The 144,179-nt window shown below is 48.1% G+C and overlaps 1 protein-coding gene across 1 annotated transcript; it reads right to left on the bottom strand.

Annotated features, from left to right (window-relative positions):
• Positions 1-80,816: 80,816 nt before the first annotated feature.
• Positions 80,817-140,358, bottom strand: LOC144162546 (pikachurin-like). The gene is made up of 13 exons (XM_077693130.1): positions 140,161-140,358; positions 133,881-134,218; positions 129,190-129,331; positions 127,708-127,909; positions 123,358-123,502; positions 120,298-120,490; positions 110,235-110,360; positions 105,142-105,379; positions 102,263-102,491; positions 101,326-101,506; positions 96,641-96,719; positions 88,036-88,391; positions 80,817-86,290 (listed from the first exon to the last, which is right to left on the bottom strand). The coding sequence occupies exons 1-13, from the start codon at positions 140,249-140,251 to the stop codon at positions 86,142-86,144; spliced, it is 2,469 nt and encodes an 822-aa protein (XP_077549256.1). The 5' UTR covers positions 140,252-140,358; the 3' UTR covers positions 80,817-86,141.
• Between the last annotated feature and the right edge of the window lie 3,821 nt (positions 140,359-144,179).

Raw genomic sequence — 144,179 nt, 5'->3', positions numbered from 1 at the left:
TTATGGCCTTGAGTGCGAGGTGTTGTCATGTGGTGTGGGAGACGTTCTGTTTTAACGACTTCTGGTTCAAGCCGTGCCGCTTCTGCATCGTACCCCAACACCGATAGTAATTCAGGATGCTGTACAATTGTCCCTGTACACGATACGGACGGTGGCAGGTGGGGTGATATCATGTTTATTGTAGCGTGAGCTACACTGGCCGAGGTTGAGCAGTTTCGCATGACTTCTGGAGAGCCGTGCTGCACATGCCCGAGGAGCAGTGACGTCACACGGCGCAAAGAACATTGCGTGCTACCCGACGTCTGTCACACACCCCACGCGCCCAGCGTCTTCGCCGACCTCGGTTCCGCACGTGGCGGCCCGGTCCAGTTGATGACCATGCGAGAGGTGGCCGGGTGTAAAACCGATGGCTCGTGAATTGCAGCAACACTGGCGTGCGCCTGCGGAACCAGCTTTGCTGTTGGGTGAGTGTCGTTTCTCCGCCGAAGCCGCTTGATAAATATACATGTGTCACATAATGCGTATACCGTTTGTGCCATTGAAGCAGCAGTAAGCATGATAATCAAGCTAATGCTAGACAACTAGGAAAGCTAATAATGACCGGCTGAACTTTAGCTCAACCTACGTATATCCTGGCACAGCCGAGCTAAGCCACTGCTAACTTTTTTCGTGCTCCTGAGAGTGAGCAAATACGGTTTTAGTGGCGAAGCGCTTTAGGGACTCGGGCTCTTGGCGTCTCGTGTCGTCGCCGTTACCGTCGTCTTATGTAGTCACGGTGCTAAAAAACCGGGCAGTCGTTTACGCCTCGCGCTATAACGTAGTGCGTACTAAAAAGCACCGGGACGCTCGTTTATGCCTATCGCTCGAACGCTTCGTAACGCGTTCTAAAAACTACCGGGATAGGGGTTTACGCCTCGCGCTGGAACATTTCTTAAGACACTCGTCTACGCATCGCGCTAAAATGCTTTGTGCTTCAGTCACGAGACTTTTGCAGCAAAGCTGGATAGCTCCATTCCCCCAAACGGTTCCATCTTCATCGGTAAAAACGACTACGCGCGAAGAATACACTTGTACACTACATACTTCGCCCCTCGACGGGATTCACGTTAGTAGAAATGCCCGTGACTTTCTTGAAAGAGGGAACCCTTATGTACATTATTAAAGTCAGGTGGGTAAATTGTACAGGTTTTTATTACTATTAGCAGGATTAATTCATTTTGTTGTGTGGCATTACTCAGCGATCTCAGGAATATCACACCTCTCTTTCTATCGGACTCGAAAACCTCAATCCCAATGGAAAAACCGGGGTTCATTTAGGCGAACCTGATCTCGATTTCTAATGAGACTGTGCAGAAGCACATGATCCGGATAGGATTCGCCCAGGGGCGGCATTGTCGTGAGAGAAAGAATTCAGGTGGCATATGTAAGTTCATCCGCTAAGTACTGATCAGTCCGTCGTGAGACGTGTGCAGGGCCGATTGAGGTGAATACTATCCGAAACGTCCGTACAAATACTTCGCCCAGGCGTCGAGTAAGAGTACGTGCCAATGGAAAATTGTGCATCGTTGTAAGAACATGTATCAAATAGCAATAACTAGAGTGCACCTACACATCTTTCTCTATACGGGTGGTATTAACCCTAAACATTGATAAATTTCCTTGGTTATGCGTATTTCAAAATTAGTTAAATATGTCCTCATGGGCTCGGCCATGAAACTTAGCCACTGCAACTTTGCATTACTGAGGAAACAACAGTATGTGTGGCGAGAAAGACTCATTTTAATACTGCATTCATAACACCCTCCTTAAGTGATGATACGGAACACAGAACTGGTGAAGAATCTTGTGGGATGACTGCGTAAACATGTCGACAACTCACTCACCACACAACAACCAAGAATCAATAAACGCTTGGATCGACTGGTTGCATTGAAATGCCTCCAATTTGGATGCCGGCTGAGGAGAAGCAGGAATGGTGGCTGATGAAAGCACTTACTGAGATTAAAGGATGCATTCCTGGCCACAATCGCCAGAGCGGGAGCCGTTGGGACAGCGTGGAAGAGCGGTGGGCGCTTATAGGCCGTACGCCAGGTCTCTGTATACACCGTATGGGCCACCAAGGTGATGCATGCTACACCTACCAGCAGGCGGAGTAGCACCGAGTAGCCTGCGTTTCACATGCACGGCCATCTCAGAGTCGGGCACAAACTTTTCACCCCATGGGTGATAACTTCATTACACGGCAAGCATACGTTTCTTGTGGTGTCAAGTGTGTACCTAGCTTCCTTAGCTGTTAACAGCATTCCGCAGCTGCAACACATGTCAGTTCATAATGCGGATGGGAAAAGGCTTCTGCTTAACAGCGCTACCACAGCGCCTCTTCCTCGACAGCTGCTAAGCATCTCATATGATGTAATGGGGGTGAGGAGCACTCTATTTGTGCTTTCGTTCTATCCGCCTCCACTCGCCTGTTGAGAAGCGTCCTACTTTCGCACTCGGCCGAAACGTTTAGCCATGCATGTGGGTGATAAGCCACTCAAAAGCACGAACAGGGAAATGACATCACTAGGTCTGACCTTCTTATCTGTTAGATTAGTCTCTCCGTGACCTAGGATTGAACAGCGTCCTTCTAACGCCACGGTATACGGAGCTGAGCTTCAGAACGGCTAAAAATCATTAGACTCGTAATTTTTCTTCAACCTTTACTTAAATGTTATTGAAAGTTTATCTTCCACCTTAACCTGTTAATCTTGCAGGGAGCTGCAACAATTTTACCACAAAATCTGTCCCAGCCTGTGTGCGCGCGTGTGCGTGGGTGTGCCCGTGAGAGTGCGTGCCTCCGTGTGCATGTGTGAGTGTGTGTGCGTACTCGTTCCGGCGAGTGTGTGCGTGTGTCTGCGCATGCGTGCCTCTGCGGGTGTAGGCACCCACGCCCGGTGTGTCTAGTTGCCTTCTTTTGTATCGTCATTTTGTGAGCAGTTTTCGTTTTCATAATGTACCAACTCGCCAAAATTTGTATTCTACTTGTGTGTAGGCGTGTCTGCATGACTGTTCCCGATTGCGTGTGTACGCGTCTCTGTGGGCGGGCGTGTTGTGCGCGCGTGTGTGTACAAGTGTGCGTATGCGTGTGCGTGTGGACGTGGGTGTGCGTGTGTGTGGGCAACCGCATGTTTGCTTGTTGTGCGTGTGTGTTTCTGCGCGTGCGTGTAGCTGTCACTTTTCTCACCAAACACCACTGTACGTTCGCGGCAAAAAATCATTTGTCCCCTTCTCGAAACTGCAGCTTTAAGTTCTACGAAGTCGTATGTACGCCTTGGAATAATGCCAAATGACAGACTGAATAGGGGAAGTTCATGGCGAACATTTTTGTTTCCTAAAACTCGCTCTATTCGTAGTATTCTACTCTCCATGGCCATTCTACACAAAGCATTACACACATGTAGCTGGGCTACGTGGTAACAAGACTGATTAAATGTTCTTATTGCTTGCGCGATAATTTTCGCACGTAGGCAGCTAACCTATAACGCATCGTCATGTATTGATACTTATGTGTGGTTTCTGGACATGATTGGACATCATTATACTTACATCTTGAAGTCGGCGGGCTTTCATTGGTAACATAGCAGGAACTACCTATGGACTGGTTCCCAATTCCTTTCATCATTTCTGAATATCTGTTGGACAAAAAATATTTTCATTAGATGGAGAGAAACCACTTTTCCTAGAATAAATTATTAGACCTTTTCAAAATCGGTCCTTACCGCCACTTTGTAAAATAGCAGTGAAAACAAAATCCGAGCTAGGTTCGAATAAAAGTCTGCTTTATCTGCATAATTGTGCCAAGTCTATTACAGCAAATTCAAACAAAAAAAATCCAGATGCTAATAGAAACAGACAGAATAGTTCACTCTCCAGTCACTTCATGGAGAAATGTTTGTGACGACACGCAAAATCATCCATCCCGCCGGTGGAAACCACCGTCAACCAACATGGCTTGGCGAGTGTAGTAAGGCATCCAGTTCCCTTTTGGCGTATCACTTGAGTGCTAGCGTGATCTCAACACACTAACTATATTTTTAGTCCTGGGTTCTACTGCATTTTGGACTCCCTATTTCCCTCACTATATAGATGAATTTGGAAGGTTTTTGCAGGATCCCTCCGGAGTAGGCCTACACGACCGTTTTCTCTATTGCGACAGCTGCCACTGCGACGTCTTTGGCCGGGAAATCGTTTTTCGGGGGCCGTTTTCTGCTCCCCAACGTCGTAGAAGGACCCCGGACGCCGCTTCGTCTGTTTAAGCTAAACCTAATACTTTTTTTGCACTCATAAAGGGCGCGGCTTCGTCGTTCTTACTGCTGCTCTGAAATCTCGGCGTCTTCTGCGAAGCTAAAAAACAGAAATCGGACTACCTGTTCAAGTTCTTGGTGATCGGCCACGCGGGGACCGGAAACTCATGTCTTCTGCACCAGTTCATTGGACACTAGCTCAAAGCCGAGTCAAACCGCACCATTGGCGTCGACTTTAGCTCCAAGGTGGTCAATGTGGGCGGCCGGTCGGTCAAGCTGCAGATCTGGGACACAGCCGGACAGGAGAGATTAGGTTCTGTGACCAGAAGCTTCTACCGCGGAGCTGTGGGTTCCTTGCTGGTGTACGACACAGCAAGCCAGGAGAAATGCACAATGACCCATGGCGCCATAGCCCGGCGTCGAAGACGACGACGAAAACGCGGGCGTGCATACTGGGCGGAGTCTCCCATTGCCTCTTCTAAATAATTTAAATAGATCGCTTCACCTCATCTCATTCTTCTCATTTTTCTTTGTTGTGCCACCACGTGGCAATTTCTTGCGTTTTTATAGAAAAGCTTTTTCTGGCTGTAATGCAGCTGAGTGAGGTTAAAGAGGCTGGTTCGTTGAAATTGTACACCGTTGTACTTTACATTCACGGCCCCTTCCAACCTCGAGGCACGTGTGGTATTGTGGTAAAAGAAAAATTCCCTACAACTCAGGGGAATTGCGAAATGGGGGGTGGTGCTCACCAAAGAAATCTGCAGTCAGGATTGTAAAAAAATGAATAAAAAACGCTTTAAAGATGCGTTCCCAGGCAAACAAGAGCGTAAACATTACAGCATAAAAAAATAAACAGCAAGAAAATAGGATCTTGCAGAATACGGTTGAAAACCAACTGTAAGTTTGACCATAAAAAAGGGAAAAGAAGGAAATAAAGCCGTCCATAATAAAAAATAATTAGACGAGAAAAAAAATATGAGCCGTTCAAGAAGTAACAGGGAGCCAAAAAAATGGATGGTTTCAAAACGGATCCCGTCAGGGCATCCTCGCCGCTATCACAGACGATGATAGGATTTCAAAATGCCTTAGTTTACTGCCCCGCAGCGATCATGAATGACAAAATTTGTGGATCAGCCTAAGGTTTCTACAACTCATTTAACCACTCTTCCAATTATCACCATTTGTAGGGAGAGGAACCGTTGGGGCAATATTACAATTGATCAAAATTTTTATTCTACCGAAAACGTACATTTATTCGAAAAGTCCCTCTCATGGGGCAGTGGTAGCAGCCCTAGGGCGCCTCGACCTGGAGGCCTCGAGAGGTGACTAGTACATGGTCCGATACCTCGGCACCCCGCATGGAAGCTTCCGGACAAATGGTGTGGGGAAGCTTGGGAAGGGATATTTGGGGCACTGGCAGAGGGAATGAAAGCGCATCTCCAGTTAACAGCAGTGGGGGTACTGGGGTGAGGGAAACAGGCTGCGGTGCGAGTGTTTATCCGAATGAGCCAGATTGAAAAAGTAGCCTCCTTCTTGAAAACCACCAAAAGCGCAGGGCGCGGTGCTTACCGACGTTAAGTGACGAGGATGCGAAGTTTTTAGATACACCTTTCAGCACGTTTTCTGTGATGCAATCAGGCTGCGCAGACGGAACATGGCCATGGCGCAAACCTTCCGAAAACGTATTTAAGGGACACTGGCTTTAGTTGTAAACCTTGTGTGGTCACTTGTGCTGATCAATTCTTGGTGTCCTCACGACATGTTTCCGCCCCACTTGTGAACCACGCTAGTTTAATTAGTTGCAGCATATGTTTTAGGCTGTTGTTTTCCATTCTCCGTCTTCCTTCACGATTGCGATAATATATTTTGTGGCATGAAATATTTCGGATTGCCTCTACTGTGGCACTGCTCCGCTGAACAGACCACCGACGGACACCAAGGTGTTGTCGAAGTCAATCGTGCAGGCAAAACTGAGGCACGATAAGATTTGCGACATGGAGGATGTGGCTCCTTCGTGTGTCGTCACAAAACGTATAAATCTGAATCACATCAGTGAAGGCGAATGATTTCATAGCACACCAGGCCATGTGGTATCCGTATAATGACCTTATAGTGGCCATATAAACGGTTAGTGGGTTGCCAGCTGGAATGGTTCTCTGTCGCGACGTCACCAAGCGGTCTTTTTATAGGAAACCTCCACAATTTACAGCTACGTCCGAAGAGCCGAAGAAAATCACGTGAGGCAGGTCTGGATTGGCCGCATCCTTGTACATTGTCGTCACTAATTGTCGTCACTAGATCTTTTGACAGGTTGGTTTTTTGGGCTTCTGCGAGGACGATGAAGTCACCGCTATGTTGGATGCTATGTATACCCTGTTGACCATCGAAAGAATCTGTCGCGATCTTCAGTAGTTGCTACGTGTGATTAAAATCCTCGCTAGGTTTCACGTCTCTGACGCACGTCTCATACGCAGCGTGCACGTTCTATATCTTGTCGGCCTCCATGGTTATCTGCCTGTCACCGGGGAGCGCTACGGTGCGGCTATGCCGGGCGTCGGCAAAATCAGGGCTCGGCGCTACGGCACCATGAGAAGCGAAAACCGGAAGGAACCCCGAAGGAGACCTCAGAACGAATCAAAGGTGACCTTTTCGTGGTACTCATAGCTACTGAAGAAGTCGACTTCTAACTCGTTAAAATGGGTTGTCTGTTGACTGAACTTATCTATAAATTCATTTCCGTATACCTGCTGGTGAGGCCGCGCAGGTGGGAGCGCATCCAGTCGGTCGGTGTGGGTGCATCCTGACCATCGATCCAATTGCACCGATGCCTCTTGTGACGGCTTCTCTCACAGAGTCACGGAGGCAGTTTAGCTCCCCCATTGCAGGCGGCGGCAGGCGACCAGTGGCTTCGGCACGAGCACGAGCGCGAGCAGTGTTCCAGGACGAGGCGTCCCAAATAAGCTCAATTTAAAGGCATCCCGAGCTGAATGTACCTCGGTGTCTGATCCGCGTCAAGTCGAGTCTCCTCGCGTTTCGATCTCCCGGGTTTTACGGCAGCAGAATGTCGTGAACAGCGACGGAAAAAAGGCGCCACACAGCCAGACACCACCACGAGCACCACGGCCCGTGCCGTCCGTGCCCGTGCGAGCCACCTCTTTATTATAATTAACACCACCGAAGCATTACCAGTGTCAATGCCATCTCGTTACAGCGGCAACATCAGTCGTGGGCAATATTTGTTTGGCGGCACCAATACGAGCCCCTGCGCAGCGCGACTCGCGTCAGTTACGCGGAGTGGGCGGCATTGGATTACTAAACGCAGAACAAAAACTGGTGCTGACTGCTTCTTATAACGCCGCATCGCACGCTGATTTGGCCCACCAGGGTGCTCGCGTCAGGATATCGACGGCAAGAGCAATCCAGAATATAGCTACGATCAGTACCATCGCGATGTGTGCTTCTCAACTTTCGCAGTAGTACTCCTACTGGCCCCATCGCACCGCGTGTGCCTGTATGAAAAAGTGCTGGGCTGTTTCGCGGGCTCTTACTGCATCATACGCACGGTAACTCCCATTACCTACGAAATCGGTCCACTAAAACCCTCGCAGCCATCATCGCGTGCAGCGTGACAACTCTCCCACGTCTTCCATTTGAAGGCTTACCGTTCCCGCATCACAAATTGCCCTTAAGTGTGTTCAGTCGTTTGGACCGCAGTGGTGCTTTACCCGCCGGAAATTGTCATCTGCTCTTGTCACGGGAAGGACCTCAACGACGAAGTGAAGATAAGCCAGATGTTTTGCGATGGCCAACTTCTCATCTAGGGATACGCGCCAAGCTCGTACATAGCGCTGGGAGAGAAGACGACGACTCTGGTAGCCGTCGGGACGCGCGCTGTGGTTCTGACGTTGCAGCTGCTCCCCGTTTGGTGCATTATTGTATGTGCCCGTTAATACATTTTATTGCAACCAGTTCCTTTGCTTCCACGTCACACAACACAAAACAGGTAACTTCGAGTTCCGCAGAACAATGACTGCATTAAATATATTCATGTTCAATATTTCCTGACTGCGAAAATAATATAACCGATCACGTCAACTGTCCTAGCTGCTGCCAAATTTTTAACACTTAGTTTTCTGTAAACAGTTATGATTAACAAACTGAAAAAGTGGTGCTGCGGGTATACGGTCTAGATTAGTGCGTGTAATGCGCCTGAATATCAAGGTAGGACTCTCGGTCGGTATGTTCTTGTAATCATTTTTTTGTTGAGATAACGCTCTCTATTTGCCATTCACAATTTTCTCGGCAGAACCTGTATGGTTTCACAAATGAGACGAGAGACTGGTTAGAGACAGACACGGACGTACCGACGAGTCCTCGTTTTTAGATATTGGGCGATATCAGCCGACTGTTTGCCTGTGCAAACGCTTTTCTCGCGACACGGCATTTGGACGAGCCTGGCGGCCTCCAAAAGTGAGAAAAGAGCTCCTCGCAGTTGAGCGCAACCGAGGTCGCGGGGACGCCACCCAATGCGTACTGGCTGGTAAACGGTACGATTGTAGGAAGTGGTGGGACGTGTGTCACGTGCCACAAGTGCGGTATGTCGACTCAACATTGAATGCATGCATGCTGTTGCCGGGAATCCAAACCAAAAAAGGTTTGAACACTCCAAAAACTAACCATTACTTCATTTCGATAAACCTGCTTGTTTAGAAGAGTACGAGAACATTTTTGCAAAGCAAAATACCCGTGTACGCAGGGAAGTGAGCATACGCGAATTTCAAAACATTGGAGAATATCCCATCACATCGGCAGAAGCACTCGCGACATTTTGCGTCACTGGTACGGAAGTTGCTTTCCTCCAAACACATGACATTGTATTCCCACCGCAAATCTGCAACGACTGACACAAATTTGTCCTGAGTAGACAAAAGACCCCGATAAAGAAGGCCCCAGGAATGAAACTCGAGGCCTTTATGCTATCAAACCGGAAACCTAACCCCTGGGACGCCCCAAAGGCTTAGGGATATGGGTTAGCAGCGCTGGGGAACAATAATATGTACAGCCAGTAGAAACAAAAACGCTTGCGTGAAGGGAATCCTACCAGGGACCCTCGCGTTATGTAACAGTGTGTCTATTCTATTTAGCTATCGTCACATTCCGGGCGCGCAGCGCTTCTTTGGGTTCCTATCAGAGGCGTTGGCTTTGGACTTAGCAGCGGGTGCTGACGCGTGCCAATGTGATCGACTTCGGGAGAGAATAGAAAGTCTGCGGAAGAAACGATCGGCACTGGCAGTCATGGAGTTCAGAGATAAATAAGAGATGATGACACATGGACGGCACCTTACTGAACAACTTGTAAGCAAACAGGTCGGCTCAACGGGCAGGTCAACAAATAATGATTGGAATGACACTTAAAGACTGAAAGCGAGCGTCCGGAATCAGAAAACAAACTACAGTAGAAGATATCATAGTTGAAATACCGAAAAAGAAAGGGACACTTGGGATGGCAACCTAATTAGGCGAAACGACGATCGGCGGGCTGCCGGGGTGAAAGAGAGGCCACTGACAGGCGGGTGCATAGAAAGAGAGGGGCATTTTACTCGATGGGGCGACAAAATAATAAACTTCCCATGCAAGTAAACGGCTCGAGCGATGCAGGACAGGAGCGGTTGGAGGTAAATGCGAGATGTCTTCGTCATGCTGTAGACCTAGTGGGCAGCTCCTGATGATGATAACGCAACAGCAGGGTCCCCCGCAAAGGGATATTTATAGCCAGCTCTTCTGTTTCTCCAGCCGAGCACCATTAGTGCAAGCTTCCCAAGCTTTTATTCATTCAGGCTTCATAAATTGCGCCCAGCATATATGCCCTTCTGTTCAATGCAATCACAAACAGAAGTTTTACAACTTACCTGCAGTATCCGTTTAAGAGCTATTTTCAAACTGCGTTATTACCTTGCTTCGTAAGTATGAATAGACGCGAATATGGGAAGCCTGCGTGCAAGCCTAAGAGCAAACGGGTTGGGAACATCTTGTTTTTCTTAAACGGAATTATTAACGGAATCAATGTTCTGATCGGGACATGCCACAATCGAATTTCTCTGAAATATACGCATTATACAATTTTTTCTTGGATATCATGAAAAAGAAAAATGACGAGACATATTTGTGTTCTAGCTTAGTGATTGTCTGTTTAAATGTCATGTGGATGAAAAGAAAATTGCTCAAATTCTCTTGGCTCTGGTTTTGCAGCACGCCTGTTCCAAGCCTATTTATTGTTGGAATTTACGAGTGCACGCAACGTTCCACCACAGACTGCAGAGAACTTCCGCAGTCGACGAGATTGAATTCGTGTTGGCACTGCCACTTCATTAATCCCATTAAAACTTCCGTTGGCGTCTCCTCTGTAAACTTGGGCTAGCGAAGAATAGGCAGTGCGTAACTTATTACCTTGTTCAAGTCATATCTTTTTCAATATCCGCAATGGCATAAAATTTGGTAGTGCACAGGAACATGATCGCTGCTTGTATCAGGCTGTATTCCACTAGGTCACCCAGGACACGTGGGGCGAATTACTGCTCCGCTAAGACGCTGAGTTCTTCAGCAGAAGCAAGAGCAACATATAACGGTGGTGTATTTTCTATAGCATGCAAAGTATTAATTGATCACGGAGCCGAAAACAACATTTGCCATAATGAGGGAAACTAGGAGAATTTTTCACTCAAATGACGAGATCCGCAACAAATAATCTCCCCGCAGCAAAACGCTCCCGAGAATATTCTATGCAAACCTCCCACCTAACTTGACCATCCGAATGAGTGGAAATACCTCTCAGTGAATGATCTCGTGGAAGATATAACTATGTTTTTCAGGAAGTACTTATAGCCAAGTGCGAGCTTACAAATGTGGTAGTAGAAACCAGGCGTCACAGGGATCACGTTCAGTACTCGGTCAATGCAGGACGACTCGTGCTCCACCAAAGTGTTGGCTTTTTTCATAATATCTCCACACTTTGAAGTACAAGTCAGGGAGTCTTAGTTTTGGGCTTGGACCCTTCGCCCTCACGCGATGGAGCGTACGCATTTTGGAATGAGAACTGGGGAACACCAAACTGCATGTCAGGAGTGCATTCATGAGATAATGAAGACCCATAGTGGTAGAACACTGGAAAGCTGGATGGGCAGTCTCGGACTCTGTTGGCAGTCTCGTGGCAAACGAGCAGCGGCTATATCCAGAAGATTCATATCCTGACCTTAATTAACATGTAGCAAGGAGTTGCCGGGAGAGAAGTGTCTGAATTCACTTCCACAATACTAGAGCAAGTGAAATGGGGAGCAGAAGGAAAGCCTAAAACAACTTGGAAATGGAAGCCTGCCAACACTGAATCCGGGCCAGACACTGAGACAGTGTAGGAATCAGTCGCTGAAATATATGCTACTACGTTCTCTGGGCGGCGATAGGGCGCTATTGCCCAGCGTTCCCCGCGCGAAGGTGATTGCGGGACGGCTTTGTCGTCTGCTTTAGCGAAAGTTGTTTTGGGCCTGTTTTGGGCGCTGCTTCGTGTCCACGGTGCACATTCTTCACTCAGCTTGACAAATTTTTCGCGACCAACTGCTGGAAAACCCGGACCCGACGATTTCAAGTGGGCGTTATAAGGATTATAGGGATTTGTTTGCAGGGCGGGAAAACAAAATATAGAGACCACATAGACGCATCTGGCCACAACAGAAACGCTACCTTTTTTGCGCAGTGCTTTCCGCGAACGGGACTCCGTTTTATTTATTGGTGAATAGCAATTCGGTTTTCGGTTTAAGTGATGTTAAAAAATGCGAAAGGAGCAACTGAATCTGATAAAAACTTGCAATGGTTCCCTCAGCTTTCTCGCAATTCTGAAACTAGTTAAAATAACTAGTGTGAATCGGTATAAATGGGAGTCAGTAGGCTCACTTGCCAAATTGTTTCGACGCATGCGCTTGTGTCGCATGGTGGTGTAGCCTTGAGGCTAGCATATCAGGCTGGCTAGGTTCCGCTGTCTCACACCCCTAAGAACGACGCTCCTCTCCATTTTCGTCGTCCCGCCGAGTGAAGGCCGGTTTACAACGGCGGCGTCCCCCGCTATAGCCTGGCCGTGCCCGAACGCTTCTGCGTTCGGCACGTCGCCCCCGTGAACTCCAAGTAACGGCTGGCAGAATCTGTGCTTTCACTTTTTGTAGAACCAGCTGTGTGAATTCAAATGACGTCGTTTGGGAAATTGTTGTGGGTGTCGTTTAAAGCTTTCCTTTCCAACCACTTTCACAGCGAGGATTAGAGCCAATTTTTCAACACAGCAGTATCTGCACATGGTAGTCATTGCACATAACACTTGCCTAGCCAACGGCGCGTTAGTGGACGCTAACTTTTGCTTCTCCGTGCGAGCACCGCGCTTTTAGGGGCGAAGCTCCTAAAGCCATGGGTCTGTCCATCCCTTGTGTCTCGTGGTACGTGACCGCCGCATGCTTTCGGAGATGTCGCAAAGTGGGCCGCGTTGCACGCGCAAGAACCGGCTGCAACCGGCAGCGCAAACTCGGCACCGGGAGCGCGAGCTTGTCTGTGTTCGCCAACGGAGGCGCGAGCGCACGTGCACTGCGAGGGGGAGATCACGCAAGAGATCACGCCACGAACGCAGGCAGTCGTTCTCGGAGATCGAACGAGACGCAAGGACCTTTGCTCGTTTCCTCTCGTCTTGTTCGGGCACAAGTTCGCCCTAAATAAAAGTTCTTTCTTTACCGTTGTGTCCCATCCTACGTGACAAATTGTGATGGAGGTGCGGGGTACTCCTCGATGGCGCGGGGTCTTTCACCAGGTCTGGGCCTGGGAGCATTGACTCCGAAAATAAAAGTTGATTTGTACAATGTACGCACACAGTCTTACGTCTTTCTTAATGATGTAATGGGCGAGCTTTCACGGGAGAGTTACGGTTACCGATGATCTCCCCCTCTCGAGCTTCGCCCCACTTATCATCATTCATTCCGTGGATATGGCGTGAGTTTTTTTTTTAGCTATTTCTGCGAGGCTGTCCTTTTGCGCACGAGCTTAGGGAGGCTGCCGCGTGAGCCTCGTTACAAAGGCAGCCCTTTATATCACCACTTCTCCGTGTATCGGCGTTCTCTTACAAACGCGCAATGCGATGAATCTGGCGGTTAAAGCCAATTCTGCCTTCGCCGGTTGCGCCAGGATAGGCGACACTTTTGGGTGACGACGCCTTAAGGGATCTACCGCGAACAGAAGCGTCGTGGCCAGCTTGTGAAAGTGGCCATAAGGGATTCAGCGGGAACCCTGGTCACGTTTACGGCACGACTCCGCAGGTATACATAAACACTGAAACGGAGGCAGTTATCGAAAATGGCTCGACCTCTGAAAAAGGCTGGGCAATATTAACACCCCGAATCATGGCTTTAGATAATGCGCTTAGGAGAACCGACGTAAATTGGAGCCGGCGACGAGTCGTTATTTTTACGAAGAGTGACACAAGACACCTCCATTGCCGATCGGCCTCACCTCCGTGACCTTCTTGAAACGTGCGGTGGCCGCCTCAGGTTTTCTTGAATGAAGAGTGGTGGATTGTACCTCGTATGAAACCGCAGCTGGAAATGACCAAGCCCTCAGGAGTATCGTCCTCCAGCAGGAGCTTCTGCGTATAACAAAGGATGCCGACCAGAACGACGAGCCCCGGCCGTAAATGTTGAAGTCTATATAATTAGCGAATCCCACGCTCACCTGCGTTAGGAGAAAAATAGGAGAAAAAGGCAGCGAATGGATGAAATAACATCACAATTTCAAACAAGCAGCGCGATCGGGTGAGCAGCCCAGTACCTGGAAAAATATGATGTTGCTGATGACGTTCTTTGGTGAACGGCACATACCCAAAAGGGGGATTGACCAAACATCTGTGGCAGGATCGAAAACCCTATATAACCACAGGATATTGTCCTTGGAGTTCACATTCTCTTTCCCTGTGCGGCGAAGTGCATCCAGAGACGGCAAAATATGCCGTTGACCACTCGCCCAATTCTCTTTAAGAACCGCTATAAGAACGGTGCTGTTCAGCATCAGTAGATTAGGGGCAAAATGTCGTTTTTTGCAACCGCCTGGGCTTCAGCTTCAGCTCTGCAAAGTGTTTTTTCTTTCGCGAAGGACCTGTGATTTTTTATTTTATTTTCTTCGGTCTTTAGCTCTTTCTCTTTCCTTTTCTTTTCTGTTCTTTTTCTTGTTCTTGTTCTTTTAGCTCCGTTGAACGCACTGCTTTTGTAAATAAGGGGAACTTGATATCCTTTAAGTCAATTTTGGACCAGGGTGTCGCCAATAAACACGTCTAATTTACCGTTGTCCATGAGAAGACTGCATTCGTTTGATCATCACAATCATGTCGTCACTGTGTTTGGCCCATAGCACCAAGAAGAAATTTTGCAGGGCTTTATCATCGATTCTGTTCCTGGTAAAAGTTGTAGGAATAGTTTTTCCTACAACTTCTGTTTGGCTTGTTCTTTTTTTTTATGAGACCCTTACAGTTCCATTGAACTATGTTCTCAACCGCAATTATTTGTTACAGATAATAAAAAATGTAGTTTATTAGTTGCTTGTTTTGGTTCACGTCAGTGAGTCTTGTTTAGGGCCTGTGATGCGAGGAGCTGGTTTTTTCCCACGGCCAACAGTGCTCCGGCGCTCATTTCGTTCCTTCGGTGCAGGTTGAAACGCCAGAGTGTCCATTTCCTCATCTGACAATTCAGGTGCCATCGAGTTGGTACCCTTCCGATGTAAACCTCGTGGAATGGTCCCTGAGGTGGCCTCAGGCTTCTCAGTCGGAGCCTGAATTGCAGGAAGCGAAGGGGTCTGGGTGGAGCCCCCTGAGTTCATGCTCGCAATGTCGTTGTGGGGGCGAACGGAGATGTTGTGGGGGCGAACGGAGCTCTACTATGGTGGCTAGAGGGGGAAAGTGTGACGGGCGGCAGTCGGCGGGGCGCACAGGGGAGCGATTAAATTCGGAGTGGAGTTGTAGATGGCGCTACTTGACGCTGGTGTGCCGCCGTCGCGGCTGCTGAAGAGAGCGGCGCAGAGCCGCTAGCACGCGCGTCGCGCACACTTTGCGTTGAAACGGAGGAAAACGTTTGAGCGATAAAAAAAAAGTGGATGAGAGTCAATTTTTTTTTGAATTTGTGCTGAAGGACATGTGATGCGCGGTGCAAACATCACGAGCTGTTTGCAGCTCAGAGCTGCATAAAGACGATTAACTAAACTTATTTTAGTGAGGAGAGAAAAAAAACATATATGCGTGATTCGCTAGCCAGCGAACGGCAAGAGAAGCTTGATGTGACAACCTAGAAAAAAAGGAGAAAGAGTCTTAATGCGGGCTTGTTGGAGTATACTTAAATATCGAAAACCGCGTGCGTTCTCGTCTCGCCTTTCTTTGTCCCGTCGTAGCGCTGTTTTCGATCTTTGATGAAGAGTGTATTTTACACCTTGACGCGTAGCGGAATTTTCAGACACATAAAAAATTAAAAACATACGAACAAGCAAAAAACTACGGTGGGGACACACGCAATAAATCGCGGCCAACTCTTTGTCGTTCTGGAGAGGGCGCCACTGGTCTAGCCCAGACGCCCGTGTGCGCTCCGAGCTCCGCATGTATTGCGTTTTAGTGCGGTTTTCCTGCTGTGTTGGTGCATATCATTACCAGGACGTGTTTCGGAACATTACCGGGACCTCCTCAGCAAGTTTTAGGACTCTCCTGCGAACATTGGTGAAGTTACGGCGTTCTTTGTGTGGACCACGTTGGGAGTAGTCCTAGACCGTAAGGCCTAGCGACCACATCGTCTGCACCCGGACGGCTTCGCCGATCAACACCGCAACGAGAGCCTCACAGCCTGGCACGATGAAGGGATTCACTCCTGAACAAGACGGCTGGTTCCGCAAAACTTCAAAAACGAGGGTGAGCGATCCTACATTTCGTAAACTGATACTTTGGTCCCAGGACGGTTTCCCGATTCGGTCCTTCTTACCCCGAGACCTTCGTCACGAACTATGCCTTCAAGCCCAACTCACCGCGAACGAAGCTGCCGAGCTCAAAGTAAGCCTCTTACCCGGCAAAAACATTGCCGTCTTGCTTGCTCAAGAGCCATCCGCAATCTCCAAACTTCAAAACTGCTCCTTCGTCACGCTCAACAAAAAACAACAACGCATCAGTGTCTATGAAGCCGCCAACCGGGAATCATACGAAGGAGTGATCCACGGTGTGGCCGCCAACACGTCTCCGGAATTTCTGCTTAAACACCTTAAAGCTGTTGGATACGAAATCCTCGCCGCCCGCATGATGGGCTCTACCCAAACTGCGATCACAACGTTCTCCGGTACATACGTGCCTGTGGAAGTAGACTACGACGGCGGCCTTCATAGGTGTACGCCACACAAACCACGCGCCCAATACTGCACTAAGTGCCTTAACCTCGGGCATTGAGCTGACGTCTGCACGCAAGTATCTCACCCTCTTTGCCCTAAATGCGGATCAGCAAAGGAAGATGAAGAACATGAATGCATCACCAAGTGCACCCTTTGTGGCGGCCCGCACCCATCCGAAGACAAAGAATGCAAGGTCCGACGTGAAGCAGACGCCGTCACAAGGCTTCAAGCCTACCAAAAGAGGCTTGCCATTCGGAAGGCGACGGTATCACCGAAAGGATCCAAGTCCCAACGAGAACCACCGACCAAGAATGACAAGGCATCAACAGAGCAGGCGTCACAAGAACCCCCACTCAAGAATGCCAAAGCATCAACAGAGCGGGCGTCGCACCAACATCGAGCATCCACCAGCACGGGGCTCATCAAGTGTCGAAGCCCCCTCAGGAGCACCGAACTGGTCAGGTGAGTCAGCCACTCCCTGCTGTAAAAAATCGTAGAGAAACTAACGCCAGGTACGCATCGTCTGCACATGCACTAAAAGGCAAGTACACTCAGGACACCACACCAGACAACACGCCAGAACACATCCAAATGAATCTCGAGGGAGGTACTCAGGAAGACCCGACCTCAGAATCTGCCAACATGGACGCGGAGAGTGAGAACAATGCGCATGACACTGAACAAGCGCCTCTCGCCAAGAGAAGCAGATCCCAAACCCCAAGCAGGCCATCGTCCACCCGATCACACGAACTCAGCAAAATGATGGAGGCTCTCGAAAAGCAAATCGCCGAAAATGAAAAACAAGTGGAGCTCCTTCTAGAGAACAACACAAAAATTTGCGAACAGGCCAACGCCTTACAAGCCGCCTGCTTGACTTTGCAGCGAAATTTCGAAGCTCAAGCACAGTCAATTGCTGCACTAACCAACCTGATTACTCAGCAAGAACAAACCTTTGAGGCAAGTGTCCTGAAGGCGATAAGCCCTCTCTTTACCAGGGTAGAAGAAATAGCATGCCACCTTCAGCTCACCCCCATCCCCAGCTACGATGAAAACACACAGCAATAACGATATTAGGATCCTACAGTGGAACTGCCGTAGTTTCAAAGGAAAACAGGCAGCATTCTTCTACTGGATCACATCCTTATCCCACTCTCCGGACATCATCCTTTTACAAGAAGCAGGCAAAAACCCGAAAATTCCAGGCTACATGACGCATCAAAGACGCCACAACATCGCCACTCTGGTCAGCAAACGTATACCCGCCAACATTGAACATGACATGGATGCAAGCCTCACAATATCTGTGTCTACACAGCAAGGCCCTCTTCACGTTACCAATGTTTATAGTCCGCCAAAAGACAAGCTACAGGAAATTAAAGAACTCCTCAAACCCAACGACTCACGTGTAGGATATGAACACCTCTTGGCAGGCGACTTCAATGCTCCGCACACATCTTGGGGCTACCACAGAAACACTACCAAGGGCAGCAGATTACTTCGTCTGCTACACGAGGCAGAATACACGGTACATAACGACTTCAGTGAATATACGAGATTGGGAAATTCTGTCGAGAGAGACACCAACCCGGACCTCACTGTCTCCACAAGACAGCTTAACATCCAATGGTCACACACTCAAGAATACTTTGGCAGCGACCATGCTATCATACAAGTGATCATTCATGCTACGCCGAAGCGTCTAAAGTGGAAGAAACAGCACATCACAGATTGGCACAAATACAGACTAGACAGACAAGGCTGCGACCCACCTACTATAGACGCCTGGACTGAAGAAATCAAGCAAGCAAAGAATAAGCATACTCTCAAACGGAGGACCAACCAGCAGCGGATAAACACATTTCGCATTGCTGGGAAGCAAGAACGGCGCTGGTCAAACGCTGGACAAAGAATAAGACCAACCGTAAACTTAGGAAGCGGATAAATCAGCTGAATAAGCACATACAAACCTATTCAGCGTAACTACGTCATGAGCAGTGGATGGAAACGTGTGAACAGCTACAAGGCACGCTTAGCACTGGGAAAACGTGGAGGATACTCAGAGCGCTCATCAACCCGGACGCGACGAAAACCATGACGCAGCACAAGCTACAGGCACTCATGAAAGAACACGAAAGCGATCCGGACAAGCTCATCGAATCCATCAAAGACACATACATCCCAGCACCCAGACAACCACAATACGCTGAGTATACGGGCGCCCCAAATAAAGACATAGATGGAAAATTCGACATGACAGAACTGAAACGCGCTCTCAGCCACTGCAAAGGAAAGAAGGCACCAGGTCCAGATGCCATAACCTCGGTGCATTTAAGGAACCTAGCGGAAGAAGACTTGTCGGCACTTCTGAGAGAAATTAACAGTTTGTGGCTGGGGCAACAACCCCTGGCGAAGCAATGGAAGATTGGGAACATGATTTTTATACCCAAGCCAGGGAAGCCAATCCGACTTGCAAACCTACGACCGATTACATTAACCTCAAACGACGGGAAAATCATGGAACGTATGGCCTTATACCGCCTTCAAGATCACCTTGAAAAGAAAGGAGCTCTGCCATACAAGATGGTGGGGTACCGAGCAAACGTTTCCACACAGGATGCACTACTTCAGATCTACGAAGATATCACCAAGGAACCCAGCAATTCGCAACTCAAAGCAATACTAGCAATATATCTAAAGAAAGCTTTTGACAATGTGGATCATGATTCAATGTTAGAGGAGCTCGCTAAGACTGACTGTGGGGCACGTCTCTATAATTATGTCAGAGACATTTTACGAGACAGGGTACTCACGGTTGGAATTGGCGAGCACACATCAGAAGAATTTCCACACCCGCAGCGAGGAATCCCACAAGGTTCTGTGCTATCTCCGACTTTATTTACCCTGGCTATGCTGAAGGTTCACAGGGCTTTGGAATCGGTACCAGACATCCGTCACACCCTGTACGCGGACGACCTTACCGTATGGGTCAACACAAGTAGTCCTGGGCACATACAAGACCTGCTACAACAAGCTCTCGACGCCACAGAAGCTGCCGCTGTAAGGATAGGACTAAACTGCTCCGTGGAAAAAACAGAGCTTCTGGCAGTCCATAGTCATCGATGGAAACCTCCAGAACTTCGCTTGTTATTGAACGGGCACACCATCGTACCGGGAAAGCACATCAAGGTACTAGGACTGCAACTACAGAGTGACGGAGGAGGACACATGGCGGTGAATAACATTATCAGACAGGGAGAATATCATCTGCACATGTTTCGGAGAATCTCTAACAAAAACAGAGGGCTCCTAGAAGACGACCTCCTTCGTCTGAGAGATGCTCTCATCACGTTCAAAATCAGATATCAAATACCGTACGTCAATATCAATAGGACTCAAGAGAACAAACTTAACACGCTTTTGCGGAAGGCCACGAAGATCGCCCTCGGCGTACCTTTGTGAGCCAGTACCAAGCTGCTACTCGACACAGGCACCATTAATACACTCCAAGAAGTATTGGCAGTCCACCGACATAACCAACTGGATCGACTGCGAAAATCCCCGCAAGGCCAGGACATTCTCCACGCTGCGGGCTACAACCCCTTGCGAACCCCTACCGGAGAACTGGCTATACGGCCACCAGAACTGTCCAACCTCATTCAGACAGCACCCATCCCGAGAAATATGGACAAGGAACGCAACCCAGCAAGACGACTCATCCGGGCCAAATTTTACGCAAAGAAAGCCACCAGAGACGCCCATCAGATCCATGTTTAAACCGACGCGGCAGTGCAAGGATATAGCTATGGCATTGCATTCACGAGCAGTTCAGGCCAGGAAGGCACAAACCAAGGCAATGGCTATTCCGTCGAAGAAGCCGAGGCCACTGCAATAGCTTGGGCAGCCGCCTGCACTGCCACACACCACACTCTTATCAACATATACACTGACTGCAAGAAAGTCTGCACCCTTTTAACACAAGGCTTCATTCCCAAACCGGCTTTGGAAGAGCTTAGGCACCTTAAAGGCACGATAAGGGTACACTGGGTACCGGGACACACAGGTTTGGCAGGAAACGAAAGAGCAAACCTGCTCGCCCGCGAAGCGCTTCTCCGGGCACCGGCCAACTGTGGTCAAACCCAAAAGCCCGTGACACCGCCAAAACTGCAGCTTAAAGAATACGCAGACAGCAAACGCAAATTCACTCCTCCGCACAAGAAATTGTCCAGGCAACAGCAAACCACGATAAGGCTGACGCAAACGCAAGCGCTACTCACACCCGACAAGGTATACATGTACAAAGGCTGTATGGACACTTCCCCGCCAGAGTGTGATGAATGCCACGTACCGATCAATCAAGAGCACATGTTATGGCTATGCCCCAAAGTAGATAGAAGCAGTATCCGCAGGGAGTGGCTGACTCAACCGGCCACGCTAGAGCAGCAGCTATCGTTGGGAAGCTTTGTCCGAAAGACCATAGGCACCCCGCCTTCCCAGCTAGACCCCTGGAAGACCAACTAACGAGGAATTCCAGTGGCCCCCTGGAATGAGAAGGCCTTAGCCTAAAGGGCAAATAAAATTCTCTCTCTCTCTCTCTCTCTCTCTCTCTCTCTCTCTTTGTCGTTATGTTCGCTTCAGCGTTCGCCAGCATGGTATACCTTTAACAGAATTGCTTAGTATTGTAAAAGAATGTGTTCATGTCAGTGCTTTGGCAAACCTAACATGCCGCAAATATTTTCCAATACAGTAGGTTTTACAGCGCGTAATCACAAAGTCAGAGGAAATACATAGCACAGCAGTCCACATACGCAAAATGTTCACTGGAACGCCCATGAGCTTTTTATTTCATAGAACACCTATCATATGTACAGATCAGACAAGGAGAAGCAGCGGTATAGCAGCGGACTCTACTTGACCCTCCTTAACGTTAAATGCTTCTGGCGCTCCCTTTGAAGAGCCTTGTTCTTGTTCAAAGACTTTGTAGATGCAGCCTGCCACAATTTTCGCAGCAAGTTCTTTGCGATGAAGCTCGCCCCCTACTTGCTGGAGTGTTACACTGCTTAAAAACTGCATAAAGGCGTGCACACTGAATGCGTGAAGTTTCTCTGTTGAGAAGAACAACGTAAATGCATCCCCAAACATTTTTACAATTGTGGCCAATGCATCGCCAGGGTACAAAAGGCCTCCCCTCTCACACTGTAGCGTGCACACAATATCCGCAAGGCATTCAGTTGCTGATCTGATGACTGTCAGGCCAGAAGCACACTACTGGCAAGAAATTTTACCACATAACTTTATGGTTACATATCCTGCACGTTCAGTAACCGCGCTTCACCCAGGCAAAAAAACATAATTCGCGCTTTCGACGCCATCAGTGCACGCAACGTTATAACTATTACATCGCACATGAATTGCACAATATCACGCACTGCACACCTCTAGCACAGTGGCACATGAGCTACGCTTCCGAGCTTCGACGTGACGGCGATCGACGTACACAGCGGGGTTTACTACGCGGGCGAGTGGGCGACCGCGCCGGCGGGCTCGCCGGCGAGCACACCAGCGGTGTTTCAGCGCCCCTAGCGGCTCCGGTAAATTTCATTGCACATCGCCCCTCTCCTTTCAACGGCGTGGATACGTCGCCCGTCACACTTCCCCCCTCTAGCCACCATAGCTCGACTGGAAGCTGAACCAGTCCCAACAGCGCCCGTTGCCATGTCCTGCACGGGCTCCGTAGGATTAGTGTTGGGGCGCTGGGCTTTGGGTGGCAGACGGCAGAATGCGGAACCACCAGGGACTCTGATGCAGAGGTAGGAGGAGCTGGTGGCCGCTCGGAGGGTGTTAACTACAGCGACACATCAGCCAGGTTGCACTGTGTCGCCGTACTTACCAGACGTCACCCCAACCTACTCCGGGCGGCGTCTGCATGGGATGTGGCCGAAAACAACTTTTGCTTCTGCCGTGCCTCGGGGCAAATTATGTTTTCAGTTACTTTGATATGAATGATCTCCTCTTATTTCTTGAAAGATGGGCAAGGTCGTGAGTATGCAGCGTGTGCGCCAATGCAGTTCGGACATTTCAGAATTGTGTTGCGGCATTCTTCAGGGGTGTGATCGTATTCGCCACATTTAGGACAGGTTAGCTTGCCACGGTAGGCTAGTGTTCGATGGCCATAATGCTGACACCTGAAGTATTGCCTCGGGTTAGGTATTCAGGCGAGAACACGTCAGCTAATAAAAGCTGCCTTCACTGTCTCCGTGCGAATAGAGCTGGCGAAAGTAAAAATAATGGGTCGCGTCTTGATGTCTGCCCCATCTCTTCTCATTACGATTCTATGAACGCCAACAACACCTTGGTCTCGCACTCCCTCAAGAAGATCAGCGTCTGTCTCATGCAGTACCTCTTTGTCAGAAATGACACCTTGGACAGTGTTTAGAGTGCGATGAAGCGTGAGAGTGACAGCCAAGTTGTAAATTTTTTTCTTGTTTCAGAGGGTTGTCGCTTTGGTTTTTTCGTACACCTCAACAAGTAGATCGCCAGAGGGCATCTTTTTGCATTGTGCTCTTTCCCAACAATGTAATAAATACACTTGGCAATCAAGAACACTTACAGGTCAGTTATTGGTGATTTGTCGTCGGTTGAGTGTACCACTAGGTATTTAAAGCGTGTTGCCCTGGGTTGTTCCGTTTGCAGTGCTTCGGTGCGACCCCGTTTAGGAGACCGACCAAGTTTTCTGAGCGGAGTAGTAAATGCAGTATAATACTTCGAGTCGATTGGGTGGCTAGGCCGGTTACCCACCACCCAGCCCAACAAGGTAACGTGACTTTGCAGCACACGTTAACCGTACCTTGCCACTATAACCTTATGCTTGGACTCAAGGCTGACATCTTTGCTCAAGGTTAACCCTCGCCGCCTGAAAAAAATGTGGATAAAGGACGGAATGAGATGACAGGACAGAGTTAAGAAAGAGAATAGAAAAGAGAAAGAACAAAGAGGAGGAGAGGAAAAGGCAACTGGCTTATTCCCCCCAGGGCGGGTCAGACAGGGGGCACCATCTCTGAGAAGCGAGGGCCAAAGTTGTATGTTGCCGCTGTCAGGGCGCCATGAAGGTCCAAAACAACCCTGGCATTGGCTCAACTACAAGGATACCCTTTTCCCCGGACACGGCAAAGCCACGCACAGCCTATGGCGTGGCTGGGTCCAACCCACTTGGGCTCGAGGCCCGCGGTGTCGCCACTACCGTCACCTTGATACACAAGGTGACCCTGCGGGCTTTTTTTACTATTCCACATCAACACTTCTCAGGGTAGCATTTTTGTCCTCTCAGTTTGCTGCGCCAAGCTTTTAATGACGGATGGCTGTGTCCCCAACCGAACACCGGGTAGCGACGAGCACTCTCAACTGTTGACCAAGGGATGGGGATAATCACATACATGCGTTCGAAACAATAATGAGTTCCGCAGTCCAGAAACCACCGCGAACACGGCGGAGGAAACAGGAGTCTAAGCACAAGGGATGCACATCGGACCACTGTTGACTGATCACGTTGGCCGTGATCCGTAAGCAGCCTTGCAGAATCCGGAGCCTGGTCACTCACTCTGTGCGCCCTAAAGCGAGCCATTAATAACGGCTAGCGGCCCCAGGCAGCATCCTCGCACGGCTGCAAAACCTAGAGCTTTCTAGAAATTGTATGATTGTTCGTACCTTCGAAACGGTGATCGGCCTGCTTCCGGTTGATCAGATCATGGAACCTTCACCATACTTGACGAGTGAGATCACCATATCTGCCACTCTTCAGCACGTGTCTTCGAAAAGGATCTCTCCACTTGTGAAACCAGGCCGGAAGAACTGGTTTGTTCGGATAACTTGAGTGATACCTGCTGACATTCGCTGATGGATACCAGCTGCCAGAACTGAGAACAGCAGCTGCAGCATCGTTTACCCCTGCCTTCGCTTCGCCCAGAAAATACGGCCTACCCGTGGCCAGCAACTCTACAAGAACCGAAATCAAAGGCCTTCACTAAGATGTTGCGATGATTAAAGATTGCGAGCGTAATCTTGTCAACCGGAAATTAGCCATGTTCTTAAATACGAAGGTTGCCTTTCCAAGGTTCTAGCGGGCCCACCGCAGTGGTTTCGACATGTATTATCACTTGCAAGCTGCACAGCCTGAGTACAAAAAGCCTCAGCATTCATCTGCAGGAGCTGCCTGCTGGAAATTGGGTGGTTGATCGGCTGGCATGAGGAGAGCACAAACCCGCCACCTCGCTGAGGGAGACGATCAGGCCCTTGACGTCATCGCGCGGTACCTCATCTCAATTGAGCTCCAATCAATTCACCCTCACACCGGATTTGTATCATGGAACCACGTCAGCGCTCCCTCCCCCACTGAACACATATTGTGTGGTAGACGTCTACTATTGTCTTGTACGGTTTTAAACATCTTGCACTCTAAACGTTTCCTAAAAGACGTGTATTCCCGTACATCTTGGAAAAGAGATGGCTAGAGGACACCTGCACAATACCTCGGACCTCCTGAGCTTCGTGAGGTGTTGACAAGTCATCTTTGTTAAGAAGGCTAGAAGCCATACGCGGCTCAACTTGTACAAGATATTTATTGTAGCTTACTGACGTTGTTAGCTGCTTAAGACACCTACAAAACGTCCATCTCCAGATGGTGATGAAACGTGCTGCAAAGGCGGTGAAAGATATTATTAATAGAAGTGTCAGATATTGAGCTAGAGAAGGTGTCTACACGACGTTCCTTGCGAAATAGTAAAAGATGTGGCTTTCAAAAAATGCTGAAAATGTATTTACACCAATATCGTCTAGGGGTCTTGCAATCATTGTCGTTGAGATGTCTTTGGCAGCTCACCATCAAATACACATAAAATAATGTTTCCTAATTATCTGTAAACATGTGCCCCAGCCACCGTGTAATACAGTAATACTTCGTTAAGCCGAAGTGGTAAACACCTAGAAATATTTCGAGATAAGCGGTTCTCGAAGTAAACAACGTTGCGCGAATTGCCATCAAATCTCGAATTCTTTGAAAAAAAGGCGCTACTACTAACCAGCGCTTCAACAGCAGCTTCCAATGTTGTTTTTCGTAGAGGTTTAAAAGAGAAAGAAAAACGTACAGAAAATGCTCACCAGTCGGCTTTTTGGCGCTGCAATTTTACTTAGCAAAAAATAACTGGGTAATGCTGGCTCGCGTTACGGTCGGACTCGGGCCTAGTACGGAGTCATAAAGCTGCTTGATGCATTGCATGAGGCGATATTCCCCGCCGCTGCCCCCAACCTTCTTTTGGCTGCGCTCCACACAGTTTATTTCATTGCAATTTCCAAAGGACCCGCGCTTTCTTTTGGATTTTTCTCCGCACGACACACCTCTATCTTCTCATATACTGTACCTATACGCATGTCTCTACCATCACATGACGTGCCACGGGATTGCTTGACGAAGTTGATCTGCCTCTAGGCTCAGACTTCACGTTCGGTTAAAACATCGTATTTGTGGTAGGCGTGGGTAAACGAGAAAACATGGAGCGGCTTAGGCGTGGCAGCATCGCGCGAATCTTGTGACACGCACTGCTGCAGCGAATTTTTTTCCTTCCACTGTCAGTCAGGATTTCGAGATATCCGCAGTTTGACTCAAAAATACTTCGAAATAAAGGGCAATAAATACATGAGACGTATAGGAAAATGCACGGCGCTGCGGAAAATTCCGAATTAGCCGATTTTTCGTGATATGCGAGTTCGAGTTAGTGAGGTATTACTGCATACCTATTGTAGGTGTCTTAAGGTGCGCCCAACATTAGTCAGCTAGGACAAACGTTTCTACGCAGCGTTTGTTTTTTGGTCTCTACCTCACAATATGCACCACCCTAGCATTGCATAAGGCATGCACTCATGCACATCGCAAGGAGCCACCGCGGGTTCGAGCTATTTGAGAACGCTCACGGAACTGAGACGCCGTCGCGCCAGCTCAACACCGCCTCTGTTGGGCAGGTGGAGTAGGGGGCGACAAAGGAATAAGCCCAGTGTAGTACATCAGAAGGCGTTTATTGGCGCCAACGCCTTCAGTTACATTTCAACATCCCCGTGGGTGAAAAGGGGCGAGGGGCGATCTGATCCGCGCAATGACAGAAACCCAGCGATCGCGCAATGGCTCGGGCGCCAGGATCCCCACAGTTTAAAGAAAGATGGAACACTTTTGCCTATAAAGCGCGAACTACCGACGCGGCCAACCCAAAGGAGACGTCGACACCGCACTTGGTGCCTTCGTCCCCTTTCTTGTCTTCGCAGCCGTAGTTCGCGCTTTAAAAAAGCAAAATGTTATACGAACTCGCCCAAGCAACCGACCTTTCAAGCTAGACGACTCGGCTTTCGGAACGCGTTCCACATCTTCTGTTCTGTATCAGGCACTTAATGCAAAGCATTGTGAGGAATATTTTCTTTTTTTGCGTGCTGGACGCGTCTCAAGGAAATGAAATAAACATAATCAGGTCGAGCTGTGAGCAGCATTTCAGCCTAAAACGTGGTTATGCTAGCTGTCCAAGAGTTTGTGGTCACCAAATGTTAAGCTTAAAAAAGTCACTCCCAGAGATAGGGCTCAATATTGACTGTAAGACAGGTGGGAGATGAGCTTAACATGGTGGTTAGAGGGGATTAAAAAAATATCGCCTCGTTAATTGAACTCTTAAAACCTTCGCTTGCTTGTGCTCACTGCTTCGACAGCGCCTCATTTTCTTTCCGTGTACTGACTTCCTACTTTTCTTGCAATTTTGTAATTGTTTAAAGTTTTGTTTGAACTCCCCCTCCTGTTTCCATTAGCACCTGCTTTTATTGCATGCCTATGTAGAAATATTATAGCGTTGTTTAACACACTGCTGGTGTTGGTGGCCAAAAGCACCCTGTGGGGGACCTCCGGAGGACAATTCTCGGCCTCGTCTTCATCTATACATCGTCATCAGCACTAGATCATGTGGGAGTGCTTCTTCATAATTCATGAATGGGTGCTGTCAGAAGTAATAGAAACAAGCATTCGTGAATATCAGCACACATTTGTCTTACTTGCCATATGACAACCATTACCGGTTTACAGGAAGCTTTTTTTTTATTACGGAGTGCACCTTTAAACGCAGACGAATGCATCAAGGCAGCTTCAGCGGGAAGAAATTTCTGCAAATTCACGGTGACATCTTTGAATTACGTTTGACGGCACCTGTACATAATCGTCAGTATTGTGTGTTGAACTTTTTCTCAGCTAGATTATTACCATAAACAGCCGTTCCGGAGCCTGGTCTCTCATATACATTTTTACTTATTCCTGAAACACAGTGTAGTTCCTCCTGACAAGCACCTTTTCACTCGCCGTAGGTATCGGCAGAGTCCTTCAAAGGAATTGAAGGACTCTGGTATCGGTAAGAGTCTTTGTCTGGCACCACCACAATAATACCGCTCAGGACGTGTTGTGTGCGTGACAAATATCTAGGCAGTCGGGCAGGAAACAAAAAGAAAAAAAAAGTGTCGTCGGCTTGGTGCGATAACGGACTTTCACAAATTCGGTTTTTGGTTTTATCGTGGGCCGCGTAATTTACACTTCTAAATTTAGGCCAATCTCATCCAAATAGGAGAACAGACTCCGTAGAGCTTGGCGCTGCATTTCGGGCCTTTTCCTACGCCATCCCCAAACCAGAGCAGAGAAGCTCAGAGGCGACTGTAAACGCCGGCAAACCTCTCTCTCTCTCTCTCTCTCTCTCTCTCTCTCTCTCTCTCTCTCTCTCTCTCTCTCCCGCAGTGCCGCTCCGTGCTGGCGATAACTATAGCTTTCGCAGTGGTTCCAGGCGCGGAGCTTATCGAAAGAATAAATAAACCTGAAATAGCTGTGCGGCCATGCTTAAAAAGAAACAATCCAAATTCTTTGGGGCGTTTTTTTTTATACACACATCGCACGTCTGTTATGTTTCTTATTGCTCTCTATTATTTAGATGTCTCTTATTGTTGTGTAGCCGACACAGAATGCGGACATTTGTATTTACTATACCAGATACACAGCTCTGTGCTATTGTGGCATGTATTGAACTTGGCTTGTGATACGTTGCTAATAAAATCAGTGAATAACCAACATTTCCCGCCTAATCCTTTTTCGTACCCAACAAAATTGTCACGCTGTGGGGAGTGCTGCTCGCGCGTATTGATCTAAGATTTCTAAACAAATGTTTTGTACACATGCCTAGAGTGCAAGCAAATTAGCAACTGAAAGCTGTGGAAGCAAGATCTGCTCCAGCAACACAATCTGAAAAGAAAAATGAAAGCGGTCTATGCTCACGCTTGAGGCACACACAGGCAGTCGTGCTCGTTCAGCCCATAGCAGGCGATCGGCGGCACGGCGTTTCCTCGCGCATTAACAAAAGATTTGCGATAGCACCATCAGCGATTTCTTGTTGTTTTTTTGTTTTGACAGTTTGACCTACCATGCCGCTTTTGCTTTTTTGTTGTTTGTTATAACCGCCCGGCGGCGCCGGGCTGCGTTATCTGTGCCGCAAGTAAAGCAGCACGTTTTCCATTCTTCCTTTGCTATGCTGGACGGGTTATCTCCTTTGACAGGGAGAATGTTTCGCCATACTGCCACTAGCCTAGAACAGTCTTCTTTGATCTGTAGTATTCTATGTGTTTTGTTTGTAATTCGACAGTTCGAGGAACACCCACGGCAAAAGAAAAATGCCCGCAGAGCTAACGACGCGGCATTCGGTTCGCCGGCACTTGCCTACGCACGTTCCTTTGTTTACTGCTGCTTCGCCGCCTGCGTATTCTTTGAGTTGTTAGGTGGTGGTGGTAAAAACATTTATTCAAAAGATTTGCGCTTCAAAGCGGGAGAAGCCTTCAGTCCAGGGTCCCTGCGGCGGCTGCGGTCCTGCGTGCCCGGTCCACCAACTGTCGCAAGTCCTCATGGTCACAACTGCACAGCGCGGCCTCCCACTGCTCGAGGGTGGGGGTGCGAATAATTGGGGCTGCTGGTGTGTTCTGGCAAGCCCACGTGGTGTGGTACAGTGTTGCATGTTCGCTGCAGTGTGGGCAAGTTCGCTGGAATAAACTTGTTTTTCCTTCAAGACAGCTGCGTCGCCTTTAATTTCGCGACAGTATTCGAAGCTATGTCTGACAGACGTCGGTAAGCTTGAGCAATTCCGTCTAGCGGAAAGACAGTTTAGAATCATGCGATACAGAGTAAACCGTTACAAATCCCCAGTTTGGCTTAAGGATATGGTAGCTTCTGAGGACGAAATGCGGTCACTGACGAAGCCAAGATGAAAACACAGAGACGTTTCGGAACCCGTACGGGTTCCTAGCACAATTTTTCACCTCACTAACCTCCACTTTCACCAATTTGGAACTACTTTTTCACGACCTTGGTGATTTTAAAAAGCGGCGACAAGTTTTGCTGTCGCGAGCTGCGTCGGTTCGAGCCGCTCCGTCGGCCGTGCGGGCAGGCACAGCGCATGCGTGTGCGGAGCGTTTCTGCGAGCAATACACGCTTCATGATTTCCTGCTTTATACAGTGACCAAGTCAAGGTGAAAACACAGAGACGATTCGGAACCCGTGCGGGTTCCGAAACGTCTCTGTGTTTTCACCTTGACTTGGTCAGTGACCGCATTTCGTCCTCATCACCATACCTGACCAGACGAACTTTCGTCGAACTCTTGACTACATGGTAACTTCTGCCTGCGCCATTCGCACTCGCATCAACATGGCCGACTACCCACCGCAGTGGCTCAGTGGCTAACGCGTTGCGCTGCTGTGCACGAGGTCACGGGTTCGATTTCCGGCGGCGGCGGCCTCTTTTCTCATGGAGGCGAAAAGCAAAAATGCCCGTGTGTGCGATATTTCAGCTGACATTTAAAAAGATCCCGAGGTGGTAAAAATTAATCCCGAGCCCTCCACTACAGCGCGCCTCATCACCTGCGTTGCGTTGGCGCGTTAAAACCCTACAATCAAAACATGGCCGACTGTCAGTTCGCCCATGTTGATAAGTCGTATCAGACATCAGACATCCGCCGTTCAGTTGCGGGCGAATTTCATGTTGCAGCTGTAGCTTCGAATACTGTCGCGAAGTTAAAGGCGACGCAGCTGTCTTGAAGGAAAAACAAGTTTATTCCAGCGAACTTGCCCACACTGCAGCGAACATGCAACACTGTACCACACCACGTGGGCTTGCCAGAACGCACCAGCAGCCCCCATCATTCGCACCCCCACGCTCCAGCAGTGGGAGGCCGCACTGTGCAGTTCTGACCATGAGGACTGCGACAGTTGGTGGACCGGGCACGCAGGACCGCAGCCGCCGCAGGGGCCCTGGACTGAGGGCTTCTCCCGCTTTGAAGCGCAAATCTTTTGAATTTGAATAAATGTTTTTACCACCACCACCTAACAACTTCATGACTTGCCTATGCGCACGCTCAAGCATGCTTATGCTCAAGCATGTTCAATTTGGCTGTCGAGGGGCCTCCGTCCGAGTGAAAGCCGCAGGGGAGGAGGGCAGTGACTCCTGCTGTCGCATTGCACATTGGTTCGAAGAACACGAATGGCGCGCTTTTTCCGTGGGTCGTATCCGCATGCACACCGCCAGGGGAACACGCTTCAACTTAACTCCTATGTTCAATGAGTTGCATAATTTTCTTATCCATTTCCTCTCTTTGTGCTTTTTATTGCTTTTTATTGCACAGGAAGTGAAAATGCGCCGGGGACACGAAAAGCGCACTGATCAAGCCTCACGGTCGCTGAGCAGGTGGCGGCCACGGCCGCGAAGTGGTGCACGCCGGTGGAGCTAGCTCGAGCGATAGCTTTTTACCGCTGCACGAAACGGGACTCAAGTCCCTAATAAAGCAGCGCATACGAGAAAGGAGTTAAGGATGCGATGTGGGGTGCATTAAAAAGCGTCTTCTGCACCGCTCACTAGAGCGGAAATCGTATATCCGAACACATCTATAGACGGACCTGTAGGCAGACCGGCCGGCTGCTCCCAGCGCGCGTATCCCCACCCACTGTCTCGAGAGTCGCGCGTCGTTGTCTAGCCGCGGCAGAAATTTGCACTGACAGCGACTGCGTCACGTCCACGCTCGCTTTTAAGTGCAGAGCACTTAATGCGCTCGCCTTGTCGTCCTAGCTCGCTCGCTCGACCCAAGTATATAGAGCACCAAGGCGGCGTCCCGGGGTAACGCTGTTGTTCGCGGTGTAACCCAGAGGCTTCGAAAGCCAAGCGGTTTATATAGTCAAAAGCGTTCGAGACTCGTGAAACGCTGGCGCTTGTCATACATATTATCGTTCTTTAGCACAAAGGAAACTACAGATACATTTGAGGGAAAACATACGTAATTAACCGGCAGCGCCCGCGTTCCTCTACTTAAAGGAGCCATGAATACAAACTACAAGTTTGTTTTATTCGAAAAATTTCGTATTTTACAGCGTTTCCAGCGCTTGCGCGGCAGCAAATGGGGTCGTATTCACTGAGAAATTAATCAATTTACCTTTAAATATTGATTCTCCCGCCAAATCGTGCTTTTTGGTGACGTCTTTTATGAAGTCATAAAGGCGCGTTCCACTGCGACATTCGGCTCTACAGCCTTGCTGCCCTCAAACCTCCCAGATGGCGCTATCATACGCAGCCCTCCGCCGTTGCTCTGTTTTTGACCGTATTTACACCTGGCTTGTTTTTGTTACTGTAGAAAGTAATCGCTTCGTGAAACTTGGGGTATGCTTGACAAACAGGGTCACGCAAGGCAACGCCGCTTACGCCAATCGGTCAGCGTAGTGTAAGACAACTCCGAATCGCCGGACTGCTGTGCATCTAAAACAAGCATAGTGCGCCCACTACCAACAGCAGTGCTCATCGGTACTTCTATGTTTACGTGTGTTTTCATAACTTTTGGTAATTTCCGCACAATTCTTACTGCTGTAAAATGGATATGCATCATATTAAGGCACGAATAGCTCGTTCGGAAAGCTTATAAGCTCTGCCTAATTTGCGTTTGCTTTTGCCGGCCTCCTCAAATCGCAGAGCCGGCTGGTATGACATAATAGGTTCTGTTGCGGGAAATGAGCTGGTGGGTCGCATGGCCATTTCCTTTTTTTCCCAATTATGTAGCTTATTTGAGCGCAGTTTACAATAAAAGTGGTGACAGCATGATTCTAACGAGGCAATCTCTTGAATGAACCAAACTTGTGTTTTGTCTTCATGGCTCCTATAAGGACGCCCGTTGGGTTGGTTTTTACGATAGTAAACGCAAAAAGTGGAAGTTCCACGCCGTCACTTGCGGGGAGAAAAGCACAAAGAGAACATAATTCCCGGTGCGCAGTTTCAGGCATGAGGCGCGCGAGCACTGCGAAGGAGCGAAATTCGAATTGCATGGGGTGGTAGCAGTAAGCGGATATCGGCCGTACAGCCCGTTTTGGCGAATCACTGCTGTGCACTTCCGGCAGCTTTCACATTGCGTGGAACGGCTTTCATTTTTTTTAATTAGGTGGCTAACGAGATCAGTACGTAGGGGCACTCACAGAAACTGCCGGCGACGCGGATTCGACTGTGCTACGGCAACTCGGCTCTCTTATATCCCTCCGACGGTCATGTGGACAGCTTTTATACAAAACTCGCAGTTCACGGCCCCCACTGAAACCGAAACTGCCACGGGCGGCAATTAAAACGTCCGTGAATAAAAAACCGCCGTACGCTGAACGAAATGTGGTTTCCACACGCGATAAGCAAGTCATTAGCTACTTATAGCAACAGAAAAACCAAGATGCAAAATTTTTGGATCTGTGCCCCTTTAAGGCGGCTGGTACTGCACGTGCTCCAGCTGCCGCTCTCTCAGAGCCCTCCTGTGGTACAGCTGTTTATCCTGTTGCTCCTATTTTTGGTACCTCAAAACGTGCGCACTTGCAACAGACGTCAATGCTTTCGCCTCTAAAGGGGCCATTCCGGAATGGCATCTGCGCAGAGACCCCCCCTAAGGCACAAGCCTGTAACGATATCGCAACATTAATTAGCAAACGGTCAAACGCCCGCTGTCGAAACACCCAACGTGGGGTAGGAAATTGACTCATTTGGGGCTATCAATTAAGCGTGACACGATATTCAACGGCTGGCACAGGCAAACCATGTGCCTTTTCGGCAGGTTTAATGGGGCAGACAACCCAATCTTGTCGGGTATATTTTCTTTGTCCCAAATGAAGGCGCATCGGTTTAAACCCTTTTACCCAGGAAGGTTTTGCTGATAGCGCCCTACAACATATGAGTTCGAAATTTTTAGATCTACCAGCCATACGTGTCCCGCCAGAAGGAATGCTGGCAACCATGTCAGTGAGCCGTGCGGCAACATAATTTAAGCTGCACGTGAGATAAGAGTTCTTCAAACACTTCAGGCGTTTCTTTTTTTTTTTTTTTTGAAATGGGCCAGATCTACCTAACGCGAATCTGAAAAAAAGATCGGAAGTTTTGCTACCGGACCTGAATGCAGCCCCGTTAAAACTGTTATATGATACAAATTATGCCCTGAATTTGAGCAATATTGGGGTGATAGGTTTGGATTTGGCTCATATTGAATTGAAACGGTCAAGTTGATTATTAATCTTGTTAAAACTTTATTTAAAATGACTTTCAAGCATCGTGTGATTGAGCTTTCGTTGAAAAGGTATAAAATATGCAACAGGGCCTCAAGGACAGTAGAACTATACATGGGAAGCAGGTGAGCCCTCTTGGCACCATTAGCTGGTCTTTTGGAATTCTTCAATAGCTTAATTACCTTGGGAACGCCTCAAGGCCTTACCGAACTAAGCAAGCTCTTCATTGCTATGCCATGAATTTCCAAAACGCTTGACGAGAAGGCTGCTCATATCTTATTCTTCACCTTGATGAAGGCGTTCGTACTCTAAGAGCGGGAGGTGGGGGATTTGGCAGGGCTTGTAATCGGCGGGTATTTAGTTAAGTACTGAACTGTTAAATATGGCAGTACAAAATTTAACCAGAGTTATATAGTATGAACGGGGGACGCGGGAGCCGAAATGAAATCATTGTTTCACATCTGTGTTTCATGTTCACATCTTCTGTTTGCTTCATCGTTGGCATTTGAGGACAGATCTTTCGCCGATCTCCTAATTACAGGATGAATTCACCGTAAACCAGCTCCAAAACGCAAAAAAAACTCCCAAAAACACCCACGAAACAGTCTGAACAATCAAGCCAAAAGCGAACTCCCATCGGGCAAACGCATGTGGCTCATTTTGATCGGTGAAGCAGGAGGTTATCTGACCTTTTTTAGCCACCTTTTTTTAAGGGAATAATTGCCGGGTTCTTCTTGTCGGTGCAGCTTTATCGGACTCAGTTTCGGTTTATCTATCCGCCTCATCCCGAAAAAAACTCCTCACTTGTCACCCCCTAAACCTTAAATAATGGGTGGCCTTTGCTGTTCATTCAGGCGGTTTTTGATTCACGCCCTCGAAGCGGCGCAGTTGTTTGTACGCACGTCACTTTGTACACGCGTGGCCTCCACAACCGGGCCGGCGTCGCGCTGCCGGTAGCCGAGCACGGAGGCAATGGGACACAACGTAGTGTGATATTTAGACGCTACGTGTCGCCTCCTTTCAGACTTGAGATTGATTGATTGATAAATCTTTATTTGCGAGCCTGAGGCGCAGATGTTAGGGTGGAGGGCATCCTTGGTTCGGGATACCCTGGCTGCGGCTGGCTGTCCGGGCCCTGGTCACCAGGTCTTGCTGGATCCTGAGGTCCGGGCTAGTCAGGCAAGCCATCCACTGCTCATAGGATGGGGTGGGGTTGGGAGGGAGGTGCGGGGTTCTTTGGCACTCCCATACCTGATGATATAGGGTGCCAGGAGAGGGACAGAAATTACAGGTGGCGGGGTATTGAGTTGGGTAAATGGCGTGAAGAAGGGTGCTGTGGGGATATGTATTTGTCTGAAGTCTTCTCAGGGTGGTGGCTTCATCTCTGGATAGTCTTGGGTGCGGGTCCGGGTATTTTCTTCGGTCGAGACGGTAGTGGGCTAAAATGTCGGCGTAATTCGTGAGCGGGTCCATTTTGGGGGCAAAAAGCGAAGTTGTTCCCTCTTCGGTAATGGCCCGGTGTATATGCGCGCGGGCAGCGGCATGTGCCGCCTCATTACCTTGGAGGAATTCATGTCCAGGTACCCAGACGAGGTGTACCTCGGGGAGTCGGGGGGTGCTCTTGAGGATGTTAAGCGCTGTGTTGGAAATGCGTCCCCGTAGGTAATTACGGCAAGCTGCCTGGGAGTCTGTCAGCACTGTGATGGCGTCGTCACCCGTTGTGGCGGCTAGGGCAATTGCAACCTCCTCGGCAGCCTCTGCAGATGTTGTGCGGACTGTGAGAGCGGTTATTTCATGCCCTGCTGCATTTGTTACACACACAGCATGGGCAGGCCGATGCGGATAGGGGGACGCGTCAGTGTATCGTGCAATTTGGCTATTACCGTATTTAGCGCACATAGCTTGCACTCTAGCGATGCGTCGAGCCTTATTGTGAACCGGATCCATGTTTCTCGGAATCCGGGATACACGAATGGCTTCTCGTACGTGCAGTGGCATTCGTTCTTTATGCTCTTGAAGGGGGGGTGTCGAATAGCCTAACCTTCTCAGCGTGGCCCGTCCGGTCGGTGTTAGTTTTAGGCGTTCTAACTGGGAGATGTGATGCGCCTCTTGTATCTCTTCCCATGTGTTATGGATTCCTAGACGCAACAAATTCTTGGTTGATGTCTTTGGAGGTAGGCCTAAGGCAGTCTTGTACGCCTGGCGGAGCAAAATGTTAAGCCTTGCTCTTTCACTCGCTTTGAGGGCCAAATATGGTGTGCCGTATGCGACCCGGCTAATGAGTACGGCTTGAACAATGCGTAATGTATCAGAGTCTTGCATTCCGAATCTTCGATTGGATACACGATGTATTAGGTGAATGAGTTGGGAGAGCGTTCGTTGCAGCGGTGCGACCGTATGGAGACCTGAACCGTTTTTCGGAATCGTGAGACCCAAGATGCGGAGATGGGCAACATTGGGGACCGGGTTTCCTGCAATTGTGAGCGCCGGATCCTGGATGCTTTGTTTGCGATGTTGCGCTGTCTTGGTGCAGAGAGTAAGGAGGGCCGATTTTTCCGAAGCACACTCAAGGCCCCGGGCGCTTAGATACTGCTGTGCTTCTTCGATAGCGCTTTGCATGACGTCTTGTTGCTCGCCCATGGACCCCGTAGGGGTTCATAGGGTGAGGTCATCCGCGTAAAGCGCGTGCCTCAGATGTGGGATATTTTCCAACAGAGGGGGAAGGTCCTTCATAGCGATGTTAAACAGAAGCGGTGATATGACGGAGCCTTGAGGGGTGCCTTTAGGAATGGTCTTGAATGTGGTGGAGCGGAGATACCCTATGCCGATGGTTGCAGTACGACCGGAGAGGAAAGCCGCGACATAGTCGTAGATTCGCTGTCCACAATCAATCGAAGTTAGTCCCTGAAGGATGGCGCTGTGGGAGACGTTGTCGAAAGCCCCCTTGATATCCAGGGTGAGGATGCAACGCTTGTGTGTGCTGGTGTCAGACTTGAGAAACTCATTGCACAATTAATACTATTTCCCACTGTTTGTTTAGGAATTCCTTGTACTTACCCCAGTATATTAAACGCTGGCTTTCACATGAGCTAGACGACCTGCATTTCACAAAAAGTGGTAGCCTGTCCCTTTAATGTTACTTGTAAACGTACTGCAGCAGGCCTTTCATATTCCAAGCACGTCAGGCATATTTTTTGCATGACATTGTCACGTCAATTCATCAAGCGGGCAGGACCCACAGAAAACTTTTAATAGATGGGGACGATAAATATCAGCACGAGACAATTAGTGTACATAGTTGAATAAGTCTTCTTGTGGTTCGACTTCTCGTAAATGGCTTTAAAGATGATGTAGCCCTACGTTACGGTCGATGTCTTGCGATGCTTGTGGGGTTCAAGGCGACCGTCCTGTCTCTAGGGCTTGTCGGTTATGAACCCAGCCGTTGCCGCCAAGATCCGGCGCAGCGTAGCCCCAGGTGCCGTCGGGGAATGTCTCGGGGGCGTAGCACCAGCGTTGAATCCCGGCAGCCCAGCTGGTTCTAGTTTCCGTAGTTGCCAACAGTGCGCTGTTGCGGGGTCTCCTTCCAGTGAACAGTGTGGAACTCGTGTCCGTAGGCCAGAGGCGTCGTGAGGACCCGATGATGCTGGGGTCCGTTCCAGGAGCGTGGCCTGGCCTTTCCCCTGCCCCCAGCCGTCCCATCCCCTTCCGTGGGATTGTTCGGTCAGTCGGTCGGTCTATCGGTCGGGTGGACCCTTAAATCATGGCGCATACCCACGAGGGGGATTGTCCCAGAAGCTGCGTGTAAGGATTAGGCTGTCACCTGTTTATATTAGAGAGAGAAAAAAAGAGCAAAGTAAAAGAAAAAGATAGAGAGAAGAAAAAGAAATTTTGGATATAACAGGATTGTCAGGAAAAAAATCACGAATGAAGACATAGCTGTCTAGCAGGGCATCCGTCCTGTCGCCGCAACAAAGGAGTGAAAGGCGATCCCAACATCTCTGTGGCAAACTCCTAGTACGGAAGCACCCAGTGAAAGAACAACGGCGGAAGTTAACGGGGAATTAAGCCAATTAAACCTGTATTCAAGGTGCGTGTGTCGCATCGAGGAAAAGCTGTGGCAATATAAAAGAAAGTGTTCTATAGTTTCGGGGACGTTGCAGAACGACATTTAGGAGACAAAGCCTCACCAGCTTTGTGTAGATAATTATTAAAGGGGAAGATTCTGCATCGAAAGTGTTGTGATTGCCATCTCGCATTTAGGGGATTCGCAAAATTTAGGCTTCCATAAGTGAGAGGGGTAAATATAGTCGGAGCATGAACGAAGGGCTTCCTGCCGTTTAATTTGTAAAAATTGAAGGCGCCTGAACCTCGCCCCCAACCTAAAACTGTCAGTTGGGCAATTTACGACGGCCGGACCCCAAGAGCCAAATTCGCTAAATGGTAGGTTAGTTTATTGACGAATATCCCTGCGTGAAACCGGGACCCACACTAATCGGATCTTACGAAGCTCGTAAGGAACGAATGAACGGAATGACCGCAGAAGGGGAGAATGTATATCGTTTGTTAAAGCGGTGCACATGGAGACAGAATAAGAAAGGATAACCACGCTCGCAAGTCTATGCTGTAGTTTATTAAGGGCTAAAATTATCGCCAATAATTCCACCTGAAAAATCCAGGTATATTCTGGCAGCCTGAGTGAAGAGCACCAATCTAGAGATCAAGCATATATTCCTACTCCAGCCTTCTCATCACTTTGCGAGGCATCTGTGGCAATGACGACATGAGTATGAAGATCAGGCAAATGGTCATCAAGTAAAATGTTGAGTAATCGGGCCCGCAATAATTTCGCATGCGGAGGAAAATTGTTGTCCAGTCTTATTTCAACAGGCGAGACGTTATCAGAATCAGAGCTCTTCGATGTAGGCGGTTGCGAAACTCCACCTCCAAAAACGACCCGCATCTGGACCGGAATCTACGGAATCGTGCTTTGGTTCGTGCGTACCGTGGCGCCACTGCGGCCGCCGCCAGGCGCGTAGCCAGGATTTTTGTTCGGGGGGGGCTAAGATTGTTCTCGTCCCCCCCCCCCCCCCCCCCCGAACAAAAAAAGTACCGGTAGTTTGCAAGCACCCTTAAAGGCTATGAAGATAAAATACATGTTTGGTTCATTCAAAAGTCTGCCTTGTCCCGATATCAATGATACCAGTTTTATCGCAATCTTCAAAGGAATAATCAAAATATTAAATTAAACGTTTGAAGCAATGGCGAATCCCCGCCCACTTTCCGGCGGCAATTTCACTATGACAGTTCAGGATCTTGTTGGTACGATTGGCGCCCAACGACTTAAGTCACCGCCAAGGAACATGATTGCGCGATTGTAGACGGGCCTCCATTGATCTTATCATTTGAATTCTAACGTGCAGTTAACACACTCATAACTACGCGTTAGTGCTAGCCTATATATATACCACTCCTGCCGATATCACTTCACTGCAGCGCTAAATTTTAAAAATTTTGACTTGTTGCATTGCTTCGGTTTAAAAAACGCCTGTGATTGGAATGGAGCTGTGCGAGTTACCAAAGGCTAGTTGCTATTCAATTGAACAAGGTTGTATTTTGTCTTTAAAATGCTCTTTAAGGTTCTCTCATGATATTGGTGTTGATTATGATTGTATTTGTGCCAGCTGAAGTTGTAAACTGGGCGGAAATCCGCAGACCACGTGGTACAAATCTCTGCCCGTGATACGGGACGTACATTGCACGCACAGGAACCTTGTGCAGGCATCGCATTAAACGGCCATAGTTTCATGCAATTACTTGCTTTATCTCAACGTGTGGAGTATGATAGGTGTGACAACCGCAATAAAATGACGTAGGCCGTAAGAATTAGATTTTTTTTATTTAGTTGTCCTTGTCCAAAATGCAAAATAAAATGTTTTGCGTACGCCTGCACAGTAGCGGCCAGTGTCAGGCCAATGGAGCTCATTCTGTGCAGTATACATCGATTCTATGCACTTGCGTTTTGTGTAGCGCAGATCTTATCTTTAGAAAATGAGAGGCTACGAATTATACATACAAGAAGCGTTATATCTCTAGCAATAATTTTAACAAATATCAACCCTAAACATACAGACATCATGCGCAATAACAGCGCTGTTAAGCACGAAAATTACATGAACATGGTAAGATTAGTCCACACCAAAGCGTAATAATTCAGCCATTGGTATTTGTTAAGTCATGCCAGTTTAAATTTGCGCTTCTGTTTTGAGTCTCAACACAGTCCATTTCGTAGCTTCTATCAGGTCTCCGGGCGGACATGAGAAGCTTGTGCTTTGTAACATAATGGATCTGGTTTACATTTCGGCACAGCCTAAATGTAGAGTCTGCTGTAATGAGCTTGGTGTTCTCAAATAGTTGCATTATTACCTGTCAAGTTTTCAATGCTTCGTGCATAAATGCCCTATAGTCTGCCTGAAGGCGTGTACTATCCAGTAACTTTTCCGGAGCAGCCACCCCATTTAGCTACCACTCCTAGATGAGGTAGAGCAAGTCACTGCAAAGTTCACCATTCGATGCTGTATCGAACTTTACATTTAGCAAGAAAAAATAGTAACGCAAAGACGACGATGCCTGACCGTACTCTTGCGGTTAGGCATGTTCTGTGCAATCTGAGCAAAATATTGCCGTTTTGAATTTTGTCGTGAGATCTGAGGAAAGAGTTATAATGCGGTCCTACCATTTTAGTTTCAAACTTTAATGAAAGGACATACTTTTTTAGCTGACGCGTGCACTGCCATTTTTCAGCCGAGTACACACTGCCGGTTTTAAAGCTAAACGATAAAAAAATATCCGTGCATAAGCATGGGTGGCTCTGGAATGTATAGGGCGCACATGAGTTTTGTAGTTTTTGTTAGAGACGCGGGAAATGGAAATTATGTTGGGAATCTCCTTGGCCCACCAGAAAACGGAGGATTGGGCAGCTGTGCAGAGCCAGCATGACTTTCGGGCGTGGTGCGATGCGCGAAACAAGTCAGCATTTTGTTTTCCGGAGTGCACCAAGAAACCATGCGCATTGGCATGGCCCCGTATACAGAAAGACCAAAGACTACCATGCTTCAGCATGAAGCGGACAGTAATGACATAGTTAAACTTGGTTGACGGCTGAAACTTGGTTGATGTTGAAACTGAAGCATGGTTTCAGGCTATACGACAGGATAGATTGGCTAAAAGTTGCAAAGTTGTTTACCGTGATAATTCCTCGGTCATTTCGGTTACTTAGGAAATGCTGACGATTGCTCAAAATGTCCTTCATGCAACATTTTAGAATGTATAAGTAGCAGTTGTGGATTCAGGAATAAATACAACAGCGCGCACCCGTATGTGTGTGTGCGGGGGGGGGGGGGGGGGGGGGTGAGCGGAGGAGGAGGGCGGAGGTGTGCTGGTGCTCTTGAGGGGTCCTGCTGTCTGTAGCCCGTTTATTTAATTAGGAAATTATGTTGTCTTGCACGACCGATTGAGCCTTGAAAGAACGATACTCCTGCGTCCACAGAACTTCAAAGAAGGCCAGGAAGAGTTAAAGGAAAATTCTACCAGAAAGGCACGTTCGTTTCTTCGCCACCAGTACGAAGGTCCTTCACTTGCGCTGTGCACGTACGCTGCTATGGGTTTAAAATTGGGTGTAGCAGTCGATGCACGCGTAGATAATAAACGCGGTAACAAAAGTCCCGATAACGCGCACACAATGCAACAGCGGCTACATCACATGGAGTTTCGTTCCAGTAAAAGCAAACTATTAAAACTGCAGCCAGAACAAATATATTTTTCACTCTTCATGTACTGATAATCACGCTGTCCCGATACACTCTGAGTAACCCTCTCCAACTTCCTGCATAATAAAATATTTAGGCGTTACAGGAGTTGAATTTACGTTTTCCCTCATTAAAAATCACCTATCCGCTCCACCGTGGGTGCTTTTAACAACCAATTCAAACGCAAATACTGCATTCGGAATAAAACGAAATACACAATTTTAGCTCGCAGACGCAAGGTACTGGGGCATCGTGTAAATATAAAGAAATTATTATTTAAATATCAGAGAATGCATAACTGATCTGCACTGCACAACTTAACGTACAATGCAACCTCCATCGCCAAAAGACATCAGTGATCATGGAAGGATTAATCACGTGACGAAAATGACTTACAATTCGAGGCCTCTTTTGGGTGTTGGCACTTGCAACATGAGCTTCTCAAAACCAGGGGCGCTTCTATCCTCGCGGCATATTGCCGTTGTGTTTCAGACCCTTAATATACACTGCTCTGGGCAGCCGCCGTCCAGGGAAAAAGCGGCCGTGGACGCAATAGAGGGGCTTTAGTTGTGATCGAGGTAGAATATGGCCATGTGATCGTTGTTACTGTCGCCACGTCGTCTGCCTGTGGCAGGGCTGGTGTCCGCCGTGCCTTCACATTTAGGATAAAGTCTGGGAGTGGCTCGGGGAGCTGCAGCGCGCCTTTTTTGTCGAACGAACCGCTGTTCTCCAGTTTTCTAGGTTAGGGGAGAATACCGCCGAACAAAGCTGCCTAATCGCAGGGGTGAAATTGATTGTCGCAACATCGCCGTAGGAAGGGGACACTCAGTGCGCGCAATCTGAGCCCACTCCAACAAAACCCTCCCGGGCTCGACAGAAACGTGAAAAAGGAAGAATGAAGGGCTGACGCGAGAAAGAGGGGCGTACCTTGCTGTGTGTCTCATTCGCAAAGGCCCTTTGCCCGCGCACGACATTCATCCAGCTAAACTGCATGTTTCATCCATTACGTAGCCCCATCGCATTCTTCAGTTACCTTGCACGAGTCTTGAATGTGCACGTGCCCACGGCCGCTTGATTTCCCCTTTTCTAGGAGATGGAGCGGCCGTGGTCAGCCACCGCCGCGTGCACGTTGTTCTGCTTAACATACAAAGATCGTCTGTTCCCTTACGGGCCTGCATCGTACCAGTCTTCAACCATCAATGACCGGCGGTCCCTCTTTTTTTTTCCCGCGAGTTAGTGTGGACCACTCCTTGCTTCCCCGGCCAAGTCAATCTCCTCTGCTGAGAAGTACTCAGCCGGCCTATTATTCTCTGTGTTGCCACATGTCTCGCACAAAGGGACACAACGCATGCCTGTGTCGTCCCGTGCGCTGAGCTTACCTGAAGGCGCCGTGGCTTTCAGGGCTGCCCCCCTCCGCAATCATCCCTCAGCGGTTCGCACCCTTCAGGGGCTTCATTTTGTCATGGCCGGACTCGACTCCCTTTCCGCAGCGCGGAAAAAGAGTCGAGTCCGGCCGTGGTTTTGTGTAAACACCCTTGCGTAGGGAAGACATTGAGTCGTGAATGCTTCTACTAGTGGCACTTTCAAAGGATATGCAGCTTTGTTCGCAGGCGACGTACCAGGCATATATAGGCAGACCGGCGACGGCCGGAAACATTTCGGGGGGGGCTGAAGCCCGGTCAGCCCCCCCCTGGCTACGCCACTGGCCGCCGCATGCAGTATCCAAAAAAAAAGTAATTATTTAAACTGACAAATTAACGTAAAATTTTGTTTTAAAGTGCATAATTCTTTATTTTTGTGGTTTATAAGTCATTCATTGCTATCTTAACTCCAGATTTTAGGTGGCGATTGTTACTGCGTCCGCGCATCTGATTGATTGATTGGGGGGTTTTAACGCGCCGACGCAACGCAGGCGATGAGGCGCGCCGTAGTGGAGGGCTCCGGATTAATTTTGACCACCTGGGGATCTTTATCGTGCGCCGAAATCTCGTACACACGGGCGTTTTTGCTTTTCGCCTCCATCAGAAAAGCGGCCGCCGCGGCCGGGAATCGAACCCGCGACCTCGTGCTCAGCAGCGCAACGCCTTAGCCACTGAGCCACCGCGGCGGGTGCCTCGAACAATTGGCTCTTGTGCGGGCACTCCGGCACAACATAGGTCCGAACTGAAATACCAAATTTGGAGTTATTGTTTGGCCTACAGCTAATTGTATGCAAAACTAGTCTAGTAGCCGATCAAGCGCCTCTAAATAAAGTTTACGCTGGGATAAAGCCATCGAAGTGACTTATTTATTTTTTTTGCTGCCAAAAAGACCGAAGAGGACGCGCAGCAGACGACAGTGCGTAAGTGACGGTTAACCCCACGGTCGCATTTCTTTTTAATACTTTTGCTCCGTATGTATATAAAACACTTGCATAGTTCACCACATTGGGTTCCTTTGGCATAACAGTTTTACTTAAGCACTCAAATACCATTTTTCGCCCAGGTTGTCGAGTGGCGAAGCAAGTTATATAGTTTATTTTGTCACCAAAAAATGGCGCCACTGTAACACAAGATCCAAAGCAGTGGACCAATCGTAGGGCCACTTTTTGATACATGGGGCCTATGGGGAGTTTCGCAACTCCTATATCAAGTAAGTCTGATCACGATAGGGGTGGAGTAGAAAAAGATGTCCATAAAAAGGCTGCAGCCACGCCTGAACGCATCCAATTGAGGACGCTCAAATCGGGGCCATGTGAATCCTCGAAAAAGGTCAGGCAGCACAAGGAAAATTGGCCTTGTTGCTTCTCGACATTTTCTTCATCTTAATTTTTGTAGCATGAGTCCTCCTCCGGGGGTTCGCTCATGACAGACATACAACCAAACGTGGTGCAATAAGCGCTAAAATAAACAACAAACAAATAAACAACAAACGGGTAGGGATAATAAACAAAGAGCACGCATTTGTTTTCACAGAACTATTTTTCTTGGTATATTTTCCCACCGTGGACGTTCGGTACCTTTGATTTCAAGAGCGCCACCAATTTCCCGCAGGTATTATTCTGTTCTTTCGTAATTTTATTCTGAACACAACAGGTCTCAATGAATGTAGCAAACATGGAGCACAAATCCGTAATTTTTATTTTGACATTCAATCTCGTGGTACTTCACCCAGTCTCATTAGACACTCCTTTAGCTGGCGTTGCGACACAGCAGCCGATGCAGATCCTTTAAGGGCTGTCAAGTTCATCTTCGCATCCAAATCAAAAATGTTATTTGCTTCGTTTTCACAAGTAAACGCTGTTCTTTGAAGTTCATGCAGGCGGACGGAGCATTACTAGATATCACTAGCGTGTGGAGTCGACGCTTTCGGTACAAATCGCTGCGGAGTTCTTTGCTAAACCAGAAGGGAGATTTGGGAGGGCGCTTAGATTTTTTCGCTGTGTGCTCATACATTGCTGCGTGGAAAATATCTGTGAGATACTGCACCGTTGCGTCTACTTTAGGTGGAGGGTAGGCTGGCTCGCAGTTCGTCTCGCCCGCACACAATACTAGTGGTTTAGCAAGGATTAGGAGGCTTTGAATATCCCTTCTTGTAGATGCAAATGAAAACACTGGCGTAAGTGGAATAAACCTAATTATTAGTTATTTATATTTCTTCCACGATTTAATGAACAGGATACAGAGTGAAACGCATAATGGCGGTGCATGATGCCAGTGAACTATTACAGTGAATCTCTCCTCTGTTAAAAATACGGGAAAATTCCCCTGTCCACAATTACCAGTTCTATAAAATTCTATTGTCACAAAGGGGTGTGTAGGGGATCCAGGGTTCAGGAGGCAGCGAAATGTTTCACTGGGAAGTAGGGGGGGGGGTGCGGTATAGGAAAGTTGCTAGCGGTAGCTGAAAGGCGATCGCTGTGCTGCTATAAATCTGTGTCAGGCGCTTGAAAAATATAGGAAATATTCAAAGCCGCAAATGTTCACACGGCATATTCAAATTATGCTGGGTATTACCGATCCATTTTTGTACCGTCAGCAGAGTGCTTTTATGGCTGGAGTGGGCTGGAGAAAAACTACACTGCAACAAAGTTTCAAATAATCAATATTTTATCTTTGTTTATCATAAATATTATAAATAAAAGCCGCAGATGTCCTATCAGTGCTGCATCGGACTGCTGAGATTGTTTTCTCTCAGTACTAGCATATATCGCGGCTATCGGGAGAAGCTTGTTACCCTAATATATTCGTGTCAGGAACGCAAGTGTCTCGAATATTTCGAATTTTTTTTTTAATTGTTGTCGAAGACTTTTGAATTTTTCTCCTCTGCGTGCATGAAAGTTTGGTTGCATGCGCATTTTAATAAAGTAAGGGGCGATTCAAGGATCGGCACTGACGGAGATCCCCCGCTGCATGTACTTGAAAGGGGTGAGAAATTTCTGGAAGGTAACTAACGGAATATATAAACATCCCACCAGACTAAACAATATTTTGAAGTTACCGAAACACTGGTTTTCCTCCCCTACTTTATTATACTTTCAATTTCAATCGTCGAGTGTACTGCGCATATAACATCGACCTTTTGTTACTTCATAGCAGACGCAAGCGTTACGCGAACGTAATCCTGCTGAGAAGTGCTGTAAATATTTCCAGAGAATTTCATCAAATATCGAATCTGTAGGGAAAGGGACATAACAAGTTTCGTATTCGCACGGAACAGAAATGGTAGGAATGGTTTAGTTTTCTAATATAGGTGCTGTATAGGAGCCACAGGCCGTTTTTGCATTTTTGTTCATACAAAACCTGGTCGTGTACCAAGGGAAGACCTTTTGTGTCGTCCTTAAGAACTGTATCACAGCAGGATTACAATTTGCTCAGAAGCCTCAGAACCTTTCAATCGCTTGTGTTACCTTGTGCACAAGGCCTCTTAACCCGTCTGGCTCATGCGAAGTCCTACAATGTACTCGCGTGCAGTGGCAACAGTTTTACTTTTGACCATCTTCATCACAATGTCTACATCAAACATTAAAAGTTCGTCAGCTGTTGCTTGCATATTGCAGGAATTGGTCCCAGAAGGCGCGGATGTCATGTTCATTACCTTTGGTCAGGAACCTCTGATTATTCCCTGCGTTATGAATATGATTTCTAAATGTACTGTGTGGAGACAGAATAATCCCGGAGCAGCACAATTTCTTCGTACAAACGGTATACTCAATAAGCAAACGGTGGTCTTTGAGGTAGTGCCAAGAGGATACGCTAAAGGTATCGTAGACTATTTTGCATCTCACAATATCTTCAGCCCCCTAACACACTGGGTTCTTCTACTGAGCAAAAATGACTTCGATTCTCACGCGAAGAGTTTGAACAAGTCTGCGATTCATGTAGATGTCAGCGCCGTCAGCGTTGACCTAGTGAACTCTCCTGCAGTTTTTAGGTGTAGGAAGGGGGCGACGGAGAACAGGTGCTCCTTGGACGCACCATTTATTTCAAGTCCTCACAGAACAAGTGATGCCAATTCGCATTTGTTTTCAGGTGAAACTGTGAGGCTTGGATGCGTGAGGCATGGTGAATATGATACGTGCAACTTTCAGCGATACCTAGAGTTCATAGAACTTCTCTCCCTAAAGAATGTATCACTTAAACTGGCTTCTTATCCAAACGTTTCATCACTTTTTCTTGATACATATGCGAGTAAGGTAGACCTCGGACTTGTTAAATCAGGCGTGCGGGAGTTTAGACTCCAGTTATTATCATTTGCTGATGTAGAGTTTACATATACAACTTTTTATGCCCTCGATAACAAGACTAGTGTTGTGTCACTGTTCAACGCGCTTAGCAGCTCTAACTGTGCGATCATTGTGCTCTTCACCCTAAGTTGCTGCTGCACTGCAGCCGCTGCTGAGCCCAGAAGACGGTGTGCTTTTTCCGCATATCTGCAAGGTGCTCTAAATGAGGGGTTTTACCTATTGGCGCCACTTTTAAGCACTTCGTCACAGCAGCCATTGACCCAAAACGCCTCCCATAGTCATGCTTTGGTGCATTTTGTTTGGATGCTTGCAATACTTCCATTTTCAGCCTATCTACGCAGTACACTTGTGTCCTTGTTAACAATTCGTCAACCGGCAGATGTTCTGGACACCGTAAGTGAGCTTGAGACCGCCCTTGATGCCGGCAGGGTGCTTCCTTGTGTATACAAGGGATCGACTTCTCACGCAGATTTAGAAGAAATGTCGAATAAAGGGGGTGTCACGCTTAAAAAACTCCGAGAGGCTTATCGCCATCACAAGAAAGAAGGTTTAATTAAAACGGGCATAGTTGATTGCTTTCGCTGCGCGACGGAAGAAAATCACGTCTGCTATATCAATCAGTATCCAATTTGCGAGGTAAAAAACACATTTAGTGAGGTCGGGGAATTCAAAGAACCTTTTATGTCCCATTTATGGGTGTTCCCCAAGCCCAAAGGGTCTAACATGATCCGCCGTTTTAAACGTTTTATGGATTCAGTTAGGGCGGGCTCGCTGCGTGCACGCTCCGCTCCAGACTGCGACAAAAATATCCCTGTCCGAGACACGATATTAGACGTGTTTCCCTTTCTTAAAAATTGGTTTGTTCTGCTTTGTATGTGCTGTATTGTTCTGATTGGAGAGCTTTTCTTTGCACGTTTTTTCTAACAAAACTTGAATCATCGCTCTGGTTCTTTCTCTCTCCATTATATCAACTATATTATTTACCGTAACGCTCAGGTTTTCTTTTGCTCGATTACAACAAATACATTACTTTTCTTAAACTAGTATTCATGCGAGGCGGATAAGTAATTGACTCTTTACGGATTCCACTTAAACCTATTGAGTAGGGCAGATACCGTACACCTTCGCCCCGCATTGCATTGTTTCCAGCCGGATAACGATCATCTTTTCATTTTAAAAATAACAATGACGTTCGATTGTTGTCCTTACTTTTGTGAACAGTGAAATTACAAACGCTGATTTTTATTCTCGTTTACCAATTTGGACAGATACGTAGCTCTACTCACGTTGTTTGTAATTTTCGTGGTTTCTTGTTGTGCCGACGAACAGAAGTAATAATTCCCTTTAACTGCGACACACGAATGCATTTTTTTCTGAGCGTCTATTGCAAATAAATTTTCAGGTCAATAAAATGAAATGCTTAGTGTCAATATTCCCTTGATTGCTGTTTGTTACAGCTTTGTTCACAGACACAAATTTATCCTAAACTTATGTATACAAAATACTTTTAGCACGCTAAACTATTCGAGACAGAATAAGGATTTCGCCCTCCATGTCGATTCAGCCGTCCCTGCTTCCCGTTTTTTTCGTGCACTTACAACTACAGTTTTGGCTCCCGTTATAAACTGTTTGACACTGAGTTGATTTTTATTCATTTACTTTTATGCATACCTTTTTTCAGGTACAGTCGATTCCCGTTAAGACGCACTCGGTTAAAACAAATCATCGTTTATGCTGAACAACGTGGGAACGTCTGTTTGGTTTTCCATACACCCAATGCAAGAACAACTCCTCTTAAGACGACCAGCCATGCACGTACTCTTCGGTTAAGACTAACAACTTTCGGGGTGACCCCCACTGCCGCCGATTCTGGTTAGCGTACATTGCAGTCTTGGCGGGGTGCGGCAGGGCATTCCCGCAGTCTCAGGGAAAGAAAAGTAAAAGAAAACCACAACACGAAGCGAATTCACGACAGGGAGGGAGGAAGGGAGCGAGCAATAACGACACGCAGTTGTTGCTACCACTTCTCCCACCGTCCCAAACCAAACAAAAAATAGCAAGGGACAGTTTTTTGGCCGCTCTGCTCTGTAGGAGAGAGGCGCAAACGTAGGAGGGGTAAAACAAAACCAACAAAACGATGGTGGAGAGTTCCTGTTAGCGAACATGCCAGCTATCCTGAACAATGCTGTTTCTCAGTCGGACCGTACGAGTTCGCGTCGCGAGTCCCACCGCGTCACCGCCGAAAAAGCAAGGAGTTCCCTCTCTGTCTCTGCTGCGTTTTTGTCTGAGGTAGTGGGTGTACGCTCTCCGTTACCGCTTAGACTGGATAAAACCCGGAAAGAGCACTTGAAGACAGTCTTCTATCAAGTTGCGCACCCAAATAAATTATTCTTTTCGTCTTTTTTCTCCATTGTAAGTCTACTGCATTTACCGTCTTGAAGCGAGGTATTTGCATGCATCTGGGCTTCTGGCAGATTCTTTTTTGGGACGGCTTCTGAAAAGACGAATTTCTGACAAGACGAACAAACCATTATATTTCCTTGGAGTTCGTCTTAACGGGAGTTCACTGTATTTCTTTTTCTTGGTGTACACACAGTAAGCAAAGAGAGCCACGGTGTCCTTCATTTGGGGATAGCGTTAGGACAATGGTGGCTTCTTTTAAAGAGAGCACGAATTCCATGGACACTGCAAACGAGCAGTTTTTATCACCAGTTGCTTAATTGAATCTCGCTCGGTTTTCCGATAGATAATGCACGTATTCAAGTGTATTGTTGTGACACCAAATACATAGTACCGCTGCATTCAAGATTCTGCGGTGAATAAAAGAAGAGCGGGAAATATTTGGGAAACTACCACCTTACGATTCCGTTCCCAGTAGGAATGTCTTGGTCGGTATTGTGAGAGAGGGTTGCATATACAAGCGTCATTGCGAACATGTACCTGATAGCTGGTTATCTTTGTTCATAAGTCTTTAAGGCCCCTGAATTCCTGCAAGATGACGCGACATTGTTCCCATCCGTGTTTTATCACATGCATTTCGAGGTGGGGCTTAGGTGTGATACGTCTCGCACAGCTAACAGCTATCCGACGTGCGGATGGATGTCTACGGACTATCTGCTTCAGCCGCTACGTCTGGGCTTCAAGACTACTCAACTCCTACGCTTTCGGGCTACAGGTTTTGGGTCCCTACTATACCGTCGGTAGACTTTTTGAAGTTATTTTTTATTCTCTTATTGTGTCCTCGGAGTATGGCTACACAGAAGCAGACACTTTTCATGTCCTTTCACGAGATTGGCGTGCTATATGACATCACCGAAATGTGGCCCTTCTAAAGAAACCGTATACCCCGAATACCCCGAAACACAACAGTGGTTTGCAAACGTGTGCAAGCTAAACCTACAGGGGATTTTTTGCGCCTCTGTAAACGCGATTTAGAGTAAGTTACTGTTCTGCTGCATTGCGTGCTTTTTTACGTCCCGGATGTGCCAGTACACAGAGTGGTTTGCGAATGTTGTTTGTGAAATAATTTCGTCGCGCTCTTGGGGACAGCGGCTTTGAGACGGTACATTCGTCGACGGGTCTTGTCCTTAAAATTCTTCTGGAGGTTCTTACCAAAGCTGACTTGCTGTACATTGAATTTCTCCGGCGGCGCCGTTCTGCTCACCGAGCTCGTGCGAGACCATCAGTGCCTGAGGTCCAAGCGCAGGCGACACATTGGGAAATGACAAACCTTGAGCATATCAGTTTTATCATTTTGGTGCTCTGTAAAAGGTACAGTGTCAATATAAGGTTGAGTATGAGTGGCAACTCATATGATCCTTGGTGTATTACGCTACATGCTCGGTGCCTTGCTTGAAGGAAGTGTAAATTTAACGTTGTTTGTTAACGGAGGAAGATCAAATTGATATACTCACTACGAAAATAAAACTGATTCCCAGGACTAACAAAAACAGTAAGTTGCATCGTTTTATTGATGCGCGTTACTTCTTTGACTAGAACACAAGGCTGTTGCTGTTTCTTGAAGAAAATTTAAAAAAAATGTCTATGGGGAAAATTCTTACGGTTCTATGACAATCGATTTGTATTCTGTGATTTGGTGTATAGTCAACAGCATTTACAAATGGTTGCGTAATTATGCCATTGTAGTCGAGGAAACATGGCATTTTTTTTAAAAAGCGTTCCATCTGTACAGTGTGACAATGATTATTCTTTTGGGTCACAATAAAGCGTGTTTCTCAGCTTTGGGATCGTTAGAATGAAAGGGACATAGTAAAGCACCTTCTAGTTTCATACGCAGACTGGGTTTACTTTGCAAATTTCTCATGCGATTCAAATTTTATGCATGTTCAAGAGGCACTTTATGCAAGATTAGGTAGCTCTTATTTGTCCTCAGAGCTTTGTTCCTCTTCAATGATAGTAGATTATATCGTGTTTGGTTTTCCCATCATTATTTGGTTACTATGTGCATTCAGGTAAGGAACGAAACATATCAAAGTTTAAATGTATCCTTTCGAATTGCAATACAAAGCTGCTTCATGATGTTCTGTGTGTTTACATAATTGAGGAAGAAAGATATTATTTTAAAGTTCAACGCTTAATTATTTTTCTTCCCTCCTCGGCGTATTGTCTCTTCGTATGTACGCGTCCGCTTTCCTTGAAAGCTTTTAGTAATTGTAGTCTGTAAAGGTTTTACATCTCTGTAACATTTATTTGCTGAGTCTTTTAACCAATCTTGACTGTGCCCTGGCTTTTTCTGCCATTTTGATTCGCGTTGCTTACAACTATTCACGTTTGTTCGAAGTAGGCGTGCCGCTTCAAATTTTTCTATAAGTGCTGGTGTCTTTCTATTAATACCTGCTTTTCGTTTCTTTCCGTCACAGAGTGTTCACTTCACCGGTATAGATTTTCTTTCTCTTGAAAGACTTTGATAACTGTCATCTTGTGAAGGCTTTATATCTGGGGTACTTTTATTGTGGGATACTTTTATTTAATCTTCACTCCCCTGATTTTTTATGAGGGTTTTATTGCAGTGTTTACGTTTCGGACACTACAAAGTGGATGTTTTAAATCTAGGCTTGGCGCTTGATTAGCCTTTGTATATATGTGTGACCGTGTTTTGTGATAATAAATTTAGACGTGAGTGCAGTGTGTGCTTTCTTTGTGTTTCAGCCACTTGTTTTTGTGGAGTGGTTGTATAAATCTGCAATCCTATTTGCAGCTAGCGCAAATCGCTACTCTGCTCCTATAATAGGAAGCGCTCTGGCGCGCAAGTTATTTACAGTCGCTAAAAGCTGTCATGATACCACCATATTCACGAAGTAAACCGCAGTGTTTTTGCAGAAATCGCAAAAAAAGGACATTGGCTGCGTCGACATAGGCTTAGCAAAGGTCCTCCTGTTGCGTTTCGTCGACCTATAGGCCTTTCAAGAGCCTTCCACAAGAATTAACTGTAGGGACCACTACAAAAGACGACCATCAGCCATAGAAAAAAGAAACTGAATGCAAAGATGTACTTCTCAAACCATTGTATGGAAAATACGTAGAAAAGACAGGGGGATTGTGATTTTAAGGAAAGGAAAAGAAAAGGAAGAGCAGTTCGGATATTTTTGAGCTCTAGGGACGTCCCTGAAAATACATAGAAACCCAGAAAAGAGCACGGTTTCAATATTTCTAAGAAATTTTGCGTGACACGAAAACATTTTTTTGGGACTCCAATCATTAGAAGATTTGTTTAGAGTTATTACCTTCTATTTTCTAATACGGCCAATCTAAAAAATTACGCCCACCTCCCCTCGCGGGAACCCTGGTGTGATGCGACGCTGAGGTGGGTTCAAGCGCAAGCAGAGAGCAACCGTCGAGCGAAAGGCCGCCGGAGAGCGGCACACCGGTTATATGCGCAGCGTGCCCGAAGGAGAGGAGACCGCGGAAGAGAGAGTACTGCACATGCGCCGGCGCCAGTGCGTCTGCCGCGGCTATGACGCAACGCAATCCAACACAATTCACTTTATTCCAATCCAATTCAAATCCAAATCCAAATTCAATCCAATTCAATTCAATTCAATTCAATTCAATCCAATCCAATCCAATCCAAGCCAAGCCAAGCCAAGCCAAGCCATTCGAATCCAATCCAATGCCCCTCGCGAGAGAGGGGCATCGTAGAGGAGAGGGGGTGAGCGGCGGAGAGCGCAGCTCGCGCGGCGAGGAGAATGGGGGCGGGGCCGATGACAACAACGCTGACGACGCTGCATGGACAAGGCGAGTGAATGAGGTGCAGTCGCATCTAAAAATTGGAGTATTGTGTTCGCGTTTTCTTCGGCAGATATTTCTTGGCAGGTATGCTGTCTCACCATATGAATATTTGCATATAGGCGTAGAAATTATAATAAATGTTGTACTTAATTATTTGGGTTTCAAATTTCCGACTGTTACAAAAAAACAAAGAATTTAAATCTGGCACAATATAAAAAGAAATCCCATGATCACGCCCAAATACATCCGAAATAACGAACGGGAAAGAAACCGTAGACCGAACACACACTACACCGGCAACTGTGCGAGGGTTAGAAGAGTAATCCCCTCCTTTTTGCTGCAGTTAAAGAGCAAAAGGAAGACGCTCGCGTAGGTGGAATAAACGTAAACTTATGGCAGCGGATACCTTTTTTAAATAAACCTTTTCGCATCGATCACCAGTTTCTTCAACTATGAATCTTTTACCCACCCAGACTAGATGTTATCAAACCTTAGATTTCAACTTAAATATTACTTACATATTGTTTGCACGAGGGAACAAGGAAACCGCGAGCCAAGAGCATAATAGCAGAGTAGGATGCCAGCTAACAGTTACACTACAAACGATGAATATCCCTGTGCATCAAATGCGGGAGAATCCCCCGAGTTGCGATTTCCAGTACCATGAAGATTTATTGACCACAAGGAGAGGTTTAGGACACTGTGTTGTCCCCTGAGCGATGTGCGTGAGTCATCCTAGAGTCAGTCTGTGCGACCCAGAATTGGCGTTTCTGGGACGACACGTGCGGTTATGACATTATAGGTTGCATTTTTATGTCTGGTTTAATTTTTATTGATAATCTCTGTATAAGTCTCAATCAGTTGGGGTTTGTCGGTTGGTTGCCCTATATATTTCTGTTTCTTAATAAATGTTGCCAGTTTCTAGTAGCGCGTCGTCTAGTGTATTTTTTTCCTTGGTCATCGTCTTTCCGCGCCTGTTTTCAAAATGAATCAACATCAACTCGCCCAACTTGCCATTGTGTTAAGCCTAATTTCTTGTACAAATGGCTCTTTTGAATGTTCTAATGAAGTTCAATTTAATCCTTCGCTATTAACGACTCTAATCGGCGTGCAAGCGTGCAAGGCCAGAACGGCATCGTGGTACGCAAGGCAGTCCCTGTACCCTCCGAACCTGCGCGTGATGTGTGGATGTATCGTTCTCTCGGAAGATCATTCCAGGCGCATGTGCCCGATCCTCAGCACAGAGTGGCACCACCAAGTACGTTTTTAAAGACGATAGTCTTTCTTGGGCTACTTAAACCCAGAAATATTGGTCTGTCTGTATGTCTGTATGTCTGTCTGTCTGTCCGTCTGTCTGTCTGTGACTCGATTCAGCCACCCGGCCAAAGCAAAACAATGCCTGCGCAATAGTCTTATATAGTGTCAGCTAAATCTACCCGTCTATGTCCGGTGTAATGTTCCTACTTGTCAACATTGTTGAAGAAGAACAAGACATTGCGCAAAGATGAGACAACAAATCAATACAGAAGTGATATTTGCAGTGTTCCTTTATAAAAAAATCAAACATGCTTGACTTTGCGAAGTTAAATACTTCATCAACTGCAGAAAAAGAATTCACTCCGCCGTCGCCTGCTGTCGCCAGCGCCACTATAGCTTCCGAAGCCATTTTAAGAAATCAACCGGCAACAGCTACGCAAGGTTCCACTAGATAGGTTCCAAGTTCTGCTTCCAACGCACGTGGAATAGGGAGAGAGAGAGAGACAACCTTTAATAGAAAAGGATGACCACTGGTCACGATTGGGGAAAGGATTGGGGAGGGAGGGTAAGAGAAAATAAACAAATTAATGCTGGTCGTTCTCAGTAGAGTCAATAACTGAGTAGGAAAACGCGGTTCTATAAACGTTGAAGTAGGGCGTCTCGATTAACGCGCGTCTTCGCCGTACGGCAGCGTTCGCATCGAGACACCGGGTTTGGAGCAGTGGAACGCGGTAAATTTAAAATGATTTAAGCAAACCTTTGGCGTCTTTACCTTGGGAGGAGCGCGACGTAACAGGAACAACAAGAGAGGTGAACGGGAAAGCGAAGGGAGGCATTTACTTCGCAAAAACCGATAAAGACTATCGTCTTTTGACGGCATTTGCAACGAAAGGAGCAGATACGCGGCCAATTTTTTCAAGGACTGCCTTCATGTATCGTGTGAACGGCAAGACAAGGGAAGGGGTTCGTTCCGAGAATGGACGAAGATAGCCCACCAAATCACGGAGTTTCTGTGGCCCCAGATTTGACCCACGCTTCCGACGAGGGTGAAGAAGCGCGCACCAGACCACCCTGTTGTCGTCTTGGGTGACGATGAAGTACCGCACCAGCACAGGCGGATCTTGCACCATGGCCCAAAGTTCTGCCTTGAGCCAAACCTACGGGCAGTGTTCAAGATCGCTTTTCCAAGGTCACTGCCCCGCCAAGTGAAGGAGGAGGAGAAGCAAAGGTGCATCGCTAAATGTGTCGGAATCTTGCCTCGGTCCGAAGGAAGGCAGAATCGGTGTGGATCTTGGTTTGACAATTCAGTTTTTTGCTAGTAGAAGCCTCCGGGTGCTGTTGTACGACAAATAATGGTTTTCCGTAATAATTCCGGACGCTATGTTCAAGGAGAAAGCCTGCGCTGCTGTGCACAAACATTTTAGGGAGGTGTATGAAAAACCGGCAGTTTCGAAGAAAACAGTGGTGGAACTCCTCAATCGGGCAAACTTGATGAAGGTGTGTAGCGAAGTGAAGCAGCTACAAGGTACAACCTTGGAAGGAGTTTTCTCGGTAAAAACTCACAATCCAGACACTACTTTTCGAACCATTGTCTCAGAAAAAGCTTCGTGGTACCGTGCTATGTCTACGTACTGTTATGACTCACTGGCACCATGTTTGCGCGGGTCAGTCACCCGCCGGTCGACCTCCCCACCGCTTGTCGACGGAAACGAAAGGAGGCCGACAACGCGGATGCGGCCACTGATTGACAGCGGCTTTTGAGCGGTGTAGAGTGTTGTTGCCCCAAAAGGGATTAAGGAGCCGCCGGTATTCCCCCGGCCTGAGCAAGTGAACGCGTGTGCGCGTGAAAGCCCAGACGGCGACGACCGGACAATGGGACCCCATGGCGGCGGCAGCTCAGCGAAGAAGGCAGTGGCAATGGTCAAGCCATTAACCCTTCCCGGAGTGATTCCACGAACCTTGTTAATCTGTGCTGTTAGGCTCCCTGGGAACGCAGCGCGCGGCAGACACTAAAAGAATACGCGGCGCCCACGCGTCTTCCGTTCTTCCCCTCTGCTACAGGCTCCTGACGACTGGCAAGGGTGTGTGTGTGTGCGTGTGCTGTGCATCTGCCGACATACCTGAAAGGCGTGTCCCTACCCGAGGGCGGTGCTTCACAGCGAGGAACGTACACATCACCATTGGTCCGCATTGTTTTGTATGGGGATCCCGAACCTAGGGAACTAGGGATCGGGGGTCAACAAAAAGGGCGTGCTGCGGCCCGCCAAGAGCTGTCTTCTGTCTTCATCTCGACAACTCGCTGTAAAAATGTAAATAAACCCGTTGAGTTTGCTCTAAGCTCTCCCCTAGTCCTGGCTCGACGAAGCGAAGGCGACCGGCCCCGCTACCAGCAGACTGCGGTCGCTACAACTAGCTACAAGACGCAACAACTGGATGGCAAGCGGTTGGATCTGAGCCTGGACGTCGGAGAATGAACAACACGCCGAGATCATGGAGACTGACAGCTGTGAACTGGTGAGTGCTGGCTTTAGTTTTTTGGTTGCCAGGCTGATAAGATAGAAGTGCAATCTTTTCGCTGGTAGAAGCTACCGCAGAAGCAGTTGTTTCCGGAACTTCTGGGTAGAGAGTGAGCCGCACCACACTAGTTCTCTGTCATGGATTGGAAGCGTTTGTTGAAGAATCAGCTGCTGATTCTTGGATGGAGCTGGGAGCAGAAGTAGATTCGGGGATAAAGAAGGACGAAATTGTTCGCGCTATCGAGGGCTTGAATCTCACCAGTGAAGATATTACAGAAACGCGGAATGAGATTCAAAAGCAACAGGAACAGGAGCGCGAGCAAAAGCGGGAGCAACAGGAGTGCCAGCTAAAGCAAAAGGAACTGGAAGTAGAACGGCTGCGCCTGGAGGTGGAAGTGAGGAAGATGGCTGAGGTTCAAGGAGTGGAGGTAGCAGGCAGACAAAATCTTTGTGATTTATCTAAGCTAATGCAACCCTTCAAAGTAGGGCAAGATGTGGGCCTCTTTCTCGTGAACTTCGAGAGAACCTGTGAAAAAGCGAAGCTTGACCGTAGCACATGGGCTCGAAACTTGCTAAGTTTGCTGCCATGTGAAGCAGCGGATGTGATCGCGCGGCTTCCAACGGAGGATGCGGACGATTATGACAAAGTGAAGGATAGCCTTCTAAAGAGGTTCCGACTTTCGTCAGATGCGTTTCGGCAGCGGTTTCGCAATCTTGGCAAGAAGCAGGGCAGCACGTATTCTGAGTTTGCCTACGAGTTGAAGGTCAACTTACTAGAATGGATGAAGGGAGCCAGCGCTTTTGGGAACTTCGAAAAGGCTCTTGAGGTAGTGGCTCTGGAACAGTTTTTTTCTAAGCTTTCCGAGCCAATGAAGCTCTGGATCCAAGACAGGGCCGGAGTAGTAACAGTGCAGGCAGCTGCCGACTTGGCTGATGAGTACGCGTCACGCCGGGGAGAAAGGGACGAGGTTCCTCCAGAAAAAGCGGGAGATAGAGGAAAACCTTCGACGGGAAAGCAGGGGGCTGGCGCAGGTATAACGGCACAGAAAAAGGCGGACTTCGCTGAAAGTAGTCAAGGATCACAAAACAAACAGGAGGGAAAGGCTTCGGAGACTTCTTCCAAAAAGAGTCCTTTTGACGCGCGGCAACCACCTACCTGCTACAAATGCAAGGAGGTCGGTCACATTGCCATAGGCTGTCGTAGGCCCAGGCCAGCCCTTTCGTACACTTGTGAGTCTGCTACTAGCGAGGAGCTACTTAGTCCTTACCTTTTTAACCTAACAGTGAACGGGAAGCCATGCCGCGTCTTACGAGACAGTGGGGCAACCATTGATCTGGTGCACCCGGACTATGTGGCACAAGCAGATTACAACGGCAAGTGCGCATGGGTTAAACCGGTTTTGCAAGAGGGAAGCATTTGTCTCCCGGTAGCTCGAGTAGTCATCACTGGGCCGTTCGGAGAAGTAGAGACGGAAGCGGCGGTGTCAGACAAGCTGCCCTCGTAGTACTCCTACTTGTTCTCGAATCAGACCGACCGTCTGCTTAGAGAACAAGGGAAAAGTTTTCAGGAGGGAACAGTCTAAGCCTTGACTAGAGCTAAAGCACGCACGCCAACAGCCGAACAAGAGCGGAAAGAACCGTGTTTCACCGGAAGTACAGCAACACCAGCTGGAGTCAGCACAGCGGAGTCTACTATCCCGTCGCCTACTGAAAAAAAGAGAGAGGGGTCAGGGTCAGAGGAGGAGACTCGCGCTGATATAGCTGAAGGGGAATCGGAAGAGGGGCTGCTCGTGTTGCCTGTATCCAAATCACTAGGTAATGTACAGGGGAAAGTGACAGGAAACGAGCTCATCGAGCAGCAGAAAAGCGATCCCAGCCTTAAGGAGATTTGGAACACCGTCATGGAAGGGGTGGCGAGGAAGAATGTCAGTTTTCCCGTCAAAAACGGCATCTTGTACCGCCACTACCAGGATGCAAAAGGTCGCACGCTTGACCAGATTGTAGTTCCGACTAAGTATCGGCATTACATTGTTGATCTCTGTCACGGAGTTGGTCGGTTGGGGCATTTAGGAGCTCGGAAGAGCAAAGATAGGCTCCTAACGGAGTTTTATTGGCCAGGATGCTTCACCGAGGTTGAGAACCACGTAAGAGCGTGTGACACCTGTCAGAGAGTGGGAAAACCGCACGAGAAGGGAAAGGCACCATTTAAGCTTGTTCAGCTCATTCCGGAGCCTTCTCGCCGGCTGGTAATAGACGTTGTGGGACCACTCCCAGCGACAAAATCAGGCTACCGGTATTTGCTTACCGCTGTTTGTCCACCAGCCAAATTTCCAGAGGCGATCCCAATGAAGGAGCAGAGCTCGGTAGAAGTAGTCAACGCACTACTGTCTATTTTTTCTAGAGTGGCCTTACCTAAGGAGATACAGTGCTACCAGGGTTCAGTGTTCAGCAGCGTTCTGACTGCGGGCTTCCTGGAGAAGTGCGGGATAAGTCTGATGAACCGAGTTCTGCAGGGGGCTGAAGAATACGCTGTTCCCTACTTAGTCGACCTTGCTATGTACTACAATACATGGGAAGACCACCTGTACCATCTTAGCGATGTCCTTAGACGTTTCACACACGCTGGACTGACAGCGAAGCCGGATAACTGCCAGCTAGCTCGCGCCAAAGTACGGTACCTAGGGCACGTGGTAAGGCAGGGCAGGAGGCGACCTGACGAGTTGAAAGTAGAGGCGGTTAGCGAATTCCCGCAACCAGAAATGGAGGGTGCTTCCCAAGGCCTCAAAACGGCTCTTGTTAGCTCGCCCGTACGGCATGCACCGAACTATGATCGTCCCTTTACTGTGCAATGCGATGCCCGCAACAGAGGCTTAGGAGTAGTACTCTGCCAGGAGGATGAGAACGGGAACGAGAACCCGGTGCTGTACGCCAGCAGGAAACTCTCGGTTCGCGAGGAGGCCTACAGTGCGTCAGAAAAAGAACGTACCTGCATTGTGTGGGCCACCCAAAAACTGGCCTGCTACCTCTATGGAACTTCTTTTGTCTTCGTCACTGATCACTGCCCACTGACGTGGCTGTCACAAATGTCGGGAAAGAATCCACGACTACTACGCTGGAGCCTTGCGCTTCAGGAGCTTAACTTCACTGTGAAGTATAAGAAGGGTTCCGCCAACGCCAATGTTGACACATTAAGCAGAGCCTTTTAGCTTTTTCGCTTTTGCTTTCTTTTGTTTTCAGTTGAGGAACGTTTTTCTGTAGTGATTTTGAGTAGTGTTTTAAGTAATTCAGTCTACGTTTTTAGCTGTGAGCAAGAGTATTAGTGTGGTTGCCATTTGTAAAAAAAAAAAGCGTAGGTGCATTGTAGCACCTTTGAAAGAGCAGCCTGGTTGCCGAAAACTCATTGACGGCGCTTGCTGGTTCGGGGAGGTTGGTCTTTGTGGTTTCAATGGTGCTGAAAGAATGCTGCTACTGTGATCTCTCCCGTCGAGCAGCTGATACTACACGACGTCCGAGATCTTCCCGTCGGCGGAGGAGCTGTTATGACTCACTGGCGCCATGTTTGCGCGGGTCAGTCACCCGCCGGTCGACCTCCCTACCGCTTGTCGACGGAAACGAAAGGAGGCCGGCAACGCGGCGGCGGCCACTGATTGACAGCGGCTTTTGAGCGGTGTTGAGTGTTGTTGCCCCAAAAGGGATTAAGGAGCCGCCGGTATTCCCCCGGCCTGAGCAACTGAACGCGTGTGCGCGTGAAAGCCCAGACGGCGACGACCGGACAATGGGACCCCGTGGCGGCGGCAGCACAGCGAAGAAGGCAGTGGCAATGTTCAAGCCATTAACCCTTCCCGGAGTGATTCCACGAACCTAGTTAATCTGTGCTGTTAGGCTCACTGGGAACGCAGCGCGCGGCAGACACCAAAAGAATACGCGGCGCCCGCGCGTCTTCCGTTCTTCCCCTCTGCTACAGGCTCCTGACGACTGGCAAGGGTGTGTGTGTTTGCGTGTGCTGTGCATCTGCCGACATACCTGAAAGGCGTGTCCCTACCCGAGGGCGGTGCTTCACAGCGAGGAACGTACACATCACCATTGGTCCGCAATGTTTTGTATGGGGATCCCTAACCTAGGGAACTAGGGATCGGGGGTCAACAAAAAGGGCGTGCTGCGGCCCGCCAAGAGCTGTCTTCTGTCTTCATCTCGACAACTCACTGTAAAAATGTAAATAAACCCGTTGAGTTTGCTCTAAGCTCTCCCCTAGTCCTGGCTCGACGAAGCGAAGGCGACCGGCCCCGCTACCAGCAGACTGCGGTCGCTACAACTCGCTACAAGACGCAACAGTACTTGCAGGTGCACCTGAGTGTCCTGAAATTGGATGACCCTTTTGTTATTCCTAATTCTTCTGTTGTGGTCAGTTTTTCAAGGGAAGGAGGACTACAGGCGCCTTATGGGTGTAACATTGACATTGAGGATTTGTAATACTCACTGCCGCATAGTGAGTTGATGAGCAGTGTAAAGGAGTGATATACAATATTGATGAAATGAAGTTTGTTGCAAAATGTGAAATTTCTGTGGAGACTTTTTAATGGTTTTGTTGCTTTACATGACGCATACATACGCGGCCTGGGAAGGTAAGACGTACATCCGCAGGTCGGGAGTACGCATTGGCTCGAAGGTGGCACCCATATTGCAGTATGTTTTGTGGAAGGCGGAAGAAGCCCTTGAGGTGGATTTGAACGGGCTTGTGCATAAAGTGTGCATGTATCTAGACGTCTCGTTGGTGTTAGTTAAATCCGCTAACTTTGATGAGACGTGTGACGAAGTTCTCGGGCTGTTTTTAAAAAACGAGCTGGGACTGACCTTCACGTTTGAAGTGCCAAAGAAAAGGAAGCTGAAATTTCTGGACGTGTGCCTATCCTTCGAAAAAGATGACATATGTTGGATGCACTCCACGAGAACCGCAAAGCCGCTTCTTGAATATGGCTCAGTATACTCCCGGCTGTTCAAGAATGGCATTGCATGGGCATGCTTACGGTCAGCACTCGACAAATGGTGCGCGCACTTGATGGGCATTAGTTTTGAGTGCTAAGTTAAAAGACTGAAGGAGGCGGGGTTTTCGGATGGCGCTATGGCAGCCACGTGCGAAAAAAATCAGACGTGCCATCAAGCAAGCCAATGACACGGTTGTTTCGAAACCTCCCCCACAAGAAAGAAAAATAGTGGAAAACATCCCGTATTATCATTAGCTCTCTCATGGCATCAAGAGAGTGGGTTCCCGATACGGCGGGAACGTTGTGTTTTCTGCCGAGGAAAAAGTAGGCCAGATATGTTCTGCCGATGGCAGACGCATCGATACGCCGGGGCGGTGCGAAAAAGGCTACCACATGAAACACGGGAAGCAGTTCATTGCTTGCTCCCAGTCACTGGTGTATCGTCTGTCACTAGCTTGTGGTCAGGCCTACATCGGGAAACAGGGATATGCCTGAACATATGGTGACGGGAACATCACAGTTCCTTATTGGGCAGGCCTTACACGCACCTGGCTTCGCACTGGGAAGAGTGCCAGGTACAGGGGTGAAAACCCATTTTTGAAAACAAACAACCATATCGTTTAGGCACAGGGGCCGGACACAAAGACAAATTATGGAAGCTTGGAATATCAGCCGGGAGGGGTCGATGTGCGTGAGTTATTCTTCAGTGAGTCTGCAAGACGCAGAGGTGGCGTTTCGGGGACGACACATGCGGGGACAGCACATGATACGTAGCATTGTTTTAGGTCTGGGGTAATTTTTATTCATAATCTCTGTAAAAGCCTTAATCAGTTGGGTTATGTTGGCTGGTTGCCCTATATATTTCTGTTTCTTAATAAATGTTGCAAGTTGCTAGTATCGCGCCGTCCTGTGTATTTGTTTCCTTGGTCAACCTCTTTCCGCTACAGCTCTCAAGATGACTAAACACCACCTCGCCCAACTTTCCATCCTGTTAGAGCTATTTACGCTTACGTTGAGGGCACAATATTTTTATACCAGTAAGAAAGGTGGGACAAACAGTGGGAGTTACGAAAGCCCACCTAAACATAGAAGTACCGATGCGTACTGCGGTCACTACTGCGCGCACTATGCTTCGTTTAGATGCACAGCCCTGCGGGGCTTTGGGGTTGTCTCAGACGTCACTGGTGATAGACGCAAGCGATGGTGCCTTACTTGGCCATATTTGTCGAGCCAGCACCACATGTTTCACAGAACGATTATTTTCTAAATGAACAAAAAGAATCCAGGTTTTAATACGGCCACAAGCAAACCAAAGTCAGAAAATGGCTTGCCGCGGTGTGGTGGCGCCATCTAGGTTGACTAACGGTAAGCACATCTCCGCTCCACACCCAATTTAGCTGAAAGACCTGTGCTGATGATGTCATTGCAAACATCGTTCAAATACACGTTTTGGCGAGAGAATGAAACTTTTTGCCTAAATTTAATAATTTCGCAGTGAATAAAGCATCGTTTGCTTCCGGAAGCGCTGGGGAACACAAAATCTTTCGAATACAACAAACTTTTATTTTCTCTTCATGGCCCCTTTAAGTGTCATCTACAGGCCTAAAACTGCGTCTCGTTCACTATAAACCGGCTTTTGCACAGGTGGAAAAAGTTTGACTGTGGTCAATTTTTTTATTCGAAGGCTGGCCGTGACGATGCGCCCGAGTTTGTCTTGCGCAAGAAGAGAAAGCAGGAAAAATATTGCGAGGGAGAACAGTTCACCCTGTCTATAAAAAAAACACAGATGATTTATGTTCTGATCTCTTGCAGTGAATCCGCTGTTTTTTGCGGCAGAATATTGTAACAGCAGTAGAGTTTTAGTCGGTCTGTTTTCTACCTTTCAAACAGCGACATAATTTATCGGTTTTTTTACTTTCAAATCGGAACGAACTAGTGGCACAAAAGCATCGCATTTCCTGGGCAAACGAAGCCCGGTGAGAGTGCGGGTAATGTATGCTGATGATACCCGCATTTATTCCTTCGAAAAAAGGAAGTGCGTATCTCAGTTATATTCGTGTCAGGAACTGGAAGCCACTAGCAACCTTGTAATTGCTTTCGGGTTGTTCTGAAGCTTTGTTTTTTTATCTACATAATGTCTTCACATGAAACAACAGTTCACTCTATCAGCCTTTAGCTGCCTACATAACTTCGTCGTTGTGTCGAAACTTTTCTGCGTCGTTCAGCAAGGCTGTCCCATAATAAACAATTCAAAAGAATAACTGCGTGGTGTTGCAAAACACACTAGGTTAATTCTGTTTTCGAAAATGTATTGGCATGCCGTAGCGACATCTTTTGTTTTGACCGTCTCTTTGACAACGGATGCACCATGTGCTGAAAATACCGCGTGTGTGGCAGGCACTTTTCAGCACTAGATTGCAGATGCTGCAGATATCATATTTGTAATATTCCCCCGACAAAATAGAACTACTCCTTGCCTTCAGTTTAATTTTTGAAATTTATGATACGTACCTGGAACGACCACGGACTCCAAGGTCGTTCGTAGCAACGGAATTGTAAACAAACTAATGGTGTTGTTTGAGTTAGGGCCAAGCATATATGTAAAATCTACGACTGAATATAGCAAGTTCATAAGCTCCACTGGCGCACTGACATTGTGTGCTGCGGCTCAACAAAAAATATTTTGATTCTGGGGCGAGATTTCTGCTCACATCTGCGTTTCACATTGATCAGAGCACCGTGCGATGGGACGAAACAATTTTTTTTTGCGTTTTTGAGACCACGTAGGACAGGTGCTTACGTAATCTACCACTTCTTCGATGTCATTACGAAAAAACGCGACCTACATCTGTGGCACTATTTTGTTTGAAAAGATAAGGGTAGCTGCGCAATATTTAGTAAACACATTACGTGCCACCACAAGATTTACATACAGTTTACAAATCTTTTGTCACCAAAAAACGTATCGCTGAAAGTGTCCAGCTACAGAAACCATCAAGCTTTGTATTCTGCTATGTTTATGGACAGAATAGACCGTCGTCTCGATGAAAACAATATTGCGGCAGTGCAGTCTCGTGTTGCTATCCTACCTATATTGCATTTTTATTAGATTTTTTATGCCCTCGATAACAAACCCATATTGTAGGTTCGACGACCTCGCAACTCTAAGTGTGGATTTTGGCGTCCCTGACCCACCTTTACTGCCCAGTAACTGCTGCCGTTTACAGGAGACAAATCAGAGTTATGGAAAATGTGGTAAACACTCTAGATGGGGCCTGTTTGTTGTTGGCATCACTTTAGGGAACGTAGTCACAGCTGCCTCCGATACCAAAAACGTCCAGCAGCTAAAGCTTGGGGTAGAGTATTTGGCTTCTGGCGGTACTTCCTTTTCAGTATATGTTCACACTGAACTTTTCTTGAGCAACACGCTCTCGCCCAGTGACTCTTTTAGATACGTTGGGTGAGCTTGAACGTTCACTCGATGCTGCTGCAATGCCTGAATGTGTGACGAAAAGTGAGCGCGCAGACTCCGATTTATAAAAAAAGCCCGTTAAAGGGGCCCTGAAAGGCGTTCTGAGCCCAAGAAATCAACTAGCGCAGTCGTCAGGTTCGGTGGTCGACGTCGTCTGTGCCAAGTATACCATGTTTACGTCCAGCGGAAAGCTCACACATTCGTTGCAAAGTTTGTTGTCGCGTACCCACCCTTTTCTGCATGTTTGTGGGCTCTGCCATCTTCTTCTGTGTACCTCATCAAGTCTCCCGTACCCCTCACGAAGCAGAAGTCTTGTAATTAGGCGGCTTTTGCTATCACCCCCAGCGAAGAGCAGCGTCGTCTGCTCAGCTCAGCTCAGCTCTGTCGTGTTCGTCCATATCTAGCTTTTAAGTGGTGTGGGATACATGAGGGGTTCCTCGGGGGCCTTGCCAGCTCTCTGGAGTAGGCCCCCACGCTAGCTCCCGGCGTGTCAACCACGCGGGCTCCCATGGCTACGGCAGCCCAGCGAGGTTCGCCGATACGAGAACACAGTAGACAGTAGTGCCGAAGCACAGCCGTTTATTTGGGGAATCCCAAAGCATGCGAGCACAAGGCTCGACGGCGTTCACGAATCACGCCGTCCGGGTCGTGACCGCGAACGGGAGGCAGGCACTCGCGGCGCGCTACAAACAAAGCTCCCACCTGAGATGCAAGTATGCATCACCGCCGCCATGTTCCGCCGATCTCGCCCCGACCGGGTCTCCGACGAGACTCTCTCGTCTCCCGTGCGCGCACGCTCGCGCCGCCCGCGCCCGCGCGCCTATCCCCGCACACATCGGTGGCGCCATCTCTCGGGGGACGCCGACGAACCAGCGGAGCGCCGGACCGGTTCCAGCGCACAAGCGTCTCTCCCGAAGCGCGCGCTGGCTCGGGATCGCAGGTCGCGGTTCTCCACGATTCCCACACTCCTCCCCCCTAAAACTGGACGCCACTTGAGCTCGAGTGACGCCACGGTGCACCACACTCGTCACGTCTCAAGTCAGCAAAACAGCCACCGAACGCCACTCCACACCAAAGTTCGCCACACGATGCCGCCGTCGCGATGCTCGCCTCACAAACCCGCAAACACATTGCAATGGTTCCAAGTCTCTCGCGGTTGGGCAGCACAGCAGGTTGGCAGGCCCGGGGGTAGCTGCAGCCGCAGCCGACGAACGCCGGGGTCGCGCCATGATGCGACCCCCACTCCCAGCTCGAGGCGGCAACAGGAACGGCCGCGCCCACTGAGGCTGCCCGAAGGCTCGCGCCGCTCGCGTAGGCGCCAGATACCGCCGCCTCCTGGGTTCCGTGGCCGCTTCGGCCGCAGGTCCTCCCGAACGGTTGGCTGCCGCCCGGCAGGCCGGAGCGGCAACTGGAGTAGCAGCTCCACGAACCGCGCTCGGCCCCGCCGGTGGTTCAGCAGGCCATCCTCGCTGTCCGTGGCAGTGGTGACTGGCGTGGCTCCCGGTGGTATCCGTATGCTGCAGGTCTCGCTCTCACCATCCAGTTTAAACGATTCCCGAACTTGAAGTGGGGAGCAGCGGGACTCCGCAATCTCCTGTGACCGGCCGGAAACCTTATCGACGATCCCGCCAAATAGGGTAACAAAGATGCCCGAGGGGACTCCCCCTTGCACGTTCGCTTGCTCGCGGAATCACGAGTCCGGCAACTGTGCTCCAGCCGCCACCCCCGCCTGGAGGCAGCTCGCCTGACTATTACGGGTTGTCGGCATCGAAACGCCCGTCCGAGCTATTTCGGCCTGGTGCGTTGGTCGGCAAAGCAGCGTCAGCATCAAGCAGGCGGGCTCCTGCAACTCACTCGCAGCAATACAAGCTGCCGTAGAGCCAGCGCCAACCGCAATACCAGCGGCTTACGGGCGCACATCACCGGTATAGGTCGCCTGACAGTCCGTCTCTTACTAAGACTGGCGATCTCTCGCGACCAACGAGCCCGCTGCCGAGCCGCGCGAAGCTCTTACTGCCTAAACGCAATCTCGAGCGGAGTCTTCACGGCATCGAGACGCACGCACTCCGGAAGCGCGGAGACAACGGTCCCATTGCTCCCGCTTCCCCCCCGCAGCGAGAGGAGACTGATTCTTCAGCGATCCCCCTCGCTCTTTGTCAGGCGTCAAATCGGCAAACACTCCGCCTCGGACTCGAAGCGCAGTAGCGGCGGGCTAATCGTGCGGCTTGCGAACTCCCAAACACAGCACCCTCGCTCGGTAGTGTCCGCCGCGCCTGCGGGAAACTTCAACCGGCGCCGCCGGCGCGGCTGCGCGGAGACGGCGCTACGAGGAAGGCGACCCGCCGCCATGTTGGAACAAGGCCTACGCACCTCCCGTCTCGCAAGCGGGCCGCGACTGCGGTGCTCGGAGGTATCCTACTGACTCACCGCCTGGTGCGTGTAGGAAGGTTTACGCATTTGCCGTCACGGCTGTATCGGGCATCATAACTGTCTGCCTGCAACCGACTGGCGCGAGGCGTTTCGTCCGAAGTCTTCCGGACAAAGGGTAGCGGGCTACGACTGCAGCAACGCATTTCTCGGGGAGCTAGCAACCTCGAATTCGTCCGAATACGAGGCCCCCGTTCGGGCGCCATGTGGGATACATGAGGGGTTCCTCGGGGGCCTTGCCAGCTCTCTGGAGTAGGCCCCCACGCTAGCTCCCGGCGTGTCAACCACGCGGGCTCCCATGGCTACGGCAGCCCAGCGAGGTTCGCCGATACGAGAACACAGTAGACAGTAGTGCCGAAGCACAGCCGTTTATTTGGGGAATCCCAAAGCATGCGAGCACAAGGCTCGACGGCGTTCACGAATCACGCCGTCCGGGTCGTGACCGCGAACGGGAGGCAGGCACTCGCGGCGCGCTACAAACAAAGCTCCCACCTGAGATGCAAGTATCCATCACCGCCGCCATGTTCCGCCGATCTCGCCCCGACCGGGTCTCCGACGAGACTCTCTCGTCTCCCGTGCGCGCACGCTCGCGCCGCCCGCGCCCGCGCGCCTATCCCCGCACACATCGGTGGCGCCATCTCTCGGGGGACGCCGACGAACCAGCGGAGCGCCGGACCGGTTCCAGCGCACAAGCGTCTCTCCCGAAGCGCGCGCTGGCTCGGGATCGCAGGTCGCGGTTCTCCACGATTCCCACAGTGGAGAGCAGTTTAGGGGCTCGCCTTGTCGTCGTAGCTCGCTTGCTGGACCAAAGTACAGCCGCACGGCGAAGCACACAGAGGCTTCGAAACCCAAGCGGTTTATATAGTCATAAGCGTTCGAAACTCGTGAACTGCTGGCGCTTTTCGTGCATCTCCCCGTTGTTTAGCGCAAACAATTAAAATCAAGGACGCGGACGTGACTCATGCCAGCTGCATAGCGACAGCATTTAACGACTACTTCTCTTCTGTCTTCGTGCGGACGGGTGACACCCCTTCTGAATTCCATGCGAACAGTCTCGAACTGCCAGACTTCATTATAACAGAGGAAGGCATCTTCTCAGCTCTCCTTCATGTTGACACAAAAAAATCGGCGGGGCCGGATGAAATACCTAATGCTTTTCTTTATCGGTATGCCGAGTGGTGTTCCAAGTACTTAGGCCTAATATTTAGGGAAAGCCTGTTGCAAGGAGAAGTTCCAGTAGATTGGAAGAAGGGTAAATTAGTACCCATTCATAAATCGGGTGATAAATATGACGTCAAAAACTACCGCCCCATTTCATTGTTATGTACAGCCGGCAAGGTTATATGGAACACTTCTTTTTCAAACACTTAAGTTCTTTTTTGGAGAGTAACCACTTTTTTTCACCAAATCAACATGGTTTCCGGCAAGGCTTTTCAACCACCACACAGTTAATTCACACTAGTGATGCCTTTCTAAAAACACTTGACAAAGTGGACAAATTGATGCCATTTTTTCAGATTTCGAAAAAGCTTTCGACTGAGTTTCCCACTCTCACTTGATGTTTAAAATTCGCCGAATCCTAACCAATGAAAGAATTCTTCGATGGCTTGATTCTTACCTATCCCACTGATACGAACACGTTCAGATAGCAGATAAAAATTTTATTTCTGCTCCCATGCATTCCGGGGTACCGCAGGGCTCCGTCTTAGGACCACTTTTATTCTTGATTTATCTAAACGACATGTCCTCCGAATCTACTGTGCAGTGTCGTTTTTTCGCGGATGACTGCGTTGCGTACTTGCCCATTCAATCAAGAAGAGATCACGCCACCCTAAAAGAATACTTCTCGGTCATTACAGCATGGTGTAACTCCTGGAAAATGAGCCTCAACCTAGCAAAGTGCGTCAAGATGACCATAACACGTAAAAAAAACCTCGGAATTTACTTACATGTTAAACAACACTGCTATAACAACCGTTAACCAGCACAAATACCTTGGACTGACAATCACTTCTAATTTAAGCTGGAAAACGCATATCGGAGGTATAACGTCAGCAGCACTGCGGCGATTGTGGTTCTGAAGGCATCGCATGAGACACTGTACCAGCAAAACAAAACTAGTCGCTTACACTTCATTGGTACGCCCATTGTAGGAATATGCTGACGTTGTATGGGATCCTCACACACAAATAGAAAAACACTTGCTTGAACGAATCCAAAATAAATCCCTTCGGTTTATTTACCACACGTACAGAAGACACGTTTCAGTCACTGAACTCCGTAATAGATCCGGTCTTCCCACATTAGAGTCCCGTAGAAAGCTACATCGCATAAAATTACTGTACAACATAGTCAATGGACACTCAGGACTCGCCTTTAACACATACATGCAGTACAATACATCACGAAAAACTCGCAACAAACATGCTAAAACCATAGTGATGCCGCTTACAAAAACAAATTCTCGGCGATATTCCTTCTTTCCACGAACGATTTCCGATTGGAATGAAATAACCCGTGACGTCACTAGCATTGCAGAGCCCGACGCATTCTTATCAGCTGCCACTGCCTGTTTGTACTAAAAGCTGTCCGGTCACATGTGCAAGTTTCAATTCCTCTTATCATGCTTTTCCACTTGGTGTTGTGAACAAAAGTTGGATTGTATTTCGACACCGCTCTTGTGTCACTCCTGTAACGCGACTATACATGTCCCACGTAAGCGTGCTATGTGGTGATTTTATTTTTGTACCGTGAACTGTACTGTGTTGCGCGGCTGCAAGTATGCAAGTTTGTATCACTCCTGCCTTGGCCACCAAGAGGTGGCTGCCAGTATGTATTAAATCAAATAAAAAAATTGCAGGTGCATTTCAGGCAAAATTTGCGTAATTAACCGCAAGCGCCCGCGTTCATTTAGTTAGGAACGCTGGTTGGGTTGGTGTTTAGGATAGTAAGCGAAAGAAAGTGGCAGTGCAACGCATGTACGTGCCGTAGGAAAAGCAAGCACAAAAAGAACACAACTCCCGCTGCCGCAGTTTCACGCAGGGGGCACGCGAGCACTGCGAAGGCGGGTAAATTGAAATGCGTTGGACAAACCTCCGTTGAATTCATTAGGACAGGAATGAGACAGGGCGCCGAAATGCGAGATGGGTGGTAAGATTGAGCGGATAACGGCGCCACAGCCCATTATGGCGAAATACTGCTCTGCCACCGACAGCTTTCGCATAGAGTGGAACGGCTTTAATTTTTTTTACTGTATTATCACGCTTCTCGTTAAGGCACGTTGGCTAGGCCAACACGACGATGACACGACGACGGTGGCGCCGACTTCCGAGCAGGCAACCACCTTTTCACACGACGCCGACGTCGACACGAACACGTCAGCCGATCGAAAGTCCGCGTTGTGACTGGCTCGCCAACCGAAAACGCCGACGACGACCGATCGGCCCCGTCGAGAATCGATCTAGAAGCGAAAACTGCACCCCGACAACAATATTGCCGTAATGAATGCGGCTTTGTTCAGTTAGTTCCAAAACATAGTAATGTCCATGAAGTTCATACAGCTCAACACATGCGATCCGTATTTTTGGTGTGTGACCAGGAACACTTGTAGAAAACATAAGCTCAGTTAATACCGGAAGAGGAGTTACGGAAGGTTTAGCAGGTAATAGAGAATTAATATCGAGCAACGTTTTTAGTGTAAAGTGTAATACAAAAGCACGGCGAGCAATATTCCCGCAGGGCGAGATCGCAGTCGCAGCAGGAACAGTGCTTTGTAGGAGCCTAGAAGGTAAGCTATGGTTGAGGCTCTATGGAACCTTACTCCTACTGCTATTTAAGAAATGTTCAGTTAACCAGTAAGGAATCCTTGAAATAATGTACAAAACATTTATGCGGCTGAAAGGTGGGTCTCACTGTAGTATACACGTTCTTTAATCGCTATCTCCGGTTATTTTGTGGCGCAGTGGATGGACGCCTCACGCCCGCTTTATCGAAGCCGCTGGTTAAAATCCCGATAGGGTGTTCTTGTTGTTTTTCTGCCTTCTAATTGGCATGGTTTGGTAATCGTATTCGCGAATCCAAAACAAAACCTTTTAATTGAACTATGGAACTACCATGTCAAACGTTAACTCATCACTTAAATCGTAGGTACAATTCGTTCTGTTTTAAACTTGTGCTTTGTATATATAAAAAAGCAATCGACCCTATGCAAAATGCTCCACGCCATCTGACGTCGACTAAGGTAAGTAGGTCCGCCATTCTGGCATGGTCGTTTGAAACCGAAACCAAGCAGCAAAGCGGTGTCATGCGAGGGCATTTTCCGCTCTTGGTGGTGGACTACGAGGCCGGAGCATTGCTGCCTGCCGCAGTGCACGCAATGCGGAAATACCGGTACAAATGGAGAAAAGGTACGTGAAGTTCCACACCCTTGAACGAACGTTCTGACGCGAGCTATGCCGTCGTGAGCAACCTTATGTGACCCGCTGGGCGCTGTGCACTGCCAGCGAATATTTGTTGTTGCTTCGCTAACCGCGGGATTTCGTAGTCGCTGGCCGGATAAAAAATACAGCTACGCTGGAGTTCCGTGGTCCTGCGTTTGTATTCTAAATGATGCGTGAGCGCGCGCCACCTATTTGTGTGACTGACAGCAGCGCTCGAGCGGGGAAACAGTACCACACGTTGTCAAAATTAGGCTTTGTTTCTTCACTCGTCCCTTTGTCTCTGTGCACGCTTCATTTCATTGTTAAATGAAACCACTTAGATTTGGGTACCATTGAACCATGTACCATGTAGGTACCATGGGTATCTACGTCCACGCTTCATTTCATTGTTAAATGGTACCACTTAGGTTTGGGTACCATTTAACCATGTACCATAGGTACCATGGGTACCTACACGAGCCTTTATCTTACCTTTGGCTGCAAACAAACTTTTCTTGCCCCAGTGCGCCGCCCCGGCGCGGTTGAAAATTCCCTCTGTGGCGGGCGCGCACGGCATAGAAGTACGTTGTTGGTTTCTTTTACGTTCCATTTAGCCGCGGGTCGTTCCGGAAGTAGCGTACACTGTGTTATGATGATCTAACGTTGCAAAATTCAAGATTTCACACTTGCTTCCCGATTTGCCGGGCTGACAGGTTTGTTATTACGTCATGTTTACTTGTCGCCCATTGTCACTTCAGCCACGATGTATTTACTGTCGTGTATTTTGCGACTAAAATACACACTCACTTCTCGGGTTTCTCACATGCTGCATGCATGCCTACGACGTAATAATAGTGGCTGTTACGGAAGAACGACGCAAGGAAGACCTGGGTCATGGCTGTCCTAAGCGGGGATGACAGATTTAATGACATGGTCTACGCGATAATGTTCTACACGATAATGGTCTACACGATAATGCTGAATCTCCCATCGGGAGATTCAGCATCCTCACGTGCGGGCAACGTTCGTATCTGGCCTTAAACATAAATGCTGTACCAGACACTGAACCTTATAGATGTTCAACAGCTTCACCGGCTGGCACTGTGTCTCGAACACGTTCCGGCGATGCAGTTTCTCGTACCGCTGCTTGAGTGCATTCGTCTCGGGACGCTTCTCGCGCAGTGAGTCCTGCAGTCCATCCAAACAAAACTTGAGCGGCCGGTGGGCTTCTTGTAGCAGTATGATGCAGGCGCCGTTTTTCCATGTCTGGAACACCTAGATGCGGAACAAGTTAAACATGCGTATCCGATACACGCCATCTTCGAGTAGGGAGAGTTTTGACCTTTGGCGCTTCACGACAATGCAAAGGTTTGCGCGGCGGCGTGACGCCTCTGCCGCCTCGTACGGCGAACGGACCTAAAGGGTGGCGAAGCATGTGACAGGCTGCTCGATCTCCAGCGTATCTCACAGCTTGCCCTGTAGCTCGCTGTGTATGACGGTGCTTTTTTAAGTGCGAATGCACTTTATAAGCGACCCCAAACCATCCACCGCCGGCGGCGGCGGCGGTGTCCGCAGTGCTCCTCTATATTTAAAAAAGAAACAGCATCCGGCGCCAGGTTCCGATCCGAGGACTTTGCGGCCGCAGCGCGACGCTCTACCGACCAAGCCACGGACGCGACGGTGATATCAGTGTTAGTGACGCGCCTTATATCTTTAACGCATTCAAACTACGTCGTCAGCGGCGTGCGTTGGCGACTCAGCGGCGTTATAGCGGCTTGATAACTGCGTGGTGTACACGTGATACTACAAACCCGATGGAAGAGATGGAAGAGAAGGCGGCGAGGCGGTGGGCTGCGGGGGCCGAGCGCAAGCGCCGCAAGCGGGCCGACAACCGTGCATTCGCACTTTCACATTCTCCCCCTCGGGGAAATGCGGGGGAATTTTTCTGTGGTAGCTCAGCATCTGGGAACAACGAATGCTTCTCGCGTCGGTGCGCACGAACGCGTGGCTATAACACTGTACCTTCACAGGTCGCTGAATTTTATCAGGTCGATCCAGGTCAGTACAAGGAAGGCTGCTGGCGAACTCTGCCCCTCTTCTGTTTCCATCGGTGCCTGCGCTGTCTTGCCGTTTTCAGGGCAGCCAAACGCTGACAAGGCGACGTGAACGACAACCGAACTCTCCGCCCTGGTTTTCGAAAGATTTCATGTCCTTCAGTCTAGTTGCGATCGCCCTGAAGATGAAGGCGGGCAACTTCGAACGTATTGGCGCTGAACGGTGTTCTTAGTTCAGTTTTGTGCGTCCTGTGGGTTTTCTTCTCTAACTCCGTTCCCAACGAGCGTATTTTCTTTGTAGGTGTGAGCTCATAATGCGGTTCTCCTGCTGTTTGACGAGGCCTGGCTTCCTCCGCGGAATGACATAAATTGTCTGCAAAGGCTGTTCAGCCCTTCTGGCTACAGGTACACAGAATGAGACATACTTGCATTTGCGAGGAACTTCCCGGACTGCGTCCGCGATTGGTTCTCTCCAGCTCTCACGAAGCGCTTCACCCTTCATGAAGTCCAGAACAAAGACGTACTCGAACCCGAACTCACACGATGGCGGCTCTGTCCTTTCGTTCACGTCCTTAAATTCACGTTTTTGGCCGCCTGCTTGAGTTGTTGCCGCTGAATCTTCCTTGCCTGCAACAGGTGCTTTATCGTGTTCACCACGCTTATCGTTCGTTTGTATGCTCAAAGATACGTCGTCATTTAGGAAAGGTGCAACCTGTGTTGTTACGATGGCTTGTTCTTTGGCGGACACTTCAGAGGCGCTAGTGAATGAAATGCTCAGGGTAATGGCCTCTATGGTATTCTCGCGTTCTCGTGGAGGCAAAAAGCGCTTGCGCGAGTCGCATGTCCCATTGGACTGGACAGGTGTTTTCAGTACCGTCCTGGAGCAGTTTTCCGGACGAGCTCTTGTACTCCCGCTATTACCCGTCGAGGTTGCTGACGTCGGGATGTACGGGAAACGGTGCGATGTGTTCTCGCTGGGTCTTCCCCGCTTGATGTACGTGAACGTCAAAACCTCTGGCCGCTGCATGTCGGGCAAGTCCGTGATGTTGTACAAGCCCTTGCAATTCAGGTGGCTCACCGTGAACCTTGAGAACCTGCAGCGTTGGTAGGACAAAATGAGGGGTAGATATATGGGAGTTGACGTGAGCGGGGTCGTCTCGATGGATTGCTGGGCCAACGCCGTTGGACGTAACGTTCAATGGTTGAAAGCAATTTGGCTCGACTGACGGGCCGTTGATGGAGGCTGTCATGCGGGACGAGCTTGTGACCTTCAAAGCATCGCTAACCACATGAGGGTACGGCATATCTCTCCTCGGCACGCCAACATGTCGTAGTAGTCCTCATCCAGTTCGTCACGTTCAAGCAGTTCTAAGATTTTGCTTTCGATCTCGTACAGTGCGGCGCCCTTCCTTGCAAGGAGGCCAATGGCTTCTTTCAAACCACACGAAAGGTGGAGAGGGGGCTTCCAGAAGCACATTCGCTGCATTGAGCAGTCTCGCGGTAGCGCCCCGAAGGATGCGTTGCTGCCGGCGCAGCTTATCCATTCCACACTTACTGTCGGTCGTCACTGGACGGTCAGGGCCAGCCATGCCGATCTCACGCTGATGTCACTTTTGTTAACCCAAAATTTCCACAAACGGCTGGACTATAGCCTCAGTATTTTCAATGTCCTAAAATTGACACTTCCGGCTATACTACAGCCTTGGCGCTCTGGCTGCGCCAAAATTTCTTCTATAGGCTGGACTATAGCCCTAGTATTTTCACTGCACGAAAATTTCCGCCTTTGGTTGCACTATAGCCTTGGAACTTTTACTGCCCAAAGATTTCCGCCATCCGCTGCACTGTAACCTGGGCAATTTAACTGCCATAAAATGTCCATCATCGGCTGGACTATATACATTCTTAGCACCATCACGGCAAAAAATGTTTCCGCCATCAGCTGGTACATAGTCTAGGCACTTTCACTGCCACAAAAGTTTTACCATTGGCTGTACTATAGCCTTGGCACCTTGGCTGCCCTAAAATGTCTGCCATCGGCTGGACTATAACATTGGTACTTTAACTGCCCCAAAACTTCGGCCATCGGCTAGACTATATATAGCCTTGGCACGACGACTGTACCAAAGGGTCTGCCATCGGCTTAGTGCTTTCAGCACGGGGCTTAGTGCTTTCAGTTTTCCAAAAGTACCGACACCGGTTGAAATATAGCTTTTGGTCTTTCACTGCTACAAAATTGTCGCCTAAAGATTGAATTTATCCTTGGCACTTCAGTGGCCCTAAATTTCCGCGATAGGCTGGACTGTATTACTTTCGCTGCTCCAAATATGTGCCATCGGTCGGACTTTCACTGCCCCAAAATTTCGGTCATGTAGCCTCGGCACTTTCGCTACACCAAAATTTAGCCCGTAGGGTGGACAAAATTCTAGTACTTTCACTGACCCAACATGTCCGCCTACGGCTCGACTAAAGCCTCGGCACTTTTACTACCGCACAATTTCCGCCATCGGTGTGACTGTATATAGGATTAGTAATTCGCCCCAAAATTTTTGCCATTGGCTGGACTATAGCCATTTCACTATGGCTACCCCAAAATTTTCTTCATTGCCTGGAATATAGCATTAGTACTTTCGCTGTCCTAAATTGTTTGCCATCGGCTGGACAGCCCTAGTACTTTTACTGCCTGGATGTTCCCGCCATCGGCTGGACTATAGACTTGGCATTTTGGCTGCACCAGAATATCTGTCATTAGATGGGCTATAGCCTTAGGTTTTTCCTGCCACAAAATTTCCACCATCGGCACCATCGGCTTAGTACTTTCACTACCACAAAATGGTGGCCGTCGGCTGGTCCGCAGCCCTAATTCTTTTACTGACCCAATATTTTTGCCGTATCCTTGCCCCTATCACGGCCATATTTCATGCTGGGGATGGTGAGGTTAAAGCTTTGCCATTTTCATGGCCATAAGTCGCCACCGAAGGTAAGGCTACAGCCTTCTCCCTGTCACGGGCAACTAAGCTTTGCCTTTTAAAATGGCGAGGCGAGTTAAGCCTTGGTATTTTCACAGTCATTAATCGCAGCAGAATGTTAGGCTATAGCCTTGCCATTTTCATAATCAGAACTTGCCGCCACTGGTAAGGTTATAGCCTTGCCATTTTTACAGCTATAAAAGCCGCCGAAAACTATAGCCTTGCCAATTTCGCATTCATATATTGAAGCTCTAGGTAAGACTATTTATTGGCTTGCCAGTTTCCCAGCCATAACTCGCCGCCGAAGATAAGGCTATACCATTGCTATTTCTCAGCCATAACTCGCCGCCGAAGGTAAGACTATATACTTGATACTCTCAGGGCAATACCTCGCTGCTGAAAGTAAAGCTATAGCATTGCCATTTTCACTGTCATAACTCGCCACCGAGGGTCAAATTATACCCTCGCAATTTCACATCCAAAGCTCACAGCATAAGGTAGGGTTTATCCGGACCATAAATCGCCATCCAACGTAAGGCTATACCCTTGCCATTTTCAAAGCTATCACTCACTACAGTTGGTGAGGTTATAGCCTTCCCACTTTCACATACATAACTCACCCCCGAACCGAAGGTTACGCAGCATGGTGCAGCTGCTAAAGGCAGAAGTGTGTATCTGCTAATAGATTGCCAGGGTCGGGCGGTCAGTTGAATTGAATTGAATTGAATTTTATTGACCGAGCGTGAACATGAAACGTTAATGGGTACAGATGCACTGGGAGGTCCCAAGGTAAGAACCGCAGGAGGGACCTCCCATGATGATTGAAAAAAAAGAGCAATCATCAAGCAACACTAGAATACAATGTCAGCAAATAAACACTCAGCATAAAACAGAGAAAGATGAATGCAAAAGCCAAAGAAAACCAAAGAAAAAATATTACACTAAGAAGCAGGAACACTAAAAAACAAAGAATACAACTCCAGTCTATTCAAAAAGGAGATATGAATACCACATCAACAACAAGACATGATACTACACTTACAATTCAATCAAACAGAAGGGCCTAACAAGAAAGTCTTTAATTTGGATTTAAAAACGCAAAGTGAATTACAAGATTTAATATCAGAGGTTAGTGAATTCCAGAGCGAAATGGCGGAGAATTGAATCGTTTGTCTGCCGTAGTTAGTGTGTTTACACGGAAAAAAAGTTGTGGCCGCTGTTGAGGTATTGCAATAGGCTGTCGTCATGCTGCATTTTTGTTTCACGTTCTGTTCATCTTCCAGCATTCTACGCCGACAGCAAACATCTGTCGGCTGCTACCGTACCCACGATGTTTGTTGAGGAAGCAAAAAAAGTCGCCATCGCTTTGATCGCCACAACTGCAGTGGAATACATTACAGCATTGACGAATTTCCGAGCCGCCTGCTGCAACAGTCTCATAGGCGAGGGCCCCGCCGTTATAAAAAAGCGTTCTCCACTTCCCAGAACTACATATCACCTGGCCTCCCGGGTTTTAGTCCCTCCAGGAAAACGTGGTGGCACTCGCCGCTGCGGTCGTTCATAAACACCGGTCTATAGGTTGTTCCCGTGCCCACGCCAGCCCAGCAATCTTCAATGATATGCGGACATTCTCGCTCAATACCGCCAATTGTGGCAACTCCCACTACCGCACCTGCATCTATACTGAGCAGAGGCGACTGCCGTTTGCCGACTACAAACTCGTGCCTCCGCGGCAGTCTAACTCACTTTCTACTCCGCTACCTGCACTTACTGTGCCCACACCATTGCACCCTGTATGGGAGAGACAGCTCTAACCCCATCCCTTACCCGAATTTTCCCCCAACCTACCTGCAGAAGCCGGGCCAGTTCGCCATCAGCGACCTCTAAGTACATCTAGAAGGGCTGATCCATCAGTCCATCTGGTAAGGGCGCGTGCAGACAGCCAGGTCCAGGGCTCCAAAGCCTAGACGAAGCACCCCACCGTGTGGCCGCTCAAACATCAACGGCTGAAGCTTGCTCATTCGCTCACTCACTCACTCACTCACTCACTCACTCACTCACTCACTCACTCACTCACTCACTCACTCACTCACGCACGCACGCACGCACTCACTCACTCACTCACTCACTCACTCACTCACTCACTCACTCACTCACTCACTCACTCACTCACTCACTCGCTCACTCACTCACTCACTCACTCACTCACTCACTCACTCGCTCACTCACTCACTCACTTACTCACTCACTGACTCGCTCACGCACGCACGCCCGCACGCATGCACTCACTCCCTCACTCACTTACTCACTGACTCACGCACGCCCGCCCGCGCGCATGCACTCACTCACTTACTCACTCACTGACTCGCTCACGCACGCACGCCCGCACGCATGCACTCACTCCCTCACTCACTTACTCACTGACTCACGCACGCCCGCCCGCGCGCATGCACTCACTCCCTCACTCACTTACTCACTGACTCACGCACGCCCGCCCGCGCGCATGCACTCACTCCCTCACTCACTTACTCACTGACTCACTCACGCACGCACGCCCGCACGCATGCACTCACTCACAAGACTTCCGGTGCTAAACGCGACAACACGGAGGCTTCACAATCGATTTAGTCAAATTTTACTTCCCACCTCGGCGTTACATAGGCTTCTTACCGCAGCACACAGTACCGATCAAGCGACACATGCACCCGCACGGTCGATGTCACCGGCCGGTAAGCCTTCTCGTGCACGTAGTTGTTTTTTCCTCTATATGAAGCAACGGCTGCCTTTATTTTCCGCCTCCACATCATTGTAGATACGCAAGCGAGTTTAATCTTTTTTGGTAACTTATCGCGCAAGAAAAACTCTAGTGCCAAGTTGCACGCAACTGATGATTGCGAACAAGAAGCTTTGATATGTTCACGACAAAAATACCCTCCACAGGACACACACGAGCTGTAAAAAACGATCGAAGGTGTCCTTTCGGTCTACGCAAGGATCTCTATTTTAACACAGATAACGAAGACAGATGAAATAACAACGCCATTTAACAGGGGTACACGAAGAAATGTGACACAGGCCGACCCATTTTATTCCCCAGTATGTACGGTGCTAAAATGTAATAAAAAAGTTTTCTCTCCATACTTGTATAGAAGGGCCTGGCTTAAGCATCTAATGAACACACAGAGAGGGGTTTTTATTAACAAAATACACTGCGATGCTGAGAAAAAACAAAGAGGACGTACAGTTCTACCGAAGATGATGAATTGTACCACGTGCGGAAAGGCCATTAGTTTCATTTGCTCATAAACTCCAGTAACAAATTTGTAGCATTTGCTTTAAAGCTGCGCTATGTTTCACTCGACAGCAGAACGAATATGTTTTGCAAGCGGTCAAACTAAGCGAAAAACCATTATCGTGGAACTCGCCGTTACCACTTTAAGCAATCCGTCTAGTTGTAACACATGCACGGCGTGTTTGCTAGCGCCATTTTCGCAATTAATCGGTGCCATAGTATGTGCCTTCAAAAGGGCTCTAATAAATGTTTTCTAGAACAGCCGGAGTCATAGGAAGCTCGGCACGACTTCAATCGAGACATTCGACTGGGAACAAAGCAATTGTCCAAAGCATCCAGTCTTCACTGCTTGCGTCACCGCTTTATGCATGCCCCCTAGCTAAGTTCTCCGACGCACCGACGAAACTTCTGCTCACGGTGTCCGGTTCTTCAGTTTTGTATGAAAAAGGAATGAAAGAATTTGCGGCGCTTCATTCAAACTGCCGATGTGAGCGCGGTCCACGTCTTGCAGTCACTCCGAACAAACGACAGGCACGCCATACCTCTTCTAGTTGTGCTCGCTAACGGATCTGAAACAGACGTGCACTTCTCTCGCGTCTAGCCGGCTTCTCTAACACACACACAGACATGACGTAGTGCTGGGTAGAATTTGGTCTTAAAAACAGTCGTTATCACACTGGGAAAGGTGCAAGAGTTTTGCAGCAGTTTAAACGCCACGTAAAGAAACGTAACGCGAAAGAATCTCTATAAATTCGACGCAAAGTGAACATTTTTTCGTTCGAAGCTAGGTCGCAATTTTACCTTTCTACAGAAATTCTGGGGACCTTCCTTCTCAGCGTAACAAATTTGTCACCTTTCTAGGATATCACCTCTACATTTGGCTGACTTGACACGCTTATGCAGCTACATGCGTGCAGCGATATCCAGAACCCGATCGAATGTCATCACGGATTAGCGAACGAAGAAAGCTATGTACACTGCCATGTGGCAATAGAGGCTGTGACTTTTAAATTTTGTGCTTTGTTCGGAGCTTCATGTAGAGATAACCACGTTTTCTGTCTCACGTACTTGCACAACTTTTTAAAGTTCTTCAGTGTGATTTTGCACCAGTTGTTCAACGATATGCATGAAACACAAGAATATATTGAGTGGGCAAATCCAAAGATGAAAGGTTCTCCTAAGCGCTTCCTTAGGTGACGCCTCAAGATGGTCATCAACCGACGCTGAAGCTATACCTTTTCTAAAATCTAACGTAAGGAGACTCTGCGTTCAAGATTCATGATGTGCTCCGGAGACCTCCTCCGTCATCCCGTCTTCCCAAGTAACTACTCCTAGAGGCATACAGTCTGTTGTCTTCTCGGTCTACTAAGAGCTTCTGGTCTCCAGAAGCTAGGCACGTGGAAGCTAGGAGCAGACAAAGGAAAAGTCACCGAATCCTATGAACTCCGGAAAAGAGATACCTAGCCGCGAACAAGAAAGCGTGTAGTAGCAAGCTTAGGCAAGCCTTGTTGTCTGACCTTGTGCATACCTCACGCTTACTGTATGAGCCGCTTATGATTTGAACTAAAGGTCATACCTGGGCCGAAGTGAAAACTGCGAGGCGAGGCGGTCGTGAAGTACACAGCCGAAACACGAGCGGTACACGACACACTGTTATCCCGCAGAAGACAACGTGCGTCCCTGAAGGCCCCTGTGACCATGGGATGCGATCACTGTTCGCGTGTGCTTTACACAGTAAGTCATAAGTTGTGCTGTGCTATTTAGTAGTAAGCAATGTACTTCACACATCCTTTGCTGCTGTCACGTTGACAAGCCTAGTCTAATACAGAAAGCGAATAATTCACTGCTCAATGATTTCGTGACGTCACCTTTCGTCGCCGCTGTACAGGATCTGCGCGGTACTACAGAATTTGCTTTCGAACGGGGGGAAATAAAAAGGGGGTACGTAAACAGCGTTGTACAAAAGATTCGTTCATCCTTGCATGCCTGCCACAGCACTCTTGAAGTAAAAGAAGCAAATAAGAATGCGAGCCATTGTTGCCCTCATTGCAAAACTTGTCTTGTGAGGAGCAGGTTACCGCCAATAAATCCTTTATGCACGTTTCTCTGTTTCATAAAACAATTTGCAGAAACCCATTTATAATTTACAGTGTGAATGTATTCACAAAGTAAGAGGCAGCTCTCCCGACATGCTAAACTTTGTTAGTAACGCGAGAGATACCACTTGAGTCATGATGTGAACAAAGGAGCAATCGCCCTTCCGTGTTTGAATTAAATTTTCCTCCTGATTTCGAAGGGTAACCACCGACAAAGAAATTTCTGTTTGACTCTTCAGCCTCAAGAGTGCTTATGGATTACAATGAACCTTTCACTGCGACAGACTGAAATATAATAATGTAAGTCACTCCTAATCTAGGACCGTAACATGTGTGTCCATTCCATGGCTCCAGTTTTCACTTCACAGAACAATGACGAGAAGCTCAGTCGGAAAACCCACTCCGAGGCGATATCATTAGTGTTCGCCACGTGACGAAAGAAGACTCGTCGGTCTTGCAGGCATGAAAGCTCAAAGAAAAGCTTTCGAACCGCTCCCCTGAAACAGCAGGTCCTGGAAACTCGATGAAGTGGCTTTCTGCCTCCCATAGGAAAACGCAGGCTTCGAGTACCAGGAAGGTACAACGGGAGAGGAGGAACGAGTACACTGGTTGGGAGGAGCGGGGCATCTTCCGGTCATACAGCGGCGAAAATGAACAGAAGACCTTCCCACAGTCGCTTTCTGAAATGCACCGGCCACTCTGTTCACGTCAACGCTCTGTGGTTCCAAGCGTGCACACAAAAGAGCCGTCATCACTACAGGTAATCTGCAATCTTGCGGGAGAGCTGGCTTCGCCGGACTCGGTGGCGATAGCGTTGGTTGCGGTGGTACAGTGGGCACTTGCGTGGCTTTGGCGTGGCATGGGCCCGCCAAAAGACTCCGTCGCGGGATATCAGCGAGGTTGGTTCTACGTTCCTTTCTCACATTCACGGCATAGGTTTTCTGCTTTGGTTGCTTCCAGAGCACCCCCAGCGTCGTCTGAAGTGGTCCCCGGGTATTTGCAGTGCAACTGCTTTGTTTTTTCTAACAAAACATTAGCGACTGCTTCACTTGTATACCTTGTATAAACGGATCTTGTGGCTGACAGCAACCGGTGAAAACAAAACCACAGCTATAATTTATGGCTGTTTATTAGAAAGTGCTGAAAAAACATTCCATGAGGATATTTTAGCAGTTCATCTTTGGCTTGTGTCTATTTATTGCCTACGCGCCGTTTCTTCTCAACCGCTAGAGCTGCTATTGGAATAAAGGTGCTAAACTGTGTGGCACATTTTTATGAAAACCCTAAACTAGAGCGTGGCTTCATACCAAGGCCAAAAAAGAAGTGTGGGTTAGCAACTCAACGTTACTGCAAGTAAGCCCTCGGTCCTGGCGAATTTTCTATGTGGAAGCTTTCAAAGATATGCGGGTAAATATCTGATTGCCGGCTTGAACTTCCTTCGACACTATTAATGCAAACCCAATGTGATCATGCTCACAATGGAGAGGGTGGTTTGTATCCAACTGAACCATTTTAGGCATGTGTTGTGCACACAGAAATCAGGACTTTGGATGTGCATAAAGTTAAGAAAATAAATTTCGCAATACACAAACGCGCAAATAATAATATTTTGTGCCCAAATAAGGTCGGCGCTAGTGTCACCAGATAATAGTTCAGAGTATCAGCATTCTTGCCTCCCATTGTTCCGTGCTGCCGCCATGATCATTCGTCAGTTCACATCATGTGACTTTTGTTTGCGCTGCGGCTATTCATGAGTGCCGTCATTTTGTTGTTTATGCATTTTTAATCAATCAACTCTGGTAGACTGATCTCGTCCTCCTTTATTAATCAATCAACTCTGGTAGACTGATCTCGTCCCCCTTTCTATGCTGCTGCACGCGCGTGACGTGGTTCCGAAAGCGTATAAAGATAACGCGTGCAGATGCATTTCTGCTAGCATCAGAAGTGTGTCCAAAGATGCCATTTTGCTGCATTTTTGGCAGTGACAACAAACAACCCGTTCTAAGTTAGCGGCGAGGCCGTAGAAGCGGCAATCTCACAACATGACCACCGTTGCTGACTTGCCTGCATCAATGGCGGTACTCCGATACCTTATCTAGTGACATTAGTCAGCGCTATCATTGGCCACATCCTGACAGAAAATGTTTTTTTCTGCCCAATAAAGTTTTTTCTCCCCCTTACCCTCGATTTGGCGGTTAAAATGAGTTACATAACAGAAACCATGCCTCTAGAGGATGAAATAAGATCTTGACGCAAAAACAAAGCACATCGGTACTTCTATCTCGGTGTGTGTAGTCGTTCACTAAGTACGTTCGACAGGGGAAGTGCCAACAGATTTCCCTGCTCGAGGTGAGGGCAACAACAAGAGGAGATGTTGGGCATAACAGACTTCGGGCCCTTTGCAAAGACAGTAAGCCTCTTCCGTATAGTGCCGAAAGCCGTGCTGGACAGCTGGGGTTGCTCTGGAGTGACCGTGTACTGCTCGTCTAAGACTGCGTAAGGGCTGCCGGCTGCGCTTGCACGTGGGCCGCGTAATGTGCTGCATCGCCCTCGTGTTCAAAGGCAGGGCTGAACGTTGATGCCTGTGGCTGCGTGCGAGACGAGTCGCACGTGATATTCCCCGGCCAGAGTCAGATTCGCCACGCATCCGACCAGGCCGGACTTGTAGCGACCTCTCGTCACGTGACTCACGTCGCCGATTCCACCTGCACAAGTACGGTAGCAATGTGAAATATTTAGAGGTAGGTAAGGGACATAACATTTCATGTTACAGGAACCACAGTAGCATGCTTCATATCTGCCGTTGCAAAATTTACACAGCTAAGGCATGTTTACGAACAACAAAAGAACCACTGTTTGCTATGCAGAGGGACTCGGCGTTGTATGCGCTGTATTCTCAAGAACTACTGTTTTCTGGGTCGTAGGTGGCGATAAATCTTGCGGGAACTTTACCCGAGGACGACTGAACTTTTTGAAGACGTCTGGAAGCCGTTTCTTAAAAATGTTCCTCCGGTACTAAGAAATTAGTAATGGCGGACCTACAATTTCACGTAACAGGCTCAGCGATAACTCACGAAGTGACTGCTTATATTTTTAGGCGCTGTTATGGAACGGGAAAGTTCAAACAGCAGGTGCCAATTGGTGTTATTATTTAGAAGGAGCTCTTCGTAATGTAATCAAACATGAATATTTTTCAACAGATAGACGCAAAATATTGTAAAAGGGATGAGCATTTGACGATGTAGTTTTACTTGAGGTATCCAATGCGTGATTTTGGATATATCTCACATAAGTTCAATTACAACCTTCGAAAATATATAGCTCGACACACACCACGAAACCCACAGTGCTTCAAAGCTGTGGCAACCTTTCAATTATGAACTGCGGTGGTGGCATTGGTATTTCTGGCTTGAAACTGGATTGGAACATTTCATGGATTTTCTTTTTGACTTGGAGATGCTGTTTTTTGAATGTTGGAAACTTTCCACATCTTAGATGCCGTAAAATGCTCGTTACAAGAAAACTCCTTTAATTGAATTGTCACTGCTTTCGAAACTTCCTGTGGTCTGAATTCAATCCGTACCCATTATAGTAGCGACGTTAAAAGAAAAACACCATACGTAACAATTTTTTCTTCGTCCGGAAGGTTCCAAGAGTGACCGTTTACTGGATTTGTCTGAAATAGTGCCGTGCATTACAATCATCATAATGAGCTCATTTGCATCCACTACAGGAATAAAGCTTTTTCTATTGTGGAGAATGGCCACATGTGGACAATGACCCACTGCACAATGACTCATGACAAAGCGATTACCACGAAATGGCTGGCACGTGCCCTGCGCGGGTCCTGTTGTGGCCGCTATGTGCAGGTGCCGTCATAAGCAGCAGTTGGAACAAGGATTTGTAAATATCACGCAATATTTGTCTTATTGGCTTAATGACAGCAATTACCGGTTTACAGGAAGCTTTTTTTTATTAGGGACGGCTCCTTTTATTAGGGACGCGCACCGATGCAGCCAGGCTGTTTCTGGAAGGAGAAATTCAGGTTAATTTACGAGAGCCTGCTGCAATTACTTTTTACGGCACCTGTATTTAGTCTAAATGCATCACTCATTGTTCTCAATCCTGGTTCCTGTCTTCTGCCGCCACGCAAAGCTGCTTCTCGAGCCATTCCTGCTTTTCAATGCCCGAGTTCGTATTTGCCTCCAAGTTTTCTGATTTCAGCCGTGCACAGAGTTGATGGCATTCATCTACTTCTAGTTTCTTCTCTTGGTAACCACTTCGTTACCCGGATAATCCACGGGTTGTAAGTTCCCTGCATCGCATTCTCACCCCAAGTTATTTTGGCCACTCTATCTGTTCACGAACCGTTGCAAACCCTTCTTAGAAACGCTGGGTTATTTTCTAATTTTTTTTGCATCATTGAGAACTTCGAGGCTGAACAGCTCACCGACGTAGAGGCCGCTGCGGACGTTCAGCTGCCGGAGGCGTCCCGGTGACGTGACGGCCACAGGGGACGCTCCGTCCAGGGCAAGCGTCGCCAACTGGCGGCTCCTGCTCATCGAGGCACGATGCCAGCGGCCGTCGTCGACGCGCGTCGTGTTCCAGCTGAGCTGGGCCTCGCCGGAGCCGAGGTTGAAGCGCAGCGTGAGAAGGCCCTTCTCTAGGCCCAGGGACAGGTAGTCTGACGAGGAGGACATGCCGCTGGATCGCGTAGGCTGGCTCCAGTCTCCGGCCCAGAGGAGGAGGCCGTGGCTAGAAAAGGACCGGAATCCGAGGGACACGTCCAACTGGTCCCCACGTATCCTGCGGAGGTAGGGAAACATCAATCCGGCCACATGTGCAACAATTACAGTCGCGGTCTGTTATCCCAGACTCGACGGGAACAGCCGATAAGTTCGAATAATTTGGAGTCCCAAAAAAAACGGATTCAAAGAAAAAAAACCTTCATTGGCTCAACGGCTATAAAAACGTATGTATGCGCGACTGTACACACGCAGGCCTACGAATGAATAAGTCCGCCGGTATTTCCGCCAGAGCTTGTCCGCCACTGTAGGCAGACGATAGCACTATAAGGGCTCGTGCTAGATCAGTATTTAATGCCTCTGAAGTTCGTGGCACGTCATCACGGGAGTCGCTGTCCACCTGCGCCTGTTCGAGTACCTGGCGGACGATTTCGTCATCATCCAACTCGGCACACGGCTGGACAGCACTATTGATGTAGGTGAAATCTTCAAAGGTAGCCGCTCCAAGATCGACACCGCTAGCACGGAGGTAATAAAAATGTCGGATGCTGCTGCAGGCGGCATCTCAGCTGTGGTATTCTGTACTGTGTCACTATCCTCATTCTCACTGCCAACCACAAATCCCTCATGCCGAATGCATTTTCGGACCCTGTCCTCCGCCACTGCCCTCCAAGAATCAAGAATCAGGCAGGATGCTGATAGCCGGCAGCACATCCACAACGTAGCTTTTGTCACTGTTCACGCACAACAGCACACGATTCAGAAGAAGCGATCGGTAGTGCAGCTTCAAGTACTTGATGACACCTTGGTCCATGGACGGCAGCACACTGGTGGTATTCGGCGGTAAAATTTCCAAAGTCATCGCTTTCAGTTTGTTGATATGCCTGTGGGCACCACAGTTATCAACGAACATAAGTACGTTGCGCTTCTGTTGCTGGTACTTACGGTCGAGCTTCCGCATATAACTGCTCAAAAGATCCTGCTTAATCCGGGCCTCCGAATTCACTATGTACCAAAGTAGGAGTGGTTTAAGACCTTTAAAACATCTCGGGTGTCTTGATTTGCCTATGACGAAAAGTGGAAGCTTCTCCGTCCCCGAAATGTTGGCTCCCACGACGACCGTCAATGGCTCCTTACTGTGCTTTCCGCCGTGGCAGCGTTCGCCAGAGAAAGTAATCGTCTTATCAGGCAACATCTTGTGAAACAAGCCATCTTATCACTGTTGAATATGTTAACTAGGGTGTACTGGAACAGCAGAGAACACACCTTGTATGCGCTGTAATTTGGTACAAGGGTTACGTCGACAGCATCGCTTTCCTCACACCTGCGTTTAAAGGCCAGGTCGTATCTTTTCTTGAAGTGGCGCAGCCTGCCATAGCTGAACTTGCAGTCCGTAATTTCCATGAACAGGGCGACCGTCTGTGTCTTTCGTCTAAGCATATCTCCAGAAACTGGCACCTTTCTAGCCAAAGTTACTCATAGCCAGATGTTTACTTCCTCTTCCAGCTTTGGGTGGCTGCCGTCTCGGAGATCCTTCTGCTTTACCGCGCACACTTTTTCCTCTGCCTTGGGGATCTTCTTGTTCTTCAAGTAACCGGAGCCAGTTTGTTTTGAAACCAACAATTCGCGAGAAACTTCGCTTCAGATTGCGGTCGACCGCTTTCAACTTGACGGATAATGGCAGCTTTTTTCTCCATTGTGAGTCTCTCGTAGTTGCCTCGTCTCTTTGTTACTCGTTTTTTTGCCCGGGTGGTGTCGGAGCCATTTCAGAGGATGTCTTAGCACGCCAAGCAGCAGGCCCAAAGCTACACAAAGCACAGAACCCGACTGACCATGACAACGGCCAGAATGCGCAAACTCCTACGGGCCTCTTGGATTTTTACTGTCCGTGCAGTCCGCGCTTTGCCGCGCAGTCCCTCTTTTGCCACGCCTCCACCAGGTTGCGACACAGGTCCCGTGAGAGCACCGTGAGGGCAGAGCAGCGAAGCTGAAGTCCCGAAAATCTAAGAGCGTGCTGTGCGGCGTCGGAACTATGGGGTCGTGAATATAGTGTACTTCAATGGGACAAGTGGCCGTGCCGTGAGGGTGTCTGAATAACCAGGCGTATCCGAATTTGCGGTGGCCGAATAAATGGTAGGCGAATGTATAGAATATCTTAGTCGAGGATACCAAAGTTCATAACTTTTTTTCAGAAATAACTATAATCATCATGATTCTCCCATTGATGTCCACTGCAGAACGCAGTCCTGTAATAATGAGACTGAGAAATAATAGGACCACAAATTTCACGTTGCAGGCGATGCATTCTTCTCAGAGGTCTGCACCTTACTTCAGACCTGAAATTAACACATTGTCCATTTTGTGCTCCGAGAGAGAGCGAGAAAGATAACAGTGCTATAGTTTCGCGTTACATGTGGAAAGGAAATGAAAATGGTGCAGTGAAACGCCAGGCATGCAGGAGTTGCTGTTTCAACCTTGTATAGCACATCTTTTCCGTAGGTACCGAGGAAAACGCTCCGCTCCAACCGTTGGAAGCATCGTCCCGTAAGACACCGTGTCCACCGGGCACTGTACTAAACGTGTTCACCTACGACACAACGCACCTCGTAACTCCACGCACAGCAAGAATTAATTGCGCACCAAATTAACAAGGAAAAAAAATTCATGGATGCTTGGTTTTTCGATAAAAAATGATATTCTACATCTACTGAAGAAAAATCACGCCGAGGCACCACCTTTACCTCAGCCATAGTGTTATACATTAGGCTAAGGCTTAGCCGACGAAGAGAATTTACCACCGACGTAGTTTGCGATCGTTATCTTGCAAACACAGAATTTTTTTGTCTTTTTGATTGTCTTTTAAATGCAGAGCATTTCAGTAACCCACGATGTCACCCGCGTTGACGTCCGTAGTCCGCACCTCACCCCTCCCTACTATATAAAACATCCCTCTCGCAAGGGGCACGATCAAGCGCAGAGCATTTCCGGGGGCGCACGACGTTAAGTAGTTTGCGTTACGTTAATGTTGTTGCACTTGTGGCAACTGCTGACGAGAGAGCGCTCGTCAGCAGTAATTTGAATGAGTGAACGATATAAGGCGCGTTCGTAGAGTCCCATTCTGTGTCGGCTTTGTGGCGCAGTGGGTAGAGCACCATGCACATTGCGTTCCGCCCGCAGGGTCGAGGGATCGAAACCGGGCGCCGGATAGTATTTTTTTTATATAGTAGGGAGGGGTGCGGTGCGGACTACGGACGTCAACGCGGGTGACATCGTGAGTTACTGAAATGCTCTGCATTTAAAAGCTTTTTATTAGAGGAAAGTAGAGAGGTCTGCCGGCGTGTTGTCACCTACATATTACCCTGCGGGGTTACGCAGGAGGCAATAAAGTCCCAATAGGAACTAAGGCGGAAAAGAGAAGAGAAAGAAGAGAATAACTGAAAAAACAGAAAAATAGGGGTACCGCGTGTGTTTGAGGCCATGAGTGTGTCACGTGAAAAGTCTATGGATGGTTGCTGACGATTGCTTAGTGTGAGGATATATAGTCTTACATTGTCTTAGTTGCACCGATGTCATTGAGGTCATCAAATAATGCGGATAGCACTTTCCCTTGAAACGAGGGAGATGGCCACAGTCCCAGAAGTGCTTTTAAAGTTACGAAACTGTGATTAAGGCACTCGATCTTCTGTGCGAGGTCGTTTCTAGCTAGACTGAGTCCGGGGCACCCCAGGAGGATATGCTCAACTGTTTCCGCTGAACCGCAGTTGTCGCAATAAGGGTTCGAGGTTAGGCCAAAGCAATACCGGCAGGTATTTGTGAGAGCTGCGCTGACATGTAATCGATGGCAGAAAGTTTCTATCCGACGTGGAACTCGCACCGGTAGTCTCATTGCCAGAGTTGGGTCGAAATGGTGCAGGAAGGGGTGCTGGCTTTCCGGGAGAGACCAGGAGGAGAGACGGAATTTCTTCGTTTCCTCCAACCAATCTCCTTAGCTATTTTCGAGGCATCATACTTCGTAAAAAATGTTCCTCACGTTCCACAGTCGTAATCTTTTCCTGACAGCCTCATCTGCTTTTCCGTTGCCTGTAATGCAGCAGTGCGCAGGGATCCACTGTAGTGTCACGCGGTGCCCGGCGACGGAGACTAGATGGTTCAGGCAGGAGACGTCGCGGAATGTATGTTAGTGAATGCCGAAGCAGCTTGCACGTCTAAGAGTTTTGAGCGTTGTCTTTGAATCTGTAAAGATAACCGGATGTACAGGCTGCTTGCGGAGGATGTAGCGAATTGCTTGTACAATCATTAAAAGTTCAGCAGATGTGGACGATATTGGCCGCTCAAGACGGTATGAGAGTGCTCGGCAGGTTGATGAAATGAAGAGTCCAGAAGAATTGAAGTCAGGCGTAGAGAAGCCATCAGTAAAAATGTGGGCATATGAGAGTGTCGGCCTGTTATATTGAAGGAGGGGAATTTGAAGCATAATTTTCTTTGAGTTGAGTCGAGGTATGTTAAATAGTAGACGTAGAGTCAAAAGCAGCAAATCGGATGTCATGACTTGTCGTTGGCAAAGATCAGAAATGTTTATAGTACTTGTAGTTTCTCCAAAGCTCGAATTTTTGTTCTGTTGTACAATACGTGCCAAGAATTTGGTTTCAACGCGCTAGCGTTATCAAGCTCATTTTTCGTTTTTGCCATGGCTCCTAGCCGTCCGCTATCAGCCGTGCTCATCATGCGACTACGGAAGTACGTCATCAGGGCTAAAAATTGAGGCAGCCAGATATTCGGGTGAGTCGGCATCAGAAATATCGAACAGCGTCAACTAGAATGTGGAAAAGAGGACAGCAATACTACGGCCGAGGCAGAAGTAAAGATACGGGCTTTGACCAGTCGCCACGCCTGCGGTCGCCAGTCGCCACGCCTACACCCTCTATGTGTAGTTGCATGCTCAGCAGACACAGTCGCCAGTTGTCCACGCCACCACCAAAGCGCCTCTCCGACAACCTAAGTTGATGCCGAAGCCAGACTTCTTATACCTAGCCCAAACAGGTGGCCAAACATGAACACCAGGCTCTCAAAAACCAAGGATACCCTAAATTGTAACCCGAAACGAATTAAAATGTGGCGCAATGAGAAACAAAACCGAGTATCTGGCGTCTCATTACTCGAATCTTAAAATATCTTAAATTTTTTTCCGGTCTTGTCATTTTCGCAAACACTGGTCCGGCGAATGATCAAAGGCGCTACGCAGGAAATTGAGAAAGAAACCCTAACAATCGCCCAGCATGTGATCCACGAAAAAAAAATCATGGAAAAATTCTCGGCTGGCCGTGCAGAGGAGCGGCAGAGCAGATCTCACAATCGCCAAAATACAGGAAATATTTGACCATTTCGCCCACATTAGAAAACGCCTCTACACGGGGAAGAGCAGGAATGACAGAAAAAATGATAAAGCTTGTGCAGAAACTGCTTATGAGTCGGATATCGTACATACTGCAGTACCAGACACTGCTTACAATTACTGAACAAGGCCAAATAAACGCCATTATCAGAACAGCATCGAGGGCAGCCCTTAATCTTCCCGAATTTCAGAATCACCGCAAAAGTATTTAAATTGTCTTATAAAACCTTTGAATAAATCAGAGAGGCCACTCTCCTAACACAAAAGTACCGTCCGGGAAAAACAAAATTGGGATCGGTCATCCCATAAAATGAAGTCACACCTCAAGTAAAAGAGGCTGGAGGCCATGATGTATAAGTCACCGATCCAGCGACTTTCCATAGGAGCCTTCCCCCTACTGAAAACAGTCCAAAACCTAAGCGAGGACCGGTGACAAGCCGGAATCAAATTCCTTTGAAGTTCCAAAACTATGATAAAAACAGCATACGCAGACGCCGGGAGTTTCCAAAGTGCGAAGGCAACAATTGTCGTAAAGCAGTACCGTAGCAACCGCTGTAACTCCATTCCCTTTTTACACACGCGAATCGAATCATCTTTTCAACCCCCCCCCCCTCTATCGGAATTGTCAAATAGATGCTTAAACATCATTACACACGCTCAATCGACCATTAGTATGTTCGCTACAAGCAGGGTACCTAAATTCTTGAGAAAGTGTCTCGAGTCCACAGTTTTAAAAGTTCACATAGCATTACCACACAGACACGGGTCTGGAAGGGACCGACGCAGCCGCTCAAGGTCCACTCCAACTTGCATGCCGTGCTCCCTGTCGACCACGACTACCACACTTCCCTTCCCAAAAAATATAGGAAATGTTTCCGCATCCGACGCCTAGGAACGCCATCCTTCCCAGACGCCAGACTGAGATTTCGTTGCTTAAGAATCGCAAAAATCTGCTCAGGATGCAAACCAACATATATATCCACAAACCAAGATTGGCGAAGATGTATGGTAGAAAATATCCGACATTATCTTAAAGACGGCGAAACACCCACTCTCTTCAGCGAAGCTTGGTCATATCCAAGGATGTGCTCCGGGGTGAACAACTCAAACATCACATATCCAATATATAAGGACACATGACAGGCTGCTCTGGCCAGCTTTTCACCTGAAAATTATCCTCAGATGATTCTGGGGCCCTCGAATTCTGCTTCACCTGACAGGGGCTACCATCTCTTTATCAACTTTTCCCAAACTTTCAATACACATTACTCAACAAATACGTTTCACTCCCCCCCTCCCTCGCTTCCTCCCTCTGTCCTTCTGTCTGTCCTATAAAAAACCGCCAACGTTCAGTCAGGCCACACGATAAACACATTTAAACATTGACACTGTTGCTTTCTCCTTCGAACGGACCAACACCCGGAGCCGACTCTTTCCACGCCACGAAAGCGTAAATGTCCTCCGAGTTTCCTGTGCCGCGGAGATTGAAACCATTGCGGACAGCCTAGCTCTCGTCAATCCAATTAGTACTTGGAAAGCATAAATGATAAATGCAGCAACTTCGTTCCAGAGCGATCCCTCGACGCCGGAGCGACGCTAGCGCGCCATACATCTTAAGACCTAAGCGTAGATGTCTTCCCAACTTTTTGTGTGCAGCATATACCTCAAGTGCATTATAAATGTTTCGTGTAGTCTAAGTACATCTAAAGGCAAGCAACCAGCCTCTGCGATGGTGCCAGCACACGGTTAGTCCTTATGGAAGTGAAGACAGTAACGGAGGCAGTTATTATTGGCCGCATTGAGCTGCTGTCTACATAAGGGTGACAGGCGTTGTAGAACAGGCAGGCTGTAACTCAGCCAGCCGTCAACATATGCTTTGCAGTGTAGCACCATGGATGCGCAGTCGCCAACCCATCGACTTCTGGCCAGGTACGCAATAATTTGTGCCACCGCAGAGATACAAGTATGTAATCACGACTCCAGGCGCCCAAGGTAAGTTTTGATCTATGATGATCGCAAGGTATTTTTGGGTTCGCAAGTAACTATTCCTTGGAAGCTGCCGTATGCCCAGCTCAGGTTATTTCAAGCGTTACTTGAACTATCAATAAGAAAGAATAGTCGAATATGTGCACGGAACAGACAAGGGAGGTGCACTACGTGTGCTTTTAGCTCAACACCCGCCATGTTTGCAAGTAAAACACACGAGGTAACTTACAAGCGTTTTTACCAACCGGTTTAATTTTGCAGCCTTGACCGTTTTTTACCTTCAGTCAAGTTGTTTCAGTCTAACATTACGTAATTCTGTCCTCAAAAATCAAAACAAACAAATGCTAGAATAGACATATACTAAATCAGGACTTCCGTGGTTCAAAACACTTTCGGTTTGCTGCTTAACTTCTGCGACACCTGTGGCTTGTAAAGATATGTCAACAGACAGACGTACGGTGACAGACAAATGAAACACCAGCGCAAGAAATATTAGTATAAAGGCACGAAGGCCGCGATTTTCCTGTAGACAAATTATATATTGTATTACGGTGAACTGAGAATATTTAAAAGCGGTTACAACTTACTTCCAGACATATCCTTATCGACGTCATTATTCGGCTGGAACCAAGCATAATCGTACGCTTCTTCTTCTACTTTCTTTCGCGTTTTGTGTGGCCATGACTGTACGTAGTTACATTAGGTGGCACTTGTCATCAGTAGTAATTTCCCCCACATGCAACAACTACTTAACCGCTCGAAGGTATTTCAAGAAAATTCGAAATGAATCAACATCCTGCACGCAATTAACGCTACGACGGAACTCGTTTTGCAACGCTGGTTACAAAGTTCGGCTAAATACGACGAAAGAGTATTTGTTTCACAAATGGTCAGTCAGTCTTATTCAACAAATAAGACTGAGCATTCCTTACCTTCTCATGATGTCATCCGCAGTGTAATGCAGGTAGCTGGCACCACCCATCATGGGTTCAGCAATGGCCTCCTTCACTTCTGCGAGAACACATGTATGACGATATTAACCAACAAGTATCGTCTCAGCCTTCGCGACGTTCTTTCCTGTCCACTTCGTTGTCTTCTCAATATGTTGTGTGGAAACTCCGCCCAATCTGTAGGGTTTTTTTAACAGCGGAGCAGTTTAAAGGGGCGCGGGGACACAACAGCTTGTTTTATTCGAAAGGTTTCGTGTTTTACAGTGCCCCTAGCCCTTGTCCGGCAGCAAAGTATGCCGTATTCACCGAGACCTTACTCAATTTAGGTTAAAATTTTGATACTCCCGCCAAATTTGCGTTTCCGGGAGGTCAGCAATGAACTCATAAGCGCGCGTATACAAACGAACTTGCACTGCGTGATTCGGCTGCAGCGCTGCTTGCTCTCAGTCTTCCCAGATGGCGCTACCATGCTCATGCACGGTCCGTTGTCTATTGTTGCTTTGTTTTTTTACCGTATTTGCACCTGATTGTTTTCGTTACTGTAGAAGTAATCGTTTCATGAAACATAGAATATCTCCGACAAACAGGGTCACATAAGACAACGTCGCTTACGCCAATCGGCCAGTGTGTGTAAGACAACGCGAAAGCGGTGGACTGCTGTGCAGCTAAAATAAGCATAGTGCGCGCAGCACGCACAACACTACGCATCGTTACGTCTATGTTTACGGGTGCTTTCGCAACTTTCACTGTTTATCCTCCCTTTCTGACTGCTATAAAAAAAATTCACAGCATATCCACGGGGTGAATGATGATGAGTGGGCGAAGCTCCTGAGGGGAAATCATCGGTAAAACCGTGACTCTTCAGTGAAAGTTCGCCCACTACATCTGTGTCCGAAAGTAACGTCTAGAAAGTCTCGCTTAAACCGCGCGTCGGCACCTTGGGGCTGAGCTCGCCTGATGCGTTTTGCAGACGCCTCACGAGCTCTCACTGCATCGGGGTCTGCCTGCCGATACGCGCGCTTTCTCGCCGCTTCCCGTTCTCTGACGTTTTGGAGATCCTCTTCGCGCCGCAGCCGTGCCGCTTCGCGTGACGCTTGGGCCTCTCGTTCTCGAACGCTGGGATCTTGGCGGCGTCGTCGCGCAGCCAGACGACACGCTTCGGCCTCCCGCTCTCGTACGGCAGGATCTTGGCGGCGGCGTCGCGCAGCTTCACGGAGCGCTTCTGCCTCGCGGGCTCGCACATCTGCAGCCTTATCCATCGGGCGACTCCGAGCGCGCGCCAACAGCGAACGGATTTTATTACAACGCTCCCCGCGATCTAGTAAACAATCCAAGAACTAAACTAGAGGTAGCCACGCCATCTAGTAAACAATCCAAGCGCATCTTTTCATCATATACAAGTACCGCCATCTAGTAAACAATCCAAGAACTAAACTAGAGGTGGCTACATACATACGTCGAGGATGGACAGACCCACGCCCTAAGGAGCTTCGCCCCTAAAAGTACAGTCGGCAAAACGCTTGTCTATAACGCTCGAGCGGCGAGCTCCGGACTGCGCGGGAGACACCTAGTGATAACGCCTGGTTTGAGACCGGTAGAATCACGGCCGGACTGCAGGAGCGGCGAACGCGCACTTCCATACGGCCTGCGCACCCAACAAGGAAACGATACAGCAGATTGTTGACAGAGTGAGGGCGCTTCGAACCAACCCTCTACCCTCACAAACCTCTTTTTTCTTAGTCGACGCATCGCCTCTGGCCGAGCGAGCCGACAACGCTTGCCGCACGTGTTTCGGATCAGCCGCGGATTATCACTGGTACCAATGAATGCCTTCACTGCTATATTTCACCAAAAAGAAGACTCGTGGTGCACTTGAGTTGCATGATTAAGAGTTTTAGCTGTATGTTTTTGACAGTGCGCTCGCTGCCAGCGGTCCGCTCAGCCCGACCGGAGCGTGAGCAGCAAAAACGCGTTTAGCTAAGCGAATAAAGCGATAACCGTATCTCCCTCGGCGGGAGATCATTCGCGTTACATGTCGTGCCCTGTGAGCCTGCAAACCAAGGCATCATCCGAAAGGAAAAATAAGAACTGATATTTGTGAAAATGCGAAAATTTGTGAAAATTTGTGAAACTGAAAATGCCGCGTTTATTGCCTGCCTCACCATTTTCATATAATACAGTCGCTGGTAAGATATGAAGGCCTCGCATATTTTTCTTCATGAGCCCCGAATTAAAATGTTTCTTTCAATTTTTTGATTAGGCGCTTCACAGTGATAATGTTAGGCTGTTTGGCCCTACTAGACCGAAAATTCAGAAAGGGGGAAGGAGTCGCCTATTCTAATGGCGCACATGTAAATTTACACGGGCAGGTATCACGTGTAGGGACGGCAGGGCTAGGGCAGTGGCAAATGCGCGCGCGCCGCCGCTCTACCCCGCCCGTGCTGTAAGTCAACCGGCGAGGGTTGGTCCGCAGCGCCACGAACTAGCGCCGGTGAAAGGTGGGAACTATACCCGAAGCGCAGGCCGTATGAAAGTCCGCGCCCGCCGCTCCTTCAGCCCGGCCGTGGTAGAATGTGAGCATGCACGGCCCGTATCAGCGCGATGGCTGTGTCCCTCCTCGCTGTGCCCGTCGCCTTGGCTTCCACACCTTCTTCGACCGTATTAGGCGCTGCATGCCTGCGCTGCCGGGCCGGGAAATAAAAGCGGAGATTACCCGCCTTAGCTCGCGCTGTGCGAGATTTTCGTCGACATTAGCTTTGGCGCACCGCTGTTCATTGCGTCGTCATTCTGCCAATACGCTGTACGAGTACCGCGTTCACTACTATCCGATTTCTGCGCTCGATTTTGCGCGTCACTTCCGACGGGCTAACGCCACAATACTTAATACACTGTGCAAGCGATCACGGACCGATATCTAGTCACTCTAGAACACCGTCAGCTATGCGTTTTCGGCTATTGTTGTTCGTTTTCTCGCATACAGAAAAAAAAACTGCTGTCGAAATTGCGTAGGGCGCAGCAAAAATTGGGCGTTGCACGTAGTTAAACGCGGCCAACGCTGTACTAACAATCGTTAATCTGAAGTAAGTATTGTTTCCCGGCCCGGCAGTGCAGGCAGCGCTTCTCACGGCGAAAAAAGGCACGCAACCCAAGGCGACGGGCAAAGCGACATGGGAAGCAGCAGTCGCGTTGATGCGAGTCGCGCATGCTCACATTCTACCGGTCTCAAACCAGGCGTTATCGCCAGATGTCTCCCGCGCAGTCCGGAGCACGCCGCTCGCGTGTTATAGACAAACCTTTTGCCGACTGTACGCGCTTTAAATTTAAGCGCAAATAGCTCGTTTGGCAAGCTTATAAGACCTGCATAATTTGGTTTGCTTTGGCCGGCCTCCACCAATCGCAGAACTGGCTTTTATGACATCATAGGTTCTGTTACGGGAAATGAGCTAGTGGGTCGCATGGCCGTTCCCTTTTTCCTAATTATATAGCTTACTTGAGCGAAGTGTGCGTTAAAAGTGGTGTCAGTATGATTCTAACGAGACAATCTTTCGATTGAACCAAACTTGTGTTTTGTCTTCATGGCCCCTTTAAGCTTGAGCTTCGTCTAGTGGCGTTAGCAAAAAAAAATACCAAGAGAAAATCTCCTCCGGCACAAGCCGCCCAGCGAGGATGCCGCGCCGATCATCGCAGAACATCGCACAGAGGCGGAGTCACGCCTCGCCTAGCTATGGCGTCACTGCGCCGATGCGGCAAAGTCTTCCGAGGCTAGAACGCGCTAGAAGAGGATTTGCGCTACGCGACTTCGCAGTCGGACAACGACGACGAAAGGGAGGAGGATGACGAGGATTGCTACTGAATGAAGCACTGTACATACTTTAATGGTGTTTGCTCTACATTGCCACTAAAACGACAAAAATCCTCCCCTCTTACACGTTTTTTCACTCGTAGAGCACCACAAAAATGTCAACGGCGTAAAGCACCAGGTCCTTGGAAAAGCCCGCGTCGGCATGCCACAAGTGCGTCGATGCCAAAATAAGTAACTGGACGGTTATCTTGATGCAGGGGCATTGTCACCGACCTCAAAACGGAGTTCAACCGCGAAAAACTGACTAACCGTATCATTGTTTACGCTTCACTGTCACAAGGAAACAGTTGACTGCAGCTGCCACCTTTGGACGTTCCTCCCCTTGCGGTGAAAACTTTCAACGTCGTAACAAAAAAATTTCATCCCGTCTAGTTTTTCAAAATACGTTCAAATAAACACAAAATATATTCTGATACGGTTTTAGAACTTTAAAATGCAAGAATAGTTACGGTACTTGAATCAATGGCCCACTGCTTAACCGGAAGTGCGTCACGATGAAAGAGGCGCAAAAGGGGCGTTTTCAAAAGGGACTGTTACGAGAATACTACCCCTGGATAACCATTGTGTGAGAAGATAAAAGAGAGCGCTGTTCTACTAAAGACAAGGCTGCGAATGCTGTTATCCGTTCTCGTGAAAATTGAAGCTGAAACAGTGCTTGCATCTGCAGCACAGGGACTTGCACACCTAGAACACAACTAGCGCTGCTAGAACTAGTCCTAGAAATAGAACTAGAACACCAAGAACCCAGAACTGCACCTAAAACGCAAGGGATTCTCTTTCTGAAACCAAGTCGCATTGCATTTACCGTTCTGGCAATTGGAGCCGGCGTATCCGAGCTTGCAGTGGCAGGCATACAGGTCCATGCGCGGCTGGCACGCGCCGCCGTTGTAGCAGGGCCCCGTGACGCAAGGGTGCACGCAGTTGGCCACGTTCACGCCGGACAGCGCCTCTTGCATCAACCGCATCGGTCGGTTGTTGATGGTCAGCTGGTCAGATATTGTAGTACATGAAAACTCAATTCAATGAAGAAGAAGCTACTGAATGCAGGCAACCATATCCGCCCGGCTAAAAGGCTACTTCCTAGGGCTCTGCAGTGCTATTTATTAACCGGGTCTAAAATACGCTGAGAGTGTGAAGACATCGATAAGAATGAAATACATCTTGCCTTATTAGCATTCCAGCACGCGAATAAGGACGAAATACTCAGGCGTATCAGAAAAACACTGACCAAAGCGTCCTTTCTGATGGATGAAAGACTAAAGTTGCGAGAATGCATGAAGACGTCCCTGACAATAAGTTCCTAATACGATGCTGCCATAATCTTAAAAACTCATTAGGTGAAAACGAAATCGCTAAACTTGAATCAGCAGTTTTCAAGTGAGTTGATAGAAGATGAAAAAGCGCGAAATATGCATCCCAATATAATGCAGTTTATGGAAGCCACCTGGTTTTTTTTGCTGATGTACACGCTCATCAAGTGTTAAATATACCGCAGTTCGCAATATATTCAACTAGTTGTATTGCTGTTTTTGTAATGCGTATTTGTAATGGGGCTATTGTGAAGGTACCCTGTCAGGTTCCCAAGGTCTCAAACGTGCTTCATTGCTGTTTTTTGTTGACAACCGCATGCGTAATTGTAACTTTGCTATTGTAAAGGTACCCCATCAAAGTTCCAAGGCCTCAATCCAGGCGCGCCCTCACTACAAAGACCTACGAAGACGGTACTAAGTGACGCTACTCACCCTCTGTACGCATCCCACGAACGACTGCGTGACGTCAGCGCCCAGAGCGGTCTCTTTGGGATCAGGCACTCCGCCGAGGTAAAGGTTGAGTGGGAGGGAGAGCTGAGTGAACGCCCCTGGCGAGTGGGCCTCAACCGTTGGTTGATTATCCACAACCAGGATGCCCAGGCGACCCGTGCGGGACGCCTTCACGAGGTGCCATTCACCCAAGGCCACTGGGTATGGGCTTCTGCAGTGTCACAAAGCCAAACAAGCTGTTGTTAGCAGGGACCATTGCTGAAGTTGTCTCGAAAGTGCAGTACGGTTTGTGATGGGGCGAGTGTTTCAAATTGCTCTAACAAATCTTTGCTACAGTGATAGTTCGCTCGTCGCGTCTTAGAAAGTACCAGCACAGATAGGTGAGGAAAAGGACAAAGCGCCCGCTGGCAAGCTTTAGTGCGTTGTCACAGCGCTCTATTGCACTGCTACTGAATGCATGTCCGTAAATTACATTATTTTGCATTACATTGAATTATACCGTGATATATTATATTATGTTATATTCACAATAATATAATAATAATAGTACCTTTACTTCAGAATGTGGGTAAAAGCGGCCGGAAGAAGCGGCATGACAGAAGGCCACAGCCCCCTCTACATGGCCATCGAAAGAGCAGCGCACGTCAGAATAAAGAAATTATAAAAACCATTCAGAAAATAGACTACACACAGTATTCACGTCATACTAGAAATAATAAACGTGAAATAACACTTAGCACAATACACGTATACATTAGAAAAAACATGTATGAACAATGCCAATAATGCATGACACTCCTTTCGCGTTAAAAAATGATAAAAATGCACAGCTTTTGCGATAAGCAATCACAATCCGTACAGCCACGAAAATCGCGTAAACAATAAGAGAAATAAATATCAACAGTCAATACGCACAATTCATTTCGTTACGGGTGCAAGATTTAGGACTCTTTAAGTTCTCGGAAACTAATAGAAAGTAAATCCATACTGGATGCATCATAATAATTTAGTAGAATATTATTTATAATTATTTTAATCTATTATAACCTATTATAACATAAAATATATCCGCATTGCTACAGCAGAATTCGTGTCCACATCGGTGCAGAACCAAAGTTCATCCAGCCAATATCGTCGACTGGATCACTTTGAACCTTCCCAACATTCCCTTGAACCTCTGAAAATACCGTTCTGTTCGAGGCCCATGGCATAGAAGCAGAGTCCCTGGTTCTAAAGCGAACACCCTGCGCTATTTCAAGTATGCTGGTTTTTAGAATTTTTACTCGCCAAGAATGTTCATTTGAATCCATCGTACGCATTTTTTAGAATGAAGCCCTGGGGAAACATTCCGTATGTACGGAAATATTGGAATGCCGAATTTATACGGGGTATTACTTGCCCAGGCGTAATGAATGCATACATTTTTCCAAAAACAAAATAATCAAATGATTTGTCAGGCTGGAAATGCTTAACAAAATTTTCGTATTTCTCTCTAACTTAAAGCGCCAAATACGGCGTCGTACGTTTTCCGTATATTGTTCGTGTACTTTGCATATATGCAATTCATACGGACCGTGATTTGGCATTTCTGGTGGTCGTGCAGACATAAAACCGGGGTCAAATATTTTGTACGTAATGCCGTACTCTATTATCATGTGTACCTGGCACATATCCCTGTTTTGATATCGGCGATGTATCAGATAAAGCAAAAGATTTGTGTTCCATAATTCCGCATATACGGAACGTTTGCAGGAGCGGGATGGTTTCCTGTCTTTTGATGTAGTTTAGGTTTTCGCTCGGCCAACCATCATGAGTAATTAACGTCCTGAACCGCGTAAGGGCGCCCATTATGTAACAATAGCAAAATGCAATTTCGTATTGCTACCACATTATGGTTCACTGGAGAAGTAGGGCTTATGTTTTTACTTATTGCGCAACACACCAAGAATTACTGAAGAAGCCTGCATAGTAAGCTCCAGTGTGAAGAGAATCTTGTGATTGGGAGAAGGCGCACAAAATCAGGGAACTATTGCACGTGCGAGTAATTTCCGATACAGAGTTTACATTAAACATCTGTTCATGGCTGTGTAAAGCCAGTTTATATGACCGCAAGCACGAGTACATTAAAAGCAGAGCACCGAAATCCCAATCATCATTGAACGGGGTAAAACTGAAGTTGTTACAAATACACTACCCGTTCTATTGTTGCCCACCGTTACGTCATTCACGTAGTGGGAAGGACGAACACGCAAAGTGGAAAGGGCGAAAGAAGTGTCACAAGATAAGGTTACAGATTATCGGCACTCTTTTCTCCTATTGTTCCGTGCCGCCGTCATGGTCATTGGTCAGTTCCAATCAGGTGACATTTGTGTGAATTGCGACCATTCATGGCCGCAGCCTGTTTATTGTTTAAGCGTTTACGTCAGTCTATACTGGTAAGTTTAGCTTCTCCTCCCTGCTCTGTCACGCGTTCCCAACGCGACTAAAACAACGCGTGTAGCAGCATTTCAGCAGCAGAAGTGCTTCCGGGGATGCCGTCTTGCTGCATCTCCGGCAGTGTTATTAACAAAGGACCCGGTGGCAGTTAGTGGCGAAGCGGTAGAAGCGGCAACCTCGCCACACTGATAAACCCCAAAATGGTCGCCATTGCTGATGCGTGCCTCAGTGACGATACTCTGATACCTTCTCTAGTCACACTAGGCGAATATATAAAGACGACATGCATAAACGCAAATATGACATTTAACTAATCCCTCGCTCCCTTCAATATACATTGCGCACTTTCTGCAGGAACGCTGCTACTACCACTTCAGACTGAAGCTGACACAGAACGTGCCATTCGCAGCCGCCCCGCCACTTGCCTGAGCACGGCCGTGCCAGTTGAGAGGTCGAAACGGAACTCAACGTGCCCGTCCGTCATCTGCAGGGACACGAAGTCGCCCGTGCCGTCCATCTTGGCGCCGTTGTAGAAGAATACGCCTTGCGGCGACAGGGGCTTGAAAACCACCTGCACGTCCAGGTACGACAGGTGGTCGTTGGCCAGACCCGGAAAGCGCAGGTACGACGACCCGTTGAACGATGGCACCACGATCTCCACAGCTGCAAGACAATAGACAATAGAAGCCAGTAATTACAAGTGATATTTATTCGTTAATAAGGAATTAGCATTTCTCCCCTTTCATTTTACTGCTACGAGTTAAAAGTAAACGTTGTTGGCACGATCTTGAGGGATTCAAAAAATAAAGAAACGTATATTCAGCATAGGTTTCACAAAGGAACTTACAGTTGGACCTAGTTTCCGCAACGTAAGTGCCGGAAACCGCAATCGAAGGAAACCCACCAAAGAAGCTCTTACGTATGAATAATAAAAATATTAATAATAACACATTTTTTGGTCAGGGCGATGCATGTAACGGTATGGTGCGGGAAACATATTATCTCACCATAGCTTGCACTACGAAACTTACAATTAGACCCAGTTTTCACAATGTAGCTCCCGGGAAAATGTAATCACCAGGAACATAAGTACCAGTGCATTATTACTGCGAGTGAGAGAGAGAGAATAAAATATTTTTATTTATCCAGCAGAGGCTGATGTGTGGGCCTCGCCCCGTGGAAGGCGTCCCTAGTCCGGGATGCCTTGACTTCGGTTGGCCGTCCGTGCTCAGGTCACCAGCTTAAGCTGAATATCCAGGTCCGGGCTGGCCAGGGAAGCCCTACACTGCTCGAAGGTGGAGTTGGAAAGTGGGGACAAGTCTTAAGTTCGTTGGTACTCCCATGTGATATGGTAGAGGGAGCCAGGCTGGGGACAGTTAGCGCAGAGGGAAGGTTCTTGGGTGGGGAAGATGAGGTGGAGGCGGGTGGGATGTGGGTAGGTATTTGTCTGGAGGCGCCACCAAGTTGTAGCTTCCTTTCCGGAGAGGCGCCAGTGTGATGGTGGGAGGCTGAAGCGAGTTTGCTTGTAATGGGAGATAATCTCTGTGTAGCCGCTAAGTGGGTGGGGTATATCTTGAGGGGGTAGACACTGGCCACCGTCGGCAATGGCTCGGTGTATCAAATCGCCAGCCGCGGCATGAGCTGCTTCATTGCCGGGGATGGCGGCGTGTCCAGGAGCCCAGACGATGCAGATATCATGGTTGTCGAGCAGTTCTGGAGGATGAGTAGGGCTGATAATAAAATGCGGCCAATCTGGTAGTTTCGGCAGGCTGTCTGTGAATCGGTGAGGGTAGTAACTGGTTCAGGGCAGGAAGTGGCGGCCAGGGCAATGGCTATTTCTTCAGAGACATCGATTGAGGTTGCTGTAGTAGTAGTGGCATTGATGCGTTGGCCAGTATCTGTAACTACACAGGCTACGTGGCCGGCGCGCGAAGGGGGGGGGTGTATAGGGTAGGGTGTAGGGTAGGGTGTACAGGGCGCTGGGGTCGTTCTCGTATTTATTTATTTATTTATTCAGGTTACCCCTAAAGGCCCTCTAGAACAGGGTATTACATAGGGGGGGGGGGCAATACCACATGGTGTGTAAACTACAACAAAAAAAGGAAAAACAGAAAAAAAGCAGTACAACAAGATACAATGCAACGTAACAACTGCAACAAAACGCAAACCATGAATACGGGCAGCAATTGCATGGCGTTATACAATAGTTAAAAAAAGAGCACCCAGTAAGGGCTCGATCCCGAGAAGCCCGGTGGCCAATGTGGTAGTTGGTGTGCATATTTCGAGGGATTAGGGCCACTCGGATGCAATCTCGCAGGGCTAGAGGGGTGCGTTTTTGTTGTTCCCTCGGGGGTATCGGGCGGTGTCGTAATGCTTTAAGGACTTGTCGACCTATGGAAGTCAATTGCAGGCGCCGTAATTGAGCTGAATGATGGACTTCTTGCAGCACTTCCCACGTGTTGTGGACTCCCAAAACAAGTAGTTTTTGTGTCGCAGTGGCAGTGGGGAGGCCAAGCGCAATTTTGTACGCTTGCCGGATCATGATGTTGAGTCGAGCCTTTTCTGTTGTTTTGAGAGCGAGGTATGTGGTTCCGTAGGAATTGCGGCTAATATGCAAAGCTTGCACTATCTGTAGGGTATCGTGGTCTTTAAGGCCTCGACGGCGGTGGGAGATGCGTTGCAGAAGGTGCATCCGTTGTGACAGGCTTTTATGTAGACGGGAAATTGCGTGCAGTTCAGAGGTTTTTTGGGGTATTATGAGACCCAACACCCGCAGTGGCGGGACATTGGGGACTGGCTGCCGTGCAATGGCCAGTTGAGGTTCATGTATACCTCGAGCAGATTTGTGAGAAGGCTGGGAGTGGAGCGTCAGCAAGGCTGATTTTTCGGGTGCGCACTGGAGGCCTCGTGTCTGGAGGTAGTGAAAGGTAGCTGTAATCGCTTGCTGCAAGGCGTCTTGCTGCTCTCTAATGGAGCTAGTAGGCGCCCAGACGGTAAGGCCATCCGCATATGGTGCGTGCTTAATGTGTGGAATTGACTGCAGTTTTGGTGGCAGGTCCTTCATGACGATGTTGAATAACAGTAGCGAGATGACCGAACCTTGCGTAGTACCTTTCGCTTGCATCGTGAAAGCGGACGATCGAAGATATCCAATAGCAATTGTCGGAGTACGTTCCGTTAAGAAGGCCTTGGCGTAGTCATACATGCGCTGGCTAAATCCGAGAGATGCGAGTCCTGCAAGTATTGCCGAGTGGGAAACGTAATCGAATGCACCCTTGATGTCTAGAGTGAGTATGCAGCGCTTGCAGGATGACGTGTTGCGATCAATAATGTTCGGCTTAAGTTGGATTAAAATATCTTGCCTGGGCATATGAGGTCGAAAGCCAAACACCGTCATTGGGAACAGATCATTATCCTCGATGTGTGCTACCAAGCGGTTATGCACTAAATGTTCGTACAGTTTCCCAGCACACGATGTCAGTGAAATGGGGTGAAGGTTTCCTGGACTCAATGGTTTCTTAGGCTTTGGGAGAAGAGTAATATTCGCGTGCCGCCAGAGTTGTGTAGAGTACCCGCATTTCATTGTTTGTTGATGTACTATAATAAAGCTTCAAGGGCGGCTCTATCGAGATTGCGTAAGTATTTGTTCTGGATGCGGTCTTTACCCGGTGTGGTATTGCGGGTGAGGTTGCGCACGACTGCCTCAATTTCAGGAAGGAGGAAGGGCGCATCGACGTCAGCGTTAGGGGGGGGGGGGGGCTGTTTAAGGAGCATGGGGCAGGGGCGAGTCCCCGTCTGGTCGTGCCCGTGGTTTATTTAGCTCCTCTAGAAGATCTTGTTCCATGCCGGGATAGTTTTGTATGAGGCGGCGCAGGTGGTGCGTCACTACTGTTTATGTTTCGTTGTTGCCCATTCGACTACTGCGAACATAACTCAGTGTGATGCAGCAAGAGAAGGGTCTCCTAAACGGGTTGCTGCAATATCGCTTGTAAATAATTGGCCACGTATCTGCACCTTTCGTTGCAAATGTGGACCAACGACAAGAGTCTTTGTCGACATCTGCCAAGCAAGTGTCTCCCTTTGCTTTCCCGCTCACATCTCATGCTGTTGCTCCTCTGTCGCGCTCCCCCCGAGGTAAGGACACAAAAGGCTTGCTCAAATCAATTTAAATTTACCGCATTTTACTGCTACAGGCCGCGTTCCTCGACGCCAGCGCTGTACTACGGCGGAGACGCGCGTGGATTGAGTCGCTTTACTACAACGTTTATAGAACCACGTTCCCCTTCTCCACGTGCGTTCCAAGGGGAACATGGAACCTATATAGTGGAACGTTTCGTTGCTGTTCCCGGTTGATTTCTTAAATTCCGCTATGAGTTATAGCAGCGCTAGCAACAGCAGGCGACGATTTTCTGAAATTCATGTAGTATTTCATTTCCTATGGCAAAAACCAAAAACTACGAATTTTTTAATAAAGGAACACTGCAAATATCACTTATGTATTCATTTCTCGCCTCATATTTGCGTAATGTCTTGTTCTCGTTCAAGAATGTGTTGACAAGTGTAAGAATTGACATCGGACTCGACGTTTAGATTTGGCTGTGAGTGTGTAAGTCTATTGCGCACATTTTGTTTCACTTTGGTCGGGTGGCTGAATCAAGGTCAGACAGTCATAAAGACAAACAGAAATACAGTCAGACTAAAATTTCTGTGTTTAAGTAGTACAACATAGACTATCGTCTTTATAAACTAAACTGAAAAGGGAAATTGATGAAAGGCGTGAAGCGATATGTAACTGAATCCTGCCAATTAATGTTTTTTTTTCTTATACCGCACTCCAAGATACCAAAAAAGTAGTAGCTTTAACATCTCTGTGCCATACAGACGGTTCTCTGTGTGCGAAAGCTTCTGTCTTGATTGGCAGAGAACCTTCGGAGGCGGAATAAAATATAGAAGTTGCTCAGTCGTTATAGACTGACTCTACAACTTCTTAGAAACATAAATTTTCCTTAATAATAGAGTTCCACGTTTGACGGGCACGAATAAGTTTCCTGTACTTCTTTGATTTTGTATTGGTAGCCAAATAACAAATCTGCGACAACTGGTCAAGTACGGTATGAGAAGAAACATCACTCTAAATGTTTTCTATAGTGATTTTTATTACAAGTTATATCCCTATTACCTATTCCGAGAATTCGCGAATACAACGCATGCGGATATTCTTAACGAAAACATGAAGGCCACCTTAGTATCGAGCATTTTGCAGCTTCCTTAGTGTTTATGCGTCGTAGATGAGATGTTTTTAATGAAAGAAAATTCATCCTGACGTCGAGCATTACGTACTGGGTGCGAAGTGAACAACGAGTAGACATTACGTCATCTCTGCAAAGTTGGTCGCACATATTCGAGACACGGTGTATTAATACGTATGGCGGATTGAAAGCTGAAAGTTGGGCTGAACACACCTCAGCACCTTCGAGTCAGCGATGCAATGGGGAAGGCATCACAGCTATCGACTCACGTATCTCGCAAGCGGCACCCGCGAAGCCCAGGGCACAAAGGCACACTCCCAGCTCGGCGCCGTTAGCGATGCACTGGCCTCCGTTCTGGCAGGTGACGCCACTGCAGCCATCACCGCCGCACTCCTCTGCGAAATCCAAAGAATAACGACAGCAAAGTTAGTCCAATCATCATCAGCAGCAGCAACATCATCATCATAGTAACTCTTAGCACCACCGCCATCTTCGTCATTGCCATGGTCATTACTATTACCGCGAAAAACAAAATAATCACATGATTTGTCAGCACAGAAACACTTTACACAATTTTTGAGTTTTCTGCCCGCTGCGGTGGCTCAGTGGCTAAGGCGTTGCGCTGCTGAGCACGAGGACGCCTGTTCGATTCTCGGCAGTGGCCGCCGCTTTTATAATGGAGGCGAAAAGCAAAAACTCCCGTGTGTACGAGATTTCTGAGCACGTTAAAGATCCCCAGGTGGTCAAAATTAATCCGAAGCCTTCCACTAGGGCGCGCCTCATCGCCTGCGTTTCGTATCACAGACCGTTTTGGTTAAATCGACAACGTTCTCGATCAGCTCCGCCTGTGTAGATGGTATCTGCTGAAACTTTAGCGGACGATCTCTTCGCTTGACAACACCAGAAGCCGCCAAGACAGTGCCCGCTTTGTTAGCGCATGTGCACTGCACCTGAATCTCGCAGAAAAAAAGACACCGCCATTCGTCGTCTGTCCAGTTCCAACCGGATTCTCGGCCGTGGCGTCAACAGGTATAATAATATTGCTCTCCTTTGGCTCGACAACTTCGCGTAGCCAGAGAACAAAACCGCGGCTACGAACGAAAGCGACACGGCGCGCAAGAGGCCAGAGCTGCAGTCGCCTGTGACAACGAATGTCGACGCAAGTGCCTGCTAAAGCGTAGTTGAGTACAAAAACCAAATAATGCTTTTGAAGGAAATCGTGCACCCCACTAACGACGACGATGGTTCAACGCGAAGCTCTCTTATGACCGGTTCTTTGGTTCTAGTCTGAAGTTACCGCTTCGACTATGTTGAAATGGACCAATCGGATAAACGCCGGGATCATAACGCGAGGGATACAGGTTCTATTACGGCCACGGGAAGCGTTTATTTCTCTCTCCCTTCGCCCAGTATCATTCATCATCATCATCACAGAAAGTTGGCTTTCCTGCAGGGCGTTTTCGCGTTACAGTCGACATCAGTGACCCCACTGAAGCTCCACTTTAAAATGTTTAGCGCGGACGCCGATATAATTACGATGGTGCCGTAGTAGCTAGGGCACGCGAGGCCGTCTCTCGAGCCGTGCACGGCTCGCACTGCCCAGTCGGCACAAGCGCTGGCGAATCGCCAGCGCCCTTCGAAGAAACCCTCGAACGCCTCGGTTCCACCAAGACCGGCAGGGCCATCCTCCAGAGGTTGGGCCTCAACCCACCTCAAGTTGACCAACATCAAGATAGGATCGTTCCCATAGAGGACGACATCATTCGCAAGATCAAGGTGCTCCCCTTGCCGCGGAACGTCCACCCGGACAGGAACGCGGAGAGGAGAGCGGCGCGAGCCCGAGCGCTTGCCGAGGCACACAACAGTGACGAGGGGGCAGTATACGTGGATGCAGCCAAGCACCGCGACCGCCCCAAGACATATGTGGTGGTGGTCGTACGAGCCACCACCGGGGAACTAATGAACGCCTGCAGCATCAAGGCCCGAACGGCCGCGCAGGCAGAGGAGGCTGCCATAGCCCTAGCGCTAGCGAGCAGCCCCACAATCACCACGGTGCTCAGCGACTCGAGGACCGCAGTAGCAAGCTACGCCAGGAACGCCGTGTGCGGGACTGCAGCGAGCCTGCTCCCCGAGCGCAAGGAGACTACAACGCACATCCGCTGGTTCCCCGCACACGTGGGGGGCATTGCGGGTGGCACCGTCAACCGCAACGAGGAGGCGGACGCCATCGCACGCGAGCTCGCGCACCGTGCGGTGCCCCCCTGCCCATCGTCTGCGGCGGAGATCATGGAGCCCCTGACCAACTACGGGGACATCCTTCACTGGCATCGTGCGGGAAGACGCGCCCTGCCCCCCCCCTCACCCGAGGCTCAAGAGGGGCGAAGCCGTCCTCCTCCGTCAACTACAGACTGGATCCGTGCTGACTCCAGCGCTCGCGCGCCACGTGTGCCCTGGAACTTACGAAAGTGCAGTGTGCAGTGTGTGCGCGTTGGTGACTGCAGACCTGGCCCACATCATGTGGGGATGTGAAAGACACAGTGTAGTGGGGAGCCCAAAAGAGCTACCACCGACATTATAGAACTCGTGAGCTCGCCCGAATACGAGCGGCAACTGCTGGCAGTCCAGCGGCTCGAGGCTGCTCTGGCCCGGCAAAGGCGAAAAGGAGACCCTCCTTCGGGAGGGGACTCGCCGAGTAGCCCGAACCGGTGCCCAGGCATAGCTTCGGGGTCTGCTTAGAGCATAGACAGGGGGTGGCGAAGCCCTGCGTGGCCTGACCCGCCTCCCCGCCGGAAATTTTCAATAAATGTCATTTTCTCTCTCTCTCTTCGAAGAAACCACTTCAGTTTGCCTTCCTTACGGCAGAATTGTAGGCAACCGTATTGGTGTTGCATTGAACGGATTACAGACGTTGAAGGGGCGATCGGCTGTCACTAGCGTAAGCGCGCGACCGGAGCCCATCCCAACGCAGCCGCGGGCGTATGAATGCCGATCGCCCCTACACTTGCACACGTATGAGGTTCTGAAGTGTTTGCTGCTCTACCTTGTCGTGCGACTATTTCAACCGCGTCTGGCGATAGGTAGATCGTAGAGTGTGCATGGAACGGTATTTGATGACGAGGTATTACTTTGAGTCTGGTGGGGCACAGTTTGAAACATCAAACAGCTCTTGCTGGTGCTATGTGTTGTGCTCCCTCGGGTGCCAGCGCGGTCAAGTACCGCCATCTCGTGAAGCCAGACGCAGCGCAGTGACACGTGGCGTCGCGTTAACAATACAAATGCGTGCCGGCGTACACGCACGGCTGCGCGCATGCGTACTACAGCAGTGAATACCACCCATAACGTTGCCTGTCACGTCATCCGCTTCGCGACGGGAGCAGCAGAGACGCCTAGACATATCCACCGCCACACCACGGATCAGCGGAGAAACAAGGCGTCCAATCTCTTAAACATGGAGGCGTAGTACTGCGCCTTGCGAAGCTTTGAAGAACCCTGTAAATCTTTCCTTAAAGGAGTAATGACACGAAATTTCAAAGCACAGATAACTGTAAAAGGCTTCCTTTTTATATGGAGGTACCCCTTCGACATTTTAAATCGTACGGTTCAGTATAACACATTTTAAATGAATTTTAATCCTTTCGCACACGAGAAAGCTCATCCGCACCATCGAGCAAGCTGATGACGTTTCGACCAAAACGGCCGATGTCAGGGCTCCCGTGACGTATCGAGACGGCCGTAGTGCTGTTCGCGTGCGCTGTCCGCCTTGTGCAACACGTCACAGTTACTGGGATTGACGTCACGTCTGACTACGGCCAGTCGGGCCGTTCTGGTGCGCGCGCGCACGCGCGCCCAGACCGGCATCGGATGTGGTGCGACGAGAATATTGAAGTCAGATGCGGCTTCCCGTCAGGGCGGCTTCCTCGGTATTCGCGTCACCGAAACCGAAACTGACATGAATAAACGGAACTGTAAGTAATTATTTATGCTGCGTTCGACAATCTACTGTGTCATTGTAGGATTAACGGGGTCGTAGGCGCGAAAAAAACGTAACAGAAAATTTCGTGTCAGTATTACCTCAAACTTTCCGTGAAGTGGCGCTGTCCGGCGAAAGTGTGTGACTTTAGGCTGTACTCAGGCCGGCAGCGCGCGAAAAGGCTTGAGATATGGGAAGGTCTTGAGAAAGCAACATGAAAGTGGCTGTTAAGTAACAGCTGACACGATAGGCAATGCTATACGAGCGGTGTCGTTTCGATCTCATTCGATGTTTTTAGAAGCGAGAGCACTCGAGAGAATTGCCTGGAAAGCAAGCGCCGCATTCTACTCGCCGACGATTGTCTCTGCGGGTCGCTTTTCTGTCTGCTTCTTCGACATTTGTGTTTTGAAGCAAAGCTTTCTGCCTCTACCAGCCAACGGTTCTTTCATGGCGTGAGGGACAAGGAACTCCAAACGCGGCTGTGGAGGCGAAGGGCGGTTTCCCCTCACGGAGCGCAGTGTAATTGGCTCGGCGAATTTTAAATTAAATTAAGGCTTGATTAAATTGTTCGACAGCAACTCCTGGGCATCTAGGACAGGACAGGACAGAACCAAGTAGTAGTACGACAACGATACGTTAAAAATTGGTTTGCAGGGTGGGAAAACAAAATATGGAGACCACATACAGACATCTGGCCGCTAGACAAACACTACCGTTTGCGCACTGCTTGCCACGAATGGGACTTCGTTTTCTAAATTGCTGAATACCGATTCGGTTGTGTTTTAGCAGGAATCACAAAAGGGGAAAGGAGCAACTGGTTCTGATAAATAGCGATAAGAGTTTCCTCAGCTTTCTCGCAATTCTCAAACTTACGAAACTAGTTTAAATCGGTATAAATGGGAATAACTAAGCTCACATGCCGCATCGTTTGGGTGTCTGCGCTTGTGTCAACCGGTGGTGTAGCCGCGAGCTAGCACATCAGGATGGCTAGGCTAAGCTGTCTCACCCTTCGAATGGCGTTCCTCGCCGTTTTGTTTCTGCCGACGCACGTCCGGGCTACAGCAGCGGCGTCCGCCGCTCTAGCCCGGCCGTGGCCGACGCTTCTGCGTTCGGGACGCAGCCCGTGCGAATTCTAGGTAACGGCAGGCAGAATATCTAGTTTAACTCTTCCTAGAGCCACGTGTATAAATTCAAGTGACGCGGAATGGGCAATTATTGTGGGTGTCGTTTACACCTTTGCTTTCCAACCACCTTCACAGCGTGAATTGGAGCCAATTTTGTTTCTTCTATTGTACTGCGGAGCACAATTTCGAACAAGTAAACTTTACATCTACGAAAACCTCGCTTCGTCCTTCACTCCGCGACACTAGTCATTTATTCTCATTTTTATTATTATCAGCCTTACTCTGACAGCGTGAACTGCCATGCTCTAAGTTTTCAAATTTAAGAACGTATACGTGGTAGTAATTGTTGCTGCAGCTGAAGGAGCAGCAAAAGCAGTCAATTCGTAGAGGCACGTCCAACTCTGCAGGAAATGGAATCCCTTGACTGTTCAACAAATCCTTATTGCTGCGCAAAGTGTCATTGCACTGTTAGCTTTTCGTTGAATGCGCCGTATATTGGGCAATTGCAGAGGCAGAAAAATATAAGCCACCACGCTTAGCTTTGTGGAAATGCAAGATTGTATGAACAATTACAATCCCTTATAGATCTGTACAAAGGTATCTTCATAAATGAGCGCCCTAAGCAGTTGTGTTAAATTGGAGGTATTGGTTTATTTAGGAGAGGATCCACCAATATCCGGCCCGAAGTGAGTCGCAGCCTAGAGGTAGCAGCAGTAATAGTTAATGTAGTACTGGTAAAGGTGTAGTAGTGTAGTAGTGGTAAAGTACCTAATGTAGTAGTGGTACAAAGTGGTAATATAATTAGAAGTGGTGGTTGGAGTGATAGTTTACAGCGAATGACGGGGTGGTTGAGGTAGGAGAAATGCTTCTGGAGTAGTCCTAAAGTTTGCAGCTTATATTATTCACAGTTACTGGCCTTGTCAGAAACCCACCGTGAAAAGGTCAGGTTGCGTTAAAGGTTCAGTAATGTCTGACGTGCCCGTTCTTGTTTTGGGTATTTTTCGTCAAACTGCAAAAACCAGCCGTGCTGTTCTCGTCTGAACGTCCCGACGTTTGTTATACTCAACAAGAGAAGACATCAAAAGAAACAGTATCACGAAGGTTACGGTCCAACCAAACCGCCTGCTTCTCAAAACACTTTCGCTAAAGAAGAAAAAAATGGTGTTTTTTAAACTCGGTTGCGAATCATAAACAATAAATAAACACTGGTTGAACGCACACGCGAAGACAAGCAAAGCAGGCGTCGCTCTTCTCTAGGGAAACATTACGGTACGGTCCAGTGCGTTTTGTTAACGTTCGGGAACGTGTCGTCGACATCTGGCGGTGCCTGCGTGCGTCTAGATAGATCTTGCCAGCCATCAAAAAAATTCTTGCTCTCACGCACGTCATAAACAGCAACAACAACAATAAAGGCAACAAGATGTACCCAACCGAGAAGCCCTTTGCAGATGCCGCTCTCGCTTTAAGCAGGAGCACCAGAAGACCCAGGGAAGCGTGCAAAAGCGTTTCGCGTGGATAAGCAATGTCTTTGTTTAATGCTCGTAAGCTGCTCCTCGTAGGCCTTTGCGAGACTCTTGGCAATGCTGAGGAAAAATGCGCTTGGAATTAAGTAAAGTGCGCTGAAAGTTGAATCTCAGTGAACCTTTTGCATTGGAATTATTGTGCGCATTATTACCGGTTTCTGAAATCCGCTACGCATGGTGCTTCCTTTTAATTTGGTCCTTAATACATCTTCATGTTTGCAGGTTATAAGAGCTTCAGTAATTTATCATAGCTTTTGTTTCCTTGCTGTCGTCATGCATACCTACAGGAAAGTTCCAAGGGCACTGATGACTCTGGTGGTGACTTAAAGTATTAAAGCTAACCTCTACATGCCTCGCGGATGGCGACCGTTCCGTGACAAAAACTCACTGCAGGAAACCCAACTCCACACAATAGGTTTCACGAAAGGATGACGATGATCAGCGAAGGCACATCAACCGCCTCAAGAAAAAAAATGCTTCCCGTGGTCTAAATCGAACCTGCCTCCCTCGCGTTACGAAACGGAAGTCTATCCGATTGCGTCTTTCCGAAAAGCGATTGCGCTATTCCGACAGGGTCGAAGTGGTTTGGGTTTAAAGGGGCCCTGCAACGCTTTTTTCAACTTTTTTCGAAATCTTGAGCGCTTGCAGAACGTAGTCAACCAACACATTCAGTACATAGATTAGGGGGTCACAATGTACCTCGGCCAAAAATTATTGGTATATATGCCCATCAGATAACTTAGAAACTTGCACAAAAGATTTTTCTTTCTTTCCTGGTCTGGGTGTTCTTCGACCGCTGGTATTATGTCATTACAGTGGTGTAGCGGCTATTGGAGGGCTTTTTTTTCAGTTGCCGCAATGAACGCATTGCATAGCCAGTTTTAAAAAAGCCACAAAGGAAAGCAGACACGGAAGGCAGATAGTTCTGCCGCGACGAGCAAATCACGCAGTGCCGCTCCGTGCTACCGATAACTGTAGCGTTCGCAATGCTTCGTGACGCGAAGGAAAGAGTGAAAGCGTTTATCGCAAGTGTTGCAAACGTCCTTTAAAGCGATGCGTTTTTAATTTCCCTGAGAGCGACCGCACCGTCACCAAAACTCTGTGAACCCCAGCAAACCCAACGACACAGCAGCAGGAATTTCCCACGATAAAGCTGAGTGTTTCAACCATCCTTGTGGTTAGACGAAGGGGCGTTAGTCTTTTCCTTGGTCACAATAAAATTTAGAAATGATGGATTTAGCCAAAAAAAAACTAGTTCTGTAAGTAAAGTACTCTGTGTGGAGCGTTATATATTCAGAGCATTTCGGCCGAGGGAGATTGAAAAGGAAACTAGGCGTCACTGAACGTATCATTGCTGTGATAACCATGTCCGCCAGATAAGAATGGTACCGATGTTTTCAGGGAGCACTACTTTCGACTAAGCTTCAAACGCCAACAAACTAAAATGCAGTCGAATCAAACGAAGCTGATGGCTAGGATAAAATAGACTTCTGTTCATTTGTACGGTAAAGCAAAATTGTGGAATTGTGGGGCATCGCAAGGCAGAAAGTAGTAGTAGGGGGCTGGCGGCTTTGTTGTGATGATAACGGTCCATTCGTCTTCTCGTACGTGTTAAAAGCATTAGTAGGATTTTCTTTTGAACGCCCTCCTCCGGCTGCATTGTCCTGTGCGAATCCTGGTAATCCGATTATCATATATTTGTGTAATACCCAAAGACACGTGCAATAAAAGCCACACATTAAGGTAGCGTTCTGTTGTATGTTCCGCGTAAATGCATTAAAAATTCCTTCAGACTGAAAACATACCCGAAACCCAGTGCCACATCATGTTGAAGCTTCTCATTTTTTTCTCAAATATGTAAAGCTGTAAGCTGTGGAACTGTCTCTATCACAGTCTTACATCGTTTTTGTTGGAGCGTCGTCATTGGAATCGTTCGGCAAGGCAATGTAATTCACAAATCTAACCTTCACTGCATGATGATGATGATGATTGCTGTTGGTTTCCCCTTTGTAGCGGGGTGATGACGTGTCATCTTACCAAAAAGGACTAATATACCTATGTTTTATACTCTTCGTTTATTACTAGCGCTGCTCAGGCACAAACACTTATTCGGCACAAACTACTTTTTTTCCTGTTACAGGTGGCAACTGTCCTAGGCAATATTCCCCTCTGCTTTTCGTCCACCAACATTCCAAAACTTCTTTTCGTCACCTCGGCAGCCTTAAAGTTAACTTCCTCTGTGCTACCCTTAAATCGTAGGGCTTCTGAAAGCCGAATATTTCCCTCGTGTAGGTTTGGATTGATACCCTCGCATTCTAACACTATGTGCCGCACAGTTTCTGTTTCGTCTCCGCAGACCACGCATACCCCGTCATTTTGTGAATACTTCCCCACAAAGCTCTTAGTTCGCAAGCAACCTGCTCTAGCCTCAAAAAGCAAAGGACTTCCGTGGGAATTATCGTAGACATTTTCCTTTTTGATGTCCGATTTCTCAGCCTTGTGCATCTCTAATGACGTTTTAGCTTCCATTTTTTCTCTCCATACATCAGTTTGTCTTCCTTAACTACTGCCTTCCTTAATCAGTCTTCCTTAACTACTGCCTGTCCACGCTTTTCAAATATAGGTACCTAAACACCTCATCATGCATCATCATGCAAAAAAGCATCATGCAGGTGGGCTTAACCACAACACTCCAGAACGACAAATCAGCGTAACCAAATGTGCCAGCATGGCAAATTACGAGTTGAAGCATGCGATTGAAGTATATATCGGTGCTGGGAGAACAACGCGAAGAGTGAATGTGAGGTTGTGAACTTATCTGTCGCTTTTACCTCAAACAACGTTTTTAAAACTGCCAGCGGTGCACGAAAGAGGGTGCCAAGTGGCCAAGTTACGCTCAAGGAGACGTTTTTCTATCCCAGACCCCAACATAGATGCTTGACGCTGGCTTTTTAGCTAGATGGGCAGTTTAAAGGGACAGACAACTGATTTTTTTTAGTATACGCTAGCTATCCCAAATGAAAGGCCGTCACTTGAAGCACCTCGAACCGAAGCCACTTTTTCTGATGGGCCCCTACAACGTTTCAAGGCAGAGTTTTTATACGTCGAAGCCTGAAGTACGCTGCCATATCGAATGTTGGAAACCATGGCAGTGAACCGTGCGGCAGCATACCATTAACTATAAGCGAGATCAAAAGGGGTGTTTAAAGACTTGTTTCCCGCTAATGCACCACTGACGCACTCAGGAAGGTTCCGTAAGGAGCCAACAGTTTCGAAGCTAGAACCTGCTTCCTCATGGCTCCATCACCGAAAGGGCTTCTAGCTGTGAAACGTTTTCCTCCAAACCGAAAAAAAGCTGAAGCAGTAATAAAACGGAGCCTTAATTATTCATTTATGGAGTTTTGAATCAAGCATTCAAACTGACGTAGATGCTAGTTTACGCACGGTAGTGTCACATTTAGACACTAAAGGGCGCCACCCTTCATTCTTCTAAAAGTTCAGTGTCAGATAAAAAATATTCCCGCCAATTTATTTCGAAAATTCGTTGTGGTTACTCCACTATACAAAACGCCGGCTTTCATATGACCTAAAGGACATGTACTCCACAAAAATATGGTTTGTTTCTATTTAGGGCTTTGGAACTAAAACTCATATACAAGAGCGAGCATAGCGTGACAGGTCAACACACATATAGGTCACCACGCGGCGTACGTACCTACGTCCAAACCCTCGACGGCGTCGCCCCGCAGCGTTGTTGAGCGAAAGTCGTAGCGGCGACCGTTGATCTCAAGATGGCGCACGCAGCCGACGAGGCCTTCCCTCGTTCCCAGCCTGCCAGCAGCCAGGCTCGCATTGGGCGAACCCCCGAGGTAGACGTTCAGCCGCAGGGTTATCCTCGAGAACAGACCCTGGGCCGAGGTTATGGTTCAGGGGACGTCAGTAATCCAACAGAGATGTCTGACGTTGGAAATAGGTGCGCAAAACTTTCATAAAAACAGGAAAACAGTAGGCATTGTGTTTTGTTCCGTAAAAAACAGTACTTTGCTCATCTCATTACAGCCGCCTTGGTGAAGCCCTTTCTACGAAGCGCAGATATCAGAAGTCATCAGCCTTATCCGTGAAAAACACAGTCTACAACCGATGCCATGAAGTTCACTACCTAAACAAATTCTGAAGAACTTCCTGTATTGAAACCAGACAGTACACTCCTTGAATTATCATGACGGCGTTTCTTTCTGAATACATATGTTTATAAGACGTCATAAGTTTATTAGAGTTTTCTGTTTCACTGTTTCAACATATAAACTTAAGAATTTAATTAGTGGTTGCAATCATTTCATGCTGTTGAAGTTACGAATGAGAGGATTCGGCTGAAGAAAGACAAAATAATATAAATTTCACATAATTCTTGTGTTAGTTAATCATTGCGCACAACGTAATCGGTCTTATTTTATCTTCATACGAAGTTTCTGGAGGCGGCTTCTAGACAGCATATTTCGCCATAGAACAGGGGTTACGAAAAAAAGAGCGTCGCTCCCGGCCAGAATACATAAACCAACCAGTGTCAGCCCGCCGTAATCGGTGCACTCGTCCTCAGCTTCCAAGACGGCAGTACCACGCGGATGACTACCGTTTGAAGACTCACGCGGTATCGCTTTCGGTTCGCACACACAAAGGCAGGTAAAGTGATGTTGAGGTTTGGGCCAAACTCGTCTCCGTTACTCTATTTTCTAACAATATGAATTTCTTTGCCGGAAGAAGCTTCTTTCGCTGTCGTTCTGTTCCGAGTAGCGGGTGATCTGAATTGGTATACCAACCAGGAATACCTTTATCATTACAGTGGTACTGTGATGCCTAAAATACCTGGCTCGACCGTTCCCCAACATGTACACTCATGGACAAATGAAACGCTATGACGAAAATATGAACCTGAACACACAAATAGCGTGATTTCTTCCCATGCATGTTTAATTGACACTTGGGTTAGTTACAGTAAAAAAGTTACAAAATGTGGCTTTCCAAATACAGTAGAATCCCGATAAACGGAAATCGCTTAAACGGAATTGCCGCTTAATGGGAACTTTAGCCTTTAAGTGGGTTGGTTTTTATTCAGGTAATGTAAAAAACCTCTCGGTAATCGGAACTAAAATTTCCGCTTCAACGTGTAAAGGGAACCAGAAATGGAACTTCTTGTGAGACCAATTGGCATGCGAATCAGCTTTTTACGTAAAGGTTCCGGTTGTTCCGTTTTTGTTTTGTTTTTTCTCAATGATCTTTAGCCTCGTTGGCCTCGTAAGCCTCGTATCGTGAGCGGTCAGCCGTGTTAGCGCAACGAATGCAACATCACATTTATTGTTCCAGTCGTTCGGTCTCGATTCAAGGTTACAGGGCTCAGGTCCTGCCGCCTCGTTCGTGCCATCGCGGTGCTATTCTCGCTTCTTTACCGCGTTGCCGTCTTCTAGATTCGGTGGCTCGTAAGCACTCGCGAAGTTGAGGCCTCTAGCCTCCCTGGAAATGCAGTTGCAAGGCCTCATTTTGTAGTGCACAGCGACTCATTGTTGCCACCCGCCGCGCTGACTCAGTGGCTAAGGCGTTGCGCTGCTGAACACGAGGTCGCGTGTTCCATTCCCTGCCGCGGCGGCCGCTTTCCTGATGGAGGCGAAAAGCAAAAACGCCCGTGTGTACGAGATTTCGGCGCACGTTAAAGATCCCCAGGTGGTCAAAATTAATCCGGAGCCCTCCACTACGGTGCGCCTCATCTTCTGTGTTGCGTCGGCGCGTTAAACCCTACAATCAATCAATCAAACTCATTGTGGCCAAATAAACTTTGTGAATGCTGAGCCTAAACCTTGTGTAGTTTTCTTGCTTTCTGAATTACTATCAGCTGCATTACCTTCTAATGCTTAGAGTTCCAAGTAATGGTATTAAGAGTGTGTAGGCACATAAATTTGCACTTTCACACATCTATCTCAGTAAACAGAACTCCTGTTAAACGAAGCTAATTTTTGCGGTCCCTTGAAGTTCCGTGCATCGAACGTCTACTGTATACCAATAGTGCGCCAATATTGAGCCTCAATGAACAGTATTTTTCAATTAAGCGTGTCCTGGTTTATATTTTCGTGTCCGCATTTCATTTTCCATGACTAAGAGATCAGCCGAGTATGTGCATTGGGACTCAATCTTCGTGTGCTTTAAATTATTTGACCAGAAAAAAAAACCGCAAAAGGCTGAAGCAATGCCGGAGTATCTGCTGTGCTTTCTCATGTCCCCAGAAAAGAGTCCTGTCACTCATGAGCCACGTTCAACGCATACGTTAGGTGACGTGTGACGTTCCATGCCTCACGTGACAGGGAGACAGACGCGAGCCCACCAGAAGCCGCAGGCGCTGACGCCGCGTCACTTCTTTCGAAGCCATACGGAAAATTAGCAGTGGCTTAGGTCGACTACGCCATGGTATACGTAGCGTGAGCTAAGGTTCAGCTGGTTATTCTTAGCTTTCCTGGTTGTCTAGGATTAGCTTATTATCATGCTTTCTGCTGCTAAAATGATTTTTAATCCAATCCAATCCGATCCAGTTTAATCCAATTCAATCCAATCCAATCCAATTTATTCCAATCAAATGGAATCCATTCACGGTGGCGGCGGCTTTGACACACCAGCTGTGCGCCGTGAGACGCATACTGCTCCTCGCGCATGCGCAGCACGGCTCTCCAGGTGCCATGCAAAACTGCTCATCCTCGGCCAGTGTAGCTCACGCTACAAACTCTTCACCCACCTTTGAACGCCCCTGAACCTGATGACCGCTGTTGAGCTGCATCCAGGCGTCCCAACGGTCCCTGTACACTGTCAGTGTGTTCCACGCATTCAACAGGACGGGCTGGTCACTCCGCAGTGTTCCTTGACCCATGCCACAGTCGAACCTGGGGACCAAAGTAAAAATGTGATTGATCCCTCTTTCAGTGGAATCGGTAAAACACGAAAGTGAGGTGTGCCTCCACAGGATGACTTGAATGTTATTCCGCATCGATATGAGCGTACACATCGCTATTTAAATTTCGTCGGAATGGCACCGTCTAACTTATCAACATTAGACACTGGATTGCACGCGCCGGAGCACTGCGTAAACCCGCGTGAACTCTCACGCACTCGCAAACCATGCGAACGAAACCGAATGGGTTGCCAGCGGATCATTTGGTGAACTCACGGTCCGCTGCAGCGAAAGAGCATGATTTGCGGGGCTGTCTTGTGGGTGTGCTTGGCGAGCGACAAGCTGCTGGCGCGCCGCTTTCGCAAATGTGCAAACACTGCGGCCCTGCTCCGTGTAGTGTACGGCAGACGGTTGCGTTGCGACGAGCTCAGCTGGCGCCGACTGTCGGCCCTCATTAGCATCGTGATGCACTAATTCGCTTCATCTCTGTTAGACGCCAGCACCATCGAAATAGATATGGCTATAGGAAGGATATATGGCGCATTCATACGGCTGCCTGCGCTTAAGCTCGGAGCGAAGTCGGTAAAGTGCCTGGAACCTCCCGTTGCGGCAGCGGAACACCCGTGTGGAATCCTGGCGCAGCGGCGTTTTTCTGCGATGTCATTTCCGTGACAGATATGGTGGCAGTCATTTCTTGGTGGACCCCGGCATAAAACACTTTCTTTTTTAATATTAATACACCCATACTATCGTATAGGAAGCACCCAACAATAGTCGGGAACCCGTTCTAGGCCACATCGGGCACACATACTATTGCTTCGTGCTGTCTTGGATTCACATCGGGTCCAACGGCGGTGCTTAGATCTGTTTACCGTCCTGCAGAATCGGCGTGTGATGTTGTTACCGAGCATCACATCTTCGGGTGGTGAAGCACGTGGTGTAGCGTCATACGTCCCTATCGTGGCCGTGGTGTGGCCGATGGTTCATTGAACGCCGCAGAGCCACGTACCGCGGCAGCAAATCTGTAGGTGCGCCTGCAAAGCAGATTTGCATGGCCTCGTTGCAACACTGGGCATCCTCGATTTACCAGTCCTGGACGGTCCGCGGGCAGTCCGAGGACTTCGTTCGGACCGGAGGTCCCATAGGAATACATGAGAAAATCGAGCACCGGATCGCGTCTCGTGCAGTCCGCGGACGATCCGGGACTGATAATCGAGGAGGCCCACTATGCGTCGGCATATGTTCCCCCCGTTGTCACTGCTTTTGATCTTTACCAGTGCCATGTCCAGGAATAATTTGACGCAGGAAGTAGTGGGAAACATGGGAAACGCAGTAAAAAAAGCTCAAGAAGGAGACGAAAGAAAGAAAAACCGAAACAAGAGTAACGAATAAACAAACTCGGCGTGCGATGGGCGCCCTTTACATAAACTTATTGTTCTTTCACTTTTGTGGATTGATTGATTGATTGATTGATTGATTGATTGATTGATTGATTGATTGATTGATTGATTGATTGATTGATTGATTGATTGATTGATTGATTGATTGATTGACTGACTGATTGATTGATTGATTGATTGTAAGCTTTAACGCTCCAGCATATCGCAAATGATGAGGCGCGCCGTAGTGGAGGGCTCCGGACTAATTTTGACCACCTGCGGATCCTTACCGTGCGCCGAAATCTCATGCACACGGGCGTTTTTGCTTTCCGCCCCCATTAGAAAAGCGGCTTCCGCGACCGGGAATCGACCCCGCGTCTTCGTGCTCAGCACCTTCACTTTTGTTCCTACAGAGAAGGTAGGCCAGCTTTCACCAGTATCTTTCGTGTCCATGTTGCATTAAAAAATAATAGAAAATGCATTAGTGGATTCTTATAAATATGTTAGCATGGCGTTTCTAAAAGGGACCCTGCAACACTTTTTTTCAACTTTTTAAAACTATTAAATGCTTGGAGAAAGTAGTGAACCATTACGACCAGTACTTAGATTAGCGGGTCGCGAAGTGCCTCAGCCAACATTACGAGTCTATATATATGTCGATCAGATAACCTTGAAACTTGCTCAAAAATGTTTATCTATTTTGCGGCCTTGGGGTTATTCGAGTTGTCGGATTACGTCATTACAGCGATGTAGGTGCTAATAGGCGGCTTTCTTTCACTTGCAGAGCACGAGGTCGCGGGTTCAATTCCGGGCCGCGTCGGCCGCTTTTCTGATGCAGGCGAAAAGCAAAAACGCCCGTATGTACGAGATTTCCGCGCACGTTAAAGATCCAGGTGGTCAAATCAATCCGGAGCCCTCCACTACGGTGCGCCTCATCAACTGCGTTGCGTCGGCGCGTTAAGACCTACAATCAAATCAAATCGGTATCTGATGCAACAATCAAATCCCTCAGTGCCACTCCGTGCTGCCCATAACCATAGCTTTTACAGTGCTTCGGGACGCGATAAAAAGAGTGAAAGCGTTTTCGGAAGTGTTGCAAAGTCCTTTGAAGGTTCGTAAGTGAATATTATTGATGTTGCATTGTGTTTTCAGGCGTCGGTGAGTAGGTTGTTACGTACAGAGAAACTTTTGAAGCTTTATGAGAGGCTTTGAGAAAATTTCCGAGCTTTATGTTTTACCGTACACTTTGCTCACCAAAAGATTTATCCCACACCATTTCCACATCGGCGTGTGCTCCGCGAACTTCAGCATCGGGGCGACACGCAAGCCTTGCTCTTGCTTCAGAAGCCGACAACTCAACTTTTGTCAGGATCTTCATCATCGTCATCATCATCAGCATCCTATCTACGCCCACTGCAGGGAAAATGCCTCTCCAATTAATCTGCAATTATACCGGTCCTGTGTAACTGCCACCAATTCATCCCCGCAAACTTCTTGATCTCACCTGCCCATATAACTTTCTGCCGCCCGCTGCAACGCTTGCGTTCTCTGGGGATCCACTCTGTTACCCTTAAGGACCAGCGGTTATCTTGCCTTCGCATTACATGCCCTGCCCACGTCCATTTCTTCTTCTTAATTTCTACTAATATGTCCTTAACACACGTTTGTTTCCTGACCCACTCCACTCTCTTCTTGTCCCCAAATGTTACACCTATCATCTTCCGTTCCATTGCTCGCTGAGTCGTCCTCAATTTAAGTTGAACCCTCTTAGTGAGCCTCCAAGTTGCTGCCCCGTAGGTGAGTACCGGTAAGATGCAGCTGCCATACACTTTCTTCTTCAGGGACAATGGTAGGCTGCCATTCATAATCAGATAATTCCTCCCGTATTCACTCCACCCCATTCTTATCCTTCTAATTATCTCTGCCTCATGGTTGGGTAGAAAGCTGAATCCTTACACATGCAAACAAATACTCGAACACCACTGCCGCCGCTGTCACCTCGACCTGATGCAGCCTCGAACAACTGTGCCACCTGAGGCGCGAACGCTGCGCCACCACAGCCAACGTCGCCTCTGACAACCTAACTATAGTAACGGTGTGCCCGAGCAGGTCTTGATGTAAACCGCCTCAGCGAGTGCTCTCTGGTTCTCTGTACTTTCATCGTTTTGTGTCCGCTTACGGACGGCGAATGTTTTTGCGGACACGCCCAATCTAGTAACAACGCAATAAACAAGCAGAACTCACCGACAATTACGACAGCCTCTAATGCGGTAACTGAGCCCGGCTTATTAAGTGTTTTGATTTAGCAATAAATTGAGGCAAAGAATTTGAGAAGGACATGCACATGTGTCCAATTACAGACAACTTAGAAACATTCTCACCGCACGTACAGCCTTTGTCAAAAATTTGTGGCCGACGGCGACCGTGGCCGGAGCAGGCGCGCGGCCGAGCGGAGGCACTGTGCTTGCCGTTATCGGCTGGTAACGCGGTTAAAGAGAGTGAGGGAGCCTACGCACTTCCTGTCACACTATGGCTGGCGTGATAAGTGCAGCGGGGCCGGTTTCTCAGAGCAGGCGCACTTCGCTTCAGCGCAGGCACATTGCGCCGCACTTGTCGCGACGAACACACTACAAGAGCAAGAGCAAAAGTTCCCCTCGCTCTCTTTTGCCGCGAAACCACCCGAAAGCGGCAAGCGCAGCGCCCCTGCTCGTCCGCTCGCCTGCTCCGGCCACGGTTGCCGTGGCCCACAAATTTTCGGCAAAGGCTGTACGGTTTGCGGGCAAGCAACCATTAGCTCCTGCCGTCATTTGCCACTCACCTGAACTCGACGAAGCCCTTGGCGAGCAAGATGGCGAAATAGTCCCCCTGTAGCTCAGGCGACTCCCCCGAGTACAGCAGCAGGGCGTCGTGCGTCTCCGGCCGAAACTGTAGCGTGATCTGCATCGACTTGTGCGCGTCCCGCAACGTCGGAAGCGCCAGGTACGAGGAACCCGAGAACCTCGGACGCCGCAGGTCCACCTCTGCGCATGCGCGGGGATGGCTTATGAGTGTACCATCACTGTAATACGTTTTTTGTCAGTTTCTTTTTCGGAAACGGCTAGACATCAGCCGGCAGTACAGATTCAGTGAGTGAGAACAATAATGTAGCTTCCGTCGAGGTTGTCATAAAGTAAAATACCCCTTGTCTAAATGGGTTTTGATCGCAGTTGGGGCGATTTGTAAACAGAGTTATAGATTCGTGTTCCAAAGTTTTTTTCTCTCCAACCACAGGGTCCCACGGAAAGCCCCTAATCATGCATAAGCTGCTTGAATTTACCGCCATTATGCTATATGTATTCAAGTTAACTACATGCCTGCAACATGCCTTACATTGACAATGGCTCTGGACAGAATGACCAAAGCACCGAAGTCGACAACAAGTTGCAAGCTAACCGTAAAAACTGACCAAAAAAGGAATTGGTGTTATTCCGCGTGATGCGTTAGCCGTACAGAACTCGGTGTTTTCGCAGTTGCAACGCATTAGGGAGGTCGCACTGTATCCGAGTGCAGTCACGATTCCTTAGTTGTTTAGCGGAACAGTACTACCAAAGTCCTTTTGAAGGGCTATGGTATTACTAAAGAGCTCCGTTAAGTGAGAATGAAAGTGAGAACATTTCCCCATGCCTGAAGGCTCTAACATAGATTGTTGGATAGCCTCCAAAAGCGTATCTCGCTAGGCATCACTAAACTTCCGTGTATGACTGCAGGTGCGATAATTGTCTTAATAATCATCGTGCAAAGCTGGACGCAAAAGAGCACGAACAAACTAAGCGAAAGGTAATATTTTACGCCCAACGACAACAACGCACGACCATTTCTAATTAAATGCTGCAAGGCAATTTTTAATTCGGGATGCAACAAGATACAAGTACTCAACAGGACAAATTGTCACAGAAACGCTGCTAGTTGCAAATTCTAGAGTGTCGAACGCTCAAAGTATGCGGCGACCAAAAACACCCACACTGAATATGTATCGGTATCTGCGGCAATGCATCCTGACATTTTATAGACATATTACCTGAAGTGTTGCCTCGTATGTGGTAATTGAAATGGCTGGCTGAAAAAAAGGAATAACGGCCCCTGATCCCCCACTTAGCTACCTAAACGTGTTGCAAATAGAAACCATGTTTGAGTGCGTATGCAGCGCAGGGAAATAGGCACCTTATTGATAGAATGAGGATACACGCGTTAGTTTGCGGTTAACGGACACTGCAAATAGAGTTCACTTCTGAGACGCTCTTGATACAATTCCGACACGCACCCTGGTCGCAGAAGGCACCGGTGTAGCCAAGAGCGCAGGCGCAGCGAACGCTGCCAGTGCGTTCGTCCTGGACGCACCGTCCGGTCCTTGAACATGACAGCTGCTCGCACGGCGAAGAGGCGGCCAGGGATAGAACCGGCTCCTGCAGGACAACCAACGAGGTCTGTATGTTACAGCTCCTCCCGAGCATTACGCTTCTTCGAAATGTTTGAACCATTACTCGTACTTCATTCATTCACAATGAACTGTGTAAGACAACAAGAAATGTCGCTCATTTAAGCAGAAGCATAATAGAACACTTAGATTCTAAATAGAACACTTTGATTCTAAATCGTAGGTAGCAAGCAATGAAGGGTATTCGTGACAAGATTGCTCAAAGACAACTCCTCTATAAACAGCAAAAGGAAAGATAACACGCTTTCAAAACGGACTTAAGATGAACTTCACCACCATCTCTTTATCTTTAGTTTTATTCATGGTACAATCCGGAGTTCTAGTACTTTACATCGCAACGAATTCCCCTGTGTTCTCCTAAAATGGCATCCTCCCCTCCCGCCCCCCGCCTGCCACAGCCCCCAGTTCAGGCTTCAGTGTAAATAAATAAATAATGAATGAATGAATGAATGAATGAATGAATGAATGAATGAATGAATGAATGAATGAATGAATGAATGAATGAATACACTTTCGTCGAAACACGTGGGGTGGAGAAGGTGAGAAGTAAGTTTTGATCTAAAACACAGATAGTAGTGTCAGTACACGAACGATTTGTTTTATTATCAGCAGCAATCGACGCCAACTTTTAAACGCACAAAAAAAACGCGCATCTGACTACGTTTACCACAGTAGCCCCACCGAGGGGGAGTTTCGGCATATATCGATTTCTGCCATGGAATATTTGCCGATCTGAGGCCATCCCAGGCTCATTCGTGCACCCTAGGCATGGCGTGTTCCACGTCGACACATAGAACGTCATTTCATGTGACTGTCTGCGGAATACTAAATGCGGCAATAACATCGTTCTTTTCGGCGTTGCTGCGTGGAGTGACGAAACGCAGAGATTTCTGTGAAATCAAACAGCGTCGAATTTTTCGTAAATGGCTGCGTTATCTTGTGTACAGATAGCCGTGTTGATGTGGAGTCCAAATAAAATACCTAACGTATTTTTTTGCGTTGTGGACGATGTCCCCTCTTTATCCAGTATGATCCTTACAGCAACATTTCCCTGTGTGTCGCCGTTAGGCACTTCCGCAATCGCACATAGACATAACGACGTAAAATAGGCAGCAAAAGTGGTCTCCCGCTGCTCAAATGGCTCCACGAATTGCGCCGTTAAACTTGTTTGTTTGCGATTGAAGAGTTTGTGCTTTGCGGACACGGCGCCGATTTCCCCAATTTGGTTTTCCACAGGGCGCTTCCATTACCTTCATGTTTTTACGGGCATACCTAGCAAGTAACTGCTTAGAAGCTGAAGTCTTTCCGACGGTTCCTTCCATCGAAATCTGTAAGCCGCAGCGTAGAACCCTCGTTTTGAAGTTTGTTGCAAGCATTCACGAGAAAACATTAACCCGTGGGAGGAATGAACTCCGAACGATTCGGAGCAGGCTCTCGCTAAATAGAACTCGCCCTTGTGCCTGTAAAGCATGCAGTTTCGCAAGCAAGAAGGCTAACCGGTGACGCCAAACCAGAGGTTACGAGCAAAAACTTTGGCCTTTACAGTGTTTTGCGAAAAGCTCCGCGAATAACCACAAAAGCACAGAAAAAGTCGACGCGGCTGCAGACGACTGCGCTCGTCTAGACTTTTTCCCTCCTGCTGTGGTTATTTCGCGTGCAAGTATCCATCATGAACGTGTATCAGCAGTCTAGTGGAGTGCAATCGCTCTTTTTAGTGAAGTGCACACGTTATGAAAGACCCCCCCCCCCCTTCCTCCCTATAACGTCTACTGCTTACCACGCATTCATATCTCCTTCTCAGACCTCTGCTTTTCACTAGTGAACGAGCAGTTTAATGATTCTACTACTACTACTACTACTACTACTACTACTACTACTACTACTACTACTACTACTACTACTACTACTATGTCCTTCATAAAAAAACTCGAAAGACACCATGTGAACGAAGCAGTTGCAAATGCGGAACCGTTAACACCTGATCACATTTCTATGGAACGTACTAATTCATGACTCACGGGCTAAAAAAGCATCGTTTCCTATACAAAAAATTTTACAGATGCATGAAAATGTTCCTAACGGCCGAGTTATCTTCTTTTAGACATCTGTCATTACTTTAGTGAAATAAAAGTAAACAAGACACACATTTTGGTTTATCGATTTTTCACTAGATCGCGCTGGCTGTGTAACAAGCGAGGGTTTCAATTTTTTTTATTTCGATACAGAAGCGACGTATTTCCAAAATAAGCAAACTAGGCCGTTTGGAGCCTTTTCATGGATCTGCTAAACTTTTCGTATAGGGGCACGATGGATTTTAAGCACGTGCGTCATAAAATAGTGTCTCATAGGAGTGTTATCAGGTGAGTCCCCCTTAATGTCCATTTGAACGCCACCACTTCTGCGCTGCGGGAAGTCGTGGCTGTTGCACCACTGGGCGAGGTATGTGGGGCGCATGCGCGATTGCCGCCGGACACCACGCTAACATGCAGCCGTACTCTCGGCTGTCCGCGTGGGCTTGCCTAGGAGAGCGGATCTTTACTTGTGTTTTTTTTATAATTCGAACGAAACTTGTGCTATGAAACGCTTCAAGCTGACGTTGCCTGGCAGCGCTGTCATTCGCTTGCGTTTTCGCTAAAGCGACTGAAGCTCGCGCGATGGAACGCTTCGGCGGTTCCTCGGTTGCGGACGCCGACGCTGTATTTCTCGTTCCAATGGGGAACTGAATATTCGCGCAGTAGAAACAACCAACAATGTCAACGATGATGACGACCATTGTCATCGTGGTGATGAGGAGATGAGGTGGCCCACTGTGCAGAGAAGCGTTTGGAAGCACTCGTTCCTGACGTGTGGCAACATAAACGCTACAAAAAAAATGTTGCCGGTTTCCAGGCCGATATCGTGTAAGAGTTGACGGCTGAAAATTGAAGTTATGACAATAATGTGAAACAGCGCGCAGACTACGATTACGAAAGACGAGACTCCACGCAACGGTACTGTCTGTGCACTTTTTCCACTAAAAGATAGCGCACTGACCGGCCCGCACTATTCTCGGTTAAAGTTATCACTTCTGCTGTAAAATAAGCTAGCAATGTTTGCAGCTTTACGGTTTCGGTGAACTAGTTATCATCGCTCCTCCTTGAATATCACGCGGTCTCACGGAGAAAAACGGCAGTTCTTTTGCTGCCCATTGTGTATTTAGGTGTTTATACAAATGCCAAATTTCTTTAATAATACAGTTCCCTCATTAATTTTACGATTGTATCCCTAGCAACAGTAGTATTGCTGTAGGCGTGGTTGGTTTCCAACCAGTCCAACGGTAAAGCCGAACAATTAATCGAGCAACACGCGGAAGCCCGCGCAACAATTCAGACCTTGCGGACAAAAAAAAAAAAAAACTCATTTACCTGAATGCTTTATTTTTTTAGGGACGAAGGCCCTTAGGGGCTCGGGCAGTAGGCGTCTCATGTCGTCGTCGTCATTTTCATCCCATTTAGTTACGGTACTAAAACACTGGGACACTCGTTTACGCCTCAGGCTAGGAAGCTTCGTGCTTTAAAGACACAAGACTTTTACAGCAAAGTTGTACCCCCCCCCCCACGGTTGGACCTCCGTTGGCAAAAACGCCAAGGCTTCAAGAACACACCTATTGACTCCATGCTTCGCTCTTCCCCAGGTTTCACGTTAGCGGAGATGGCCCCAGATTTTTTTATCTGACGCTCACCACTAGAAGCCTTTTAGTTTGAATTCTCTAAAAAAATGCGCTGCGCTTCGGGACGGAGGATGGCAATCGCGTTGTTGAAGGCGCCAAAGGTAAGTAGGTCACAACAGGTATCGAACCAACATAACAAAACCAGACACCTCATTTTGGTTCATCTTTATCACCCAGCAATTTTTTCTTCAGCGCCACCGAAGCACGAAACAAATGAAGTCGTCCGTTTCTGATCGGTCGTGAAGAAGTACCGATTTTTATCTTCAAGCAGTCATTCGTTACTTCAAGGAAGAATGACACTGTTGCTGAGCGACCGAAGTTGCGTCTCCAGTTCCAAATCTGCTACGTTCATTCATTCTTTTTGTGGCTAAGCCCCTTAGTGGCTGGGGCTGTTGGCGTCCTCTGTCGTCGTCGTCTTAGCCGTAATCGTCGTCTCATGTAGTCACGGTACTAAAACACCAGGAAACTCGTTTACGCCTCGTGCTGGAGTGTAACGCGTTCTAAAAAAACACCGGGACATTCGTTTACGCCTCGCGCTGGAGTGCTTCGTGCTTCAAAGACACGAAACGTTTACAGCCAAGCTGTATACTTCTACCTCCCAATTGTTTAAGATCCGTTGGCAAAACGCAAAGGAGCCAGGAATACACTTATATGCATGCTTCGCCCCTCCCCAGGTTTCACGTGAGTGGAGATGTCCCGGGATTTTTTTTTCATTCTTCCACATCAGCCTTAGTTTGGCATAAAGATGGTGAAATAAACGTGTTCAACAACAACAACGCCGACCAGCAACCCCGTCTCCGATGCTCACATCGCTCGTCGTGGCAACCGTAGTCATAGCGATGGTGTTGAGCGGCTCGTAGCGACTTGCAACGCCTCCGCCGCTCCCGCTGTCAGTGCCCTGTCCTCGACGCCTCCTCTGTCCGTCAGACGACCGCGCGTCCGACCACACGTCCCGCCACGGTCGGCCAGGCTCCCAGGCCGACCCTGGACCGTCCTGCTGCCAGCCGTCCCCTGGTTCATGCGAGGCCCGCTTGCGTCCTGCCGACCGCGTGTTCTGGCCACCACCGTGGCGCTGTTGTTGCTGCTGCTGCTGTAAGAGGTCTGCTTCCTCTCCAAGAATGGCGTCCACGTTGTTGTTCTCGTACTCTGCAACCATAAGCAAGGGAGAACAGACCTGTGACCAACCCCATGAGCAGGAGTGGGAAAAGATTGCCCCTTTGGGAGTTCATCGCTTAGTTTACTGCGTCGCTTCGTGTGGATGCTGTACACGGCAAAGCTGGCTAAGTTGGGCTGTTGCTTCGTTCCCTGTCTCATGCTTCGTAGCCTATCGGTAATCTATTCCGGCTTCATTGAACAATTTCACCGTTGTAGATGCGCGGCCTGGCCATTCACGTCTACATTACGCCACAATATCCTGCATTCGACACCTCGCTAACAGCGTTGTGTGGAAGATATGCTATTTACTGTTGCACTTATCCTTTCTTTTCCTTTCATTTACGCTTCTTCTACATACTGAAGAAATTCTCAGAAGCGACCTCCGTACCAGACACGTTGGCATTCCCACAATGGAAATGAGGTTGGCCGGGCCCTTTGAAGGAACCTTTTTTAGATTGTGCACTTAGGACACCTTGTCTGCGGATAGCTCTGGTGCATCCACAAGGAGCGGACGTGCTTTAAATACTCATTTTAAGCTATGCCGTAGCACGAGCCAGGGACTCCTTCAATGCAAGTGGTTTCGATACAAACGGCTTATGGACGGGTCGAAAAGTTCTAGTTGAGCTTAAAGTTGAGCTTTTTGAAAAGTCTTAGCGTAAGTGTGGCACTTCCCGTACTACACGTGGCTAAAGTAGCTTCTTAGCAGTGTTGTACACGCCCCTCTAAAACAGTAACGAAAGCTCGTTCCTCGTTCCTTCCCAATTTTCAAACGAGTTCCCGTTACAATTTTCTTTATTGCGAATGGAACGCGTTCCAGTTCCACTTCGAACATTGGAACATTCGAACATTACGTTACATTTTTTTTTTATTAAAGTATGGTGTCGGATAATCACGAGGAGAAATAAAGTGTGAAATTTTAAACTCACGCCGAACTACGTATATTTTACGAATAGGAACACCGCCGGCAGCAGATTATCAGGAGATAAAAAGAATTCAAACAAAAGCTGCTAGATGGGTGTAGCATGCTTCTCCATGTAAGGGAGCCCCGGAGAAACTCCAGGCATGTCTAACTGCGATTTTGGTGCTCGTCTGTTATGCCTGCAACACATATGGCACTTTCCACTTAGGTCTTACAAATTCGCATTAAGGTTACTGCGCTTGAGATGGGCAAATATTAATTTACATGCAGGAACATAATTGAATTTCTAGCATAGAAAACTGTGTCGAAAGGAACAATACATAGTCGTTTTATGAATGATTATTGCAATATTGCAGGTTATTTAAAATGCCTTACAGGGCCTGTGCAGGGAATTGAGTAAGGGGGTTACAAAAGTGAAGCTGTGCGGATCATACAGCACAAAATTTGCGAATAACAAAATACAACAAAACAAGTAATGGCTACAAGGCTCACAATAAAAGTTCAAGTCAAGAAAAAGAAGAAAAATAAAACTCAGCAGCGTAGTCACACATGAAATCTACGCGCAAAAATTGCAAATTATATCGAGCACAATCAGGGTAGTAGATAAAGTAAACAACCAAAAAAAGAAATGGGAAGAGAAATGGTTAGAAATACGCACAAGGGAAAAGCACAGGAAATAACGCGGAGCATAATCACGTGCGTAAAAAACATTTACACTATAAAAAAATCAAAGCACAGGTTGAAACCGACCAACTAAAGTAACTCTGAACGCTGGCCGTCCACGTTCCGGCGGCCTCTCTCAGGTATTGTCCATATGGCACGCGACGAAATTATGCCCAACAATGACGAAATTCCTGTCCTTTGTCAACACGACGCGTGCAATACAAACGGTCCTGGTACTCCCACTGACCATTCCCGTCGACCCACAGACCGCGCGGTGACGAACTGCATGCGTGCATTGTAACTTCAAGCAGTACAGCATCCCGAGACACTGCGGTGCGCCCAGCCCTATTCATTGCCGGTCGAATGAGCTCACAGCGAGCGCAACTCCCCTGTCGTCACCCCACGCCAGACAGTTTCGGGCCATTTTCACCCATCTATCCCACCCCCTCAAAACCTCATTGCATAGCATAGCAACGCAACCGCGCTTCGCCCGCACTAATGTGGTAATTACTACTGACAATATACGGATACGGTGGTTTACGATGGAACCTGCAGTGCCCTTTGGGCTTAGACAACCTTTCCCCGGCAGGGAACGATTCTGTCGGCCAAACGCGCATCCTGGCCTTTCCAGAGAAACGATGAAAGGTGAAAAGCATTCTCGCGGCTGCGATATTCAGCCGTCGAACGCCGCGTAAGCTCCGCCCCCATGAAAGCAAGCACAAGCTGCGGCCCGTTGCGGGGTTAGTCTTCTGCCTTTGACTTTCGAGAAAGCACGTACCTCTGAGGGGCCCGAGCAAACTGGCCAGCTTGTAGGACGAGAAACATAGTAGCGACTTATGAATTTTTGTACTCGAGACTCGGCATCAAAAATAGCGAAATCCTAGCAATGTAACGTTTGCAGAAGGAATGCCATTCCTGCCGTTCTTTCATAAACCTAACGAGTTACCGTTACAGTTCCACCGACCCTTAATGGAACGGTGGCGTTCCTCCGTTCCTCTAAAAAGGAACTAGTTCCAGGAACGCCGCTCCTTGGAAAGCCGTTCCGTACAACACTGCTTCTCAGCTATAGCTGCGCAGCGAGCAATTGCGCGTGCCCAACGAGCTTATAGATCTACCTGATGTGTTGATTTATGCACATTATTTTCCTAATGAGGTGAGTCTAGCATAAACCGTTAGACGGTGATGGCGAAAAGTACAAGAGAAATTCACACTTAAGTCTTCGCTGTAAAGAAAGCGACCTAAATAACAGTACCCACATACATGGCCAGCCCCCAACTTGAATGGGAACGCTTCAGATCCGAGAGGTGTAGCACCATCAATCAGCAAGATCGATTACCGAGAAGAAGCTGGCGAGGTTTATAAATAACCAGGTGTGACCCCTTTCGTAAACGCGTGGCGTTACGAGGACGCGTTGTCAGCATATGTGCTGTTTGCGCGTCTGGAGCATGGTACGCATAACTTGTGCCTATAAGAAACTACAGTTTTTTTTTTTTGCTTAGGGAATTAATGTCAGTAGAAGACTGAAGTGAGTCCCTGTAGCCTTACTTTGGATATATGGATTGCTTATAAATTTCTACCCCTCCTCCCCCTACCTCCGATCCTTGTTTCAGCTCCTTGCTTATCAACTCACACGTGAAGCACGACAAGTAAAAGAAAGCTAGCATGAGGGTAAAAATGGACAACTGTTCGTTTCTAAAATTCCTTCTAAAAAATCGTGAAACTGTTTAGGCTGGAGAGAAATGGTTGTGCTTCATCCACCTGCCCACCCCTCCCTGCCCCTTCGTCCACCCTCTTTGGTTTGAACGTCACATTATTTTTTTACTGCGAAGTAGTCTACTCCACCCCCAGTTTTCATTCCGGTCAAGGCGCTTTACTCGGCGCAACTCCAGCACGTTACCGGCAAGTTAAGAACGCCTTTGTTGCGCGACTTGGCATCCCTGTTGTAAGCCAGGGCCCAAAAAGATGCTTCTAAGAGATTTGGGTGGACACTGGCAAGGCCAGAGAAAGCTCAGCCATGGTACACTCAAGTTCATCGCGAGGACATGCGCAGAGAACGTACTTCAGGTCCTCGCGAACACTACAGGCCGGGTACAGAAGTGAGGGAGCCTGGCGAAGTTTTAAAAATGCTTAGTGTAAGCCACATTGAGCCTGGTTCGATGCAGGACAGCTTCATCTCGCTTGCACAGATCGTTTGGCATCCGAAATCGGCACTCTTTGTCTACTGTGTGCAACGGCACATAGGGCTTATTGGGGTCAATTCACAGCAAACGCTGAGTACCCTTGGCAACCCAGTGTCCCCAAACTGCCAATAGCATTAAAACGGTACAAACTAAAAAAATGGCTGCGCCTTAGCTTAGGTCACCTTGGATATGCAAAGCAATAGCTTGGCTTGGTCTGGTTGAGGCTTGGTTTCACTTGGTTAGCCTTTGATGTAGCTATATTGCCTACCACGGCTCAAAGCCATGCGGTCCCATGCAACGCTCACAGAAATAGGCCCGCCTCGCTTTCATTCGCGGCGAACGTGGTGTTCCTCTTCGCCGGGCGCAAGATGAGTCATGTAGCCCGAGAGGACACAGCGGCGCATGCGTGGGAGGCGGCGAGGTCGGTCGGCTGCCGATCACCTGAGCGCCCGTAGCCGCACGCCCCTCAGCTGATCAGTTGAGCAGAACGACTTAAAACGGGGCTTGTGAGCAGCGCCGAAGGCGGGCCCGGCGAATCACGCGATGCGCTTCAAGGGGTGTGTCGCAGGGGGTGTGCCTGAGTTCGAAGGTGAAATTCCGCATCCGCCGCGAAACCGCTGGACGAAAGCAGTAAGGCTTTGCTTTAAAAGGACGCTACTAATTCCCCGTGAACGGTTTCATGGATATTGCAACCCCTGCAAGCTGAGATACCGTACGAAATGGAATATTTCTCGCTTGGATAGCACAAATGGCTAATACGCATAGCTGGCCACGTACTAGGGTAAGTACAAAACGTACGCGCAGAGCTTTAGTGAAGTAATAGCTGTGGACGTTTTAAGTGTTGACTCTATGAACAGTTTTCAATGAGGTTTTCGTTGATCGTGAACACCTTTAAAATTCAATAGTATAATTCAATACCTGCTGTCTGCTGTTACCTCCTTGCACTAATGCCGTTTCTTACACGTTAAATTAGCTAGGCCTGAGAATTCTAACTGCACTGTTCCCCTTCTACATACATTATAATTACGACGTGCGCACGCAACGTAACTAGGCTAACCAAATTATTGAATCAAAATATAATCTAATATTTCTATTATTGAAAATTGAATTAAAATATTTCTATTACAAAATAATTTCTGGAGCAGAGGAGCAAGCCAGAGGCAGTGGCTCATTGTTTTGCTTCGCACATGCGGGCCGTTTTGTTTCAGCTGAGCTGGACCACATTGTTACCGAATCGTACAGCCGAAGCTTCTGAAGCTAACTTTTGGTGTCGCGCACAAATACAATAAATCCTCTCTATAACGAAATCGCTTTAATCAACCGTTCGTCTCATTGGAACTGTTTCATGGTGGCCAATGCAGGGCGTTGAGAGCTAATCATTCCCGCTTCCAACGACGTATCGCTTACAGCGAACCCAATTTCCTCCAGATCCCCGTTTTGTAGCGTAAGCTACACTGGCCGAGGTTGAGCAGTTTCGTGTGGACCCTGAAGGGCCGTGCTTCGCAAGCGCGAGGAGCATTGGATTGGACTGGATTGGATTGGGTTGGATTAAATAGAATTGTACTGCGTTGGATTGAAAATTCAATCGAATTGGTGTACGGGTGTATAGATAATTGGCACTGCACATTCGCCGGTCTGCGCATTCCAGAGGAGTGACGTCATTGCCGCGCCAGACGCACTGGTGCCGGCACGTGCCCCGCTGTGCGCCTCCGTTGCGCAGTAGCCAAGTCTGACACTGCACCGGAGCCGCTTGATAGCCGTTTCGCGTGGCTCCTGGAGAGCCGTGCTGCGTCCGCGAGGAGCAGTGAGTGGACTGGACTGGAGTGGCGTGGACAGGACTGGACTGAACTGGAAACGATTGTATTGGACTGGATTGGACTAGAAAGGACTGCACTGGGCTGAACTGGATTGGATTGGATTGGATTGCTGAACCTTAGCTCATGCTACGTATATTCTGGCAAAGCCGAGCTATGCTAATTTTTAACAATTTTTAAGAATTTTAACAAGTCTAATTTTTAGCAAAGCATTCCTGTGGACGTTGAACGAAGTCAGTTTTCTGTCTCCAGAACTTCGGTATAATGCGGGGTTTATTGTTCTGTCCACGTCCCTGTTTCATTGAGGAACAGTGCTAACAATGGATCGCATAATTGTGTCAATTAGTGGTTTCTCACCTGCCCTCTCAGAGCTCGGGTCGATGCGGGAGGAGCGCACCTGGCCGCCGACCGAGTCCACGGAGTTGCCGTGGATCCTCCGCCGGACCATGGGGGGCTGCCTGGCGTAGCCGCCCGTCGTCCGCTGTTTGACGTCACTGGCGGCCACGGTGGGAGACTCCCCTTTGTGCCGGTTCTCGGGCTCCGGTTCGCCTTGTTCCAGGGCTGCGAGAAAAGAGCGTTGAAAATGTCACGTCCACCGTGGTTTCAGAGAGCGGCTCGTGGGGAACTGAAACAGTTGTGTTCGTTCGGATACGCCAAATGTATTTGCAACAAGCTATACTCTTATGACACGTGTCATTCCGATTGGCTGACCACTTGGCATCGGAAAGGTTCTGTGGTGGTGAGCCACCTCGAAGTGTCACGGGCATACTTAATCACGTGACCTAATTGATCGTCCTTCTCCATCCGTGTTTTCTGCAGCAAACGTTCGCTTAGAAACAAACCCATTTATGGCTCGTTTATAATATCTGAAAGCCGCATAATAAAACCAGCGGTAGTGTAATCTAAGGTTTAACGAAATCTCGTCTGGTCGGGTAAAAGACACATAGTTGAAAAAAACTTGTGATCGTCGAACAAAGGTTTATTTAAAAAGGTAAAAAAACGTGTCGGCTTCCATACGGGAGCCTTGTTCAGTGTTTTTATTTTTTCAACTACGATGACGTAGTGTAATTTAAGAATACAAATTTCGCCTTTGGGCCTCTTGGCCCGCTTCTCTGCAGCGATTTTATATCGCTTTAATCTTCGAAAGATTACAAATGCTATAAAAGTGTTGCTGATGATGACGACGGGGCCGATGATGATGATGACGGAGACGCTGAGGACGAATGACTTTTTTACAGAGAGGAGGCTAGGAGGTTTGGCGTATAAGGGAAGAAACAATTAGGGAAAGGCTTTACACATAAGTTGCAATAGATGGATACATCACTCACGCGCAAAGCATTTTACTCACATGTTTACCCACATGTCATTTTTTGGTCCAGAACTGCATTCAACCTTCCGTGTGCAAATAAAAATCTTTCGGTGATTCCTCTGTCATATGAATCAGTAAAACACGGTAGGGAAATGTGCAGCGAAATCTGCAGCTGAGCGTGATTTGCGGGTCGGCGGCTGTCTTGTGGGTGTGCTTGGTGAGCGACGTCCCGCTAGTGGGTCGCTTCGGCAAATGTGTACTGGAGTCATTTCAGTGACGTATATGACGTCGGCGAAACCTTTGGGTATCGCGGCATGAAATACTTTTGTGTTAAAATATAAAACCCGAAAATGAGCAACCCTAAGTATAACGTACTCTTTAGCACTTAAGGTTGCTTCCCCGAAGGAAGACCCTGCGCGCAGGAGTGCACCCTTTACAGGCCGCTTGCTTCGTTGTACTGGAGTCACTTCCGTGACGGATATGATGTCGGCGAAATCTTCGTGTATCCGGGAATAAAACACTGTCGTGTTAAAAGAGACCACAAGATGACCGATAACTATGGACTTCTTGAGCTTAAAGCATTTTGCAAAAACGAATGGGCGGCACGCTCTAGTTCATGTTTCATCCGCTGCTACGAGCAACGGCGCTGCTGTACGTTCTCGGCACGTCTTGTAAAGTTTGGTAATTAAGTACGGAACCTCGCGCCAGCCCAAACAAGGCGACGTCAGCATTTGGCAGAGCGTTATTAATCTGTTGCGAACGGAAAACGCTCCCCCGTGAAATATTGTAGCGACAGGCTCCGTGCGCAGCTGTCTTCGTATCCCGGACATTTATTAAAGTTTAGTACTCCCCGCTATGCGCGCTGTAATCGATTACTGCTTAGGAAGAGGAATCCTCCCTGCTTGCTACTATTCCCCTTGCGCTCTGTTATCGAAAAGTTTGAAAAATTGCGCCGCCGCGCTCAGTTTCATTAGACAACGTCTTCTGCTAATTAGCCGGCGTGTCTCGAGCAGGAGAGAACCTTCGAGAAAGCGTGAGTTTTCCCCGGAGCGGTGCTTGCTTGCACGGGAGCTACGGCAAGAGAAAGTACGGAAATTTTGCCGGCTGGGGTTGGTACGAAACGCGGGGGGAAAACATTCTCGCCATTATACCAGATGCGGCACGGACAAAAACGACATCGGTGCGTGAAATTGGATAGGACTGGAACGCGCTTCTGATGGGCGAGCTCGTTATGTCGTGTCGTCTGCGCCTAAGCCGAAGCTTGCGGCGCGGCTTTTATCTCCTGTTTGCTTTGTGTGTCGTCTGCACTCATCTGATCGAGTAGGAAAGGAGACATTCGCGGAGTCCTGCTTTAGGAATCAGAAAGAAAAATCACAAACGAAGCTCGCGTTTCGGGCTTCCTTTGTTTCCAACCACCGTGTGGATTCCAATCGAACGGTTCGATTGCAGGCGGCAGAAACACTGCGTACGCTGGTTTTCCCCGCTTTTTTCCTGCGTCAGACGACAAAGAAAGCGGAAGACGGGCACACCGCAGGAACTTGTTCTGTCGCCTTTCCTTTTTTTATTTACGTCCAAAATGAAAAAAAAAATCAAAACGAAGCCAAGGTGAACGATTAAAACTAAACAGGACACGGCACTGGGGGCCGAAGAATCCTGAGAGGAAGCCCAAAGCGAGGCGGAAATCTTCGTTTTTGTTTTTCGGTCGTCTGCCGTATGTACCGCACCCGTGGGAAAAGCTTGGCGGACGTGCGACACTGCTTCGCGAAGAAGAATCCCTTGTTTCTTTCGCGTTGGAACACGTTCTTTCGAGGGAATTAGAGTCGCCTGTCTCTCCCTTTTTCCAGTCGTCGGCGAATTCTCGACGGCTTCGCCGCGGACGACACCTTATTACGGAGCCAATTTGGGCTCGCTTCCGACCACTCGCTCGGTGCGGCTAGGCCTAACGCGGCGACCGACCAACCCGTGCGTAGCGGCCGGGTTGCTGTCAGCGGCGACGGTGCCGTATCGCTGACACTTCGGTCTTTCAGCTCCCTGTCCTTCCTTCCCTAACAAGGATGAAAGGATAGGGAATTAGTAACGCCGGTGGAACAAAAGGCAGTGGTGATGTGGCCTTCCGAACTCCCGAAACGAGACGGCTATCAGGGAGCTACGCTCGGCTCGGTGAACCCGACGCGCGGGCTCATTTTTGTGCATTATTATTTAAACGCGTTTTTGACCCACTCTGCCATATCGGCCGTTGGGCAGTAAGCTTTTCCGCCTGTCAATTACTTGGCGGTATTTCTTCTTCGACGTCCCTTGCTACAGCTGCGACGACGCTTGTTTGTGCCCGTGTCAAGAACCTATATTCAATGAACAGAGGATAGCACAGATGTAAAGCTACCGACCCATGTTTAAGGCAGCTTACCGATGTGTGGATTTAACCATTGTCAAATTGAGTGCAGAAAAAGGTAAAAATGAGTCTTTTCTGCACAGTTAACGGCTCACCGCATACCCAGTGTAATACTTTTTTTATTGGGGAGTAGACTACTACCAGAAATTCCGCCCATTTATTGTACTGAAGGCCAACTCTCGCAATAAAGAAGGAAAGAAATGAAAGATGTCTTTAACGACACTGGAATACAGAAGCTAATGGTATTTATTTATTATGTGTAGGTTATAATTCTTAGTAACTCCCGACCATGATGAAGCAAGTGCAATGCCATTATAAATGACAATTTCCTAATGCGAAAGCCTCAGTTGAACCCGGAAGTCATAAATATGTCATGCTGCATAACCAAGAATGCCGCAGAGTATTGCCAGCCATGTGAAGAGAATGAAAATTATGTAATGGATTTCAACTGGAAAAGTATTTATACCCTTTTAAGGGTTTAAATCACTGTCTATCACTAACACCCTAGAAAGCACAAGAATACACCCCTCTATATGGTGTTTTATCGCAATTCCACCTTTTCAAAGGGTGTATTTTTTTGTTTTTGTTAAGTTGTAAGTGTGAGAGCTACAGACAAAAAGGGTGTAAATCAGTTTACATTGTAGCAATCAGATTACACCCTTTGAACGGGTGTATTTT

This window comes from Haemaphysalis longicornis, unplaced genomic scaffold, assembly GCF_048455015.1.
Source record: "Haemaphysalis longicornis isolate Haplotype H1 unplaced genomic scaffold, Haemaphysalis longicornis Haplotype H1 scaffold_12, whole genome shotgun sequence".
Classification (NCBI taxonomy): Eukaryota; Metazoa; Arthropoda; class Arachnida; order Ixodida; family Ixodidae; genus Haemaphysalis; species Haemaphysalis longicornis.
This window is presented reverse-complemented; position numbering and strand designations above follow the sequence as displayed.

What these genes read in the sequence shown, in the direction of transcription:
- LOC144162546 (XM_077693130.1), bottom strand. Translation starts at nt 140,251, where the DNA reads ATGGTCCGGCGGAGGATCCACGGCAACTCCGTGGACTCGGTCGGCGGC. An exon ending in ACTGGCACGGCCGTGCTCAG is followed by an intron (nt 102,492 to 105,141) that starts GCAAGTGGCGGG and finishes GTGACACTGCAG; the next exon opens with AAGCCCATACCCAGTGGCCT. An exon ending in GCGGATGACATCATGAGAAG is followed by an intron (nt 88,392 to 96,640) that starts GTAAGGAATGCT and finishes CTACCTCCGCAG; the next exon opens with GATACGTGGGGACCAGTTGG.